At 43.7% G+C, this 101,512-nt stretch overlaps 1 protein-coding gene and 2 long non-coding RNA genes across 6 annotated transcripts; 1 reads left to right on the top strand and 2 right to left on the bottom strand.

Moving 5' to 3' along the window:
* Window positions 1-22,795: 22,795 nt before the first annotated feature.
* On the bottom strand, window positions 22,796-38,127 carry SIK1 (salt inducible kinase 1). Of its 2 annotated transcripts, none has more exons than XM_083498439.1 (14): window positions 37,458-38,127; window positions 36,515-36,745; window positions 35,523-35,639; window positions 33,236-33,299; window positions 32,646-32,807; window positions 32,145-32,269; window positions 31,896-32,019; window positions 31,028-31,251; window positions 30,350-30,499; window positions 29,674-29,796; window positions 29,131-29,353; window positions 27,376-27,651; window positions 26,721-26,970; window positions 22,796-25,769 (listed from the first exon to the last, which is right to left on the bottom strand). In XM_083498439.1, exons 2-14 carry the CDS (start codon window positions 36,665-36,667, stop codon window positions 25,364-25,366), a joined length of 2,397 nt encoding a protein of 798 aa, XP_083354565.1. In that variant the 5' UTR covers window positions 36,668-36,745; window positions 37,458-38,127; the 3' UTR covers window positions 22,796-25,363. The 2 variants fall into 2 exon arrangements, with proteins under 2 accessions (XP_083354565.1, XP_083354566.1); XM_083498440.1 differs by having other exon boundaries at window positions 37,231-37,650.
* Window positions 38,128-46,122: 7,995 nt separating this feature from the next.
* On the bottom strand, window positions 46,123-93,056 carry LOC310704701. The gene is made up of 3 exons (XR_014524965.1): window positions 92,376-93,056; window positions 88,327-88,469; window positions 46,123-46,228 (listed from the first exon to the last, which is right to left on the bottom strand). It is a non-coding gene; the product is annotated as an uncharacterized lncRNA (long non-coding RNA).
* On the top strand, window positions 65,235-80,864 carry LOC310705514. Of its 3 annotated transcripts, XR_014525359.1 has the most exons (4): window positions 65,235-65,938; window positions 74,216-74,392; window positions 78,956-79,551; window positions 80,556-80,864. It is a non-coding gene; the product is annotated as an uncharacterized lncRNA (long non-coding RNA). The 3 variants fall into 3 exon arrangements; XR_014525360.1 differs by lacking the exon at window positions 74,216-74,392 and having other exon boundaries at window positions 80,556-80,860; XR_014525361.1 differs by lacking the exon at window positions 65,235-65,938 and having other exon boundaries at window positions 73,435-74,392; window positions 80,556-80,860.
* Window positions 93,057-101,512: the final 8,456 nt, after the last annotated feature.

Raw genomic sequence — 101,512 nt, 5'->3', positions numbered from 1 at the left:
AAAAAAGTAGCTAATCAAGACTCCTCGTTTTTGCTGCAGATCGATAAATCTTCCAATACAGTTCCTTTCTGATTCACTTTTGCATCCCTACATATGTCAGATTTTGATGTGAAGATCTTGAAATCAAAGTATGGCAAGATTACTCAAATCCTATCCTTTGGTTTTACACAAGCCGCTCCTTATTCGGAAATGTAACTCTATGATTGTAAATCCCTTATTGCTTGTAAGCAACTGCTGTTTATTCTTACCTTTCAAAAAAGTATTCTGACACTTTGGCAGTAAAAAAAGCAACGCTTACCAGCACTCATTCTGAAGACTGTCACATAATCAAAGAGGTGCCCTGCGCTAGGTAGGAAAGCTAGATCTCCTTTGTTTATCTGCCTTTTGAGTACAATGTAAAGCATACTAGCGAGAACCACACAATTCACTTTGTTCCGGGAGCGTGCAGGAGTCATTGTCCCTAATGCTTTCCCACATGAGCTGTCACTGCACGACTTCAGGGAAAGCTGAAAACACTATGTGTTTTCACAAGGGATTTCAAACCCAATATTTCCAAAAACCATTTTATGTTTAAATTTAGAGGAATGAGTTATGGATGATTCACAAAAGCATTATACGTAACTGGTAAGGGAGCAATGAGAAGATTTGCAGATATAAAGGGGGGGGGGGCGTCCCATGATCTGAAATGCAATTGATTTAGCCAGGGTGACTAGAATACCCAGGTGTGGTTTTTTTCTTTTCAACCATGTACCACCTTGCACTTGCTTGCTGATGCAGGATTCTCTTCTGCTACATGCTCCTGTTCATCTAGACCTCTGTTCTTTGCAGGATTGCAGCCTTAAAGATTGCAGAGTTTAAAATGAGGCACAGTAGAGCAATTACATTTGGCTATATAGGTTTAATGTGTGCATGTCAGCTGACTTCACTTTTATCTCTTCATTGCATCCCAGCAGGATGGCTACAGCACTTGCAGTTTCAGCAGTCTGGGGCCTCAGATAAAATCAACCTTAACTTGCCCCAGGTCACAACACCATTCCTTCAACCATACAGCCCACCACAAGGTATAATGTATGTCACGGGACCTTCTTTTCACTTCCTGCTTCTTTACAACAGCTCCAGCAGAGGATGCAAATATAGGGGTTTTTTTAAATATAAGAACATACCTTCTAAGGCAAGAATAGCCAATATGGTGTCCTCCCACCATCTCTGACCATCGGCCATGCTGGCAGGGGCTGATCAGAGTTGTAGCCTAATGATGTCCAGAGATTACCATGCCTCACATAGCAGCCCACTGCAATTAAGAGACAATAAATGCTGGTGTATATATACAAATGACAATGCTAGTGTGGGAGAGAGTTGTGAATTGGGTTTGATTCCAGAAATGGTGGAGCCAGCATTGTGTGCATCTCTTACCACACACAGGAAGCATTGACCAAACTAGATAACTCCCAGGATCCCTTGCAACTCTACGATCCTGTAATTCCATGTGATTGTCTTATGTCTGCTGGATCAGGCCAATGGCCCATCTAGTCCAGTATCCTGTTCTCACAGTGGCCAACCAAATACCTCTGGGAAACCTGCAAGCACAAGAGCATGTCCCGTGTGTGTGTGTGTGTGTGTGTGTGTGTGTGTGTGTGTGTGTGTGTACAGTGGTACTTCTGGTTACGTACTTAATTTGTTCCGGAGGTCCATTCTTAACCTGAAACTGTTCTTAACCTGAAGCACCACTTTAGCTAATGGGGCCTCCCACTGCCGCCGCGCGATTTCTGTTCTCATCCTGAAGCAAAGTTCTTAACCCAAGGTACTATTTCTGGGTTAGCGGAATCTGTAACCTGAAGCATATGTAACCCGAGGTACCACTGTACAGATACTGTATGGCTGAATTATGCATGCCCTCATTCAGGGCTGGGGAATCTTGTTCAACCCCAGGACTGCATTCCCTCATTGGTAAATGTGCAGTGGTGGGTGAGGCCAAAGTTAAAGGGGGGGGAGCCATATCCACCCCCATACACACCCACAACACTTCCTTCATTCTCACACTGTTATTAAACCTCTCTCCCCCTCTTCACCCTTCACTCCTTCTCTTTCTGCCATATGACTAAACTGCAGTGGTACCTTGCACTGGTGTGCTTTTGAACTGCTAGGTTGACAGAAGCTGGGGCAGAGCAATGGGAGCTCGCCCCATCCCAGGGATTCAAACTGCCGACCTTCTGATCAGCAAGCCCAAAAGGCTCAGTAGTTTTAGTCATGCTGGCCACATGACCCAGAAAGCTCTCTGTGGACAAATGCCGGCTCCCTCGGCCTGAAAGCGAGATGAGCGCCGCAACCCCATAGTTGACTGGACTTAACCGTCCAGGGGTCCTTTACCTGTTACCTTTTACCTGCCTTCTCAGTTGCCACCCCTTTCCTACACAGCAGTTAGGCTTGGTTAAAAAAAAAAAAAGGTCCCATTCACACAAATTATTTTCAGGGGTAGTGGTAGTACATGAGGAACCACAGGCAGATTTAGGGCAGCACAACTGGTTCCCCCACACAGGGCGCAGAGGCTGCTTTCCTGCCTCCTTCCCAAAGCCTAGTAAGTGCTGGGCTTTGGGGAGGAGGCATGAGGGCTCTGACAGGGTCCTAGAGTCCTTCTGCCTCTTTCCCACCAGCTTTGCAAAGGAGGTGGGATGGCTCTAGGATCCTGCCAGAGCCTCATGCCTCCTTTCCAAAGTCCAGAGCCCCCATTACCTGACTTTGGGAAGGCACCACGATTGCTGGGGGGAGGTGTCAAATGTTGGCCTTGCATTGCAGGGGGTTGGGCTGGACGACCCTCATGGTCCCTTCCAACTCTACAATTATGTGATTCTAAAGTGGAAAGAAGAACAGATTCGCTGGTTCCTTATTTCCAGCCCAATCATAAGAAGAGCCCCCAAACAATAATTCACCCTACATTCCATGCAGAAGATAATGGCAAATAATATATAGCTATTATTTATTGCTTCAGACTTACGACCAGCACTTTCCCAGAGGGAGTCTGCCACAATAATAAAATTACATTTAAATTTAAAACAGCCCTAAAACACATCGCAGCTGTGCTAGTGGTAAGATATTGCTAAAAGTCTAGGGAAAGAGGCAAGCTTTCCGGCCACTCCTGTGCTCTGCTGCTGGATTATTAACTCTGATGAAAAGGATGGAACTGAACAGGATCAAGATCAATGCTCATATCTTCAGTATATACTTATGAGATCAACCTGATTTTAAGGGATAAATGATAAGTCAGGCTTTGCCACCTAAGATGACAAGCTTTGAGTAGAATTTGGGGGATTTGGTAAATTAATCCAGAATCAAGCCAGGGTTGTCTTTATCTCAGTGTTTCTTACACAGTGGTTCAGTTTGTTTCAATCATGGTATGCCAAAAGCAGAGAGGAAGATAAAGAAACTAAGGAAATGTGTCCAGTAATGAGCCCACTTATTCGTCCTCATAAATTTTGTAGAATTTTTCTGAGTAAATGCAAACTTATGCATATATACATAGAAGTAAGCCCTAATGGAAAACAGCCCTGAGTGTTCACTGGAAGGACAGATCATGAAGCTGAGGCTCCAATACTTTGGCCACCTCATGAGAAGACTCCCTAGAAAAGACCCTGATGTTGGGAAAGATTGAGGGCACAAGGAGAAGAGGACAACAGAGGATGAGATGGAAGGGCAGTGTTCTCAAAGCTACCAACATGAGTTTGACCAAGCTGTGGGAGGCAGTGGAAAACAGAAGTGCCTGGTGTGCTCTGGTCCATGGGGTCACGAAGAGTCGGACACGACTAAACGACTAAACAACAAAAACAAGCCCTAATGAATCTATGAGGCTTACTCCTTAGCACATGTGCATAGGATTGCAGCCTTACAAAGCAATCCTATGGATGTCTACTAGGAAGTAAATCCCATTGAATGCAGTGGGTCTTGATTCCAGGATAGGAATGTCCCTTGCCTGAATCTCAGGAGAACCACTGCCAATCAGTGAGTATAGACATTAGTGAGCTAGATGGACCCAATGGTCTGAATCAGTATGGGACCCCTTCTACGCATATGCTCAGAATTCAGGTTTGGGAGTGCTGAGCAGTTTCTAGGTGTCCGGCTTGTGAATGGAAGCATGCGACAAACGTTCTTGCCACTTAACAGTTTTACTCAAAGCTGCAACTTGCTGGAGCACTGGTAGGACGAATGTGGAAAGCAGATCTCAACCATCATTTTACCTCTTTGAAATTCACCTACTTGGAGGTATCTTGTTCCAGATCTTTGCATTAATTTTCATTCTATTTTTTCTTCGGTTCTGAATGTTATTTATGTTCATTTCTTTTTAACGGATTATATACATATTAACCAGAGCTAGAAAGATTCCTCATCTATCTGACATGAGACGTTCTATTAATACAGCCTAGGATGGCCTGTGCCTTTTGCTGCCACGGAACATCACCAACTCAGACATGTGCCCCCCTCTCCAGCGCACAGCTGCCTGGCCAACTATCCATTTCCCATTGTGCTCCTATGACCCGAGTCATTCCTTCCCTTTTGCTGTCAGCTCATTTTGCATTTGATCTCTGGGTTGTTGTTGTTGTTTTAATGCATGTCGCACAATTTCTCTGAGTCATCATTTTGCCAGAATCCATTCTGCATTTTAATCCTATCCTCCAGTGAATGTTCAGTCTCTTCCACTTTTGCTTCACACTTTGATTGGGCTAGTCTAATCCTTGCTCAACCCTGGAGTTAATTATTGTTATTTGCATTACAGTAGCACCCAGAAGCACCAATCAGGATCATGCTAATGCAAGGCACTGCATCATACAAATGTCCTGGTTAATAGGCACAACAAGAGGTTGCAGAGATTCAGGAAATAAGGAATGGCATTGAATCCTGAACTCTTGAGAGAGACTGAGTGAGGGAGACAGAGGGAGATGATGCTTACCACATACAACCTGAAACTGAAAATCATCTCAAGTAACCATACAGTGGTACCTTAGTTCTCAAACTTAATTCGTTCCGGAAGTCTGTTCCAAAACCAAAGCGTTCCAAAACCAAGGTGCGCTTTCTCATAGAAAGTAATGCAAAATGGATTAATCCATTCCAGACTTTTAAAAACAACCCCTAAAACAGCAATTTAACATGAATTTTACTATCTAATGAGACCATTGATCCATAAAACGAAAGCAATAAACAATGTACTGCAGTCACACAATCATTCAATTAGTAGCTGAACTGGGTTCCACATAGTCACACACACACACACACACAAGAGCCACAAAAATGCAAAATAAATAGCAAAAACAGACAGACCTCAGCATAACACTCAAAACGGAAGTGTGGCACTCAAATTAGAAGCATGAAAGCATATGAAAGCATGCAGAAGAAACCCCCAGAAATGACAGAATGTCTGATAATGCTGCTCACTAACAATTGCATATGCTAATTAAACAATCCCGAAAAAATACAAGTGTGCCTATTTCCACCAATTGCTGCATGCTGAAGGCATATGGAAATTTCAACAATCCAGTTCAGAGGAGCTCTTCTTTGAACACATGTGGGGGATCACATAGAGGCCAAAACTGCAGTACATATATTGGCACTTAATAATACACAAGTCTTTCACAAGACCTCTTTAGCGGATTTTTGGTATTGTCGGCATTCTTTTGGTATAGTTGCCAATCAAACTTGAGGAAGACCTCTGTATTTTTTAAACAAACAAACAAACAAACAAACAAACAAACAAACAAACAAACAAACCACCAATTGAGATGAATGAATGTTGTCCCTTCACCCTACCTATACACAAAGCACAACCCTTCATTTTGCCCATTGTGGAACATAACTAGGGATGGATATGTTGACTCTTCCACACTTTCAGTAGGAACTTAAAAGGTGTGCATACACAGATGCAGAAATAGCAGCGTACATGCCCAGAATGGGAAAAGGTGGTGGAGGGTGTAGAATAGGCATTAAAGGGAGGGGCCAGAAACATCCTATCAAGGACTGCTCATCTATGTGGGTGGAAAGCAGGGGCTTACCCAGTGAATTTTTCTGGAGGGACGCAGGGGTACGCATACCCCTAAACATTTTGTGAATCTTTGTGCTTTTGTCCATTTACTGTATTTATTTTTCCCAAGTTGAACTATAAAATGGTGATTTTCTTGAGTCAAAATGAGAGTACTCCTAAACATTTTTTTAAGGAAAAAAAAGCACTGGGCTTACCTATGAAATGTCAAAGACAAAATGAAATGTCAAATGTCAAAGACTAAATTGTGTAATTGGTTGCATGCCACTCATACATAGAGAAAAGTGGTATCCTATTGACTCATTTATGGCATAAAGCCCCCAACTGGAAGCACCCTACATCTAAGTAAAGAACTGGATGGGGTCAGCTTCATCACAGTGATTCAGAATATTGTTCTCATCACTCACCGTGGCCTATTTCCACCTCCTCAAGATTCGTTTTGAAAGACTCTGTGACGCTCCTGGAGCTGAATACACTGTTTTAACATGCATAATTGTTACATAAGCCTTAAAGAACAGCGTGTCTAGGGGCGGATGATCATATAGAGTTCCTTGGCAAAAGCAAGACGTTGCCTGGTGCCAGTTCTGTGGGACTGGAAGCGGATTGTGAGCGGAGAGCATGGGAAAGAAGTGAGGAAAGAGAACCCTGAAGCTCCCAGACAATGTGTCTAACTTGGAAGTGGTGCTATCAGAACCACCAGAATTTTCCCACAGCAATGCCCAACTTTGATACCGCTCCTCGAGTTAGGAAATTCCTCCCTTCTGACGCCACTGCTCCTGAAATTGCTTTTGACCTGTTTAAACGCAGCTGTGCTTTGTGGAATAAGGGTAACTTCAAAGAGCCTGTGTAGCCGCACTTGATAGAAATTGAGTAAGTGCGTTATGCAATCAAAAACATAGATAAGAACCAGCTGGAATGCAGCCACAATGCCAAATGGGAGAAAACAAACAACTTGTGAATCAGAGCAACTTAATTTTATAGATATTTTTAATTGTCGTGACCTGTTATGCTAGCCTAGATAGACTCTGTGGGACACCAAACCAGGAATACATCAATAGGAAAAAGAGGAAACTCAGTACATCTGTTTTGCTGTGTATACATGCACTGCTTTGTCGATGCACCAAGAAGCCATTTCAACTGCCACTTCCCAGGACATTTTCATACAGAAATACAGATACTTGTGTGACCATTGTGCTTGATTGTTCGTTTATATTTCATGGATTGATCTCCCTGCATGGAAGTTCACAAGCCTAGGAGATATTTGAAGCAACTTCAACATTCCCTATGATCTATACGCATACATCAGAATTAAAATGGTTTAAAGTTATTTTAGGCTCGGCTGCTTGCTGTGCTAAATAGTCCTCTAAAATGGAAACACCTCCTGCTCTGGATTACTCTAAAGATGGAAATTACCTTGACATACATTGTGCTTCTTTATGCATACCAGAATCTTCTGAGCTGGAACAGAGGCTGAATCATCAGTTCAGAGAAGGTCAGGCTAAGGACAAGATTTCTTCCTTTATTCCTCTGTAGTGGGTGCATTGACTCAACCCAGTCCTCTCTTTTTCTTTTAAATTCAAGCCAGCAACTCAAAAATGTTTCTTGCAGATTGAAGTAAAATGCTAGTGTGCCTTCAAAAACACATCAGCTGTTGAAGGGATGGAAGAGAAAAGTCTGTGGTGTTGAGAAAAGGCCTTTTTATTACATTTCTAAACCAGTTAGGCTTTTCCATGTGGTATCACTGTTACAGCTTACAAACTAGCTGCTGATCAGATATGCTTGTGAAGGAAAGGAGGAGTCAACTGAACCTGTCAGCTTCCACTAAAGCAGGCTGGGGAACCTGTGACCTTCCAGCTGTTGTTGGACTCCAACACCCATCAGCCTCAGGCAGTGTGGCCAATGGTCAGGGATTATAGGGGTTGTAGTGCTGCAAAATACAGATGGCCACAGGGTTCCCATCCCTGTGTTAAAATCTTAAACCAATTCATTTGACCAGTTTTGAAACAAGGCATAGCGAACGTGTCAGATCTGCAAAAATATCAGCTTCCAGATAACTACTGCATATCCAGGAGTCCAGTCTTCCTCTGCATTTGGGGATGACCTGTCAACCTAGCAGTTTAAAAGCACGTCAAAGTGCAAGTAGATAAATAGGTACTGCTCTGGTGGGAAGGTAAACGGCGTTTCCGTGCACTGCTCTGGTTCACCTGAAGCGGCTTAGTCATGCTGGCCACATGACCCAGAAGCTGTACGCTGGCTCCCTCGGCCAATAAAGTGAGATGAGCGCCGCAACCCCAGAGTCGTCTGCGACTGGACTTAACAGTCAAGGGTCCCTTTACCTTTAAGCCTGAAAAAGAGGTATTTGCATAGATGCTGAATTTGAACAGAAATCAGGGTTTCCCAAACTTGGGTCTCTAGCTGTTTTTGGACTAGCAGCAAAACCAGTGGTCAGGGATGATGGGAATCGTAGTCCAAAAACAGTTGGAGACCCAAGTTTTGAACAGACCAAAAGGGCACCTACTATCTCCTTGGTCACTACCCAGTGATGTTGAGGAAGGGGATGTAGCATGATATTTTGCAAGTGCACCTTTCAAAGAAGCAGGGACCATCATTGGGTCAGAACAGAAGGTGAGAATTCTACCTGTGCTTTTAGTACTAGAGTACCCAATGTGGTGCTTGTCAGATATTATTAGACTACAACTCCTGACATCTCTGACCATTAGCCATGCTGGCTGGGGATGATGACTGGTGGAGAGCACATTGGTGACCTCTGCCTTTGTGTCTGTGTGGCAGGGAACAAGATGTGCATGACAATGTTGCCATAACAGGAGGCTTTATGCTTATTTTATTACATTTTTATTCCACCCTTCCTCCAAGGAGCTCAGGATGACATACATTCCCCCCACCCCACAATTCCCCTCACAGCAACCTGATGAGGTAGACTAGACTGGCAGTGTGTGACTGGTCCAAGGTTACATTATTATTATTATTATTATTATTATTATTATTATTATTATTATTACCCCACCCATCTGGCTGAGTTTCCCCAGCCACTCTGGGAGGCTCCCAATCAAGTGTTAAAAACAATTCAGCATAAAATATTAAAAACTTCCCTAAACAGGACTGCCTTCAGATGTCTTTTAAAAATAGGATAGCTGCTTATTTCCTTAAAATCTGGTGGGAGGGTGTTCCACAGGGCAGGCGCCACTACCGAGAAGGCCCTCTGTCTGGTTCCCTGTAACCTCACTTCTCGCAATGAGGGAACCGCCAGAAGGCCCTAGGCACTGGATCTCAGTGTCCAGGCTGAACAATGGGGGTGGAGACGCTCCTTCAGGTATACAGGACCAAGGCCGTTTAGGGTTTAAAGGTCAGCACCAACACTTTGAATTGTGCTCGGAAACGTCCTTGGAACCAATGCAGATCTCTCAGGACTGGTGAGCTTTGAAGCTTGAGTAGGGATTTGAACTCAGGTCTCCATGGATGATGGTACCTCTGTGACCTCTGGCTCTCATACCAGTGTAAAATATACTCAACTTCTCAGATGCAAGTCTTGTTGACGAATGGGGCTGACTTCCAAAGCCTGCAGCTTTCAAGTTCAAGCAGTCATGCCCACCAAATCTTTCTTTATCATATGGTAGACACTGGTTAGAAAATGCTCTCATTTTGGAATGTAAATGCACAAAGGTTGTGCATGGGGTAAGCACATGGGTACTTGTTCTCAGTAATGTCATAACTGCAAATAAACAGGTTTGGGGTTGACTGGACCAGAAAGCATGAAAGACTTTATTTAAACAGAGTATAGGTTAACGCTGTCAATTATGCCACTGTTGCTTTGCGTGTATGTGATTTTGTTTTTCAAAGGATTAAAGCTATGATTGTTCCTTCTGACATTTGCAGCTGGATTGCACTAGAAGAACCTAACAGACCAGTACAAACCAGAAATTCATAAAGCCTCCTCTAAAAACACTCACATAGACTACCCTATACCACTCTGTTTCTGAGCTTGCATCTTCCATAGGGCAGAAATCTTGTTACAAAATACAGATCAGAAGCTTGCAAAGATATTATGTAATGCTGCAGGTGTTGCAAACTGCTCTGGGTTGTGCGTTAAAACAGATGACCAGATTTCCAATCCCAGAGCAATAAATTCACAAAGGGAGTCGTTGGGAAAGGGTGGATTCCAAAATAGGACATTTTGTAGGAGTTGAAATGGAAGCTAAGATTGCAGGAGAAAAGTTGACCCAACTGAAGAGGTGGTAACTTGGTATTCAGTATTTGCCTATTCTGAGTAATAATTCTTAGCCTTTAAAATAATTTATTTATATTTTTTAAAAAATGTGCTGCTACTCATAAAAAAATCAGAGCACTCTACAACAATTGTACATAGAGCCATGAGATATATATATATATGGTGCAACATAATATAACCTCCCCACAGACAAATCAGAATCGATGCTCAGTACATAGCCAACACCATCTAACCTCCCCGCAAACTTTGCGCACCCACCTGCATCCTCAATGTGTTTAGATCGCAAAGCTCAAAGCTCAGCTCTGCCCCCTGCTTCTGCCTCCATCTCCCTTTTAAATCTGACTCCCTACTGGGTTACCTCCATGAATGCCTCCTCACATTCCCAAGTGGTCTCTGCATCAAAAAGCAACCTGCTAGCAACTTTCTCCATTGAGAGGCATCATCTGAATACGCAGAGCTGTTAGGAACACTGGAAGTTGTCTTGCACCAAGTCAAAGCAATGGTCCACCCAGCTCTTTATTGTCTCCAGAGTTCCAGCCAGGGACCTCTCTTAGTCCTACCTGGAGTTCCTACCCAGGACCTTCTGCATGCAGATCAGACAGGCCACCGCGGGGCTACAGTCCTTCCTTCGTCAAGCCTGTCCAGGTATTGCCTTAAGGCAGGAATAGGAAACCTGTCATCTTCTGGTTGTTGTTGGACTCCAGCTTTCATCTGCCCAACCAGCATGGCCAATGGTCAGCTGCCCTGAAGCATTTCTTGATTTTCCAAATGCTGCAAGATGGATTCCTCATGTAATGAATCTCTCAGAGACATCTCCCCAAGCTTCATTTTTTGAAACAGATATGTGCATGAGGATCAGATGTTTTACTTATTTCCTTGTTTTCATCCTGTATTTTATTCTGTGATCCGCCTTGAGATCTTATTATGAAGGGTGGTATAAAAATCTAATAAATAAAATTCTCCACCTTCTCTTTCTTGGCTTGATCCAAAACATTTTGAAAGTAAGTTGCAGTTTTAATGTTTAATTGTTTTTTTAAGTACTTCCTTCAGAAATATCAACTTGGAAAATTTTGACTTTCACCTCCATTTCCCAAACAAGCATGCTAATTACTTCAAATGAATGGTGTATCTGATTGAAGTTTCCCATGATGGCACTACGGCTGCTAATCTTGCTGCTAATATTCACACACCATCATAAGGAAGAGAAGAAATGAGACAAAAGTTTCAGGGCCGGGGGGGGGGGACCTTCACAAAAGCATTTCGACTATATAAGATTGTCTGATTGCTGCAGATTAGCACAAGCTTCTGAGAAAGCTTCACAGAGACCGCAGAGACACTGGATTTTTCATTATTTCACTTAAGTCGGCTAGAAATATATTAGGACATATCTTGAAAATTGTTGGGTGATATTAAGGAAGTAGCATCTGACGGCAGCCTACACAGAGTATTTCTGTGAGCATATGTATTGCAGGAAATGTTCAACAGCCCACTGACACATACCTCCATTGTATTATGTAACTGGCAGCTGTCACTCATTCAGCGGGTAGAATAATGCAAATACAAAATACCATACCCAGGATTGCCTTATTACTGTTGTGATGATGAATGGGATTGAGAATCTGTGTGCTGCCCCCCCCCAAGTGCTGTTGGGCTCCAACCCATCAGTCCCACCCAGCATGTCAGGGATGATTGTAGTTGTAGCCCCACAGCAACTGGAGGGCCACCGGCTGCCCACTTGTGATCTAGAAGGACCAACGATCTGGCTCAGCTCCAGGCTGGGTCAGTGAAGAGATCAGGGCGGAATGTGTACATGCCCCACCAGCTCCTGAGGGAAACTCGTTCCACACCTTGATGGTTATGCAACATCTGAGGCTATTAGGCAGCATGACAGCTTTCAATGAGCTTAAACCAGTGAACAAAAGGATGTGCGTAAAAACGGTTACAAGGCGTTTATTAACAGATTATTCACACATTGCCCTGTTTTGGGGTGTGGGTGTTTGCAGATGCAGTTGTCACTCACACTGGGGGAAATGTGCAATGAGAACAAGATCTTTCCATAAGTCCAGTGGGAAAGCCACAGCTAAGTGAAGCATTTCCAGGTCCCCTATAAGACTTTTTGAGCTCATTAAAGCAGATTCCTGGAGGAAGAGTTGAATTTCCTAGCATTCTGCCTCTGTCCCAGGGAAAGCTTCACTTGTTAAATTTCTCTTGGGCTGTTGTAACATGCTCAGAAGAAGGGTCAGTGGAGGCTAGTCCATTAGGGGAAAGGGGCACTGCCTCACCCACCTCAGCTGTGCTCAATTTTGCCTAACAAATTTTTTTTGCAGTGTGATTTTCCTAATTCATTTTAGTATGATATTTTCAATAATGTGTGCATTTATATACACACTTCAGTATGCAGTGGTACTCGGGTTACATACACTTCAGGTTACAGACTCCGCTAACCCAGAAATAGTACCTCCAGTTAAGAACTTTGTTTCAAGATGAGAACAGAAATCATGTGGCAGCAGCAGGAGGCCCCATTAGCTAAAGTGGTGCTTCAGGTTAAGAACAGTTTCAGGTTAAGAACGGACCTCCGGAATGAATTAAGTACTTAACCCGAGATACCACTGTATACATGTCTGTGCACAATGCTAAGCTGAAGAACTGTATTGCAAAATTTGAAGAAGTATGAATTTCAAAGGATGGTTGTGTTTCAGCATATTGTTTTGGAAAATGCAGACTATGCAAATTTGCCTTTAGATGTGAACTGAATCAAAGTTCTTCCCTGTCTTGGCTCTCTACACTCATTAAACATCCCTGGCTTTCTGCTTCTTTCATTGTTTTAAGCAGATTCTAAAGGAGGTAGAATTTCTGCAGACTGCTAGAAATCCACTGACTTAGAGCAGAAGTGAAGGAAACTGGAAGGACTGCTACACCACGTCCTAGGTCAGTGTTTTGACTCTATGGTAAACTAGCAATGAGTCAACAGCACAACCAAAGCTAAAGCAACTAGGGGCATATCTTCACCAACGAACACTGAGCTTGAAAGAGGGCTTAGAAGAAAAGTTTCTCCAAAGCTTATGCTTTTTACACCTATTCAATGACTTTCATAAACCACATCAAGCTACTATTACAACACTACTTTTTAAGATTATTGATATTCTTAGCACCCACTCAATGCTCATACATTCCTCAAAGGAGCAACTAAATGGGAGGAGGCCGGTTGCAGACAGTTGCCTCATGTAATTGGGAGTCTCAATCTCTAATGCCTTATTAACTATCAACTCATAATAGCCAAAGTTGCCAGGTACTACTACTGTGCTGTGGTTTCCAGAAATAAACCACATGGGTGGATGTTTCTTGTTAATGCCCCAGCCCAGCCCACCCCACTTTAGGATCTACGGGAAAATCTCAGCACTAGGGTTGAACGGGAAATAAATGGATAAGCACGTTTGAAGCAGCTCAGCAAATTCCATCTGCCAGGCATGAAGGTGGAAAAATGTAGCAATTCTGTGAAAAGCTGCACAAAGCTTCTTAGATATGCACATTTAATTAAGATGTAATGAAAGGCTGTTAATTAAGTGGCCAAGATGAATTATAAAACTTCACTTGGGATTATGTGATACCTACAAAGTAAAAAATTCTCGTTCTGTTTATACATGTGTATTTTTCTCCAGAGGATTTAAAAAAGAAACACACGCTTGTATTTACTTAACTGGGTATGCTGGTAGCTATAGAGATATGAAGCTATCATCTGATCCAGCATGTTTCTGATACCATCAGTGTTTCCTTATTACTTTTCTGTTCCCATAGCCTCATTATAAGGCACGCCCTAAACAAATCTGCTGTCACTTCTTGTTGCTATGCGAGACTTCTCATTATTTTATTTTGAATCATGCTGTGAGTCTCATGTCGTGAAAAGCCAAGGGAAAGCATCCTGGTAGATGTATTTCATTTCCTTAAGATGGTAGCAAGAGTGCTGAATGTACGTTACTTTGTTTGGACCAATGTTACCTCAGTGATTCACCATCGCTGAATAGCAACGCTACTTGGAAAACTTAAAAAACACTGAACCTGCTTCTGGGGTTGCCAATTTCAAACAGCTGAGTCTTTCAACAGCGGCTTGAACAAGGCAGAAGGTGGTAACTGATAAATGTTTAGCTCCCCCTGTTCAAAGCTTCATTCTCTGAATTTTGTGTTAATAACTTTCCAGTCAAACAAAATTTACAAAAAAGTATATCTTGGGTGGAAATGTTCGAAAAATGCTACATTTGTCAAAATAACATGCCAAAATGTTAGGGTAAGCTCATTGCAGAATGTATATATTGGTCAAAACTGCATGCAGAAAGTGACACATTAGAAGAAATTTACACTAAAATGCTGACAAATTTCCATGAGATTAAACATATATAGACACACACAATTTGCTCACAGAATTGAGGAGAACTAAATTTTGCAAAACAAACAAATGGAGAGAAACAAAAAACCAGGGGCAGACTTTGTTATCTTTCATAACATGGAGCCCTGTGCGAGGCCAAAATTTGGCACCCCAAAATGGATCTTCTCAATTATGGGTCTTCTCAGTTTTGCACCCCTACGGCTCGGTACTTTGTACAGTGGAACCACCCGCACCACCCTAAATCTAGTGCTGCCAAAATTGACAAATGTATCCATCTGTAAACTGGCTCAAGATCACTTATGACTGGAGCAACCTATGAACTGGGGACTTTCCGGACCACACTCTTAGCCACTGCATGAGTGTGGTCTGGAAAGTGGCAGCCTTATTTTAACAACTAGAGAAATGTTCGGCACAGAGGGAAACTCTGCTGGCTGTTCTGATTCTTCCCCCTTTTATTTAATTCGTTATTTAGTTGTTGCCTGTTGGAACATTTCAAATGCCACTCGCTGGGGCTTAGAAGTTTTAGCCTCATTAACAGGTAGGGAGCAAGTCTGACTTTTCTAGATCACGAAACAGTACAAGTGTCAGAATGATTCATGTAGCAGAAATGCAGGAAAATTCCACCGCACAAAGCAAGCTGGCTTGCTGCGCGTCACTTCTTCTACCACAGAGGGTTTCCCTGCATGGCTGAATACTTTCTCAACAATCATAAAGTCCTACTTCTAAAATCAGAAGAGAATAGCAAGAGTTGGAAAACATGTACATATGCACAAATACACACAATGTTATGTGCAGCAATTTTTCAAACAAACAATGAAATTATGAATGCAGACACTGAATGCTTATGAACTGGTTAAGGGATGTTCCGGGGGATGAGGCAGGCACAAAGGTAGTACTGAAGTACAATACCCAATATTAGATAGAAATGAATACCTTAAATTAATTTGTGTTTTAGTTGTGAGGAAGGGGATGTAGCCAGAGGGAAGAGAGCTTTGCAGGAGCAAAATCAGGTCTCTTTCAACCAACATCCACCAACCCGCTGCAGGATAAGCAGCCTTCTCAGGTGGGGCTACGAGGACCAGAATAGACGGCACATTCTACATAGGAGAGTGGCACTAAACCACTGGGCCTCTTGGGCTTGCCGATCAGAAGGTCAGTGGTTTGAATCTGTGCAATGGGGTGAGCTCCCATTGCTCTGTCCCAGCTCTTGCCAACCTAGCGGTTTGAAAGCATACCAGTGCAAGTTGATAAATAGGTACCACTGCGGCAGGAAGGTAAATGGCATTTTCGTGCACTCTGGTTTCCATCACCATATTCCGTTGCACCAGAAGTGGTTTAGTCATGCTGGCCACATGACCTGGAAAGCTGTCTGTGGACAAATGCCGGCTCCCTCGGCCTGAAAGCAGCATGAGGGTCACAACCCCATAGTCGCCTTTAACTGGACTTAACCATCCAGGGGTCCTTTACCTTTTACATATGAGTAAAGAGTGGAGGGAAATCCTTTGTGGAGGGTAAATAATAATAATAATAATAATAATAATAATAATAATAATAATAATAATAATAATTTATTATTTATACCCCGCCCATCTGGCTGGGCTTCCCCAGCCACTCTGGGCGGCTTCCAAAAAAAATTAAAATACTGTAATACATCAAACATTAAAAGCTTCCCTAAACAGGGCTGCCTTCAGATGTCTTCTAAAAGTCTGGTGGTAGTTGTTCTCTTTGACATCTGGTGGGGGGGCATTCCACAGGGAGGGCGCCACTACCGAGAAGGCCCTCTGCCTGGTTCCCTGTAACTTGGCTTCTCGCAGTGAGGGAACTGCCAGAAGGCCCTCGGTGCTGGACCTCAGTGTCCGGGTAGAACGATGGGGGTGGAGACGCTCCTTCAGATATACTGGACTGAGGCCGTTTTATTATTCATTTTTTTGTAATCTGTGGAAAGGTTAAATTCTAATATAACAGCCCAGCTTTAGAAACCTAGAGATTTGTAAAATAAAATTATTATATTTTAAAGTAAGTAACTATTTCACACTATATCTATTAAAGTCAATGGATAATGCTAGTCAGAGCTAAAACACAAGAGTTTTGACAAGCACCCAGCACTATTAAGACATGGGGGTTAGAATCATGACAAGAGAACTGCCGAAGAATAAAATGCCAGTGGGGTTTCCTACCAAAATTATTTGTGGTTCATAATCACAAAAACATAGTGATAATCACTGAGAATTTAAACTTTGTAAAGTGTATAGATAAAGAAAACCAGAGAACTAATCAAGAAATCAGCAGCGGCAAACAAACTATTGAAAATTGTGTGTTGCGGGTTGTTGGGGATGTTTGAAGAACAGGAAGGCCAAAGAAGAATTTGACCAAAGTATTCCAATGAGGCAATCTAATCCTGAACAAAGGGAAACGTGATATCTAAAACATTACCCAGTTGAAGAGAAAGCTGAAGCAATAAATACAAAGTTGATAGTAGTGAATTATTGAGATAATAAATTGTTGTGCTATGTGGTGTGTGTGTGTTTTCTTTCAGTTAATTAATTCTGGCAAGCGTAGATAACATTTCTTCCTTAAGTGCAAAACAACTTGTGCATGAAAAAACTCCCAGAGTAGATATCCTTTGGATGCAAGAAGCACATACATAGGAAACACAGGAGAAACTTTTGGAGAATTGCATTTAAACAATCTGTATACTAGGCCTCAGCTGGTACCAAACTAAAATTGGTCATATAACCTCTATTATAAAGTAACAACAAAAGATCAGGACAGTAGATATATCTTATTAAAAGGTACGACTGAATAGGAAGCATTTTCGTGTGTGTGTGTGTGTGTGTGTGTGTGTGTGTGTGTGTTTAAAAGGGACACTTTTTAAAAGGTTGGGAACAGATTTCAGCAAGAAACCTCTGCTCAATTATTAGCATGTCTACACAGACCAGCAAACATTGGGCATGGTAATAATTGAGCAGAGAACTGTCTTGTATGATCTAGTTGAGATTCCTGCACTGCAAGGGGTTGGACTTGACAACCCTCAGGCTACCTTCTATGATTTTAATCACAAGCACATGCATCTCAGACTGGACTTTACAGCATCAGAGGTGCAATTTGCAAGCAGACAAACCCTTTTTGGTTTGGAAATTAAAGCGCATAACGCCAGGTTCATTGTTTGCTGAACTGAACCATCGCAAGTAGGGTGAAGCTAAAGATCTAGTTCCATTGCCTGTGTTGAGACACTCACATGAGGGTACTTCAATCTAATTCAGCCAGATATGATTTGGAAGTGGGGTAAAATAATAAACAACCCATGATCTGGCTAGCAAGCTCATAGAAATGTTGTGCATGGGACAAGGGTAGAGACTTAGCCAACAAAAATAATTTTGAATTTCTTCATGAGTCAGCAGTGTTAATGTTCTTTGTGCAGGTTGCTGATTCCAAATTAGCTGTTGCTGGAAAACAAGTTCACAGCATTATTACGTCTGTTTGCTCTCCCATGCCAGAGCCTGGCTCATTATAATCTCCTCGCCTCTCTCAGCCAAATCATCTGAAGTCTTTGCGTGCATACACACACAGACACACAGACACACACACACACACACACACACACACACACACACACACAGGAAACAGACAGCCTTCTGCATCAGCACTATAATTTAGTAAGTTCTTTCAAAAGGAGAACTGTATCCTTTTCAAAAGAGAAAACCACAAATTAAAAAGGGGACAGAGAAGCTCAGGGAAACCCAAAAGCAATAAGTATTGTAACCCTCTTGCTCAATGACAGTACCTTCCATGCTCAGTATTCCCTTTATTGGGAAAACTCCCTAGGAAATATGGAAAATATTTGTGGAATTTGTATTGTTAAAACAGAAAGGGGTCAAACCATCTCAAGAAGTGTTAAAATTTTGGAAAGTTGGATAATAATGATAAATAAGGGGCTTGGGGTGGGACGCGGGTGGCGCTGTGGGTTAAACCACAGAGCCTAGGACTTGCTGATCAGAAGGTCGGCGGTTCGAATCCCCACGACGGGGTGAGCTCCCGTTGCTCGGTCCCTGCTCCTGCCAACCTAGCAGTTCGAAAGCACGTCAAAGTGCAAGTAGATAAATAGGTACCACTCTCGCGGGAAGGTAAACGGCGTTTCCGTGTGCTGCTCTGGTTCGCCAGAAGCGGCTTAGTCATGCTGGCCACATGACCCAGAAGCTGTATGCTGGCTCCCTTGGCCAATAAAGCAAGATGAGCGCCGCAACCCCAGAGTCGGTTATGACTGAACCTAATGGTCAGGGGTCCCTTTACCTTTACCTTTAAGGAGCTTGGGTGCACATTTTTATTTGTATTATTATTACTTTAAGGGGGGTCCTTGTTGGGGCTGTGGTACACTTACACTCCACCCACCTCATTGCTTTGAGATTACCCAGCTTTTCATCATGCATAGATGAGAAGGCTGTGACTCCCAATGCACACCAAGGCTTCTGTCTCACACTTTTGTCAGCCCCCCCCCACCTCCTGCCATTCTTCCCCTGCTTGCTTCATCCCCAAGACCCTGGGCATTTACCTGGCCACCTGTCAATCAACACCCTGGGGCAAACAATCCTTTGTCCATCTTGATCCTTCAACCTGCAAGTGATATACTCCTTTTGAATAAACTGCTGGATTGGATTCCTGGGCTACACAGTGGTACCTCGGGTTACATACGCTTCAGGTTACAGACTCCGCTAACCCAGAAATATTGCTTCAGGTTAAGAACTTTGCTTCAGGATGAGAACAGAAATTGTGCTCCGGCGGTGCGGTGGCAGCAGGAGGCCTCATTAGCTAAAATGGTGCTTCAGGTTAAGAACAGTTTCAGGTTAAGTACAGACCTCTGGAACAAATTAAGTACTTAATCCGAGGTACCACTGTACTGATTTCTAGGCACACTCAAGGGCTGGTTGTCTTTCATGTCTCTTAGACTGTCTGGGCTAGGCTACTCATTGCTCAAGTACCTGGGAGAGCAGGTGGGAATATGGACTGAAATTGCCAAGCCAGTGTTTGGTTTGCTGTTTCTTTAATCCCACGGAGATCACTGTGAGAAAGTAGCGGATCCCATGCCTCTTGCCCAAAGTGACACTAAGTGGGTGGCAGCAGCAGAGAGGACCAGAATGGGATCCTTACAGCATTGGTGCTGCAGTGGGAGACACCTTTCCATTACAGGGGCTGAATATATTCCAACTGGAATAGTACTCCACAGACATGGGAGGGAATACCTAAAAGCAGGCAAAAAGCTGGTATCCACCTTGTTGTTGTTGTTTAGTCGTTTAGTCGTGTCCGACTCTTCCTGACCCCATGGACCAGAGCACGCCAGGCACTCCTGTCTTCCACTGCCTCCCGCAGTTTGGTCAAACTCATGCTGGTAGCTTCGAGAACACCGTCCAACCATCTCAAACTCTGTTGTCCCTTTCTCCTTGTGCCCTCTAACTTTCCCAACATCAGGGTTTTTTCCAGCGAGTCTTCTCTTCTCATGAGGTGGCCAAGGGGCTTGAATAACTCAGAGAAGCTATGAGCTATGCCGTGCAGGGCCACCCAGGATGGACAGGTCATAGTGGAGAGTTTTGACCAAACGTGATCCACCTGGAGCAGGAACCGGCAAGCCACTCCAGTATCCCTGCCAAGAAAACTACATGGACAAAGACAACAGGTATCCACCTGTCCTTTAATAAATGATGATGTCTGGGGGTCCACAGTTTGAGGGCAACAGAAAGAGAGAGGGGGGGGAGGGAGAGAGAGAGAGAGAGAGAGAGAGAGAGAGAGAGAGAGAGAGAGAGATGACTTTGGGCTCTCTGTAAGCACCATAGGGTGTCGGGTGCCTCTCTAGAAATCTGACATGACAGCAGTGAACTTGGGCTGTCTGTTGGGGTTTTTACACTGCAGCTCTCCCTGTGCTCAGCCCATTTATTTGTAAGCAAACAGAACCATTAAAAGAGGCCAACAAGCCTCCAGCAACTTCCTTCCAAAGTGAGTAAACACTGAACCCATGGGACTTTCCACAACTTGGAGAAGTGGGATGAGCAATGCAGTACTTCCCTACAGAGAGAGATTATCTGTGGAACAGAGCAGTATTCCAAGCTATAGAGGAAGAAGGAAACGCTTCAAGGTCACCAATCAAACAGCCTGGGAGAAGGGAGAACAAGTCCCATGATCAGGTTCCAACCTCAGAAGCCTTCTTCTGTGCCTCTCGAAACAAACGTGTGCAAAACCACAACACTCTACGCCCCAGATTTAAAAGCTACATTTGCAGCCGTTCATTATGAGCAGGGATACTAAGAGTTAAGTTCACAGTTGGTGTCAGCCCCAGTTCCCTAATGGTATGTAGCCAAAGGAATTATTGAGCCAAAAGTATGCATTCATAGGCAATTTATTTCTGCTTATGCAATGTAAGAGGGATAAGCATGTGGAAAATCTAGATGCTTTGGAAGATCTTGTCCAAATTCATATGCAAAAACAGATGACATGCACAGAGATTGCCAGCATCTCCTGTTTGACAATTGCTGAAAGTAAAAGACAAACGCTCCCCCCCCCCCCGGCCAACACTCATCTGCCAAACCGTGATTAGTCCCCAAGAAGAGACAGAAATCTCTTTCTGAACACACCTCCCCCCCCCCACTCCCCAGTGCAGAAAGTGGTGTTTATGCCATGCTGGCACTACAGCCCTGCCTCTAGCAATGCCACACAAAGTAATAATTATAATTATTGCCCAAGTCCTGTACACTGCATTTAGTGGCTGATGGGATATTAGTGGCAGGCCAAGGAGGAAGCTGAAGCTGCCCTACTTACATCACCCCACAACAAGGGCAACAGTATTCGCTTGGGTAAATCTAGGTTTGCCAACCAGCCATTATTTGACAGGTCTTACGAGCAAAACTGCATTCAGGGAAGTAACCAGTATCTGGGATTAAAATGCCAGTAAACTACGGAGACAGCTCAAGAATTTCCGTATATGTGAACAGATATTTTTTTTAAGTTCACTGATATTTCCTTCATTTTGCTACCTTAATCCTTAGCTTCAAAGGCCAGCCAAGAGGATGATTTGCAACATTTCCAAAAGATCCCAAGACTTTTGACAATCTTATGATGTTCCATTATTCAGGGCAGGGGAGAGCCAGTGAGAAAGGCAGAACTTTAAAACAATTCCTCCTCGACAATATGCTTCTTTCGTGTTTGGTCTGAGTGAAGTTACAATACTTAATTTGTACCTCTACATATATTGGCTGTGGATTTCTTGTGTGTTAACAAGCTGATTTAATCACAAGTCATTTGGCATATATGCGGCCTTCCTATGGAATTTACTAGGTGACAGTTATTGCCCCATTTTTAGAAATCCATACAGAATATAATTTTATGACATTTCTACATCATAATTCCTTTTATTTGGACTTTAATACTAACTATATACAATAGTAGGAGGAAGAGAGAGACTGACTGATTACTATACTTGATCCAGTGCATCACCTGGTGTGTTTTGTTATACTGAGTTTCACATACACAGAGACTTTATATAATTGTCATCTCGACTTATTATGTTTCTGCAAATTTCTCCCCTAACCTTCTAGGTGTTCTTGGTAAAACTAGCTCCACATAAGGTCCTAGGAGAGCAGCAAATGAGTATTTTTAATATCAAAAGTTAGCAACCCTATAAAGATCCCCAAAATCCATAAAATGTTAAGCCATAATAATTTGTTAGTGCCGGATGAATTTTAGTTGCTTGCGCTCAAGAGGATAGAACTGTACACAAAAAGAAATACCTTGCATACGTTCCAATGACTGTGTGGAGACTGGGGACAGGACCAGAGAACATGGTTCTGTTTCCTTTTCCATGTAGTCCGTATACCAGCCTTTCCCATCCTAGCGCCTTTCAGATGTTTTGGACTACAACTCCCATCAGCCTCAGCTAGCACAGCGTTTTGGAAGCTGTGATCCAAAACACTCTGGAGGACACCAGATCAGGAAACACCGTAGTATTTGTGTGGGGGTGGAAAACATCTGAGGAGCCCTTCTGTTTTTCATGGAAATAAAAGACTTTACAAAAAGATCAGCTGTAAGGGAAACCCAAATAGATGTATCTTTTTTTAAAAGCCACACTTAAAAAAAAAAAAAGGATTGCAAGGCAGATCGTAAATTATTTCAACAACTGTTTATTTAAATATTAAATAAAACACAACTAATCATTTTGGTGTACATCTCTTTAACATAAGAAACAAAATGATCTCGTCATGATAAAAAATAAAACTATACATCTTAATTAAACCAATCACATGGTGTATTTAAATAATCTATTGCATTGCAGTCTGCAAAACAGTACTGTCAAGAACACTACAAGGGGGGAAAGGAGACACAAACCCTGAAATGTTGAAAATGACCTTTTTCTACTTCAGAATAGTTTCAAAGCATTTTCTATAGCAATTGGGGAGGGGGGGGGCTCAAGAAGTAAAGTGCTTGTCATTGCTTAGAACAAAAAGTTGTTTTTTTGTGGCCTCTTGATCTATGGTAGAAAATGAAGTAAAAAGACAGAAATGGGTGGGGTGGGGAATGCAGTTCATAAAATGACATGTTGCTACTGTTTTACGAAAATGAAGGCAACGTTGCTGCTTTGTGATGGATCTTGCTCCCACTCCTTGTAGCCACTCCTACAAACCACACACCAAACCGCTTTGCAAGTTAGCATGAGTCTGGTATTTTCTCTGCCGAAAGGCACCAGTTAGAGAGAAGGTTGTACGGAGTTATTTCCCTTCACCTTGGAGATTCCACAACACAAAGCAGCAGCAGCAGCAAACTGAAGACACGTCAATATAGATACTGTACACAGATAAAGAGGTTGAAAAGCCACAGATAGATCTATACAACTTTATCTCCCTCCTCACTACCACCACAGACAGACAGTCTTTGGCATATTTATTTAAAAAAATAGCTTTTTTTCTTTTTCTTTTTTTACATATATAACACTGCAGGTTGCAAGAAGCAGTAGTAGTAACTTGAAGGCACCCCTGTGTTACATTTAGAGATGGGTCCTTAAAAGTGTTAGACAGAATGAAGCTGTTTTCAGACATTTGAATGGTAATTTAGGCCAAGCTTGCTCACCTGCTACTGACAACTGATCTTCCACCCTCTTTCCCCCACCAACTATCTATTAGGTCAAAGGAAGACCTGCTGTGGTCTCCCCGCTCCCTCTGACATCCATTGCCAGACTTCCACTGGTATCAACAAAGGTCATTCTCTGGTCAGAGGAAGCAAATGCCAGGGAACTCCAAAAAGCTTATTTCAAAAGCCAAGTAGTGTATATTGTCTTCCGAGTCCTATATGTGTGCACGCACACACACACATAGAGGATATTAAAACCGCAAATAAAAATGCCTAAAATAAAAACAACAACCCTCTCGTCTATTAGTATACAAAACAACAAAACCCAGAAGTTGTGCTGTTCATCTCACTTAAACTAGTTTGTTCAAAAAACGACTGTTTACGAAGAGTATCAAGTTGTGCTATCCTATTTCCTTTTGACTGTCAGTATAATTGTCACAACCTTTTGAATATTGCACGTTTCCCCAATGAGACAGTTCAGTTTGGACCCTGATAACGAAATGCATAAAAACCTCATTAGCAGCGGCATTAATTGTGTGCAGCACTGAGAGACATCCCATAGGCAACCTCAAAGCATTTGATAGTGCTTTTCAAGGGGTGGCAGAGGGAAGGGAGGTAAAAGAAGAATTTAAAAAGAAAGCCTTCCCACACCAGCACCTCTTAGCAATTCTGCTCCCATCACCTCTGCGGTATTCCATGGGCATCTCCTCACTGATGCACAGACATTTTCCTACTGTTGAACCTCACCACCACCGGAAGAGAGAAAGGCAGGAACACAATTTGTAGTCTGGTAACAGAACCGCCAGAGGACAAATTAATTGCTTCTAATGAATACAAACTACCCTTAGCTGCTACAAGTGAGAGACTAAGCAGAAAAGTTCACAGTTTCCTCTTAAGGTATAAACCTTTGAGTAAGGGAGAATATAAAGTAAAGAGAGGTATTGGTTCCTTTAACAAGAGTATAAAAACAAATAATGCGTAATAATTTTGTCATTATTCCCCTATCAACGATTAATGTGACACAAAAGCATCTGTGTTTATGTTTGTGGGTGGCGGTTTTTTCTTGCTTGTCGTCTTTAAGAAAAGAGGTAATTATCGTCTTCACAAATCCATAAACAAATATTGTGAATAGGGTGGCTCTGGTCCCTTCTTTGAAAAGCCTTCCCCTGCTACACCACAACCATTGACAGCCGTCAAAGTCTTGCATAACAGCAGAGCTGTATTGGCCTGACTTTAATACAGTACCAGAAAAGTGTTCTCCTGTGCTCTCCCCACCCCACCCCCACTTCCCTGTCATTCTTTTCTTCCAAAAACAAAAGAGGTTTTTTTTTCTCCTTTCAGTTTCTGGTTACATTTGTTCAGTGCAAGTACAGTTGAAGCCAAAAGACGCAAGTATTGCTTTTTTCTTTTAGTTCTATAAAGTTCGGGGCTTTACTAAGCCAAATGGCCTCTTCACATATTTCAAACAGGTTATTGCTTCTGAGTTTTTACTGTTGCAAAAAATAATAAAAATCACCCATCTGCAGATCGTAGCGAGAGCAGCACACTCTTCCAAAAGAGAGATGTGTGAACCATGAGAACTGGAGAGCAGGAAGGGGGGCGGGGAATCTTATTTGACTAAGACGAACTTCCCCATCTGGGTGGATGTAAGGTCCTCCATTTCAAAGTCCCCATGCTGCAAAGTAACTGCATCATAGCTCGGAGATTGCACAGCAAAGCCATTCTGCTGAGAAAACATGGAGGCGATGGGGGAGACATTGCTACTGATGTGCAGGTGGGTGTCTAGGAGGTGAGCAGCTGAAGTTACTGGAGAAACACTGACTCCAAACAGGTGAGGCTGGAGAAACTGGGTGTTGCGGAAGGCAAACTCTAATGAGTTCTCGCTCTGCAGTTCGGACAGGGGGAAGGAACTGGGTGCTTTGCTTCCTGTAGTGTCAGGCATGAGGATGGTGTGCGACTGGGACACCTGAGAAGGTTGGTGACAGGCTGGCTGGTGATGTTGTAACTGGAGCATTCTGGATACAAGAAAGAAGAGAGTGAAGAAGTTATCCATTTTTAATATGCTTCCTTGGGGTTGTTCTCACATTACAGCCTCTGTCCCTCACACCTTGGCATTAGAAGCATTTGTCTTTGCAAGTCGTGACAGCAGCTTTGGTGGGGGGGGGGGACATTCTTCTGCATGACTAAGCCACTGGTACAGAGTCTCCCTTGTGGGCTGCAGCCCTACACAGACATTCCATCTCTATGTGTGTGGTGGGAAATGGGGATCTTGCCAGCTTAGCCTATCCCATCCTCCGTGGTGTGCTTGCCTCACCCAAAATGCTGTTCACAAGTTTAGCTATGTGTGTACAACCCAGCATGAACAGATCCTACCCACACCACCCGGAGATCTGAAAATCAAGAGGCACAGTTCAGTGTGGACTGAGCTTATGTGGATACTAGGCTCTACACAGCCCCTGCACAGAAGAGGATGACCCGGGGTAGGGCTGGTGTAATTTGCATCCCCACCATGCACATAGTTTGGATGTCTGTGCAGAACTCTGTGTGATGCAGAAGCAATGTGAGATGCTAAAAAGTATCCTTCCATGCCTGAAAATACTAAGAACGAATCTTATGACAACAACTGGAATTCCTCCAATAACAATAATAATAAATACCCCCAATAACAATAATAATAAACCCATTGAAACCAATGGGCTTCAGTTAGCCCTGGCTAACTTAAGCCCACTGATTTAAATGGGTCAACTCCAAGAATGACTTAGTCAGACGCAGCCCATTTATGTTTAAACCTGAGCACCCTATATTGCAAACTGATGCTTTAAGTGGAGCTAGCAATGCTAGCATCAGATCACATATCCTGTCCCAAAAGTAATGTGGAAAATAAACAGCTCGTCTGTTTTCAATGTGAAGGCAAGGTCGTGATATACTAAGCTACTGTTACAATAGCCAGTGTGTTGCTCTCTCACCTCTGCTGCTGAAGCACCTCTTCAAGGAGGTTCCTGCTCTCTCTACTGCTTACGCCGCTGCCACCATTTCCCCCGCTGCTGTATATGCAGGCACTCTGCTGAGAATGCTGGAAAGGACTCGTGCCGTTCCGTGCTACCCGAGCAGATGAGGACTGGCACACCTGGCGAGCAAGCCCTTTGATTTTATTCAGTCCCAGAAAACCTTTGGCTCTGGCATTCTTCCGTAGCTGCTGTCTAAATGCCTTCAAGCCTATAAAGCAAAGAAGAAGAAGGAGAGTTATAAATCTACCAGCATGACAGGTTGACATTGTCTTTGGACACACACATTACTTGCACCTACTACAGACCTGCTGCAGCTCATTTCCCCACCAATCAGGAACCTCGTACAAGAGCCACAGAAGACAAATAGAACCCAATTTAATCTGCCAAGCAGCTCCTCTTTTCCCAACTTGCATATCTTATAAACTGCACTGTTGCATTTTCAGGTTATTTCATGGGATGGGCAAATAAAATGTGTGCAGATGGTCTGTGCTAACCTTATGATGAAAGCAGGAGTCTGGCATATTGATTACAGAACTACAAAAAGCAACTACTTGATGTATCTACTGTGTGTGTTTATGGGCTGGTATTGCTTACATAGCAAGGAAATAATTACCTTGAGTTAGTGAGGTATCAGATGCCCTCCTTCCTTCCTGGAAGCTGACCGGCAACAGAGAAGCACCACCCAGACAGCCCTGAGCCTGCAATACTGGTGTGTCCGAATGGGAAGTCGGAAACGATGATGTAACTCTGGCTGTCGCTGGGTGACCAAGCATCATCTGATCTTCCAAACAGTTGCTCAGAGCCACAGAGCCATCATTTGCTGATGAAGTGAGGCAGCTGTCAGAACTGGTTCCTTCCGTAGGGCTTGCGGAAGAGGAAATGACTATACCTACAAAAAGAAGCAGATGGGTTGGAAGAGACCGTCTGCAAAATGGATACAGGAAGTTAAAGAAGAGTGTTGGAAATAAGATTAATCTCCCCACCCAAAGAAAATCTACCATTAACCGAAGCCTCAGACCACAATGCAAACAAGTATAAAACTCACAAGGCTTTGTACGTGGCAGGCGTGCCATCCAAGTTATAGCAGCAATGTAGTCTTATAGGGTGATTTTATTGCTAAAGCGAGTAATAATACAATAGGGGATCCTTGCTCTATCAAGTGCAGCTGCAATAATTATCTTGGTTTTAGGGCTTAGATGGCCTTTTCCAGGGGACAGGGTGAAGGTACGGGAATAGTGTTGACACTATTGTGGGTTTGTGTGGTGTGTGTTTAGTAAAGGTAGCACACAAATCATGGCAGGTTCTGTAGCTTACCAGGAGGGAGAAGGATGTGCTGGGGAGGTTAACCTGCCAGTGTGCTTGCACTGCACTGACCTCCCTGCCATCTCTTCCCTCTCCTCCCTGGAAAGCAACATCAACCCACCAGCCAAGAAGCTAGCATAGCTGGCTAGAACTCCGTGTCAGAGGCAAAATATCCTGCTTCCAAATAATGCCATGGAATGCAGCGAGAGATGCAAACTGTTCACTAAGCTTCAAAAACACACTCCATACCCACTGAAGATAGGTAATGAAGAGTGAAAACACACAATTTCCAAAGAAACTAGGGCGGGGAGGGAATGGGAAGAGGGAAGAATAAAAAAAGTAAATAAAACAGTTAACAAAAACTATGGTCTGATGTTCAGACTTGCACTTTTAAATTAAATGGTTACATGACGTGCTCTATCGTTTTGGGGAGCAACAGAGAACGAAGAGAGAGGGAATTAAAAGGTTTTAAGAGGGCATGGCTAGGGAAAGAGCCTGTTTTGCTAGTCTCAAGAAAAATAATAGGAAATGGCCTTAAACAGAGTCAAGTAGCATTGTTCACAATGACTGGCAGCTGCTCTCCAGGGTCTCTCCCAGCTCTACTTGCAGACTTCCAGGATTGAACCTGGGACCTTCTGCATGCAAGCAGATGCTCTGCTAATGAGCTATTGTATATTCTCAATGGTGCTCATACCACCATCTTCCAACTATGGGGCTCATATTTTGACAAAACGTTGACAAACACTGCAGCTACAATGCTTAAAAAAGGAAATTTTCTCTACAAAGATGATCATGCTTGGGTAAATGTCGTTCAGATTTCCAATAACCATTACATGTTTATTTTGCACTGGAAGGAAAAGCCCCATTCTGGAATAGGCCTGTGAGAGTTACTTGGCTGTTCGGCTCCAAATCCAAATGTTTTAAATAGCCTACTGTGAATAAATGCACTAAACAGAGGCACAAAAAAACTGTGATGTCTGTCAACATGTTGTTTAAAGCACAAAAAGGAAACACTCTTCTACCCTCTATGTATATCCTGCGGTCTACCCTTCTTGCAAACACTTACATGGCGGAGAACACTGATAAAAATGAGTTGTCACTTCAGCCAGCGTGTGCCTTCGGCTTGTGTTGATGGGGAGGCGAATGGGGTTGAAGGCTTTAATTTCCTCCTCCAGCTCTTTGTCCTGCCTGACTTCCTCACTGATGGTGGTTTCCAGGAGGCTGTTTGGAGAGATTGAGCGATTCCGAAAAAGACTGTTGAAGTTCGGGTCCACAGGAAAGAACATAGGCTGAAAGGTCAAAAAAGACAGGAAGTGATAGAGTGGCCTTGTTTGGTTCTTCCCCACATTCCTCTCCCCAACGCTCCCTTCATTATCATAGCTGCTTGGGTTCCCTGTGTATTATGCCTCTATGATATCCTTCAAGGGATTTTTTATTCAGTTTTATGAATTTTACTTACAAATAAAAAGATGGATGGGGTGGATATTTAAATGCATCCTAGACCTTTTTGCCCTCAGGTCTCTCTCACTCACAAACACACACACACATACACACAGGCATGTACACTTCCTTCAATCAAACACGAAGTGAGGATGCTAGCAGCACCAACCTGTAATGGGTTGTTTATGTCACAATCCATTTCTGCCTGCAAGGGCGACTGAATCAGATTCTGGGGCTGCTGGTAGAACAGAGATGATCTCAAGGTCTCGCTGGCAAGGCTGTCCTGAGGCAACTGAAGCCAAAGAAGGATTGAGAGAACAGTCATTACCAACCACTCTTGTAACTAGAACAAATACATTAAGCTTGAAAGGCTGCACGGGTATGGATCAATATGAAAGGATGAATTAATTTGCTCTTCAATAAATACATATCCATACAGAGTTCCAAGTAATACAGAGGTTAGGACATTGCACAGGATGCAGCTCCTGTCTGCTTAATGCTTCACAGACGGAGATTTCCTGCAGCCTATGGTTTTTACACTTGTATAATTCATTCTACATCCTCCTGAGTGCTTCCATAATTTTGGTTTTAAACCTGAAGCAAGCCACGTTTCCTGTCGACACTGAGGCCGGGTACAAGAGACCTCCTCCCCACCCGCTTCCTATCCCCTGCTGAAAAATGTCCTTTGATCTCAGGCATAAAAAGAAACATGAGGAAAATGCCACTCTTGGTCACACAAAATATAAGCTACTGCCCCAGAAGCAGAATATGCAGCAGAATATATACTTCTTAAAAGGACAGCGAGGAAGTGGTGTGACCTTATGAAGGACAGCGCATCATCTTACCTCAATGTTGCTGAAGTCTGAGCTCCTTGGCCTTTGCTGACGGCTGCTTACTGGGCGATTTGACAACTGATTGCTTCGGTACTCCTTGAGACGCTCCAGGAGAAGGTAATAAATTGCAGCGAAGTGATTGTAGCTGCTGTTTTGTAGAGACTAGAGGGGACAGGAGAGAGAAAGGCAGCTGTTAATAGATTGCTTGGTTCAAAAGGGGAGGGCCACCTCTTCGCTAAAGGTCAGAAGGTCAAGACGCGTTTACTTGGAAGAATGAGCCCCTTGGAAGAATGCATTTAAAATAGAGGGATTGGGATGTGTGTATTATTAGAAGCAACGCAAGCCCATTCTCAGAAGGCAAAAAAACTTGGTCATGTGTGCTTTCAAGTTAGTCTCCTATGTCCCATATTTCCCTCTTATCAGCCAGGTATGTCTGCAGCCTAATAATTCAGTCTCGTGCCTATAGTGCCATATTTGAGAAGCACCCTGCCTGGTTTCCAGATAACATGGAAGAAATTCTACCAAGCAACACACTACTTTTTAGCACCACCACAACATGGGGCACCATTTTCAAAATTTGAAATCTAAATGGGAAACATATTACCCTTTCCTATAGAGCACAATGTCTATTCCAATATTTTATAAGGGACAAGGGCTTCTCAGATGCCAAACATGTAGCTAAGGGCTCACCTCAACTGTTCTCTGCCTATCAATCCCAAGAGTATGCATGATCCCAAGGACTTGTTCGTTGTAGTCACCCAGGTTAGAGTTGTAGTTATGCATGGAGAATGACAAAGACTGCTGCTGCTGAAGGGAAGGGTCTGCTTGCATCCACTTGTGCTGCTTTATTTGGGCAATTGTGATTCGTTTTGTGGGATCCACAACCAGCATTCGTCGAATCAGCGTTTCACAGTCTGTTGAAAGACAAGACACAAAACCGAAACATGAATATAGATATTAAGAGGCAAGACACATCACTGAAAGCTAAACTAGTGGCCACTACTTTTTATTATTACCCATAAAAGAGCACCAAACAACTGTCTGATAACCTAAGGTAAATCTACCTTCATGGTTATTTTGCAATTGTATCACATACCGCTCAAAAGAGTTTAAGCTGTTTTGAATCTATATGCTGAAAACAATGATAAATTAACATGTTCTTTTTTCCACAGCATGAGCAAGATGTAAGTTATTGGGGAACTGTAGCAAACTGTCAATATTTCAGTCTTTGACAGAATGTCCTAGCTTTAATGACTGAATGAATTTAAAATAATTTTTAATATGCCCCTTTTCATTAAATATAAGCCACTACAGCCAGAGTGCCATCCTCTTCTTCACAGATATGCCTTTGTACATGTCATATAAAATCTACCTGGGAAACATATGATTTCACTATCAACATAGATCTAGAGTGTTCTTCTAAACACCAAAAACAGGATTATGCAAGACATAAGCTTTTATCTGGAAAATATGGTTCAAAACCTAAAAATCTAACAAATAACTACAAAACGGGAAAGGAATTGTGGATTTCTAATGCCAGAAAGATTGGTAAACACACCTTGTGACATGAAGTAGGGAATGCGGAATCGTCCTTCGAGCACCCTTTGTCTTAAAGATGGCAGATTGGGTCCATCAAATGGCAGAGAGCCACAGACAAGGACATACAGCACAACGCCAAGGCTCTGCCAAGAAAGAAAAACAGTGCAATACATGAATGTCTGAAATGCAGTCAGTGAAGTCTGTCAAGCATTACCATCTTGGAAAATTAATAAACAACGAAAAATCTAATACAGAATGCAATACCTACCCATATATCAAGATGCGGACCTTCATATTCCTTTCCTTCAAAGACTTCAGGGGCTGCATAAGGTGGGCTCCCACACCACGTAGAGAGAGGCTCTCCAGATTTGTAGAAGTTTCCAAACCCAAAGTCTGTAGAGGAAGATAAATGAAATATTCCTTTATATTTTTAAAAATACACTTGCAATTAAAGCAAGCAGGGGCACTGCAAGGGACCTCTATGTATTTGTTTTGCTTTTGTATTTCAACATTGGATTTTACTCTTTTATTTATTGTGAGCTGTTCAGAGAAAGTATGTCACTGAGCAGCTTATATAAATCCAGTAAATAAATAAATTGCACCTATGCTTCTTTGCTAAGTATTATATATAATCCATTCAGCAGGTTCATAAACATAGATTTTCAAAGGTTCTGTCTATTGCGGCATCACACAAAGAAGTTGTTCATACAAGGATTTCATGAAGCCCTACTAAGTTTTTTAGTGACATAATCTGTGCAACCATTCTCACCTGCAAGCTTGATGTTCATGTTAGCGTCTAACAACAGGTTCTCCGTTTTGAGGTCTCTGTGCACTATATGATGACTGTGGCAATATTCTACAGCTGAAAGGATCTGCCAGAACTTCTTCCGTGCTTCACTCTCACTCAGGTGACTATGGGAAGTCAAGTGATCTGCCAAAGACAATGACAAAAGGGTCAAATACTAAACGCCACGGACAAACTTCTCCTTTGACCCCCAACTAGACTTTCCTCCTTCAGTGTTGTGACCTTTACTTTGGATATCTAAGCATTAGGATTGAAATCCTCAGCTTCTGTACCCTCATAAAACAACATGCCCACAAATAAATTCCCATCCATTAATTGGACTTCAGCTAATTAAGGAATTCATTTATATCTGGCTTTGCAGCCTAGACCAGACAAATACTTATCTGTTCAAAGCACAGTTATCTGAAGTAGAGTGTAACCCATATAATCCTATGTCTGTAGAAGTCTACAGATAAACAAAGCCCACATTTATCCGAATGCTAAGATGCATGCTCCTCACCCAACATTCAAGTTACTAAGGAAGTGTCTACTGTTATGCTTTGATAAGAACTTACCAAACATTTCTCCATTTTTTGCAAATTCAGTTACAATGTAAAGCATATCTTTTGTCTCCATAACCTAATAAGGGTATAGAGGGAGAAGAGAAAGAGAGAGGGGGGAGAAAAAAAACCCAGAATGCATTAAAAATACAGGCCTTTGAAATATTTAATATACTTTGAATATCAAATGCATTTGCTCCACAGAAAAGAGCTAAACGAAAAGACCAGGCTTCCCTGCATGAACCTAATATTGTTTCTATACAGAGATACTTCAATAGCATCCACCTCTTCCTTCAATGTCCATAATTTATTACATTAACGTGTATTAACTACACAGGCGTATCATGTTATTTAAGGACAGTTAACAGGACTCATGATCTCACTGTTAGGAAGCAGGTGACCGACACATTCAGAAGGTGGAACAAAAAGCAAACAAGAACTATCCAAGCGCCCCATTCACACTTGGTATTGTGTGGGTTTATTCACTCAGTAAGTTACTAGACGTGCCTGTCTATCCATAACAGCTTCCTATGTGTGCACAGCTATTTCTCAACATCCATCAACACCGAAGTGTGAATGGCAATTTCAGTATCAATTTACTTCTAAAAGGCATTACCGCCTGCAAAATAAGTTTAAAATGACCTAAAGCATTTTTTAAAATATGGTTCAAATTCTTTTTTTTTTAAAAAAAAATTAACATGTTGCTCCCTGAGACTGCCTCTCCTGCTTTACAGCATCAAATGATAAATATAAAACATCCGTCAAAGACAGCTCTCCCAAACAACTCTGTACTTTCTGGTTCAGTAAATTCTGGCTTACAAAAAAGGATTAAGAACCACAAAGCAGCAGCATCAGTGTCTGCAATGAGGTTTGACTATCAAAGGCAGAGAAAGGCGCTCTCATCCCACATATAAACATAATGAAAAATATAAATTTTATATATATATATATATATATATATATATATATATATATATGTAGAAAGAAGTGACAGGAAAGAGTAAGACATTTAAAATGTTCTGGGAAAGAGGCCAATTGGATTAAAATTAGACAGTGCTGTTGAAACTAAGTCAACACTATCCTTCCACCCCCAAACTGGCATTTCACCTAATTCCTGCAGCTCAGACTCCTCCACTAAAGGGGTGCATCAAAAAATGAACACAGAAAAGACGTGTAGGTAGGAATACTGTACTCTCCTCCTCACAAAAACAGCTTCTAAAAACACTTTTCTGGTTCAGCTAAGTAGCCTAATTCAGCAATGAGAGGATTTAAACAATATTTAATGCCTGAAATATTATTTTGACCTGGACTATTTTATAGAAAGGAAATAAAAATTATCTGTCAGGTAGGTAGAGTGATGACAAGCAGACCTAAATATGTGTTACAGCAGTTCATATGGCAGCCGTATATGTGTACTTTAAAAAAAATAATACCGCCACCAAAACAAGTTTCTCACTGGCTCTGCTTTTCATATTTGCGAAGCTTATCCTTGCTCATCTTCCCAAAGATAAGATGTATTTTCTAGGCATCTTATATTATGGCAATTGTTACTGTACACTGAACTTAAGAGCAGCTATATTCTTAAGCCACGTTTAACGTTTTCTTCTTCCTTAGACAAAAAGTCACTCATCACCTTCCTCTTAAATCCATAAGGTGCTCTTTAAGATGATTAAAAGGAACTTCCACCAAATACTAATTAGATAAGACATTTAGCATTTGTAAATTCAACTCTGCTCATCAGATGCAGAGTACATCAGTTTTTGTTCTTTTTTTAAGGAATGCATGTGCTGAAAATACAACTGAGCTAGAACAAATTGCATAGTATTTCACTGTGGCTTTTGAAGTTCCTAAAACCAAGATTTTAAGAAAACTTCCAAGTGGCAGCCTGACCCTAAACACATTTACTCAGACGAAGCCCAATTTCAACTAGTAATTCAAATAATCAGCATTGTAAGTAGAGGTTTGATTATGGTTTTGAAAATTCTATAAGCAGAGAAATATTTTCATCGTGTAAAGGCACAAGGAATTTTAGTTAAGTATGCCTCCCCAGCACACCTAGCACATCAAATGATTTACAGTCACATTTGAACAATTTATAATTGTTTGAATTGATTGTGAAAACAAAATAACAACCTTGCTAAATATTTAGATATAAAATACTTTGTCACTTTGTTCCAGCACTGTTTAGAAAAGTAATGTTAATTCATTTCCTGTTGGAAGCATGTGCATTTTAAGATCATTAGCAGCCAAAGCCATAAGGATAAGTCTAATAGCCAGGTAGTGATCAGAACTTATCTCTTACCTGATACAGCTTGATAATGTGGGGGTGGTTCAAAAGCTTCATAATCTGAACCTCTCGATAGATTTTCTCCAAATTGCTTGAATCTAACCGTGTTTTGTCAATAATTTTTATTGCAACCTATAGTTTCAAGAAAACAAACCCAGAACACTTGTAAAATATGGTTTTATACTACTGCACAACATACAAGTACAATTTAAAAAATGTTTTGAAAAACGAATCATATTTGAGAAAGTTAGGGAAAAGCAATCAACAAATGCAATAATAACACAAAGACTAGTTCACTGACGATCCATTTCATTGGAACCAACAGAACTTGTAAACAGATAAAAGTGAATGCAGCACAATTGTAAACGTGTTTACTTAGAAGTGTCACTAAATTCAACTTACTTACCCCTTAAACTATGCTTAAAGACTGCTACACTTAGGACTCAAAGTGCCAGTCACTGAATTTAAACTAAAATGGCAATCACTCCCGATGTTCCGTGTTTTATAATATATTGTCTAGTCCAGATTCAAGAAAATAGATCATAGGTTGACTTAGAAATTCAGCATATATAATTAAACTGTATATATATATATATATATAGTCGAAGCTTTCAGTGTTTTGATCCAAATCACATATCCCACTAAAGTTCTGAAAGGTAATGTAAGCTGGAATTGCACTACACAGCTTATTTCAAAAACTGACAACTACCTAGGAATATCAACTAAGACACCATGTCATCAGTTTGTTTTAACTATGTCAACAAAAATAGTGAAGAGAGCACTAATCACCAATACTTCCAAATTCATTTTGAAGTGATTTCAATGTGCAAATTGAACTGCTGCTATTTTAACTACATTCTATTATACAGTCTACTCCAGGGAGTTTCTCTTAATGTACCTAGTTTAGTCCTTATCTGTGGAAACAGAAAGCCCCACAGAGGAATACTACCAGCTCTTTACAGTTGATTTTCTATACAGATCAAGGCAGCAAACATCAACACACCCACCTGCGTTTTGGTGACTCTGTGTCTGGCCAGTTTTACTACAGCAAAATTGCCTTTTCCCAAGGTCCTCTCAATATCATAGAATCCGACCCGAAGAGGCCTTTGCTGGCTGTGGCTTGAGGTGGGGACAGTTGTATAATCTGACATGATCACCATGGTTTGATTTTGGTGGGTGACAAATGCTATTTAGAAATGTCTACATAAGCCTTCCTCTTCCGAGACTGGAATCTGCACCTGCAAGAAGACAAATAAAGTTCCAGTGAATTTTTCAGTGAATTATTATATATATATATATAATCTGCCCCACTGAGGTTCTACCAAATTGCCCCAAACTTCATAAGTTAGTCCTGAGGACTTTTCAACTTGGAGAAAGCGCAACTGACTCTTTCAAAGCTTGCCTAAGATAAAGGCAATGAAAGGTACTTTTGCAGCTTAAAAAATTAGCACTAAGTAGCAGAAAAGTGCTGGGCAGGTTCTGTCTAGGATGAGGGAAGAAACCCGTTCCAGGATCATCTGAAAAACTAACTTCTGCGCCCGATCCATTCAAGTTCCACTAACAATGAATGGGACGGGAATTGGGGGGCGTTAAGACGAGCGCCGCGCAAATCCCCTGCGGCTTGGCGAGTCTTGCAGCTTGGGAACCTCGCCTGGACTATTCGCAAGACGATCGTCATCTATACTATAGACATATATACAGAAACGCTCCACTCAAAAGCTACCTAGGGGCTGCAGCAAGGGCTTCCCTCAAAGCAGCCGCCGTCCCGGGAGGCAGAGAGAGAGACTAGGCTACCCAGACTGTGGGGAGCCCAGGGATGCCCCCGAGGACGGAGCATGAAAGCCACGAGGCGGAGGCGCCGCGGGAAATTCCCCTCGGAAAACTTGCGCCCCGAGTCAGCGCAGCGCCGGCTGCGAGCGTCTCCCCGCGCGCCTCGCTCTCCGACTCTACCTTGCGCGAGGCGGGCTGGCTGGCGGGCTGACTGCTGCCGCCGTCGCCGCCTCCTGCTCCGCGCCCGCCTGCCTGCCTGCCAGGCTCCCAGGCTGCTGCTGCTGCTGCTGCTCTCCCTGCTGCCCTCGCGCTCTGTGTGTGCCGGGGCCAGAGGAGCACGCGGGAAGCCCTCCCTCCGCCCCCTCCGAAAACCGAGACAGTCCCATTGACGTCACTTTGACGCCAGAGCGACGCGCGATCAAGCGCGAGGCTGAATGAGAAGGGAGAGAGAGACATCCAGCCGTTGCCAAGAGACGGGCGGCTCTGACGCGCGCCCAGATGGGCCCGTCGCCCTGGAGATCGGGAAGGTGGGGTGACGTTAGCGCCGAGAGAAAGGGAGAGGGAGGGAGCGAGAGGAGGAACGGCCCTCCCCGCTCGAAGGGCACCACGTGACCGTTTGTTATCATTGCAGGGGTCGCCCCCTGTCGGAGCCGCAGCGCCTCCAATTAACCCGTCCAGCGCCGGAATCAGCCTAGGCCCTTTCTCTCTCTTTTTCCCCCTTTCCTTTGTTAACCCCTTGTGCCCCGGAGCCCAGTGTGAGATTGGGCGCGTGGAACTCTACGGGCTCTACTGCGTGAGAATGTACGAGACCGTGTGCAAAGGGCGGCCGGAGAGCGGGGCTGCTTGGCAGTTAACGGTCGCACGTGCGCCGCCTCACCCGAGACCCCGATTAACCCCGTAGGCGCCAGTGGGGCGGATTTAACCTCTTGGCCGACGCGGCAAAGCAAGGCGGGCAGGCAGGGCGGTGTCGCCCCATCCATGTGCACCGAAATAGGATTAGGCAGCTTCACGCACCGGCACCCAAGGCAGGGATTAAACCTGGCCGCGGCTCTGAGAGGCTAGGCTGGCAGGAATGGCCTCTCCTCTGGGGCAGCCAGGGGCAGCTCGGCTCAGCTCCTCGCCCGCCCGGGGGGGGGGGGGGATGAGGCCTGTGGGGGGTGGTCGCCGGGCTCTCCAGGCGGTTGAGGGGGGAGGCGCCTGTTAAAAGTTGGCTTTGAACCCCCCTCGCAAAGGGTCCGAGATCTCGGGCATATTCGATTTATTTTTTGTTTTGATTTTTGGAACCACGTGTCAAGGGATTTGGAAGCCGCGTGTGTCAAGTGACCCTCGGGGCGCTTAAAATCGGACCAAAGAGACATCGGCTTCCAAAAGCGCCCAAGAAGATGTGTTTTCCCTCCTCGCATCTCCCGATACGGGATGGACAACAAGGAGCCTCGGCGGCGGGCGAGAGATGGTCGAGGATCCCTCACGCCCACAACTCCACGAAGATGGGACCGGCGGCCACCAAATTTAAAACAACAAACCACCCCCGTCCCGAAACAGTTAAACGTGCCTTGTAGATCCAGTGCTTCATTTTTTATGTGCTGCGTGCACAAATAATAAACGGGCTGCAAGCAAAATCCCCGGCGTGACCTTGACAGTTTGTCCTGCCTGGATTCGGTTTGCGTGGGTCACCTTGCCCCAACTCCTATAATGCCATTTAAATTGGCCGAGAGCTCGTGCAATGTGGCAGCAGGCCAGGAGTCCAAAGGCTAGTTTCAATTGCCCGGAGTGGAGAAGAATGCAGCAAAACCTCCGAATGAGAGTGGAGAATCACCCCAGCCCAAAATTTAGCCATCAGCAACGTCAGATTGGGGTGAGGTGATGCAGAAGCTGTGGCTTGGTAGAGAATTCTGTATACGTAAATGTATATGTATACATATGTAGTCAACTCAGTTCCATGGTTTATGGCATGTGCTCCCTCTATGCAGCTCTAGCCAATTTATACATTTTTCATTTCATTTGGGGGTTTCCCCCCTCCCTTTGAATTATTAGCATAATCACAACTATATTTAAAAAAACACACAGAAGGCACATAACAAAAATCAGGGAATTTTTGAGACTGAGACAAATTGATATATAAATGTTATATAAAAATTATTATGGTGTTTAAAACAACAACAACAACCAACTACAACATCACGAGCATATCCTGGACATATTTTTTCTTAGAGAGAAGGGGAGGTCAATATCTCATTGCTTAGCAGTAAAATTTAGGTAGGAATTCTGTACTCATTTACTCTATGGAAATAAAAATAAAAAAATTGTTTGTACCCACTGCATGGTTCCTACACAGCTGTCTTCCAGTGAGCCAAAAGTTAGAATTAGGTTGCAAGGACAAGAGTGTAGGTGTGACAGAAAGAAGACATGGCCTTAGCAGAATAGACATCTGGGAGTTTTGAGTGTTTGGGCTGCTAGACACAAACTTGATCAATGACCTTGGACTTTACTTGACCTATCTTTGTGATGGAGGTAATGAGGTGTACCTGTTCAGTGATGATCAGTTAGTGTCTGAACAGTGCTCAAAGAACCTCATGTGAAATAACAGGTGAGTATTCCTGATTATTAGGAAACAAAACTCACTGTTCTCACTGAAGCACTTGAAACCTAACAAAACAACATGTACAAGCACAGTGGCTGCAAATGAACAATTCCCTAGAAGTGATTACGAGTGAGATACATTGTGACAGGCTATGTTTCATCCCCTTGAAACCCTGGCAAGAGACTGTCCTAAACAAAGCTACACCTGGAATAAGGCATGAGTTTACTGTAGTCATAAAATAAACGGATTTGTCACCCAGGAATGGATGATATTGAGCAGCTCAGCATAACTGGTAAAATGATCTATTATGGCACATTACACAGGAGTGAGGCCCATTGGAGTCTTGGGTTTATCCTGGGGACCCTTGTATCTTTCTAGAATTAATTCTTTCAAGTGGGGCTTGCAACACAATGTTACAGTGTGGAATGTTGCTGTTTAGTGTTTCCATTGCATCCCAATTCCATACCTTCCCCCGATTTCCCCCGCCCTGCAACCAGCTTGCACTTCGTGCCCACTGAGCTTGCTCAATCTTCAATGGGAAATTTTATGTGGTGTTATATATGGAGGAAGACACTTGTGCTCAGCTCCAGCTACATTAAATTATTTCATTGCTCAATTGAGGTCTATGGGAAGCTCTCACTTTCTGATCCTCACAACATAAATAAATAGCTCTTGGGTGAACCAGGACCTATTCAGACAACGATATTGTTATGATGTATACATCATATGTGTATATGTGTGTGTTTATCCATCCTCCTGTTCCAACCACTCCATTCAGCCACTGTTCTGTCCTCTCCCACCCAGTTAGAGTTTGTTTACTCTCAGTCTCTCAGTATTCCATATTGAAATATTATGGTTGGGGTGGGACCTTGAGGTTTACCCCCTGCAACTTTTTGCAATTGTGCATATCTCAAGGTTCTCCAGGGTCTGCTGGTACTTGTCTCTTGTGTGCTAGTACTGCACAAGCAACAGGAAGTCTCAGGTTGGTATGAGTATACAGGTGATGGTTGTACTGTTCAGGGATCACTTCCCTTTTTGCTCCTATGCCTGTTCACCAAACTTTCTTCCACTTCCCCTCCCCTTTTGCATCAGCTTCTAGTCATGAGTGGAGACTGTGTTTGGTTCCCAGTTATATATTCTGATATATCCAGACCTCAGTCTCTGTCACATCTGTGGTTCATGTTAGATGAGTCTCGAGGTAGCACACATGTTAGGGCTTGATTGACACAGGTCAGGTTTCACCCATTCTTCTCGTCTAAAACCTCCCAGGGTTTATGATATCCTTGTGATGTTTGCAATGCCATTTACATCAACATTGATTCTTTTAATAAAGCAGTTCCCACACTTTTCTGTCTGCCAGTTCCAGTTAAATATTAATGCGATGTTTTCAAGTAGTTTGGTGATAGAAGTTTTGAAAGTTAAGACACATTCTCCTTCCCCTGCCTCTCTGTTTTTAAAATGCCTTGTAGATCTGCTGTACCACTTTAAAATCTGTGTAGGAATGAGTCAGCTTGACTTCCCCCCAACATTGCAGTTTGCAGAGTATTCTCAGTGTATGCTTTATCACTCTCACCAGTTCAGCATAGAATCAGTCCACAAGTTGCCCTTGTGCAGACCCCTGGGTATGCATTCTGACAATGTGTGTGCATAAAGTTCTTACACAAATGTGCTTGCCTGTTCAATGAAAGGGGCAGCTTTGTGTTCATGTACTGTTTAGCTTGCACATTGTATGGACAAATTAACTTCCGATTGGGAATGGCTGAATTGCTACAACAGGAATATATGAAACTGCAGGAAAGGGAGTTTATAGACTCAAAACAAATAGGGATGGTTTTTTTGGTGGAATTAATGAAGTGAAATAAAGATTGAACCATTCTATAATCACAATATTCTTGCAGCCAAATAACTGGCTGGCCAGTTCCATATAATCTCTGAAACTCAGTCCATGCCTCCTCCCAACCAATGCCCTTTATCCTTTTCTGTCCATTAGGGTTGGTAGGTCACAACACTGTGATGTTATAAAAAGCCACAGCCGTCAGAATTCCCCGAACATGGTCTAGACTTTAGACTTTGCAACTCTATACACATTGGCTCCCTCTCTTGTTTGCCCATGTCCAGCCAAAATGGCATCATTTCTCTAGGCCAGACCTTTACCCCAGTTCTGCTTCCTTTGCTCCCCCTTTCGTCATATTCACAGTCCTGTGCATGCCGGTCACATGCATGCTGACTGAATGCATTGCGGGGAGGGGAGGACTGCCCCCACTGGTCACGTCTCCCTGCTCCCCCACCTCTGCATGTTCAGCAGAAGCATGAAAGGGATTCACAATTCCAAATCAAGCATGTGGGATCAGAGGAGTTCACCCATCACAGGAGAATAGGTAATAGAATGTGCAGGTGCTCCATCTGGGGCATAGACAGACAGGGACACCTGAAGATCTCCCCTAGGGCCCTGGAAGAACTGGCTTCAAGACTCTGAAGTACTAGACTTACTTGTGACTGACTTATATGTAAGTTACATGACCTGACATACTGCACTCCTATATTTACTCAGATGTAAGTCCTATTGAAGAGGGGTCTGGGCTACTTCTAAGCAAATATGTATAGGATTGCAATGTTTCTTTCCTTTTCATTTTGAGTTTTATTTATGCCAAGGAAAGCTTTTTATTCTTTAGAAAACTGCAGAACCAAACCATATTTATCTCTGCATAAATCTTATTTTCATACTTACAAAGTAACAAGACAACATTTAGAAAACAAAATGAAAATTTTGATTTGGGAGCTTTTGGGAAAGTTCATATAGTGTTGTTTACTTACAAAGATAATGCCTACAAGAGGCCTCCTTGTAGCTCCCCTTTATAAAAGTTCTCCTTGGGACATTGTCATCATCATTCTGTAATTAATATAATACAACATAATAGCAACATAATTTATGGTGTTTTTAATAATTATGTGGTTTGGGGAAATAATGATTAAGGATTCATTTTTCTGTCAGAAAGGTACCAATTAGTTTACTCTGTGTGTTCCAATGCAAGTATTTTTTTGCTGCCAAACCAGTACTGCCAAAGAAATTATAACTCAACACTTAGTAGCTTGTCTGTGTCTGTCTAGTGGTCATCCTCCACCTTTTTTTCTGAATCAGTTTCCAGTCTTCCCTCTGGCTCTTCTTCACCCTTTCTCTGTAGTTCCTCTGAGACCTCTTCTTGATCCATGGCAACAGAGAAGAAGGTGCTTGCATCTGCAGTTGGTGACCCAAGCTCCAGTTCCTTTTGCTCCCAATGAATGCGAGCATGGCCACATTGGATGTGAAAGGCAGCTCCCTTCCTGGATAAACATACAGCCAGCTGTGCCAAACGCTTTGATGAGACACTTGGGTTGATCAAGCCAAATGGGAGATTACCACTAAATGACCTAAAGACTAGGTCAGTGTGTCCAAGCCCCAAATCCTTTGCAGTCTTCATCACATTTGTCCCACTGTCTACTACTATACACCCCACCCCTGGCCCAAGAGGTATGAGCTTATTTTCTGGAAGAAACAAGCTGGTCTCTTGAGTTTGCCAAAAAAATTAAATGCCCCTAAGCATAGGGAGTCGTTTGGGCTTTCTTAGAGTAACTGGTGATTCCTGATCTGAGCAAATGTCATGACTTCAAACAAGGCAGTCATTAATGTGGGATTGGATGAACAAGAAGGAAGCACCAAATTGCCCACAGCTTGGGCTACAGGAGGTTGGAGGGAGCTCCATTGGTGGGATTTATTCATGCTCCGCAATGAAAGCTTCCTCATTCAGGTGACTGCTGCAGAAACTGCACATCCAGTGCCTTCTGTGGCATTTCTATGTCGGACTGGAAAAACATGTGGGTGCTCCTCAAACAGATATTGAGAATTTTTCTCATCAACCTGTTCAACTGCCTCCTTGACACAGAAATTGTCATGGCACCAGCGAGTCTTACTGTTGGGGCGGAATACACTCTTCCTATTTCTTGGCAGCCATCCTGAAGATCAAACTATGATGGTGGTGAACTCTTGTTAGTTTCCATGTGTTCACCCTATTTGCATGAAAAACAAGGGAATGTGGGATTCTTTACACTCCATGGAACCACAAAATGCTGCTCCCCTCCCCACGAGGGAAGAAGGGGTGAGTGAAGGTCTGCATCAGGAGGGTGGGGGGAAATAGAGATCTACATCAGGATTAGTTTCCCCTGTGGATCTTGCCACCTGAGGCACCAGTCACCTCGCCTTGCCTCATGGGTGGGCCAGCCCTGCCTTAAGTTTTACATAGCAGCAGCAGGAAAACATCTCTCAGCAGCTGGCACCCTCCATTATTTCAAATGCACACACCCTGCCCAAATGCCCCTGGAATGATGCTAGGCCAGGATGTAGCCTTGCTCCAGGGGCCTTCTGGGAGAAGAGGTGTTCCACTACTGCAACAGGCAACAGCATAATTTAAAGTAAATGAAATGGTGGGGGAGGGGGACCTGCTGGTGGTAAAGGTACACATACACTTACACAAGACCTTTGAAAAATTTCACTCTCCCCTCAAAAATTTCAGAACTCCACCCCCTTTTATGCTTACTGAAGAGGTTGCTAAAATGTAAACGAGCATTTTATAACACAGCCCAATTTCCTGCCAAAAACCACATGGGGACACCATATAAATGGTGGGTGGAAGTTGCAAAAACAGAAACAATGACAAACTCCCACCCCCAGGACAAAAATCCCCCTACATTTGGAAATAATCCAAGGTGAATGCTGCAGAAATAATTTCAAAATCAGCTCACACCAAGAAGATGGAAGAAAGCTTTGAATCATGTTTAATTTTGCCTTGTCTTGGGAGAAAACCATTTCCTTCCAGGTTTACTTATGCTAAGTGGGCATCCCATGTTAAAAACGTATTATCTGTGATTATACCTTTTTAAAATAAACGGTGTCCTCACTGCTCCTGCGGTATGACAATGCAGTGCTGGAAATGGTGGAGCACTGTGAGAGTAATGGTAACCAAAACAAAATTAAAAAGAAAAACAGCTTATGGAAATTGCAGTGTTGGACAAGATGACTAAACGTTCCAATTAGTAACTGCCATAATTCATCATTCCACTGGGCTGCATCAGTGGGGGACAGCAGAGCCATCTCCTCTGGTGCCATGGAGAGGCCACTTGCCTTCTTCCCTTCCTGAACTGTTTGCATTCAAACTGGTCACCATGAGACTAATTATATAACTTTAAGAATTGGTGCCTGAGTTTCATTGTTTTCCCCTTTCCTCCCCATCCTTCTTCCTTTCGTGTTGTGTCTATTGGATTCATAGATTGTAAGACACTGGGTACAGATTATTGTCTGTGGGGTTTTTTTGTGTTTTTTTTAAAATAGTATATACAGCGCCTACCAAACTCTAGATGCTTTATAATGATGCTAATGAAAAGTGATAGTTCACTGGAGGTGTTTTCTTCTTCAGTCGTGGCTTCACCTGCTTATGAAATGGAAACTTCAGTGTTGAAAACGAAAAGGCAGCCAAAATTCAGCGCACCACTAATCTTTTCCCGACTAAAATGAACAATTTCCCCTCCCTTCACAGAAGTTCACAAACTGCTTTGTTTTCTGAGCAATGGAACTTTCTGAGCCTCTGTACCAGCTTCCCCACTTACAATCAGAGCATTCACTGCCAAATACAAAATACAATATATATTAGGCTGTATCTAATGTCCTCTGCTAGCGCAAGGGTTCTTGCGTTAGCAGACTGGTGAGTTTTAATATTCTGCAACAGTGAAATCCAGGGCAACAGCCACGTTAGCAAAAACTCATTACACAATAGTTTGTGCAACAAAGTTACCAGCAACCTACTTAAGCATTTTCTCATGCAAATATTAGTTCTGCTGGCACTAAACATTTCGCCAGCGCAACAAGCATACCCCTAAGTGACCCATTTTTTTCTACACAGTTTTTCATATAGTGTTGCATGGTTGTGCAGCAATACAGAAACCCAAACACAACAACCGTGATTTGATTTAAATAGCTAAACATCTTTATTTAGGTCAGGAAGAGGTAACTGATATCATTGTTTATTTTACTCTGTTCACCATCAGTTCTTGGTAGAGATAGCAAGGAAAAAAACCTTCGCCAATATTCAGCTCTCTGTGGTTACAGGCAACGAGGATTATTATTACAAGGCTGCTTCCATACTCTCACTCCATTTCTGTGTGGTGTTTAGCATTTGTTTAAAAAAAATTAAATTACTGGATCAGTTTCAAGGCTGATGTATAGCGATGCACACCAGTTTCAGCCTTTTGCAACAGGAATGGATGGGGGAGGCACTGGGCATTTGCAATGGTTGCAGATTTTTCAAGCCACTCATAGGGTGGGCGGGGAGAGAGACCAAACCTGCACAAAGGAAAAAGAAGAGGACATTAGTATGAGAAGAAAGGAAGAGATGAGAAGGCAGGAAGAGACAAGTGCATCTTGACACGAATAAGGAGGGCAATGTTAGGTCAAATGGCAAAAGCACTTTCATTCAAGGTAATTTACTTTTAAAACTGTTAAAATAAAAATGTAAGGTAAAAAAATTACTGAGCACCAACCAGGACTGATTCTCAAAGCACAAGCATGGAAAGAATGGTCCCTGATCCTGTATATAAGCCCAGATTTGTGAGAAAGGATTTGTCAATATCCATCTGTAATAATGTTATCTGCCCACCAAGCAGAAAAAAGAGAAGAAATAGACTGAGTTTTCAACTAGTATAATTATAGCGCAATCCTGTACAGGAGTTTTGCTAGCGAAGGATGTCATCATCATCATCATCATCATCATCATCATCATCATACCCTGCCCATCTGACTGGGTTGCCCCAGCCACTCTGGGTGGCTTCCAGCATATACAGAAACATAATAAGACATCAAACATTCAAAACTTCCCTTTATAGGACTGCCTTCAGGTGTATTCTAAAGGTTGTTTAGTTACAGGTAGGGAATGATGAAATATTTTCACACAAATGCTTACAGGTTTGAATTCATCTTACCAAAGACAGAAATGCAGAGTTTAGGTACCATCATGCTAATTTAGAAACCCTCAAACCCTCAAAAATGCCAAAGATATGAGTCACTGCTCTACAAATTGCTGATTGACAATGAGCTGGATTTTTGTTTGATAAGTAGGTGGTCCCCTGTAGATGCTTTGAAGAATGAGATTACACATTGGCAAAGACATTACTAAAGACGTGCATTGTCAGCAACACTCTGCTAGCAACGAAAGAAAACTTCAAAGAGGAGGCTTGTGCCAGGATGATGCAAGGCGTTAAGAATTCATGACATCAGTGCTGGAATGGAGTAGAGTTTTCACACTAAATTCTTGTACATATTTGCTTGTGGCTACTTCCAAGTAGGTGTACTTGGCCTTGTGGCCTTCATCAATTCCCTAGAATCTAGGGCCTAGATGAAGCTCAAATGAACATCAATAGCACCTACTCAAACCACTTATATATTGCAGGTAATGTGCTAAACTACAGATAGCAACAACACTTGAAAAGTAAAGTGTTGAAAAAACTAAAAGATGTCAGTAGATGGCATGAAATTTGAAACATGTGTGGCCATTTCCATATAAGTCCTTGAAAAGCGTGCCAATTACTATGATCAATAATTTGAAACTGGAAGTGACAGAAAAGCTATATTCACAAGCATATAATTGCTGGGTGCACTTCTAAATTTCCATGTAATTTTTTGCAAAGTGCAGGTGAATGTGGCTGGGGAAGTAAGATATCGCTGTACTTCAAGCCTGATCACTCCATAGCCAACTAAAACCCGAAAACTTCCTCCTAAGAAAAACTCTGGCATTGTATTATGACTAGTGATCTCATAGTTCAGGAAGGGCTGCCTCCATTTGCTGGCTGGCACAGAGTCTATGCTTTGCTGATAGCCCATATGCCTGCCTTTGTTCTCTGCTAATGGCCCATCTTTTTGAAGATCTGAGTCCAGCTATTAAGAGACTGACTTCCAGTTTAGTTCTCCAAGCATTGGTTAAATTCTAACACTTACTAAATCCAGGAATTATGGGTGTCTGGAACTCATTACCCCTGGCACCCACCAACTCAAAACAATATCATGACATATCCACAACTAAGCTGGAGAAAAAGTGTGAGATGAAGTTGATAAGGCTGCACTTCTATTCACACTCACTTGGGGGTAAGACCTACTGAACTCAATGGGGCTTACTTCTGAGAAGACACAGATAGGATTGTGCTGCAAGAAATGTAGACTGTAATAGGAGTATGCGAGCTTTCAAGTTTACAGAACACCTTTGAGACGGACACAGAACCCCCTAGTCTGTTAGGGCATGACGTCAGTCACAGCAACAAACCAGTGTGATTTTCCATGAGTTAAATGTGACGACTGAAGCTGCCCTGTTTTGGTCTCTGTGGTCATTTAGCAGGCAATTAGGGCCTGATTCAACTCTTTGACGTTAGTAACAAGACGTCCCCTAATCTTGGCATTGGTTAGACAGTTCTTAAAGCCCCTGTGGTGGTGGTCTTGCTGATGTAGTTCGCATACAGTCTACAGGGAGACTGCTATGCTTATCTTACATATTTAGCATTTGTACAAACCATGAGAATACTGGGCAAGGTGTAAAATTGGTTAGTTCTTCCTATTCCCTTGTATCTACATATCCCACCAAATTGAAGCAACATTTAATTAATTTATATGAGTGCATCATGTACCAATAAAATTACTGCCAGTGTTGGGTTTTTCCATATTAATTAGGCTTTTCTGGCATTATGCATAAGACATTAAAAAGATGGTACTGTTGTATACTGAGTGCTAAATCACTTACTGAAATATTCCCCTGACATAGCCCTCTTGCTCATAATATTTTTTTAAAAAAACAAAGAAACCCTGAAATATTTTTTTTGATAACTTACAGTTGTATGATGCCGCATCCTGCAGAGAAAACTAGATTTATCCACATATCATCAGAGGGAGGAACACAAAGCCTTAAGAACTGAGTAACTGAATTACTAAAGCCGGTTTCCTTTCGTGGGGCTTGATAAATCAGGTGTATTGCTTCCACTGTGGGAATGCATAAGGGTGGGCTCAGTCGTGTGTAGAACACTGAACAGCAGGGAGGTTGCCGAAAGAACTGTTGCAACACACATTGCTGGCTTTCCCTGGCAATACGTATTCCATTCATTTCTCATCTTTTTCTGCTTTCCTATAATTGTTATCCTCTCTGATGCATCATAAACTGCCCTCTCTTACGTCAGATGCACTGTTGTAATCCCCGCCCGCCCCTGCCCTTCTCTGTCAGGAAAACTCTAATCCTCCTCTTCCTGGAGGACACTGGAGCTACATCACTGACATTTTCAATTGTACTCACCAGAAAAATCAAAAAGCAGGAAGAGGGAGAAAATAAAGAGTGGGGTTATATAAAATCAGCCAAGGTAACAGTTACAGTCGCCAGGGTAGAAAATTGTGATTTAAAACAACAACAACATAAAACAAGACATACGATCAGTGCTTACTTAAAGGTCAAATGTATTTTGCACACTCCATTCACAAATTCCTTGAGGATTAACTATATCTGCAGAACACGAGGAGCTCAGCAGAATTTCTGAATGCCATTTAATCATACCTCAATATGGTAGCGCCAACAGGCAGCCTGTGGGTGTAAGAAGAGGATGCAGCCCTTTCAACAGCATGTGTCTGCAATGATGTTTACACAACAATTCTGCAGGGCCCAGATTGCCCCGTACACAGCCAGATCCCCTAACAGCACAACCCTTTACACCAGAGGTAGCCAGTGTGATCCCTCCAGATCTTGCTGGACTACAACTCCCACCACCCCAACCAGAGGCCAATGTGGCACCCCATTTATAGAAGAGCCTTCCCAGGAAAGCTTGCCTGGTACCAGGAGTTCACTCAAGCCTTTAAAATAACTAACCTGAGCCTCTCGGGATTGTTCTTTTTTAATCTGTGTTTTTAATACGGAGGAGTGTCAGGTTCCATTCTGTTGGCTTTGTGTAGCTCCCCACTCCTTTTTTAATGATTTCGCATTTTACTTTGCAGTCTCTGTTTACCTGGGGAAGCGGTGTTTGCTGCTCAGCGCAGCCGCTGCCCAGTCCAGGGGCCATTTTTCCTTCATGCGCAGCTGTGGTTGGGACCCTCAGCGCCTCCGCCTTCTCCAGCCACAGTAGCCTTGGCAGCAAAGGCCCCTTTGAATGGGCTAATCCGGTGACATTGGGGGCAGGGTTGCAGTGCTACAAATTGAAGGCCACATCCGGGGGTCCTTGCTCTTAGGGATTAACCACCCACCCAGTCTGTATGTTTCCTGCCCAAAGGCAAGCGGACAGGGCAGTGTGAGGACTTTGCTATGGTATATTCAGTTGCCATATTCAGGGCCAGGGAAGAATTTCTCCTTTAAACAAGTTGGCTGGTCTGCAGGCTTTTGCCCATCTCATAGCATTGGGTTAGATATTTATGTGATCAGGTACCCTGTTAAAAGGGTCCAGGAATGTGTGTCTTTGTCCAAAAATCCACACACAGGTCAATGGGGTCAATAGCACCCTTCCCAAAGGTGGCCCTGGTGGGATCATACCACCTGGTTCATGTTAGGGGGATGGATCCCCTCACCCAGTCAGGTTCAACCCAACCCTACTTATCAACCAGCAGATGAGTTGATTGATACCAGATAGATCCCTAATACCTTGGCCAAAACCTACTTACATCTGTAATCAATCAAAGTTGTGGCCTATTTAAACCCAAATTCAATGTCCTGTGTCTGTTTCTATGCCTGGACTCTCACCGCAATGGCTGCAGGCACCATGCACCTGGGAACGAAATTGCATTGTATTTTTTACTTATTTACTGTAAGCCATCTAGAGAACATTTATGTTACGGGGTGGCATACAAAAGTTATAAATAAATCCATAAAGTGTTTCACCTGCTTTGAGCCCACAGGACAGAACTGCCACAAATCCAAATGCATGAAATACGGCTTTCAGGATATTCTGGCGGCTTCCATGCTTCGAGTGGCTTCCGTCTTGGCCTCTCTGCGGAATCCTCAAGCCTCTGCAGCTGCTGTGCCATTCATTAGGGGACGGAGCTGAGATAATTGCTGCACTCCTGCGCCAGAAATAATGCCAGCCTGTCCACTTCAAATCCCACTTTTCCATTTCAAGGCCAGTTTGCTTCTCCTTCACAGCTTTTGGATATTTTGCACACACAGCCGGTGCTTAGCCACCGCATTTGAACAAGGAGCAGGATTTGTTCTGTAATTCTTAAGATGAAAATGCTTATCATTTACATTATTATTTTTTTTAAAAAATCAGGGCAGTGCTTGGAAGTGCTTGTTCTGTAAGCCCCTGTCTGCAGTGGCAGACCTTGGGGGGGGGGTCTCAAATTTCTCTGGCACCCTGTACAGCTCCAAAATTCAGGTCCCCCCCCCACCTCTCGCCTTCTGTTCTACATCATAGTTGCAGAGCCCCTGAGGCTCTGTGCCCAGTGTGACTGAACTCCACCTCTAGTGCTCCCCTAAATCCACCTCTGCTTTATCCAATGCACATGGTTTACATTTGTGGTCTGTATTGCTTAGGCTGATGAATGAGAGAGGCCAATGGAGGATCATTTAATAACTGTTCCTCATCACAGGATGCTTCACATGAAATGCACAGACCCTGTATTTTATGGCCATCAATTGTGGAGGTGACTTTTTCTCTAGGATTCTGTAGATGTTCGCTCAATGGGCACTGATAGCCAGAAGGTGTAGTTTAGATAAGCACTGGTTGCTTTTGATGACTGGTGGCTACTAGCTACTGCCCAGGAGAATGAGTTCAGCAGCAGTAGCCAGCAAAGGAGACAGAAGTTGGATTTTTATTTTGTCTTTTTTACAGCTGGCTGGGGTATACTGATAGTATGCTGTTTACTTTTGGGTGAACATGTGTTGCTTTTAAAGACTAGGTTGTCTCCCTGGGTGTGTCTGCCCTCTCTCAATGTGTAGTAACCAACAGATAATACAAAACAGTATTCTAATAGCATTAGTGAAGATGTACATGGTATCTTAAAAGACTCAACCTCTATGATACACAGTATTGTAAAATTAAACCTATCAAACAGCAGATACAGCTTTTCAAAACACCCGCTCTTGTATAAACCTTTGGCCAAAATAGGACATTTTGATCCTGCATACACCCTCTGAGATCTTGTGATGTGTATCTTCAGAGGTTTCCTATATAGGTGAACAAGTGTTCCTGGGACACCCATCATCTCTGCATCTTTGTTGTTAACCTCAGATAAATATGTGGCACCTGTAAAACCACTCAGCAGCATCTTGATTCCCAGGCTTCGAAGAAGTACATTAGAGCGCCTGGGTTTCCTTAGCAGTAGTTGTGGTGAGAGTGGCAGGATGGACTGCTCACCCACTGGGTAAGATTTTCTGCTCAGTGAACACCGCTAAGCTTCAACTTAATTGATTTCAGGCAAAAACAAAATGTATTTGCACATGAAGATCTTTAAGGAAAGGAGGGAGGACCCGCAATGCTACAACAGTTGTCTTTTCCTCCATTCTCTCACCAGCCCAGGAGATTCTGCTGAAAGAAAAAAAAAGCCTCAAATTGGCTAAGCATGAGGCTATAACAAATTTCCCCCTTGCCACCTCAGCAGAAGGCCACAGCGTTACAATTTAAGCTGTTAGGAAAACCTGACAAAAGGCAGCACTTGACTTACTGGGGAAGCAGAAGGGGAACATCTCCCCATTTCTTTGTGTTGGCTGCTAAGCTACTGTTTTTAACAGGCTTCAAAAGGAGGGGTGTGATGGGGGTGAGAGGATTTCATGAAGGGCTCCCTACCTCTTTGCCTATAATTTGAGCGTGAAGAGGCAGGAAAGAAGCACATCTCTCGCTTTTTGCTCTCCTGCTTTGTTCATACAGTAGGGCAAAGAGAGGCAGGTGGGGGAAGTCACACTGGGGAAGAAACATTTTGCCTGAATTTGATACCAAGTCTGCTGAAGCCTGGGAGAAGCTAATTCAACCCTTCATCATTAATGACTGTGTCCCCCCCCCCAATTTGTCTCAGAAACTCCATACTGCAAGAGTCCATTTTAAAAAATGGGTTGTTGTTTTTTGAGAAGTTGTAATAAATAGTAATAATTGTGGGGTACTGCTTTACTGTCCATGTATCAGCTGTAGGCTAATAATATACAATCTGAATTATTTCGACCATCTATTCCTAGCTGACCTCATTTTATTATAGCATTGCTTGATCTTACAAGACTTGTTGAAGGCCCTTAAGTATAGATACCGGCAGCAACTGTTTAAAGCGTGTCCAATACGTGTGCGATTGAGCATGTGTGCAATCTGCCAAACTCAGAAGTGACCTGAAAACATCTTTAAAAGGGTCAGGGCACAGTGGGGCGGGGGTGTTGGCAGGCTTTTTCAATGGTGTTTCAAATATACATGATTTCACTTAAACGTGCGGTGCCTTGGAACGTAACCCCCGCATAAATTGCGAGTTGCCTGTAGAAGCAACAAAACCAAGCAACAGGCTATTTTAGAAGCTGGTAACCAGGGTTATGCCTATACCAGTTCATTATTATTACATGTAAGAGCATCATTTCCTCCCCCATTTATATACAGAACTGCCCTTGCCTACTATACTGTCTCCTCTATTCTTTCCCTATGCAGTGTGAATTAAAAGCATGAGCTCTTTGGGAGTCTGGGTATATCTCTGTCCTGAATCCCTGGGAGAGAGAAGGCTACAAATCTGAATGAACAACTTTGGCATTCCATCTTTCAAACCTGCGTGGTGCAGAATCTGATTTTCAACACAGCTGCATAGTTAACAACACCCACTGACAGAGGTCTCTTTCCCACACATCTCCCCCCTATTTAATTTAATATACTCTCCCCTTTCCCAAACAGCCCCTTTCCAGTTAGAAATAAAGTGCATGTGCGGCCATTTATGGAAGAAGGAAGTGTACGTTCACCGTAGGCATGGTACAGCAACAAGCTGTTCAGGCTCAGTATGACGAGAACTTCCTAGATCGGTAATCAGCTGTGCCCCTGCATGCTGAACTAGCTACTAGCAACTCTAAAGCACTGCTGGAAACGAGAGCAATATCAGACCTTGTCGTCATGCTGCAGCAAGGTCAATCGGGGACACATAAGATCATAGCTGAAGGTGGGGAAACATAGCTGTTCACAGATTGTTCCCTTACAACCTGTCAAGTACCCCAGGGATTGAAAGGGGAACCTCGTGGTCTGTGGCTAATACAGAAACAGCACATGCTCAGAGCCACCTTCACTCACAGAAAGGAACTGGTCTGTGGGTGACACTGGTCCCTCTGACAGGATGGCAGAATGAAGCCTCTGAATTAATTAGGGGTGGTGGGCCATCTTTTCCAGGCCAAGGGCACGCCATTTCCTTCAAACTTCCTGGGGCCACACAACAGCGGTGGGCAGTGCTGGAAGCCCAAGTGAATGGAGCAACAAATGTCAATTGACTCACACACTCCTCTCTACCTTCCGTCCAGGGAAGCAAGAAGCAGAAGCAGAGTTCAATGGCACATTCTAGTCAAGTGAAAGTACTCAAGGAGGGCACAAGGCAGGGCTGGCGAGAGACATGGGCATAGCCAAGTGGGGCAGCTGCCCCCCAAATCAGTACAAAACTGAGGTTCTGCTCCCCAACAAAAGCCTGCCCCCTAACATCCTGGCTACTCCCATAGTGAGAGATGTGACGTAGGGAGAAGGGGTGTGGCCTGGAAAGAGTCCCGAGGCCCAGAGAGAGGTGGCTGAAGGGTGACATTCAGTCCCTGTGCCTGAAATTCTTGATCGACACTTCTGCTGCTGCGGCAGCTGAGGCTCTAGCACATGCCCTGTATCCAGACAGGCTTCAGAAGCCCTCCAGAGTAAATGAACCATACCCCAGGACTTGTTTCCATTTGGGATCCAGCAGGCCACAAGTTCGGGCTTGGCCAGCTTACCACCAATGACACATGTGCCCACGGAAATATTCTCCTCCTTGTGTTCTCATAGTTATAATAACCAGTGTTTTATAATGTAGCACTCTATATCATTTTAAGCATTCTCCAAAGAAACTAGCAACAGGAAACTTGTCAAAAAGAGGATGGACATATGCATTCGTTCCTGATAAGTAGCAGAGATGGATTTCAGGCAGCACAACCGGTTCTGCTGCACTGGGTGCTGAGCTGAGGGGGCTCTGCAGAGTGTTGCAACTCGGATGTAGTGAATTGAGCAGAATAGAAGGCGAGAAGTGAGGAGCAAGTCGAATTTGGGCCGTGCACAGGCACCACTAAAATCTGAAAGATCAGTCTGCCCCTGTAAACAGTGGTTCACACCCAAGAACATAATAAATGCCCTGCTATGTGGATCAGAGCAAAAAGCCCCTCTAGTCCAGCATCCTGGTCCCCCCCCCCCGTGACCAGCCAGATGCCTATGGGAAGCCCACAAGCAAGTTCTTATTCCCTTCACCTCCCATGCCTTTCAAAACTTTCCTGTCCAGGCACCACGTCATCCAGCACGGTGTTAGTGCATACATTCGTAGAAAAGGTGACGCTGTCCCAATACACGGCTTGCTCATCTAACTATGCTCTTAAGGCCCCCCAAGTTCCACACTAGCTTCCCTAAACAAGACCTGTTGCTTCGAAGCCTTCCTCTGTGTGGCAACTAGCTTCCTTTCTTTCCTAGGACCATGCCGTCCTGGTGTTGATCTCTGTTATGATGCCAAATGAACAGAAGCCCAGTGAACTGAATGAACCTAAAGAGTATTCAGAGAACACACGTGATACTGGTAAGTATTCCCATTGGGAAAAAGTTGCAGCATTTCAGACTAGAGAAAAGAGCAAGGTGTCAGGGCCCAGACAGGGTCCTAGAGTCCTCCTGCATCTTTCCCAAAGCCTACTTAGTGCTTGCCCAGCTTTAGGAAGGAGTTGGGAGGGCATTGTTGTTGCTATATGTTAAATTAGTATGCCGCCCTTTACCTGTAGATCTCAGTGTGGCTCTAGGACCCTGCCAGAGCCCTTACATCTCCTTCCCAAAGCCTGGCACAATGTGAAGGCTGATGGGGGGGGGGCACCATAGCTCAGGTCACCATAGTACCAAAGTCCACTCCTACAGGTGATGAATCTTCCCCCTTTCCCATGCCTTCCCTTCCCTCAGTCCATTCCTCCAGCCACATTTCCTTGTTCCCTACTAGCATATGGAAAGCAAAGATGTGACCACAGTAACACACTGCAGGGAGTCAAAATAAAAAAAAAATTCCTTCCAGTAGCACCTTAAAGACCAACTAAGTTAGTTCTTGGTATGAGCTTTCGTGTGCATGCACACTTCTTCAGATACACTGAAACAGAAGTTGCCAGATCCTTCTATATAGTGAGAAGGTGGGGAAGGGTGTTACTAAGAAGGGTGGTGGGAATGAGTCGTCAACAGGCTCTCTCAGCTATCTGCCCATCTCCCATTCCCACCACCCTTCTTAGTAACACCCCTCCCCACCTTCTCACTATATAGAAGGATCTGGCAACTTCTGTTTCAGTGTATCTGAAGAAGTGTGCATGCACACGAAAGCTCATACCAAGAACTAACTTAGTTGGTCTTTAAGGTGCTACTGGAAGGAATTTTTTTTATTTTGACTATGGCAGACCAACACGGCTACCTATCTACTACTGCAGGGAGTGTTCAGCATCCTTTCCCCATGCACTCTTTTTACACGGGGAGAGTTGCAGTGATGGGTTCCTGGAACCTAGGATTCTATACATAGGCACCACTGGAGGGGAGAAATTTATTTTGCCCATTCTGTGTCTCACCCCACACACATACAGTGCAGAAACTTTTTTTTCTGGTGTCCCCCACTCCTCAAATGGCACTGAGGGAAAAGCCCAATTTAATGCTCCCTCAATGTGATTAGAATTTCCCCCATATCAAATGTTGTTTGTTCCAGGTTTCAGGCCTGGTTTCATGACAGCAACAGATGCCCTCTCCACATCTCTAGAAAACATCAGCCAAAGACGGGGGGGGGGGAGTTCCTTCCACAAAATCCTCAAGGTAGTTTCCATACGGCACATGTGACTCAACAAGCTGGGGAAATGATTGTCCTTAGTTCGCCTTGAAGGCATTACTTTCTATTTGGCCTCAGCCCCTGTTTTCCAATCTGAACATCTTTTCTAGCAGGAAATACTTGGGGGAGAATTGGCAAGCATGAAAAGGCTAGGTCTACGTCAGCAGTGAAATAGGGGGAAAGGCAGGTGAGGAAGAGACAGAAACTACAGCTCCATAGACGCGCAAAAACAAAGATGAATTCTATCTGGGGGCTGCCATGACTGTTTATTCTGCATAGTGGCCATTTCTACCATTGTACAATATCCAAATATATGACAGCACACAGAGGTATCATCAGACTAAGTACTCAAGTAGGGGATTGGGTTGTGGATCACGGGCAAGTAAGCAGAAGGGAATGGGAAGGAGTGATGAGAACAACTTCAGTAGATCAAGCATTTGAGAGTAGATTGGTTAACAGAGAACTCAAGTAGTGCTAATTTAGGTTGTGTCAGCCTTTGCTTGGACCCATGTCCACAGTCCTAATAAACATTAATCTTAGAGTCTGGCAGTTCTGTGTTACTACACATGGAGGATTTTCACTGCACATTTAGCATAACTCTGAGCCAATTCACACAAACATTTCAAACATGCCCTGGTGATTTCCTCATAAAGTCACCACAAGTTGAACTTTTCAGTGGATAACATGCCATTAACTAGTCTTGTGAAAGTGCAAGCAAGTCCTCCTTTGGGGGGGGGGGAATCTGGAGGACGTCTGCTGTAAAGGGGCCAAGTGGCTCTCTGGGAATGATTATGATAGAGAAGAACAATGTGGGTTGATGTGTTGCTAAGACAGCCTTTGCCAAACTGGTGCTGTCCAGCTGCTTTGAACAACAACTCCCATCAGCCCCAGGGCATGCAGGGAGGGAGAGGCAGAATGTGCTGGCTGGGGTCCAAAGCAGTTGTTGGACTACAACTCCCATCAACTCCAGCCAGCAGCTGCGCGAACAATATGTATTTGGACAATCTTGCTAATTAAATGGCAAAGCACTGGTGGTAGCTCTTGGAACTTAGAGGAACTTATGCCATGCTGACCTATGAGCAAGCAAGCCCACCTTCCCCACCTTCAAAAACCATTATATCATTGGGTGGATAAGCAAATGATCATGGCTTCAAAGGAGATCTCCACAAAGCAGCTGAAGATCCTTAATGAAGGCACTTCCCACCCACCCGCCATCTCAGTGACACTGTGAAAGATTTACTTTGACATTCCGGAGATCACAATATTATGCCAAATTATTCATAAACTTACAGCTATTAAGGAAACACAAACTCAAATGCTCTGCTTAAAGAATCAATCAAGAATACAATTTGCATGGGAAAGTGCTGGTGGGTGGCTCTAATTACAAATCCCCCAAGAAAAATTAAACCACACTTTGCTCAGTAGGGCTCTATCCATCACCCAAACGTCAGCTTCCTTAACAGAAAACAGTAACGCAGCAGGTTGGGTTTTCCTTGAAAACTGAGGACATAGTTCCACAGCTGAGATCCTATGGCTGAAGTACTATAGGATTTTGTTTTGTTTACATTTCTATATTCACAGTCCTTGTTCACCTCATGGGGAAAACAGGAGATGCAATGCAGTGATTAGGGAGGAAAATCCAAGATCACGACTTCTGCTTTCTGATTTGGAATGTGGCCCAAAGCCTGTTGCTTAATATCTCCCGCCTTCAGGTTTACGCAGGAGAATAAAAGCTACCTTGCTAAGGTGTTGCAAGGCTTAAACAATTATTGTTTGTACACAGCTTGGATTCAAACATGCTATATGATCCAAATGCCAGCCACCTACCATGCACAAACATTTTACGCACATTCTGAAAGCTTCAGCCAAACCAGTGAAATCAAGCTGTATCTCATCCAAATGTCAAATGAATTCAAAGACTTATGCAACAATGACTCAAACATACATTTTGATTTTTAAAAGTCCATTTTTAATAAATGGACTTTTATGAGATACGCAAAGTACAGATTGCTAAGTGCAGAACAAGATATTCGAAGGTGAACACACTGTGCCCAGAGATTAATGAAGTACATCCCTCTCCCCAATTCTCATGTAGGCTCTGGACTGCTTGGCTGGGAGTGGTAATTTCCTCTCTTTCCTAGAAAGCTTCCATGATTCCACTGGCTTTGCTGGCCTTATGCTGAGCAGAAAAACCAGTATGCCAGTCCTGCTGTGGCATAAAACTGCTATCTCTGGAATGATCAGTCCTATCTAGAGCCCAAAGCATAAGTACTGACTCAGGCTGAAGCTACATATGTCTGGCATGCCATTGTACGCCACTTCCCCCTCACAATTCCATAAACCATAGAATCATAGAATTGTAGAGTTGGAAGGAATCCCAGTGGTCATCTAGTCCAACCCCTGCAATGCAGAAATCTCAACTAAAGCATCCATGACAGATGGCCATCCAGCCTCTGCTTAAAAACCTCCAAGGAAGGAGAGTAGGGCTTTAAAAAGCCCTAAACGGGCTTTAAAGCCCTAAACGGCCTTGGTCCAGTATACCTGAAGGAGCGTCTCCACCCCCATCACTCTGCCCGGACGCTGAGGTCCAGCGCCGAGGGCCTTCTTGCGGTTCCCTCATTGCGAGAAGCAAAGCTACAGGGAACCAGGCAGAGGGCCTTCTCGGTAGTGGCGCCCGCCCTGTGGAACGCCCTTCCAGCAGATGTCAAAGCGATAAACAACTACCTGACATTCAGGAGACATCTTAAGGCAGCCCTGTTCAGGGAAGTTTTTAACGTGTGATATTTTATTGTATTTTTGGTTTTTATGGAAGCCGCCCAGAGTGGCTGGGGAGGCCCAGCCAGATGGGCGGGGTATAAATAATAAATTATTATTATTATTATTATTATTATTATTATTATTATTATTAGTCCACCACCTCCTGAGGGAGACCGTTCCGAAGAGATTTGAGGTTCATATGCTCTACCCTGTAAGGGGGAAATGGGTTGAGGCATTCATTGAGCAGCACATGTCCAGAGGGGAAAGGGTTAAGTAGTCTCTCCCTTTGTACTGTACCTCTTATTATGCTTACCTCCTCCCAAATCTGCATATATATATTTTTTAAAAAACATGGGGGGTCACATGCCTTCATGTCAATTTGACAGGCATTGCCATTCAAATGGTATGCGCCACGTCTTATAATCAGTTATGCAGGGTGGGACTTACCTCACACACACCCCAAAAAAATATTCAAGATGGCACCCTTGAGGGGAAGGAAATAGTGCGGACAACTGCTGCAAGGGACAGTGAAGGTGAGAGAGAAGGTGCAGAATCGATAAAGTGTTGGAGGTCTTTTGAAGAACATGTTTGCAGACCCTCCAGAAGCTCCCTTTCTGTGCTGAAAATGCTTGTGTAAAAACATTTGGTGCAGCCCCAATCTCAACTGCTCACTTGCAAGTTCAAAGGGCATATAATGTGTTTGGGATTCAGCTCTCAAGAAGATTGTCCTCACAGTCAGGAATCAGTCAGGCACTCTGGAAGATGGCTCAGCTTTATTACTGAGAAAAAACTGAACCACATGCCCAGCTGGGAAGTCAGAGACATGCTGAGAGAGATTTAGACAAGAATAAGAATTGGGCTCTTGCAATCCCCTTTTATGCTTATATTTTATGTAATCATTTATTACAGTTTCTTTTGTTTGACAATTGGGGAATATGAGAAATGTGAGGAGGCTTGTGCTCCCTGAAAAGCCTTTTGCATCTGCTTTCAGGAGCCAGAAGCTGTAAGAGACATCAGGAAAAGGAGAAGTCTTGGTAAAGAACGAACAACTGACTAATCTGGCAGCCATTTCCACTCTGGAGTTATTTTCCTCTGTAATTTGCTTGTTGTCCTAAAATTTAGGAGTTGGAAAATCTGTGGACTGGAGGGAACTTATATATACTTTTCTCCCTCCCTAGTAAGTAACCTTGAGAAAGTCTCCCAGTTGGTAGGGGTATAAATATTCCAAACAATAAAAAAAATCAATGATGATTTCAAGCTACCAATGAAAACTCCGTTAATAACACAAGAGTACTGTTGTACGTCGGGTTACATACGCTTCAGGTTACATACGCTTCAGGTTACAGACTCTGCTAACCCAGAAATAGTGCTTCAGGTTAAGAACTTTGCTTCAGGATGGGAACAGAAATCGTGCTCTGGCTGCGTGGCGGCAGCAGGAGGCCCCATTAGCTAAAGTGGTGCTTCAGGTTAAGAACAGTTTCAGGTTAAGAACAGACCTCCGGAACAAATTAAGTACTTAACCCGAGGTACCACTGTAGTTAAAACAGCCTTCAATGGCACTCTCCAGATGTTTTGGATTACAACTCCCATCAGGCCAGTCAGCTTGTAAAAGAAAATGTTTTCAAAACCATTGTGAACATATGAAAAGGGGGAGCCTGTTAGATCTCCCCAAAGCGGGAATTCCATAAAATCAGGAAGAAATTGTCTTTTCTGTTACCTGCCAACCAAAGAACAGGGCTCTAAAGGTGGTATTCAGGGCTCATTGGGGTGTTCCATCTTTAGAAGAGGTGCATCATGGATGTAACAAAAGAAAGAGCCTTCTGTCCTTGACTTCAGAATACCCCCCCCCCCAAGGAAGGTATGCCTGGCACTGGCAACTTGTTTTTTTTGCCCAGACAAAAAACCTATCGTGGTCATTTTAGCTGATTGAGTAGTTTTACTCCTCTTAATCCTATTGCATTGTTGATTGTGTTTTGTAATACGTTTGTAATGTTAAACTTTTATGTAGATTGCCCTGAGTTCCTTTAAAAAAAACCAACATAGGGTGGTCTATAGATTTAATAAACAAACAAACACATAGCCATAGTTTATACCGAACCCAAAAGCAGCAAGGGAAACAATGGAGTTGATTAGTGTGAGGTGCTCCAATTGCCATTTGCAACCGATGGTCTGGAAGACACCAGCTGCAGCTTCTGAGATATAGTAAATCCAGACACACATAGTAGTGGGTTAGGAGAGCTGAAAATAATGCCAACATATTTCACATCTGGCAACCAATGTGCCCCTTTGGTTTCAGATAGTACATGGGTAAAGGTAAAGGTACCCCTGACCGTTAGGTCCAGTCACGGATGACTCTCGGGTTGTGGCGCTCATCTCGCTTTACTAGCCAAGGGAGCCGGTGTTTGTCCCAGGACACAAATTTCCACAGCCCTCTATGGTCTATGGTGGCTCATTTACCAAAAGTAATGTATTTAGCATTAACTAACCAATCCAAGCACCTTGTCCACATCCTCAAGCCTTACTAACTGAAATTCATCCAACACAACGGGACTAGCCTGTGCTCTTGACAAATTCTGAGATCCATCTGCTGCATTCTCAAAATGCTTTGCAAACAAGTCACAGCAAGCTGCCGTTGCTTCTGCCACCTTCTTCTGGCCAGACTGTAACAGACCCCTCATTACCCAGAAAGACTCTGCTGGGTGGCACATTGAGGATGCAATGGAAGCAGCCTAGAATGAGAGTGCTGTGTGTGGTTTTACGTACTAGTGACACCTCAGGCTAAGCTTCTACATGACCACACCTGGTTCTTCTATGTAGATGTTAAAAAGCATGGAAGATAAGACCCTTGCAGCGCTTCACAAGCCAGAGAGGTGGTACAATGATGTCTCACCACCATCTCAGTCTACAGATGGATCAAAGCCACTATGACAACTGTAGTGGACACTGAACTGAGAGCATCAGATAATTGTTTGGAAACTCAAAACATTTGCAAGAGACTCTTATTACACTTATTTAACACCCACAGTCTTCAATGTATTGCCTAACAGAATCTGGTTCTGTGAGGTAGGGTATGCAGACAGGCCACAACTGTAATTGGCTTAGCTCCTCTGATGTCACAGAAGGATTAGGTTGAGCAATATAGAATTAGAATTCTTTTTGCCACAGACTGTAGTGTCAAGTTTAGAAATGCATAAGGAATTGCTAAGTATAACTTCATAAATGAATCACTTGCCACGGACCTCCTCCTTTCTCTATCCATTTCTTCCCTTCTATGCAATCTGTCCTGTCATTCTAATATATTTCAAAATAGAAATCATATCGGCTTCCTCCCTCAGTCAAAGCACTACCATTCATTGAGCATGTTAGCAGGTAAGGCTCCTGAATGGGTGGGTGAGGGGAGTTGTGGCTTTAGCCAGGATTTCAAAATAAAAACAGGGCATGGTCCCAGGGTTCCAGATTACTGACATCCATTACTCAAAATAACACTAGACTTTGCTCAGGCCATGTTTATTGTGACCTATTTGTGTATTTGTTTTTGCCTGCTCCCCCAAGTTGGTGGAATCCCAGCTGACAATTCAGACAGGATTCAAAACATTTGGGACAGGAAATCATGTTAGTACATCACATTCTCATCTCAGATGAAAATCAAAACAATGATTCACCCTGCATAGAAGTGGAGTTCCAAATGTTGGCATAGAGGCATCACTGTGAGAGAGATTTCAGGTAATGCTTCAGGCTACTGATAAGAACACTACAACTGGCCCATTAAGTCAGGGGGCAGAGAGCAAGAATTCCACTGGACTCACCATCTTGGTGGCTTCTTCTCTTTGCCCCTGGACAGAGGGAAGCTGAGGGGTGAGGTGGGAGAAAGAGCATTCCTTCCACCTCTCTACCCAAATAACTTTTTTTAACTAAGCAGCTATGCTAAAGCCCTTATGACCAGTAGCGTAGCATGGGGAGGGCCACAGGGGTGGCTGCCTTGGGCACAAAATTTCGAACACCCAGAGCTGCCTCAACACAACAGCGTGCTTCTGTTTGCTGGGCTCCATTGGCTTCTCCATGTGAAACAAGAAGTAACCTCTCCAGACAACAGAATGACTCTTCTTATCTCTGCAGCTGCAATCTCCTGGGTGATGCAGACACCTTTAGGCAGTTGAATGTGCATGCATATTCCGCCCATTTCCCTCCCTCGCATTACCTCCTCTGTGTGGCCCCGGGCACTGGTAACCCACACTATGCCACTGTTCATGACTGGCTCCTAGCTGGTCACTGGAGCTACAGCTTTGTTAAGAAGCAGAGGGACGGGCTCTCTTCCCAGTTAACTGCCCATCTTGGCTCTGCTATAATACAGCCAGAAGTGTTCTTGGGCTTTTGGTAAGAACAGACAGAACCTCTCACAAATGAATTGTATTTTATTTTGATATAAAATACAGCTGAGGCCTAGCACCACTAACTCAGGGATGGAGAATCTGAGACCCCTCTGGATGTTGTTGGATTCAGCATGACCAATGATCAGGGTTGATGGGAGTTGTAGATCTTGGATCTCTAAGGGTATGGATATACATGGCTGCCCTATCAGTCAGTCAAAAGAGGGATGAGCTCTTCAGAAATGCTTTTGCTACACTGATAAGGAAGAGATGAGATTGAGTCAAAAGGGGCTATGCCACTCGGCACACCACAATGGGAGGGGGCCTTGGGAAGCTGGCTTAGTGCTTCCCAAGGGAGACTCCCTTTCAAAAACTATTGTTGTACAGAAATGCCAAGCTTTACTGGGACAGCCTAACTTTTCTTCCCTGCAAAACGATTCTTGTTAACAATGTTTGCAGCTTTTTGAGGAGCCATAAACGCTGGGCTGGGCTCTGCCACTCGTTCCTGGTAATCATCCTACGTGCCACACATTGGGTGATCTTTCTCTGCCCTCTTGCTGACTCCTGAGCTTGCTGACGTCTGACAAAGGGTGTGTCAGATAACTTCAGAGGGAAGGAGGAAAACACTTCTGTGTGATTCCCTCGCCTGCCAGTGTCCTAGATAGTGGGAAGGCACAATTCCTGGCACAGCAGCTCTGCATGTTTCATCTCCTTGATAAATGCCAAGCAGATAATTAGCACTGGATTGATTTAATAATAAAGTGACCACATGCTGCACTCACATGAGAATGTGGCTGCTGTGCCAGTTCTGTTGTTCTTCCTTTTCTCAGGCCAGCCCTCTTCCCACTCCCTGCTACCTCTCCCTAAATACCAACTTTGCTATCAGACCCCCCCACACACACACACAAACACAGACCTTATAACAAGCAACCTTTTCAAGAAGCCATTAATCCCACTCCACTCGACCTATGATTGTTTACAAAGCTATTTCTCTTTTCTTTCAGCGATGGTCTCCTTCCTTCCTTAGCTGTCCACACACAGCCCTTTTATCTGGCCTTGGGGGGTTACTGAATAGCCAGCTCTTTCCTTCCAGGGAACTGCTCTTTTGCCTCCCTAGCTGACAAAAATGGAGAACTTGAAGTGTATAGCTCCTCAATCCCACCCGTCAGAGCCATGCCAAGACTATTCCCAGAACCTACAACAAAGAGGAGCTTGTGCAACCGGTAGTGAGTTTGAGCAACTTCCCCTTTGATCAAATGCCGTATTGAGCTTCTGTCCCATGTGGGTGTGGGACAGAACACTGTCATAAACAAATAGAGCAGTTGTGCCATAGTGACCTCACTGCGGAATCTGAAGCACCTTCGTTTCTCAAAGCAAGGGGACAGATGTTCCCATTCCTCTGGTGCGGTCATGCGCTCAGGCATGAAGGATTAACTATTTTTGCTCCGCTCCCTTTTGTTGACATTTAAATCGTAATGTGAACCTCTCAGGTAGCTTGAATATAGCAAAGCCTCACCTGTAAACATGTGGCAGCCTCATCTAATAAGGAAGGAAGGCCTCGAGGACATGTGGAGTGATTTGGTGAGCTGGCCATGGGTGTGGAAAGAGTATATATCACAGCTCCTTTCCCACCCAGGGCAAGTCTGAGTGATTGCTGCCACTACACATATAGGCCTGTCATTTTCTCTGGAAGACTGAGGGTTAGAATGGTGCTCTCCTTTTGCTCCTTTTGACATTCTGGCGCAAAAGTGAGTCCATTCCCTGTTCCACACTTTTCACTTTACAGCAGTAGTGCCTGGATAGCCATATGGAAGAGATCTCTCCTCCCACCTTCCAGCCACTACTTCAGATGTGAGCGCAGACCTGCAAAGATCATCGCAATGTCTTCCATGTGGTCATGGCTCCACCAAATAGGGTAGGTAAAGGTAAAGGGACCCCTGACCATTAGGTCCAGTCGTGGCCAACTCTGGGGTTGCGGAGCTCATCTTGCTTTATTGGCCGAGGGAGGTTCCGGGTCATGTGGCCAGGATGACTAAGCCACTTGTAGCGAACCAGAGCAGCGCACGGAAACGCTGTTTGCCTTCCCGCTGGAGCGGTACCTATTTATCTACTTGCACTTTGACGTGCTTTCGAACTGCTAGGTTGGCAGGAGCAGGGACCGAGCAACGGGAGCTCACCCTGTCGCGGGGATTCGAACCGCCGACCTTCTGATCAGCAAGTCCAAGGCTCTGTGGTTTAACCTACAGCGCCACCTGCATCCCAATATGGTAGCACATGCCAAAATCAGCAATCCACTCATGACACCAAGGCAGCACCACAGCAACAAAGCAGCTGATATGAAAACTTCCCACTCACTTGGCACAACAATGGACAAGATAGCTGCTTGCAAACCATACCCTGTTAGCCTGCCTACCACGTGGAAAAGAAACATTTCAAGTGGGAAATTTTGAAGCAGCCCTGAGATCAACATGCTCAAGCCAGGAGTGGAGTTCTCTCACTTATGCACCTTGTGTATTCCCTCCCTTGTCATTAGGGATGGGGGAATATGTCAGTTTCATTTCCTCTCCTTTTCCCAATCTTCAGCACAGTTCAGTTTGTGATTGCTTGATTATTTTTTTAAGGCCTTTGAAAAATTTATCAGCATTAAAGTGTTAATTTCTCTTAATATACACATTTTTGCATGTAATTTTGCCCAATATACACATTTTTGCAATTTCCCCTAATATAATTCATTTTTATGCTATTTTCACAAACACGTGCATTTATATGCACACTTTACTTTAGTCCATGCATTTTTGTACATATGAACGCTACAGCTCTATGATTCGATGATACTAGGCTGGAAAACTGCATTCCAAATTCAGAGAAGTGAATTGTGAAAGAGGGTTGCATTTCAATTTGCGTATGATTTCAGAAAGTGCAAGTTTTGTAAATTCACCTTTAAATATGAACTGAATCAAATGTCTTCACAATCCACCACCACCACCCCATTTGGTTTCTCAGATATGGTCATGAACAAGTCGCATCCACAGAATATTCAGAATGTCCAGCTTTGTGGTCTAGGCTAGTCAGTGTTTCTGTGGTTTTGTAATGGAGCATTTATTTCACCTGGCTCTGCTCCGAGCATCAGCCACTGTCCATGGGTGCCCTCCGTTCCAAAACAGGAAGTAAACAATAAAGTTGAACAAGAACCTTCACATCTTGTTGCCTGTTTTCTTCCCTTCCAAGGCAACACTGCAAAGCGTAATCATTCCCCAGTAGTCTCATTTGGCAAGCGCTGCCTCCAATTCCTGAAAATTCCCTGCTGTGAATAGCTTAATAAGAACTATGGAAGTAATTTTCCAGCGTAAACCTGTGCAAATCTACACAGAAGAAAGTCTCATCAGGTTCAGTGGCTCTTACTTCCAAGGAAGAGTGACCAGAACTGCTGCTGTAGCTTGTTTGCTACTTGTGACAATTTGCACATAGCCGAACTTTTTTCCTTTTTTTAGTGATTTGCAAAGTGCATGACTTCTCACTAAAAATATCACAGGCTTATACAAGTCTGCTGGAATCAATAGATTCCAGTAAAACCTTTGATTCCAAAATGTGTTAGTGGAGTACTTGGCGTAGTCTGCTCTTAATGCTTCCAGCGTGAGCCCTCCCAGAGGACTAGGAGAGTGGAAGTTAAATGTGAGGGAGACAGATAAAACACTGATTACTTTGGCTTGGCTGTGCCACCTTATCCCACCCAGAAGGGGGGCTGCACTTAGAATTCATCGTTTGGCTGTGAATTGGCTTCTGTCAACAGTTTAGATTAAGGCTGCCTAAAGTGGCATTTATCTTTGGGGCTATTGATTAGATTCCTTTCTAATTTTGCTGCTTGCGTTCCCCTTGGTGTTTATACCATAAATGGCTAAATTGAATCTTTGTTGGTCCCAAACAGGTTGCTGAAAGGTCAGAACTTTCGCTCAGTACACCCTTTATCCTCCTAAATATTGTACACCGAATCTCTGAAAGATATACACCACCAAAGATGTGTTTTTGAGTCAGCGCACAACATTATTTGGTGTGCAGTGTGTGAATACGCACATGGCTAGCTGAACTGTTGGACTTTTACAAGGCCTCCCTTTTAATTCAATTTTCCTTTCCTTGGGACTGTTTGAGGCTTTTCCTGCGTGGTGTGGGGGAGTTGATGATATTGTACCACACGGATGTTAGTGGAAAATCAAAGCACTAATATCTTCCTCTTGATTCATATTGTATCTCACTCTACAGTCGCCCCAGCAGTTTCAGCGTCTCATTTTTCCAATCTTAAATTCAGTTTTCCACATTTCCACATCACTTTGTGATTCTGTTTTTTGAAATTGATCAGATTTTCAGTGTGTGAGTTTCTCCTGCTATACCCCTTTTAGTATGTCATTTTGCCTAAGACAGTTTCACAACACAATTGTCCCTAACAGGACACATTTTTAAATGTTATTTTGCATTGCAAAATTCAGAGAAGTGTGAATGTTGAGGTGCAGATGTGTTTCGGCTTATGTATTGTTTCGGGTGGTGTGAATTAAGTAGGCTCACCTTTAAATGCATAGGGCATCCAGTTTCTACCTCATTCTTACTTGCGGTCCTCATGAAACTCCAACTCCAATTATTCCCAGGTACAATGGGATGTAGAGTTCAGCAAGTATATCAGCGGCTACTAGCCATGATAGAAGCCACGCTCTGCCTCCTTGATATACTTCTAAAAACCAGTTGCTGGAAACTGCAAGAGAGGAGAGTTCTCTTGTGTTCAGGTCCTGTTTGTGGATGTCCCACAAGCTTCTGGTTGGCCACTGTGAGAACAGGACGCTGGACTAGATGCGGCATTGGCTTGTCCCACCTGGCTTTTCTTATGTTCTCATATCTGTTTCCTTTGAAGGGCAGAGTGCGAGCCATTTACTGCATGTGTTGTTGGTGTTTTTTTCTTATTTGCAAATATACAAGCGGAGCCTGGGGAACCAGGGAAGCAAATGCAACGAAGCGAAAGTAGCACCAGTTAACCCCAAAGCAAACAACATATCCCTCTCTCCTCCCACACCCACAACCAAACCGCAAAACTTTGCATGTTCGTTGCTGGTTACATTCCAGTTGCAAAACTGTTCATTACAGCCCCCACCCAAACAGGTATGGCTAGTCAATTGCTGCCATCATTCAAAAGCCACTGAACAAGCATCTTCAAGTCATGAATGTCACAGAGGGAGCATATTTAGCTATTAAATTAAACAAAACGGGGGGGGGGGGGCTAGTCAAAACATGACTCACGGTATTGGTGTTTACCTTTAAAGGCCTCCATGTTTTGGGACAGAGCAGAGGTGGGGAACCTCAGGCTCAGGGGCCAAATGTAGCCCTCTGGGTCTCCCTATCTGGTCCTGGCCACACCCTCCCAAGGCCATGACCCTTACTGCTCCTGCTTCACATCATCCTTGTGTGCACACCCTTCAAGTGTCCCTGTTTTCCCAGGACATTCCTGGAATTACAGAAGCCATCCTGGCTTATGATTTGCTCCCAGAATATCCCATTTCCCCCCTCCAGCACTGCCACTTCCAAGCTTGGGGAGGACAATGAGCCAGTGCTTGCACTTGAAGCAGAACCCTCATAAAGCGGAATCCTAGTGTGCAGGGGAGGCAGTTCCCCGCTGGAGCAGAGGTGGTGGACATGCGCAACGCTCTTGCCAACCCCTCTCTGCTGCTGCCCAAGCCACCACCACTGCTGTAATAGCGGCCTGAGGTGCAATGTGGGCAGAGGAAGGGAGTGAGCAGCTGCCAGGTATGAGCTTTGGCAGGGGAGACGGGCAGCTGACTGTCACAGCAGCATGCATCTTTTGGTACTGCTCTCCCACACAAGCCAGGTGACTTGTGAGATGGCGCAACAAGCGTCCCGATTTTCAGCTGAGGAATGTTGGAGAGCAGTGCTTTCTTTCTATTAAAAAAAAGTTTAGGGGTACTCTCATTTCCCTACTCATATTGAAATAATGCCCCTCAATGAGGCCAAACTTAGATTCACAAAATGTTTAGGGGTATGCGTCCCCCCAGGGGGAAAAAGCACTGTTGGAGAGTACGTGAGTGCTTTTTGCCTGGCTGGAATGTGTCCTTAATCTGTGATCATGCTGGCTGGAGAAAAGAGAAGGGCAGGTGATTGCATGTAGAAACCAGGCTAATGTACAAAGGTAATTTTTTTCTTAGTTGCCCAGCCCACTTTTGCTTCAGACTCTACCCACCACTTGTATGTGGCCCCTGTCAGGCTGCCCAGCTGGGAATGAAAAAGATTCCCGACTCCTTCCTCAGAGACTCTGTTTCCCTCCCCCACCCCTACCATGAGCCATCATGCCAGCAATGAAGACTTTCTTGTTTCAGTAGGCTTTTGGGAACTGCCTGTTGAGTTGCTGTCATTGAAAAAGGTGGGATATAAATTAGATGATGATGATAGAACCTGCTTCTGATGTCTTCACTGTGTCTACCCAGGAACAAGAACAGATGCTCTTCTCATGCTACTTTCCATAAAAGATCTGCTTCTCTGATGGCTTTGTTTTAATAGACCCTAGCTTTTATCATTGTTTATATTAATGTTTTAACCAGTTGAGCTGTTGGATTGAAGCCATTTGAATCTGCAAGAGGACTGAGAGGGCTGGAGAGCACAAGCACCCTGCTTGCAGTGGTTGTGTTTCTCCAATGCTGGCGCCCTTTACATGTGCCTAGGTAAGGAAAGTGAGAGGATCTATGGTTTGGAGGAGCCCCAGGGGCTCACAGCACAATGAGGATGGGGAAGCAAAATGGGAAGGATGCTCCAAAGAGAGGCAGGTGAGTTAGAGGCAGCAAGTCCAGAGCTGGGATGGCTGAAGAAAGGGGGTAGATAAGCAACAGGTTGAGCCCAGGAAAGACTGGAACTGAATGAATATCTCCTGGGGAAAGGGAGAGCTCAGTGAAACCACACCCAGGGCCTACAAGCAGGAAGGGAGGAAAAGAGACAAGACTGATGATCTGGAAGAGGGACTAAGATTTCTAGTAAAAATAATATGTTAAAGAAGATGTTGATCCTGCATAAACAAATGGTATGTGCAGCCCATACTTTGAATGCTATGTAAAATTCTGGCATCCTTTCTAAGAAAAGATACGCAAATGTTGAGCTGCCTATAGAAAAGTTTGACCAAATTATTTGCAGGTAAGGTGAGCAAAAGAGACCCTAGAGATGAGATTTTTCCAACTCAGAAAGGGACAGCTGATTACCTGGGCACTATGAATATGAAGTCAGTGTTTTGCATCCATGGCTTGTATGCCTGGTACATATGCATGTGTCTATGAATTATGGGAGTCTATGGGCACAAGCTTATTTCTTCAGAGTTTACAGTATTTGACTTTTATCCTTTTTATCCAAACAACCCTCTTTCATTTTGTGGTAGGCCAGGCTGAAATGTAGAGTCTGACCCAAGGTCAGCAAGTGAGTTTTGTGGCTGAGTGGGGATTTGAACCCAGGTCTCCCAGGTCCTAGTCTGGTATTCTGACCACTACACCATGGAGAACTGCTGCCAGTCAGTGTGGACAATATTGAACTAGCTGAATCAATGACCTGACTTTGTAAATTGCAGCTTTCTATTGGGTAAGTCCAAAACTCAGTAAAAAAATTGAACCTAGATTTTCTACTGTAACCAGGTGAACATTCTATTACTGGACCTTTGCTGTAATTAGTGCTGTAAATCCAGAAGGACCCAATTGGCAGGAAAGAATCCCTCCAAATTTAAACTGGTGTAATATGTCAGTGTTTGGCCTGTAACTGTAGCTGGATGTCAGCCCCGCTGCGACACACCCTTTCTGCACCTGTTTGCAAAGGATAAACTCTGAATTCCACAACCCACTCCATCCCTAGCTGAGTGCCTCAGATTCCTCGTGAGGTGCAGTGCAAGATGTCAGCTTCTCTGCTGCCTGTGGTGATATCACAGCTTTAAAGAACATGTAAGATCGTGGTGTCATCATTATCTCTTATAGAAATATATTATTTCATGTCGTTTTTTGATGGAATCATTTGGAATAGCAAGACATAATCAATTTTTTCATGGGCCCATTTGTGTCTGTTGCTTTTCTGATCAATGAGTGAAATGACCAGCGAGGCACATCTTTGCTCAAGATGTGGTTATTTTCGGAAGTGACAAAGATAAACAACGAAAGACTCTTAAGAACTTCCTTCCCTGTTTATTTGCCTTCTAAGGATTCAGATGTTAAAGATCAACAAATGTTATCTAGCTGTAATGGACACCACTTACTATTACTAAACACAGAAACTCAGGTACTCAGGTACTAAACTCAGGTACTCAGGAATATCTCGTGAGTTCCTGTGCTCCAGCATTCCCACATGTGAAAACTGTAATGCCAGAAGCCAAAGCGATTCTAGTGAGGTTGGAGGACCAAACTGCACATTATGCAGGAGATGTGCTACTGGCGCTCCTCGTGCACTTGCTTTTATTTTTAAGCAGTTGAGGGTTGTGAGGTTAAAACTGGGGCTGTGCACATGCCCTGCCCTCATCAGATTTGAGGCCCGATCCAGTGCTTCAGAAAGGTCCCAGTCTGACTTGGATCTGGGCCCTGAAGCAATTTGAGGCCTTTTAGTTTTTAATTAGGGTTTTAAAAATAGAGTTTTTAAAATAAAATAAAAAGTAAAGGGCTTTCCACCAAGTAATACACATGTTACATGTTGAGTTTCTTGCATTTAGTTAAATTGCATGAGTCAGCACACCCGCAGTATAATAAATGAGCCTCACCCTGAGAAAACCACCTTTATGGTCATAGTATCTCTCCTGTAACAGTTAAGAGTGTTGGACTAGTACATGGGAGACCAGGGTTCAAATCGCCATGAAGCTCACGGTGTGATTTTGGGTCAGTCACTGTCTCTCAAACTAACCTACCTCAAAGGGTTGTTGTGGAGGAGGAGAACCGCATACACCACCTTGAGTTTGAAAAGGTGGAATATAAATGCAATAAATAAATTAAATAAAATGTGTGCCCTTAAGAGATGCCCTTACGCTCCTTTAATCTGTTATCCTCACATACCTACTCACCACACCCAGCCTCACCACTTGCTCCTTCTCCTGCTCTGTAAATCATTGTTTTGTGTTTCGTTTTCATTTAGTCCACAAAGAATGGGGGCAGATTCCATGTGATCTCAATTACTTCTTCTCCCTGCCTCCGTCTGCTACTTTCCAACTCTCTTTGCTTCCCACCCACCTACTTTTTGGAATCCTCAGATTACTCCACGTGGACCCGATCTGACTTATCTAGGGCTGCTTCGACCAGCTCTGGCCAAATCCCAGATTGACCTAAATCGGCCCTATTCAGTTCAGGATCCGGCTGGAGTTGGTGCACTGCCCTGGTTCAAATGTTCCTTAGAGGAAAGATGGAGTGCAAGTGCAATCAACAAACATTAATTCTGTGCAACTCGGCCGAATCTGTGCTATAATCTGACACCTCGTCCAAAGGTGTGCATTCCAAATTATTGCCCAAATCCATGTAGGAAAGCCGGAGTTCCTTACTGGACTATAGATCATCAGCCAGAGTATGGAAGCGATTCATAGACAACTGGAACCAGACTGTCTAATCTGTGGGAATAATCAGACCATATAAATTCAGGCTAGCATCAGGGAAGAGTTAAACACAGCAGTCTGGAAAACTCTGTCCAGATGACTTCCTGATAAAGTTTATACAAGGATAGCTTTGTAGCAGTGTGTGTACATGTGCGTGCGCACAAGGGTGCTTGTGTCTACGTGCCACATGCCCCGAATCAGGGTGGGACAGGGCTCCATAAGGCTTGTCCCGAAAGAGCTGCCATCGATCATATCCCTCGTCTAGCAAATTCTGATGGACAAACCAAAGCGATGTCTTCCCCGCCCCTGTTGCTGTGCTGGGTTTACGCAGGCCGGCTCAGATGGGAGGAGCGCCCGGGAGAGCTTGAATCTCTTTAAACCAGAAGCAGGCAAGCGTCATGCCCACAGCAGTTGACAAGGGGAGGGTCCGATTGCATCAGGAGCCCACAGCCGCTTCTATGTGTGATGCATTTCCTCACACGTCTTTCTCGGCTGTGGAATTTGTGTCAGACTGCTTCAGCAATGTCAATTGCTGGGCCTGAAAATGTCAAGCAGCACAATTACAGCCTTCTATTTACTTTGGTCGCATGGGTTCCTGATTTCTAGGAAAAAAAGATGCCAGAGCTGAAGTCTGTCTGGAAACAACACCCTCTGATCTGGAAGCTTTCCCGCCTGCTCCTTGATGTGTGTGTGTGTGAAGTTTTTCTTGCCGTTGCTCAGAATGGAATGAAACCTTGCCAGGAGGAAGTTTGCGCTTCCCAAACATTTGTTTGCCAAGTAAAGGTAATGGGGGAGAGTATATAACACCCCCCACTCACCATTTATCCCCCACAGCTTCTCCTTTTAGGGCATTTTCCCGTCAGTTTATTTCCAGGCTTGAAGCTGGTTGTGAGAGGGAGCCATGGGGAAAACAGTCAAAATGATATGCTGAAGGAAAGAACTGGCGGGCAGGAGAAGGGTTAAGCACTATCTCTCACTTGCCAATTCACCCCCACAAATCGACACAGGACTGAGAATCCAATGCATCATAACATGTAGTTCTGCCCTCCATTGTGAAATAAAGGGCTGTCTGCACCTGCTCAGAGGCAACACCATCAATTTCTACTTCATTTCCCGTAGTTGAGCCCTGGCACTGAAAACAGGTGAAAGTCAACACAAATTAAGTAAGGCTTCCCAATATTTCCATTTGCCTGCCTTCCCTCTCCCACGTCCTGCTATTTTCTTTTCTGAAGTCTGTTGTTGTTGTTTTTAATGTGCTACGTTCATATTCTGGCTTCCGCCGAGGAGCTCAAGGCAACATGCCTGGTTTCGCCCTCCATTTGTTCCTCTCAACCTCCCTGGGAGGTAGCTCAGGCTGAGAGAGAGCTATTGGCCCAAGGTCACCCAATGGCTGAGTGGGCATCTGAACCCGGGTTCCCCCAATCCTAACTAATCTGACACTCTCCCCATTACATTATGATGGATTAAGGGCCAAGGTACTTAGTCACAAAAAGTTATAATCTGAGAAGCTAAACCTGACCCTGGTGCTGCTTTTGCTGCCCTGCCAGAAGAGGCCTCCTTGGCCTCTCCTTAGTGTGGAAGGCACCTGTGCCATTCTGTCAGGTGGGCAAGGAGGAGGTGGAAGATGTTCACAACTACCTCTGAGCAGCTCCCCTGCATCTGCTTTGTGAAACAACCACGGGTGACAGAGCTCAGGGTATCGACCAATGGGTAGGTTCAGAAAGATCTGCATGCACTGCAGTTAGTAATGCTCAAATCTGTCACTGTTGCTTTCTCTCTGTTTCACAAATTTTCCAGGCTTAAATTCAGTTCTCCACATTTCCATAGCAATTTGTGAATTTTGTTCAAGTCCTCATCAGCATTTTAGTGCAAATGTCTCCTGATATACAAAATTTGGTATACAATTTTGCCTAATATACACATTTTTTTGCAAAGCAATTTCCCCATATATTTTCATAGAATTGTAGAGATGGAAGTGACCCCAAAGGTCATCTGGCCCAACCCCCTGCAATGCAGGAATTCTGCCCACAGTCGTCCCTGGATGGGCTCACCAACCTTTTGCTTAACAGCCAGACACACTGACCCATTGCACTACCTGAGGAAATTGCCAATTTCGTTTGCTATTTTCACTATTATATGCACTTTTATTTTTATTTTTCACTAATACATGCATTTTTATTCAGACTTTGCCCCAGCATATGCATTTTTGGACACATTACATGGCTAGAGAACCGCATTGCAAAATTCGGAGAAGGGTGATTTCAAAGGATGGTTGTGTTACAGATCATGCATTGTGTGAACTAGGTAGGTTTGCTTTTAAATGTGATCTGAATGGAATTTCTCTCACATCCCTAATTGCGGCCCACTACTTCATGTTTATATCTCTGGATTGTGGCCAGAAGTGATTTCAGCCTTCCACGAACATTTCACAGTGCATTGTTCCTCATACGCTCCATTTGAGCTGAAGCTGTAGAGACCACAGCTGTTCACCTTGCTCGCACTAATTTTTGTTCAGCCTGTACCCACATCTGCCTACAATTAGCAGTCTCCCTTACCTGGATCCCAGCCTGAAGCCTGCCATATATGCACATCACGTTAGCTCCGATTCCCAACATGAATTGCAGCCTAATATAAATTTCCCTCTACTGATGTGCAGAGGGTCAAAACATAGGCAGATTCTTTCTCTATTACTTCATAGAATTCAATCACTCTCAGCATAAACAAGGTATTTGAAAACGGTGTACAGTGAACCAGGAATACAGGCTGCCTGAGCTCACAGAAATCAGTGTGGAATTCAACAGGCTTGCATGCTGACCCAAACGCTAAAAAACTGCTACGTTGCCACAAGTTGTGAAGTAGGACCTGCTTGTCACCACTCCACTTCCTTGGTTCTAAATGTTGGAAGCACAGTTCACATCCTATTACCCTCCAGGCCAGCCTTTCATTTTGTGTTGATGTAATGAAGACACAACAGTTAATGTGATATGATTACTTTTAATTACTTTTCATTTGCTTTATTATCCACCCATCACCCCAAGGTCCCAGGGCGGGTCACAACAATTTAAAATGCAACATTGTGATCACAAGAATTTTGTGGGTCCTAAAAATGTACGTCTCATGTGCCTAAAGGACAGGATAAATAGGTGTGATGGCACAAAGAATGCCCTCTGCTGGACCACCACCCCAAGCTTCTGAAGGTGGTGGAACTACAAAGAGGGCTCCTACTGTTGATATTAACACCCAAGCAGCTCTGTGTGGAGAAGATCTTTTAGATTTGGGGGCCATACATTTAAAGCACATGGCTTCCCTCAAAGACTCCTGGGAGTTGTAGCTTATGTGGGGTGCTGAGAGTTGTTAGGAGACCTCTATTCCCCTCATAGCAGGGGCGCCAACTCCTAGGGGCCCAGCTCTTTTGGGTCCCCCTAACAATTTGTGGGGGCTCCCCCCCAATGTTAAAAAGAAGCAGGGGTGGAGGGGGCCAAGTATGGAGTCAAGCACAGTGCAGTTTCAGTGGCCTGCTCCTTCTTCTCCTCTTCCTGCCATGGAGGGGAAAGAAGGGGGAAGCAGCCCCCGGCTGGTGGCAGCGGTAGGAGGAGAAAGAGGAGACTGAGTGCCAGAGAGGAGGAGCCGCCAGCCATTGAAGCTGCGCTACCACCCCTTGCTGCTCCCAACATTGCGTGTGTGACATCACATGCGTGACATCAAACCCCACCCCATCTCCCTCACATGTTGGCACCTCTGCCTCACAGAGTTGCAGTTCCTAGAGTTCTTTGGGAAGAGGGATTGTTAAAGCAGTGGTAGAATCCACACACATTAGAAATGTGTATGTGTCATACTAAAAAAAAGAGCAGGCAGAGGAAGGAATCTTGCAATGAGCTTGTGAAGTAGCTGGGGATTGTGCAAATGCAAAAAGAGTGCCATCACCTCTCCCCCACCACACACAGACAAAAGAAATCAGCAGAAGAAATTTGCCAAGTCTCTGTGGTCAAGGGGTACTTTTGCACAATGTCAGCATAGCTTAAAAAAAAAGAAAGGAGGACAAAAGAAACAACAAAGCAGAAATTGGCCAATAGTTAGGAAAGGAGGTTTATGCCCTGAGCTAGTCTTGGGTCTTTGGGATGTTCTTTTAGCACTTTAATGAGGTACTAACTTAACACACACACACAACAGGAAATTCCTCTGTTGCTAATCAGAGGCAATGGGTGACAGGATGAGATGCAGACACAAGCAGCTCCTTGAGCAATTATCTGTGACCAATCAGAATGGGGAAAGCCAAACGACAGTGACCAGGGCATCCCCTGAGAGATTTGTTTCAGTTTCACTGGCTTCCTGCAAGGAACATCTTTTGATTGTAAATGGAGGTAGTGCAAAACCAAGGCAGCAACTGGTCAAGGATGCTCTAGGGCAAAGAGAATGTATAAGCGGCATGAAAGAGGTCTGGGGAAACAGGCAAGGCCGATTCAGTTTCTTAGAATGGTAGCGGGAACAGCAAAACAACAAGATGGGGCCTTCCCCCTGGTCCACACAGCAGAAGTGTCACTCACCCATGACTCGACTACATGCAGTTTATTCTGGGAGTAGAGTTCCCATGATCTTCAATAATATCAGAGCAAACTAACAGGGTACAGATGAAAAGAAATTTACCAGATAATCTCTCAGGGAGGAAAATAGAGGTGGGCAAGGAAATTACTTGCTGCTGCTGCTGTTTATTTATTGTGGGGTGTCTGAATGATGCAGCAAGCACTGCTGACTGCTGGCGGGGTGTCATTGCTAAGATGATGAGCTTGGAGGTCCTGGGTTCAGATCTCACCTCTGTAGGTGGCTCAGATAGGCAAGACACTCTCTCTGAGCCGCAGCTATCTGCAGAATGGAAATAATAACACTAACCTTCTTTGATTCCATGACCTACCTTGTAGGGTTGCTGTAAAGATTGCAGAAAAGTTGTCTGTGCATCATTTAGATTTGTCAAAAAGCAGTACCTAAATACAGTGGTACCTCGGCTTAAGAACTTAATTCGTTCTGGAGGTTTGTTCTTAGCCTGAAACTGTTCTTAACCTGAGGTACCACTTTAGCTAATGGGGCCTCCCGCTGCCGCCGCCGTGCCGCCACCACGCAATTTCTGTTCTCATCCTGAAGCAAAGTTCTTAACCTGAGGTACTATTTCTGGGTTAGCGGAGTCTGTAACCTAAAGCGTATGTAACCTGAAGCATCTGTAACCTGAGGTACCACTGTATTTTTTAATTAATTTTAAGCCACCTTGGTTATTCTGTAAAACGGTGGGGTATACATTTTGGAAATAATTAAAATAAATGATCACTAATAAAACAAGTGTTTTCTGCTCTCCAGATATATACCTACTGCTCCTTCTAATAGTTCAGGTTAGTGAATGCTGTGCATTCTCACAACAACCCTGTGAGTTAGGATGGGCTAATAGACAATGACTGGTCCAAGGTCACCTTGTAAGGATCATGACTGAGTGGGGATTGAAGTCTGAAGAAAATACCTGCAATGGATTCGACTGTCACTTCCAAAGAAACGTTTTTAAAGTGTGAGAAATCTCTCTGTGTGTGGAAGCTGAAGCAATACAGAATATGCAAGAGGTTTCTTTTATCTAATACTAACTATAGAAATGTGCCAATTGTGGTTGACGATACTGGATTGAAGGGGGGGAGGGTGAAATTGGTCCTTGCTGCAGTAATAATGTCGTCAGATAATTTCACAATGAGTTTCAAGCCGGATGTGTCTTACAGCTCTTGGCTCTTTCCATTCAATCCTTCTGTCAGTTGTAACTATCACATGCCAAGTTTTGGACCCTGCTGAGACACTTGGAATGGTTTATGGGATGCTGTTGATTCGGCAGATGACGTATGGTCCAGATGGTCCCCCTGTCATTTAAGGCGGCTGTTTCCATTTGCTGGCGTCATATCATTTTCAGCGGAAAGGTAATTCTTTCTCCCTACCAGATCCACCGCATATTCTTTCCCAGGCTTCACAGTCTTTAATATATAGCATATAAGTGCTGGTGAGAGAAAGGAAAACTCAGTGGGGGAAGAGGATATGATTTGCATCCTGCACTCAGGCACAGGGGCAAGCAAGCACCTTGGGGCAAACAGGCCGTAGTCAGACAGGGTGAGGTCGGGCAGCTGGCAGACAGGCAGAAAATCAAGATAGTTCAAATGGAGAACTGGCAGCAGCTTTCCTCAGCAATAAACTTCCTAGGCCAAAGGAAGACAGCGGAATGCGCCCCATCCCTCCTACTTTTTTATTATTTTGGCATTAAGGATAAAATTTTACAACTCACCAATGTCACTACAAAATATACATATTAAATTATGCCATCAATTACGCTGGCTTCCTATAGCTCTGCCCATTCCCAGCATAAATAAATTGGCTTTTCCAGCTGGATAAACGGGTCTTTGAAAGGTTTCAAATGTGATTAATAAATCAGTGACAATAAATAATTATTGTCATACGGAGGCCAAATGACATCACTTGGGAACAAATCATGTTTTTAAAAAAGTGCAGAGCAAACATTCCATCAGGACCACTAACAACCTCAGGACAAAAGCACCCATTGGCACCACAGCCTTGCTACCTATCCTAAGGTTCCTGGGACTTGACTATGGTCACTGTGAACAAGGGAAGAGACAGTGAGGGAGACAGGTGAAGAAGAGCTTGTCCACACTTTCTAGGCACGGGTCCAGTACGTTTCTCGTTTGCCCTGCCACTTTCCCTGGGAAACCCCATAGTTTACCGCTGAATCGGGTTTTCTGTGGATTGGAACTTCCTCCAATTCGGTGGGGTTTTCCTGGGGAAACAGCAGGCCAAACAAAAAACCTCTCAGACCCATGCCTAGGAAGAAGAGCAGAAGTAAACATGGGATAGGCCAAACCCAAAAATGTCAGAGCCTGGCCTAGTTGAACTGTCCTCTCTCTTCTGCCCCCAGGATAGCCTATCACCTACTACCTCATGGGGAGGATCCCAGGAGAGGGAGGGAGGTTGGTGAAGAAGATGTCAAGGACCTGCTCCTGTTCCAACTAGACTGCTCCCTCCTGTCCTTGGAGCCATCTGCCATTTACTGTCCTGTAAGGAAATGCCGTGATGACTTTATACAACAGTATTGTTCATTGCTTATTTCTAAAGAATGTATTTCAATGACAACCTGTAAACTGGCTTAGAAAGACTTGTGAATGTCCAGAAATGTAGGGCTGTGATAGGAATAAAAATAAATGAAGACAAAGGTGAATAAATAGATTAGCATGGTTGTTGTTGTTTTTCCCCCAAATGGCTGTATACAGAGAGTAAAAAGGACCTTAAGATCAAGGAGTTTGTCCTCACAAAGAGAGCTAACTGATAACAGAAGGGCCGCTAAACTCTATATTCACTTGCATCTTACAGTGGTGCCTCACAATACGAAATTAATTCGTTCCGCGAGTTTTTTCGTCTAGCGAATTTTTTGTCTTGCGAAGCACAGTGTCGGAAAAGTTTTGGAAAAGCTTCAAAAATCACCAAAAACCTCAAAAACGGCTACCACACCGTGTTCTATGAGTTGCTCCTCGAAGTCAAGTCGCAACTTATTAACGGTGTTAAGAAAAAGGCAACAAACTTGCAAGACGTTTTCGTCTTGCGAAGCAAGCCCATAGGGAAATTCGTCTTGCGAAGCAGCTCAAAAACCGCAAAACCCTTTCGTCTAGCGAGTTTTTCATCTTGTGAGGCATTCGTCTTGCGGGGCACCACTGTATTCATTTCAAACTATGACAGGTGCTTTTCCTCCAGCAGAGTTTAAAACACATTTTCCTTCCACTCTGCTACTTTTCTCCTCCAAATCCCAACATCCCAAAACTGCTTTTTGTTTCAGCACCAGTCAAAGACATATTTTTCAGGCTTTTCAGTCAATTTTAGCTGTTTTATTAGTTTTAATTTCATTAATTAATAATTTAATATTAATAAAATCAGCCCAATTTTTAGAGTTTTACAGTTAACATGTTCTTCCTGATGACAGATTTAATGTTCATTGCTATTGTTGTTTTGGACGAGGAATTTTCCCCCATATAGCTTTGTTTAATGGAGGGGTAGGTTATTGATGTTCTTATGTAATTGTATTTATGGATTTTTAATTGTATCTCCTAATTTGTACGTTGTAAATTGCCTACAGGCTTTAGCATAGAGCCCTGTCACTGGCGTAGGTGGTACACAAATGTAATAAGCAGCAACACAAACAAACAAAGCAAACAACTTCAATTCTGTCCTATATGCATTTCTGCATAATGTGTAATTAGTCCCTGAGCTGATGGCATAAACTTAGCTGGCAAGTAAGCTAATTTTTATGTAAGTAAGGACTGATCCACAGGAGCTATGCCATTATTATTATTATTATTATTATTATTATTATTATTATTATTATTGCTGCTGCTGCTGCTGCTGCTGCTGCTGCTGCTGCTGCTGCTGCTTTTTGAGGGGGTGTCAAAGAAGCATGCAATTAAATATATTTAAAATAACAGTAAAGCACAATCTGATGCCATATTCAAAAAAAGACAAATTTAGCAATCGCATCAGGGATAGCAAACCTGTAGCACTCTGGATGTTGTCCAGCTCTTGTTAGCCCCAGGCAGCATAGCCAAGGATTGTGGATGGTGGGAGTTGTAGTCCCACCACATCTGGAGGGCGGCAGGTTGTCCATCACTTCATTACATTAACAACCTCCAGGGTAGTATCAAACCTGCAAAGCACACAAAGAGCCCACTTCACTGGGTGCTAATGGGGGGAGGGGAGTTGTCTTGCAGCTTTTACAAAAGGTAGAGAGGAAGGCCCATCATCAGACAGGTTGTTCCATCACCTTGGGGCTACTGTAGTAGAGGGCCCACCCACATCCTTGCGAAGCAAGGGCTTATGGAGCAGGACCTAAGCAGATGCACAAAGGCCAAAGAGGTGGCCTCTATGGCATGTGAGTCCCAGGCCAAGAATGACTTGAAGGCAGGAGTGGGGAACCTATGACTCTCCAAATGTTGCTGGACTTCATCCCTAGCTATTGGCCATGCTAGCTGGAGCTAATGGACTCCTGCAGCAACTGAACAGCCACAGGCTGCCTATCTCTGCTTTAAAGGTAAGTTTATTTCCACAAGTGTCTGCCTATGTACAAAGACACTCAACAGAGACCCTTCTTCATGTGTGCTTGCCAACAGAGGTACAGTGGCTGGCTACTGGAGAAAGGGCTTTTCTCTCTGCTGGTTGCTTTGTGTTTGCTGTATTTCTGCTCTTTTCAGGTTTCAGATGGCCTGGAAAGCTGTTAAGGGTATAAATCCTTAAAACTGGCCTCTGAATACCTCTTGCTGGGAATCACAAGTGGGAAGAGCAGTGCTGGGTTCAGGCCCTGTTTGAGGGCTTCCATTGGCATCTAGTTGGCCACTGTAGAGCAGAATGCTTGGCTAAATGGGCCTTTGGCTCCTTCCAGCTGAGCTCTTCTTTATATTTCTTACATTAAACATGGCCTGGAGCTACACTGGAATCCAATACAATTGCAACTGAATATGAAGATCAAACCTCTCCATTCTTAAGAAAATCAGCCCTGAGTGCTCACTGGAAGGACAGATTGTGAAGCTGAGGCTCCAATACTTTGGCCACCTCATGAGAAGAGAAGACTCCCCGGAAAAGACCCTGATGTTGGGAAAGATGGAGGGCACAAGGAGAAGGGGACGACAGAGGACGAGATGGTTGGACAGTGTTCTCCAAGCTACCAGCATGAGTTTGACCAAGCTGCGGGAGGCAGTGGAAGACAGGAGTGTCTGGCGTGCCCTGGTCCATAGGGTCACAAAGAGTCAGACACGACTAAACGACTAAACAATAACAATGTTGATTCCTCCCAATGTTGATCAGGAGATGAACAGAATAATTTTGCAACAGCTGAAATGCATGAATCATTTTCAAGGGCAGCCCCATGCAGAGGGTATTACAGTAAATCCTGATAGTTCTCTTTCAGTTAAAACTACATTATGTAGTAGCAGTCTGCTTCACATGTTCAAGGGCTAAACTATTTTGCACAAAACAGGTTTTGTCCCAGAGTCCTGGTGAGCTCTGGGCTAAAGCCAACTCAGATGTGCCATTTCTGATACAGCACAGTCCTCTTACACAGGTACCACCTCAGAATCCACATGGGACCTGCTTGCTTGAAAGCTCTGTATGTATATGTTCATTTGTGTACACTCTGTAATGGATAACTCATGTCATGGGCAGTAAGGGATCAGGGCAAGAGGCAGGTTTTGGGGTTTTTTCTTATTGCTCAAGTAAATATTTGCACAGTAGAAAATTCAGTGGTCATTATGGATATATTACCAGCAGTAGTGCCTAAGTGCTCTCATACATATTATTGCAGTTGGTAATGATCAAAGTGTTTGGATGAGTAAACATTCACAGCCCATAGTAAAATGCCATTATTACAACCACTGTCAAACACAGGTAGCGGGTATGAGGATATAAAGCTGAAATTACAGAGGCTATCGTGAGCCTTTGATCAGAGGACTCAAAAAAGAGCCTCAGGGGCATTCTCTCCATCAGAAATTATATGAACGGTGTCAGTTTCCAACTGGGGATCCTGGGACTGGATGTCCTAGTCACATCTCTGACTGGAAAAGGCACTCTACCAATGCCTGGAGGGTGTGCATGGCCTTCTATTGCCCTCCAAGCTTTTTTGCAAATATTCAAACTGACTCTTTGCAGGAAGCTCAAGTCTTTGTGAGCATTTGCTCTGAATGTTTTCAAAAGCCCATTCCCTTCAGGGTCAAGGGACAAGACACTCATACATCCTTAGCTGAGCATGCATAGAGGCCAGAGCCACTTCCAGGATACTTAGGGGGTAGGGGTTGGGTTAGTAACCACGGTACTGCTGTTTGTGATTAATACAGCTAGTTTGGTCGTGTCTGCTGAGATCTGTAGTTGAGACTACTCTTCTTTCATTAACAATTATGTGAAGCACATCTTGTGCCAGTCAGCAGGTTCTCATAAGAACTGGCCACAGACAGTTTTGCAATTAAGGCAGGATTGGAGAAAGAATACCCCAGCATAGATCTCTCCTCCAGTTCTTGGTACTGGTAGCTAGGATTTCTTTTAATCACAACTGAGAGATCAAGGGCATTAATTCTGCCTAAATAGCAGACTGTATTTCCTCCAGGCTGTTCTGAGGAACTAATTACATAGACTCCCAATTTGAGGAAATATAAAACAGTCTGCAAATTATTGTAATGTTGATTTGTTGGCAGCCCAAAACATGGCATATGGCTCTTCAGTATGGCACCACGCTGAACAGGCTGACTAGTGGAGCTCCTTACGCAAGGCAATGTCGTAAGTAACAGTCAGATGCTGCTTATAGAAATATATTTTGGGTCCGTTCCCTCCTAGCTTACATAAGAAACAAGGGGTATAAAGACTTTCCTCAAAACAAGGGGCGATGTCTAAAGAGAATTCAATACGCTATTGTTAGATGTATCCATCGTTTTCCAGGGTAAAGTTTCAAGGGAAACCAGTTCACAGGTGGGAAGCAGAATACATCTGTGCAAGGTGCCAACTCACGGCTGCTGGCTTTGGTGTCACTGTTCCACCATCACACTCCTCACAAGAACAGTTTCTCATATGTCTATATATCTTAAGGCACCATTTGAATTTTTAATCATACAAGACAGAAGTAGCCAACACAATGCCTTCTAGCTGTGGTTGGACTCCCAAGTCCCTTCAGACCCAGAGGGCATGGCCAATGTTTGGGAATGATGGGAGCTACTGTTGAGCAGTATCTGGAGGGCACCGCAGAATGGGATGAAGGCAGCGGCACCAATCCAGGTTTCATTGAGGAGGACTAAGAGGTTTGAGGGCAAAATATTGACAGCAAAGCTGAAGTGCTTGCTCTTGGATTGGCAAAATAACAACAAAGGCATTTGTATTATAATAGAAGGTGACAACAACAACAGAATTTTATTAAAAATACAATAAAGAGTAATTAAAACCAACAAAAGACCAAAGAAAACTTTGCTTGCAACAGAGATAACACCAACTATTTACAGCTCAGAATAAAACCAGCCCGAAATTGGTTGACAACAGAATTTAAAAGCCTGAGTGAACAAATAGTTCCCCCTCTAATGTCAAAAAGGCTACCAGGAAGGTCCCCCGTGAGCCTCCCTGAGAATGATATTCCACAACCAAGGGCTACCACCAAAAAAGGCCCTATCTTTGGTAGCAACAAATCTCATTTCACTTAGCATGAGCACCTGGTGCAGATCCTCTGAAGAAGATATTGAGGTTTTGGTTTGCTTACACAGGAGGTGGTAATCTCTCAGTTAACCTGTTCCCAAGTCATGTAGAGCTTTAGAGCTTTACATCTGCATTATAACCTGGGTCCAGTGCAGCTGTTGAAGCAGAGGTAACTTTCATAATAACTGAAGTTATTGTAGGTGACCCTGAGTAATAATCCTACATGTTGTCCTGTCCTGATCACAGGTTGTGATGGATGCGTGAGAGTTGCACGGACACTCAGTAGCAGCTAGGTGCCACAGGATCTTGAATAGCCCACTTGCTCTGACAAGGTATGAAGCTCAGGGCTCACCCACACTTCTGCTTGGCCTGCTACTTCCCCCCAGGGAAAACTTGCTGTTCTCTGAGGATCCCAGTTGAGGGGGCTCTTGACTGATGGATTCCAGCAACTCCACGATTTGCACCACTGGCCTTCATTATCCAGCTGGTTCTTCCTCCTGTGTGAAGAGTCCCACCTGCTCCTCAGGATCATGTCATCTGGGCAAATGTCCCTTCCCTTCCCTGAAAATGGTACCCAGGGCTGAAGATGGAGTAGTCAGCCATCCATTCAATACACTGGTGCCCAAAGGCCCGTTATCATACACTGATATCTGGGTTTAAATAGTGGCTCTTATATAAAGCCATTCACATGCTTTTCCTGCAGGCAGGCAGCCATGTTCCTCATCCCATCCCAGTGGTCATAAACAAAAGAGACTACAGTACTCCGATGGACATAAAGAAAGGTATTTCCTGAGCATGACAGGATGCTAAGATGAAGACTCAACCATCTCTTTCCTTAAAAGTCACACAGCTGTCCTTGGTAACAATTCGGTGTGAGACAATGAACAGACCTTTGGCATTCCTGTATGATTTGAAAGAGCCTCGGGTGCAAGTAAGCTCTGCTATACTTAACCATTGTCATTCTGCTTCAAGCAACAGAGCAGCCTTCCCCAACTTGGTGCCCTCCACATGTTTCAAACTAAAGCTTCCATCAGCCACAGCCAGCATGGCTGTGTAGCAAAAGCAAAATTATACCCGAGTTCCCAAACAAACTCAGCTGAAGTGACCTGCTCTGTAGCTATCTGAAGACGCAGCTTGTTTACCAGTACAGTGGTGCCTCGCAAGACGAAAAGAATCCGTTCTGTGATTCTCTTCGTCTAGCGGTTTTTTTCGTCTTGCGAAGCAAGCCCATTGAAGGATTAGCGGATTAGTGCTATTAGCGGCTTTTAGAGGCTTTCAGCGGCTTATCTGCTGATCGGATCAGCTGATAAGCGGCTTAGCGCTATTAGCGGCTTTTAGCTGCTTTTAGCAGCTTATCTGCTGATCGGATCAGCTGATAAGCGGATTAGCGGCTTAGAAAAAGGGGGGAAAGGGGAAAAAACTAGCGGGAACTCGCAAGACATTGTCGTCTTGCGAAGCAAGCCCATAGGAGATTCGTTTTGCGAAGCACCTCCAAAACGGAAAACTCTTTCGTCTAGCGAGTTTTCCGTCTTGTGAGGCATTCGTCTTGCGGGGCACCACTGTATCCTTTGCTAGACACACCCCATGGGCCAGTTGTGGCAGCTACTTCAGGGTGGGACTGGAAAGAGATAATAGCATAAAGTCTGCTTTGCTTTAGAGGGCAACAACCCAGTGTCCTCATCTGCTCCTCCTTGGTGTCTGATGGTTGGCAGGTGGAAGCTCTTGTATTGGGACAGGAGCAGGACTTCCTCATCTTCTGCTTGGCCCTCTGATAACTGGCAATAGTCATTTCCGAGCTGAGCTTTCTCATCACACATTCAAGGCCAGCCAGGGGCATAGCAGGATTACATAACTCTTCTCGGAGAATCTTAAATTCCAGGAAAGAGGAAACAATGCATGACTGACTCTGCCTCTCTCTGTGCTAAAGGTGACTGAGTGCACAGTGTCCAGGGAAGGATAATCTGCTCTTGCCACCTGCACTCCTATCCTTTCACATGCCCTTCACAGTACAAGGGTTGATGTTGACTCTGAACTGTGCTGTTTGTGCAACCCTACCAGCTGGACACCCGAGTGCTATGTTGCCTAAACGGCAACTAGGGGTAAGTGTAAAAGCAGTAGATATAAACATGCTGTTGAGCAAAGGAGTAAGTCAGATGGCAGCTGCAACTGCTTGCACAGCTCATACCCTCATGTCACCCATACATATTTTTCGCAAGATGAGGGTTGCCCAATAGCAAATGGGGGCCTGTGTGCCCACGAAAGGGAGAAGCAATATGATACTAAAGGCAATGTCGCTTCTTGCTATTCTGCCAACTTCTACTGGCAGAGACCACAGAGAGGAAGCACCCATCTGGAATCAAATTTATCATCCGCAAACCTTTGGAGGCCTGCCGCTAGCTGGCAAAAAAAGAAACCCACACCACAATCTGAATGGGACTAGCTACAGAAAAGCACCCTGAGGATATGAAAGCAAGCAGGCCTACCTGGGAGCAGGTGAAGAACAAAATCCACCAGGGCCCCAAATATTCAGGAGGTTTTCAGTTGCCAATTGGGCTAGTGGCAACAATATATTTAACCAGTAATCCCATCTGTCCAGATCTGGTCAAAGGCAGCTCTCCACAATGCTCTGTGAAAGGAAAAAGTGATATAAATGTGAGAGCAGTATCCCACCATCTTGGATACATTTTTGTGCTGCCTGGTTTTTTAAACCTCCTTATAGTTTGGAAAAGCTCACATTTTTGTTGCATTAGATGATGTTGTCTCTTTTAAATACCTTTCCGTCTATGGAGGTAAAAGGCTCCACTCTGGCAATTAACTTGGAAAAGGAGAGGCCAGATTTATCATGATTTTTATGAGGCCTGTCCGCCTTGAACCATTTGGCATGAGAGAGATATCTCTTCTTGATCTGGGCAATAGTTATGCCTCTCTGTTTTGATAAGAAAGTTGAAGTCCAGACTACAGTTATAGAAAGAACTAGGATCTTGGTATAAAACATAAATAGAGGGCTGTTTTTTGTTTTGTTTTGATGGAGGGGTAATAATACAGAAGGTGGTTAGAGAGAAACAATCAGAAGTCAGAAAAAGTCTGAACTGCCATCAGCTGCCAAGAGAGTTTTTATATATGGGTGTGCAGATAAAGAGAGTGAGAAGGAGTTGGGCTATGTACACATAAGTCTGGCTCCAGCACACTCCCACTGCTAGTGTTTGAAGCCAATTACATATGAGGGAGGCCATAGTCCATATGTATCCTGTAGTTTCTCAGTGCTATCATTGTAATTAATAGTTTCATAAATTTCATGTCCAGGTTAGACTCAGAGATACACAGTTCAGCTGAAGGCATAATTTTCATCATGGGCTTTTGGAAAACTGTTCATTGGCTTGCTTGAGAGATGCACTGAGAAGATGCACTGATTTAACTATCTCCCAAGTCTTCTTATTGTGCCTGATTAACTCATTAGAATTCAAAGCTGTCACATTATAACTGGTCATACAGGGATTCCTCTAGCTGCATTAAGCAGTTAAAATTGCAAATCTTGCGCCTGTAGGCAAAACCATGAAACCATTGCTAGCAAAACATCCCCTTGAGATTCGAAGGGGTTAACAAAACCCTGTTATAAAACAGTAAATTCTAAATGTGCATTTAAAGGCATATGACTCAGAATTATTATTTTTTTAAAAAAAGAGGAAGATGGTTTCAGTTTGAGTTGGACACATTTCTGTTTATATCTCTAAGCTTCCTTCAGAATTAAAGAAATTGCGATCCTCCGCAAAAAAAACCTGTCATTCTAGAAAATTGCAGCTGGTGATAAATGTTTCCATCACTGGTGAGTTACAGAATCAAAAAATTAATAACAGAAGCAAGGATGTCCTTTCCAACCCCTGCATATGATCTGAATTTTCTTTCCAGTCCCATCTGTCATTACTTCACTCCCACCTTGGGGGTATTCTTGTCCCTGGAAGAGCGTCCAGTGCTATACCTAATCCTTATCCTCCCCCCCCCCAAAAAAAATTATATTCTAAAGTTCAAATCAAATCTGAAAAAATATAATCTGAAGCATTTCTATTTTTAATATATTTTATTATTAACACTTAAAAAGGACAACAGCACTGCTAAATCATAGCACAATAACACTAAGCATATTAAAGGGGGGGGGGAGAAATGAAAACAGTCACCGGAATGATTCTGTGGAAAACCAAGGTAAGTACAAAGCAGAGAAGGAAGCATAAGGCAATAAATGAAAAGGAGGAACATGGTCTTCCTAAGCAGGGTCAGGTGAAGAAGGCATGATGTGGACCAGTCAATGTCATAGGTATTGCCAAATAAAGTCATATTTCACTGAGATAAGTGATTTCATATGTTGTTTCTTCATGTGCACCACAAAAGCCCTCCAACTGGCAGCGAAGCCCACTGGCTTAGCAATTCCCTTCAAAACCTTAAGATGATGGGTTACTTTTTTGGAGACAGCTAATAACTACGCTTCCTTATACCAACAGTTCGCATTAATAACAGAAACACCCTTCCGTCCCTGTGTTATGACCAGTTGGTTGCAACTAAAAGGAAAATTACCAAATGTTTTAAAGGGAGGTCAACATTAATTCCTGAGAAAATAGAGAGAAGACACAATTTGGGATCTAGGACCAGTGAATGGTCAATAACGATTCCAATTTCCTTACACATTTGTGGCCAGAAAGTAGCTATGTGGGGCAAACCCACCACAGGTGCCAATATGTGCCAATAGCACCACATCCCCTCCAAAAGTCCAAATATTTGTATTCTGAATATGTGCTAGTGGTGCAGGTGTATAGTACCCTCTATCAACTGTTTTGAGGGAATTCCTTTGAATATAGGCTGGTGCAGAGGAAAATGTACCAGATTTTATTCTGAACAATTCCATCCAGGATCTCACCCAACTCTGCTTTCCACACCAAGCGTAAATCAGAAAAGGAGGGGAACTGCAAAACTAGTAACAATGAGTAAAAATGAGACACTAGCAATTTCATATAATTATTAGAATGGGGGGGGGGGAAATACCCCAGCTTCCATGGAATTAGAGGTCGGGTTGCTGGGCATTCTCTGCTGGATTAGGTATAAAGTGTAGCAAATGGAGTATTTCTATTTGACCCTTAGATCAGGGTAATAGAATTGTGTAAAGAGAGGTTTCCACTTGTAGATGTGAACTACAGAGAGCACCAAAGTCTACTGCATATGCGCAAGGGAGAGGAAATATGTTCACCACCAGTGAATGATGTTGCAGGCACTATTGCGTAGGTACCACAATGGCCATAAATGCATCTCAAATTTCGGGAGTTAGTGTCAGCATTTTCCAGGTATCACCCAAGGTGTTATAGGCATTTATACAAAATAAGTTTTACCAGAGACTAAAGTGGGGCAAAGAAGATGAATGCCAAGCAATTATACATCTGCACATGTTTGAAAAATCACGACTCCCCACTGTGGAGTACAATGACCTCATAAAAGCTGTATAATTGACTTTCTTCTAGCTTATGAGTTGACTACCTTAAAAAACAGGCATGCTGATCTTTGGAAGTCAGCAAAGCAAATACATACAAGGTTTATAATATTTGAATAATGTTATTGTCAGAGCTGCTTGAAGATCCTAGCTCACAGAGGATCACGCTAGCCAGCGATCATTAAGTAAAAGTCTTTATTGAATTACAGTTTCCATTCCCACGCTGCTGCGCGCAACTCTACGTCTAGTAGCTAGATCGGCGAAGCTCCGTCTGAGTCTCCGCCCCGTGTGCACCAACTTAATATCCTAGCCTTGCTCCACCTTTTCCGCCTGACTGTCCTCCTCTGGGTCCCTCTACCCCCCGGGGCTTCTTCCTTCCGGGATTCTTCTGACGCTGACCCGGACCCTCCTGCCTCCTTGCGCCGGGCTTTAGGACCTGGTTCCCTTTCGGGGCTGCTTACTGCGCCGCCTTCCTCTGCATTTGAACTTGGCGCGCGCGCCCAACCTTCCACTTTCCTCTTAACCGTTTCTTCGCTCCCCGATGGAGGTGTGGCCACTCCTGACTCATGCCCTCCCTCCTGTGGTGAGCTGCCAGCGCTTCCCCCCTGGCTCCTTTCCTCTTCCCTGCTTCCTGGCGGTGACGCTGGTCCCGATTTCCAGCTGCTCCCCCCTGAGTCCCCTCTGGCTCTATCTTCCTGGGGTGCCCCCCTAGACTCCCCCCTTGCCCTGGCCACTGGTGCTCCTTTCTGTGAATCCTCTGATTCACTGGAAAGACTAGGAGATCTCGGGTCGTCGTCATCACTCATCTTTTCTTCTGCCTCCTCCCCTTCGCTCTCTGTTTCCTCCCTTGCCCGTGCCTCTGCTCCTAAACCCCTGACAGTTATCAAACATGATACAATATCTGGCTGGTTGGTCTCTTTAATTATCCACTGCAAAGTTTCAGAAGTTCTAATGGATGGTAAATATTTGCTTTCTTTAAAAAAAAAAAGTTACAGTGAAGCTTCTGAAGTGTTGTGCCTCCACACACCCTCTTTCTTGCATATATATGTTCTTCAGTATTACCTGGTGCACGGGAAATTGTGCAATGCATTCCCTCTGGCCATTGCAGGAGCTTAATGGCTATGAGTTCCAGCCACTTTCTTGGCCCTGACGTTGCTTTATTGCTCAGAACTTCCCAAAAAACACCGATTCAGGTCTCTTGCAGTGAACAACTAGTGGAGCAGACACAGTTGAGGCTTAATTTGCGCCAGGACTCAGCTGGGCTCGTCCCTGCCATCTTTTCAATGACAGAATGCAGTCTTTGAAACGTCAAATCCATGAGACTTACTTCTGAGTAAACGCAGTCAAGGCTGGGCTGTGTGCCACCTGGCTAGAAGAGCTTCCAGGAGAGAGGCTTAAAAGCCTTTTCGTGTGTCATATGCCGTCCGTGCTGCAGTTTGTTGTGACGTTTTTCTCTGGAAGGCTCCTTGCTGGTGTTTCTCCACCCGCCAGTTCCCATTTCTTTCCAGCCACTCGTCAATGGGTCTGCTAAGCCCATCATCATTCTTCCTCACTACTGTGTTCCCTAACTGTTGGCTTCCTGCCAACCTCGTTTTAAAGCTTTTTGCCTGCTTTTTTCCTCATTTCCCTTTACACCCCAACTTCCTTCCTGTCTTCCGCAACAGCTTGTCTGCTGTTTCAATTTTCTTCTCTGTCCTTCCCTCACTCCCATCTCTGTGGTTTCTGTTGTATTTCTTCCTATGCCTAGAAAGGTCTCATCCTCCACCTTCTCCTCATTCTCCTCACCTGCCTCAACATTCACATTCCTAACTCACCACAGATCGCCTCAGTGTACCTTCACCCAGAGCCACCCCAATCATCAGGTGAACTGAGACAGCTCTCTGTGACAAAGGTGCAGGGGTGGCCAGTCAATGTCCCCTTGGTTCTCCTCTTGCTTTCCTCACTTCTGTCCTGGGCTTGCAAATGCAGCAAGAACCTTAAGCTTAAGAAAACTTGAAGTTTAAGCGTAAGTAAAATGTCAAATTTACTCCCCAAATGCCTTTCTCTAGTGAAGGAACCCTGTTGGCTCTTTCTCAGACCAGTTTCTCCAGACCAGTTTCTCTAATCTTAAATTCAGTTTCCCATTTTTCCACAGCAATTTGCAACTTCTTCTTTTAAAAAACAACCAAAAAAACTTCATGAAAATTCACCAGCACTTTAATGTGGACTTCTACGCGGGTAGCACTGTGGGTTAAATTACAGAGCCTAGGGTTTGCCGGTCAGAAGGTCGGCAGTTCGAATCCCCGCGACGGGGTGAGCTCCCATTGCTCGGTCCCTGCTCCTGCCAACCTAGCAGTTCAAAAGCACGTCAAAGTGCAAGTAGATAAATAGGTACCACTCCGGCGGGAAGGTAAGCGGCGTTTCTGTGTGCTGCTCTGCTCTGCGTCGTCAGAAGCGGCTTAGTCATGCTGGCCACATGACCCGGAAGCTGTACACCGGGTCCTTCGGCCAATAAAGCGAGATGTGCACTGCAACCCCAGAGTTGGTCACAACTGGACCTAATGGTCAGGGGTCCCTTTACCTTTACCTTTACCCTTGCTAAATATACACAATTTTGTAAATAAAATTTCCCCTAATGTAAAGCATTTTCCTATGTTTTCACTAAGACATGCCTTTCTATGTGTACTTTATACATTTTTGTACCCATTTCTTGGCTGGGGAAATTGCAGAAATTCAGAGAAGTGCAAATTTCAAATGATATCCTTATCGCAGTTCATGTACTCGTTTGGAAAGTGTGAATTAGTTAGGTTTGCCTTTAAATGTGAAGTAAATCAAATTAGGAAGGCATAGAGCAGCTCTGAAACAAATCAGGCTGCTTCCAAACACTAAAAATTCAAATAAGAATAAAATCTTTTGGCTGTTGCATATCCTTAGAAGAATGAAATGAAATGAAATGAAATGTATTGTTATGAAATCCATTAAAATATTATGGCATTGGCTTTTTAATCAGGCCCAGGCAGTTTAAAGGTGAGTTCTTCTGGAGTCATTCCAATGCAGAGCAAAGGGAGAAATTACATAAATTTGCAAAAGATGCCAAGGTTAACATCTGGTTTGAATAACTGCATTGTGGCCAGGCACTTCTGCCTTGCAGAATTTCTTCACAAAAGTATTTTGTTTTGTTTTTTAAAAGTGCACACTCTATTACGTAATTCTAATTTTAAGGGGAAAGGACACTGGGCAAACTGGAAACTAGGAAATCCTGCTGAGCATTTTTCAAAAAACGTGGTGAAAAAACACCTTTTTCCAAAGCAAATTTAACTAAATTACTGTATTTTCATTAGTCTTTTCAAAGCATTGCCACAGGAATAATCCAAAGGAACCTAGACACTGCCGACTGAATTTTAAATAGCACCATTGCCGATGTTTGGAATGTAGATGTGTCCATTTTGCAATACTCACCTGTCTTCTGAAGTAAGCGTTATTTTAATCTAAAGTTCTTCTCCAGAACAGATCATAATCTAAGTCAGTGTGCCTGCTTGTCAGTAAGCCAGGTAAATGAGAAATTGGCTGAACACAATACAAGGGTTCACAGGAGGACTCATGATGCCATTGTGACAGGGCCCAAACTACAGAATTGGAATAATCAAAGTTATTTTATGACTTTAAGCGTGTTGTCATTGTTCTTGTCCCCCCCCCCTTCTTTAAAATAGCTGCCAGGAGTCCCTAATCCAGATAAGAACCCTGCAGGTGCTCTTTTCCCGAACAGAAGGATTCCAGTGTGGAGAGTGACACGTGTGGATGTGAGCAGTCTAGTTATCGTAAACCAGCGCAGGTCACACAATCTCTGGATTCTCTTGAACAATTGAGCTGTATGCAGGGGGCTTCATGCAGAGCACCTTAGGGTTTTATTTAAAAGAACAACAACAAAAGAGTCTAGCTTTTCCATTTTTTGACAGAACTGGATGCAATTTTCAGTTGTGGCCACACCTTCTAATGAATCCTGCCAAATTTTAGAATGATAATTTCAGTCGTTTGGTGAACACGGTAGGAATCATAGGATGGTGGATAGTAGGAAAGGAATATGGTTTGTCAGCTTTGTTTTAGAGTTCCTATAAATGATGAGAGGGCATAATAAGCGAACTTTAAAGGTTCTTTCACTTTGTTTTATATTGTTTTGTTTCTTTTGTTTAATGCATATTTAATATTTCCTTTTAGCATATAGGTTAGGTATGCGTGAAGCTAATCCATGTTTCCAAAAATGGCAGAAAATAAAGTTTCTGCCTGGTCTTATAATAAATAATATTTTTTTATTTATACCCCGCCCTTCCCCGTTCAGAAACCCAGGCTCAGGGCTGCTAGCAACAAATTTAAAACACTTAATTGTAATACAACATAAAAGCAGCATAAAATACAGTATTAAAACATGAATAACAATAAAATTCAAAGTTCAAAAATCAATTTGAGGGACATCCATCCAATAAACATTAGATAGTCACCAGGGCTAGCTGGCTAAATTAGACCTACTTGGGCCAGCGAGGAAGCCAGAGGAGAATTAGCTGTGGGGTCCCAGAGTGGGTAATCTTCATAAAAAGGGGGGAGGGGGAGAGAAGGGAAATAAAATATCAGGCTGATCTTCAGCTCTCTATACAGGTGCATGTGGCATTGCCATCATATACAATCCCAAGCGAGGGGGAACAGCCCTCTCCTCTGCTTTTCTCCCTTCTTATACATTTTCTATTTAATAAGGAGAGACCTTTGAACCATCAGTGAATATTGCAAATGACAATCTTAACGTAAACAAGATAAAGACAAAGAAACTCAAACTCTCTCACACACACATTAAAGTTGCCATAGGTGTGATAATTCTGGCTAAGAACATCACAGGATTAATGGTGGAGCAGATTTAACTTTATGCTTGTTGACTCTGCCATGAAAATCCACACAAACAGGAACCGAGCTGATGACACCTGATCTGCCTCACGGTCAGTGTCTGGGAATCAGTGTGTGGGCAGTGGGGAGCTGTGTCTTCCTGGGCTGAAAAGCGAGAAAGGGAACAGTTTCTCTGCTTCAATTCACTGTACCAAAACAAAAGCAAGTAAAAATGAAAAATGGGGCATTGGATTATGTGACTGTTGCCTACTCTTTTGCTTATCTCTCTGCCCCATCCCCCGGCCTCCCCAATTCAGCCCCACTTCCGAAGATTGGGCACTCCTTGTCCTAACTAGAACCTCGTTGTCGCTTTGTTTTTAAATTGTGGGTCTGTTTGCCACCCTGGATTCCATTGAGAGAAAGGGTGAGATATGAATGCAAAGCAAATTTGGAATAGCCCAGTTGGCTAGAGCATGACGCTCATAATGCCAAAGTTGCACGTTCAGTCCCCCTATTGCATTGCAGGCAGTTGAACCAGACGATCCTCAGGGTCCCTTCCAACTCTACAATCCTACAATTCTATGATTATGTTGCTAAATAAATAAAAATAAATATAAACTATGGGAGCAGTAGGTAAAGCCAGTCAGATAGAAATATGCTATTCAAAAGGAGTGTGATTAATTTTCTATCTTTGGACATAACTTACCCAGCAGTGCCCAGTTTGTGTTGTCCTCCCACAGCTTCAATTGTGAAATCAGCCACTTCTTCTAGGACTGCTTGAACTCGTAAAGAAGTGAAGATATGCTCACATAAATCCAAGACAAAGGCACACACTTGCCTAGAACAATTTAACACAGAATTTTGGAATCTGTACTAGGTAGTTCTGTATGTACTTTCACTGAAGGAATTTGCTCAAGGAAGTGCTATCTGATGCTCCTATGTTGCAAATTCCAGGATGTTTAAAGAACCAACATATAAAATCTGGTGGATCACAAAGCAGCATAGTCATAAACCCCACTTGCTGGGTCATCACCTTGTCGTGGTGAGTGGGCTTGCATGTTCCTATGACCCTTGTGAGCGAAGCTGTTGGGAATCTTGTACTCCCAGCAGGGTCACCCAAGGCGCTAAGATCAAAGGGAAGGAGCTAGACAAAGTATGACCCAAGAAGTCCTCAACGGCAGAACAGGCAGATGATAACAAGTGGTTTGTTACAACAGCTGTGAAGGCGGATGAAGGCTGCAGCAGATAGGAATCTACCGGTTTGTCATGACTACTTCATGCCATCGGAACAGAGCCCTACCACGAAGGCTGTGTGTTGGTCAACGTTCACTGATCTACACACATAAAACAAATTCACGCACAGGCATCTTCCAAAAACCCAACCCAAACCCCCAAAGTCCCATGGCGATTGGCAAATGGTAACGGGGGCAGCACCTTGCAATCTGGAAGACCCCAAGTCATGAACCGGCACATGGGCGGTGGATACAGATTCAGTTGTTCTGACTCAAGGAATTAAGCAGTTGAGCAGCTCAGCAGCTGTATCCATGACTGAGCAGCCCTTTTTAGGATCCACTCTGCTCACCCCGAAAAGGGGAAGGGGCTAGAAAAGGTGCCCTAAACATAGTCTGCCTCCCTTTCCCCCTTACTGGATTACCACGCCCAGTGGGGTCACCTCCTAGAGGTCGTAAAAAACAATTGAACTTTGAAACATGGAATATACGGACTTTGTCAGATCGAACTCAGGACGCAAGGGAGAAACGTGCTAGGAGGAAGGCACACTTGGCAAATCCACACCGTGATCAACTCCCACCCAGAAATCAATGTCCCCACTGTGGAAGGACGTGTGGATCCAGAATTGGCCTCCACAGTAACTTACGGACTCATTGTTAAAACCGTGTTTATGGAAGACAATCTTACTCGGCTATGAGTGATCGCCAAAGAAGAAGTCATAAACATTTTTCATGATCCATGAAGTGTTGTCAGTTATTGAGGTTTATGACAAGTCTGATAATAATAAGGCTCTGTGACCCAAAAATTTGAATAAAGGATCTCTTACCAATGGTAAGAGCAGGTGGCGCTGTGGTCTAAACCACTGAACCTCTTGGGTCTGCCGATCAGAAGGCTGGCGGTTTGAATCTCTATGACAAGGTGAGCTCCCATTGCTCGGTCCCAGTTCCTGCCAACCTAGCAGTTCAAAAGCACGCCAGTACAAGTAGATAAATAGGTACCACTCCGGTGGGAAGGTAAACAGCATTTCCATGCGCTCTGGTTTCCATCATGGAGTTTCGTTGTGCCAGAAGCGGTTTAGTCATGCTGTCCACATGACCCAGAAAGCTGTCTGTGGACAAACACCGTCTCCCTTGGCCTGAAAGTAAAATGAGCATCACAACCTCATAGTCACCTTTGACTGGACGTAACCTTTACCTTTTTACCTTTACTTCTCAACTGTCCCTCACTGTGAAGAGCATGAATGTATAAAATATATAAAATGTGTGTGAACACATACATGTTCTTAAATGCTACAAATGAATTTTAGCCGCAACCGTAACCCTACTTATCTCAGACTGAGCCTCATTGAATTCAACTGACGTCTGAGTAGACATGGTTAGGATCAGACTGTTAGAGTACCATAGGCTTTCAAAAATGCTGTCAAGCCTATAGATGTAGTAATACCTAGATTGCCTTTGTTAACAATTGGTGTGATATTCCCTGGCACAAGGGAGTAACTACATGTCAGCAGAGCTCCAGCACTGCGTTTTTAAAAACCAAGGTAGATCCAAGGTAGATCCAATGAAAAGTGGGTGTTGATGTGACACATGCACCGTGCTGCCAAGTAAAACTGGGGGGGGGGGGAATCCACTCCATGTAAAATTTGTGGGTGCCTGGGCACCCAGGGCCCCGCATAGTTGGTGCCTATATCTCCAACACTGTCATTCTCCTCCACTACACCTAAATAGCTTAGGGCAGTGGGTAGGCAAACTAAGGCCCGGGAGCCAGATCCAGCCCAATTGCCTTCTAAATCTGGCCCGTGGACAGTCCAGGAATCAGCGTGTTTTTACATGAGTAGAATGTGTCCTTTTATTTAAAATGCATCTCTGGGTTATTTGTGGGGCATAGAAATTCGTTCATCTATTTTTTTCCAAAATATAGTTTGGTCCCACCACATGGTCTGAGGGATGGTGAACCAGCCCACAGCTGAAAAAGGTTGCTGACCCCTAGGCTTAGGGGGTGGAGGGCAGCCCAGATCTGACTATTCCCCACCTCCTCAGCACCTGCCACCTCAGGTGGCTGATTCACTCTTCCCCCAAAGTAGGGCCAGCCCTTGAAATGAGATGAAATGAATAGTGGAATAGCCAAGGTCACTGGGTTTTGCTAGCAGAAAGTATTTTTATTTAGCTCTTATTATCATGAAGCTCAGTCAACATTAACATTTTAACAGGATCTAAACAGGGATCAATAAAGTGTCATGTAATGATTACCTCTCAGCAGAGGGAAGCTGGGAATTAACAACCAGGAAAAATCCAATTCAGGCAAAACTAAAAGAATGAAGGGAGCGATAATTCAGACAAAGCTAGGAGAAAGCTGGGAACAGTAAACTCTTGGAATGAAGGAGGATTGGCTGGTAGAAGCTGCAGGTGAATGACTTATCCAAGGAAGAGGGTTATATGCATGCTCTTGAGTGAGTCAGATGCAGAGGGAACCATGAGACATGTCCTGCAACCTGCTTTGTAAGCAGATATGAAGCATTGGATCAGACAGTCCTGGGACTGCTTCCACGCTGCACAGTGGCACAGGAGATGTGGCCAGTTCCACTTTCCTGCTTCAGAGTGTACCTCCTGCATGGAACACATGATCAACAACACATTTGCTATATATGCACATGTTAAATGTACATAGAATCATAGAATTCATGGATAGACATACGTTGTGTGTATCTGGATGAAATTCATATGCATCTTGCTCCAGGTTATTGAAGATTTATTATGTACCCTCTAGCACTTCACAGGTGGATATAGGGACAGCCTTGAGTACTTGTCAAATCTATACACCATCCTTTCCTAATATGATATCCCTCAGATGTTTGTTAAACTGTAGCTCCCATCCTTTCCGACTTTGGCCATCTTGGCTTGGACCAACAGGAGTTATGTAGCCCAAGTAACTGGAAGGCACCAGATTGGAAAAGGCTGCTCTACTTTTAGCGCACAATTCAAAGTGTTGGTGCTTACCTTTAAAGCCCTAAACAGCCTCGGCCCCGTATACCTGAAGGAGCATCTCCACCCCCATTGTTGAGCCCAGAGGTCCAGCTCCGAGCACCTTCTGGTGGTTCCCTCACTGCAAGAAGTGAAGTTACAGGGAACCAGGCAGAGGGCCTTCTGGATGGTCACAGCCACACTATGGCCCGCCCTCCCATCAGAAGTCAAGGAGATGAATACAGTGGTACCTCTGGTTACAAACTTAATTCGTTCCAGAGGTCTGTTCTTAACCTGGAACCGTTCTTAACCTGAGGTACCACTTTAGCTAATGGGGCCTCCCACTGCCGCTGCACGATTTCTGTTCTCATTCTGGGGCAAAGTTCTTAACCCGAGGTACTACTTCCAGGTTAGCGGAGTTTGTAACCCGAAGTGTTTGTAACCCGAGGTGTTTGTAACCCGAGGTACCACTGTATGACTTTTAGAAGACAACTGAAGGCAGCCCTGTACAGGGAAGGTTTTAATTGTTGGTGTTTTATTGTGTTTTTAATATTTTGTTAGGAGCCTCCCAGAGTAGCTGGGGCAACCCAGTCAGATAGGCAGAATATAAATAATAAACTTATTATTATTATTATTATTATTATTATTATTATTATTATAGAAAATAGCTGCAATTCAGAAATATTCAGTAATCTTTATTATCTGCATGAGGGTGTACAGAATGGAACATGATGGAAGAAATGTCAGTGTACTAGTGTTGTGTAACCATGTGTGTGAGCATTTACATGTCACACTTAACAATCCTCCGCTCTTTCCAGGCATGGTCTACACTTTAAAGCTCCATGACCAAGAACCCTCCCCCTTTTCCACTTCTGGAGCTTTCCTTGTGAAAACCCACTCTTTCAAGCTGAATCGGAGCAAAGAGCAATCTGGGGAAAGCCTGAATTGCCATTTGTTGTGCTTCAGCTTTAAAGAATGGGGTTTTGAGGGAAAGCTCTGGGGCAAAAAGAAAGAGTGCTTGGACACAGAGCTTTAAAGCACAGACCTGTGTCTGGCAAGAGCAAGGTGTGTGTGGATAAGCCCTAAGATTGTGATGAGAAAGCCTCTGATTGAATTCAATTTATTTTCTTGATGATCCGAGCTCTGACCACAGCAAGACAG

The sequence above is a fragment of the Podarcis liolepis genome, assembly GCF_965112155.1.
Source record: "Podarcis liolepis genome assembly, chromosome: 4".
Taxonomy (NCBI): Eukaryota; Metazoa; Chordata; class Lepidosauria; order Squamata; family Lacertidae; genus Podarcis; species Podarcis liolepis.
This window is presented reverse-complemented; position numbering and strand designations above follow the sequence as displayed.

Excerpts from the sequence above, each read along its gene's own strand:
- SIK1 (XM_083498439.1), bottom strand. The coding sequence starts at position 36,667 with ATGGTGATCATGTCAGATTATACAACTGTCCCCACCTCAAGCCACAGC. Across the intron at positions 30,500-31,027 it reads ATAGGCAGAGAACAGTTGAG|TCTCTACAAAACAGCAGCTA; the intron begins GTGAGCCCTTAG and ends TGTCCCCTCTAG. Across the intron at positions 29,354-29,673 it reads ACATAAACAACCCATTACAG|CCTATGTTCTTTCCTGTGGA; the intron begins GTTGGTGCTGCT and ends TTGACCTTTCAG.